The sequence below is a fragment of the Mobula birostris genome, chromosome 2 (assembly GCF_030028105.1).
Source record: "Mobula birostris isolate sMobBir1 chromosome 2, sMobBir1.hap1, whole genome shotgun sequence".
NCBI lineage: Eukaryota > Metazoa > Chordata > Chondrichthyes > Myliobatiformes > Myliobatidae > Mobula > Mobula birostris.
Genome location: NC_092371.1, coordinates 15510772 through 15654950, shown reverse-complemented (window position 1 = coordinate 15654950; position 144179 = coordinate 15510772). Strand labels below are relative to the sequence as shown.

At 46.9% G+C, this 144179-nt stretch overlaps 2 protein-coding genes across 7 annotated transcripts; both read left to right on the top strand.

Moving 5' to 3' along the window:
- Positions 1-11050: 11050 nt before the first annotated feature.
- Positions 11051-23363, top strand: rhbg (Rh family B glycoprotein). Its single transcript, XM_072276451.1, has 10 exons — positions 11051-11296; positions 14818-15007; positions 16421-16571; positions 19017-19164; positions 19260-19426; positions 20102-20239; positions 21057-21190; positions 21791-21909; positions 22508-22581; positions 23122-23363. The coding sequence occupies exons 1-10, from the start codon at positions 11107-11109 to the stop codon at positions 23191-23193; spliced, it is 1383 nt and encodes a 460-aa protein (XP_072132552.1). The 5' UTR covers positions 11051-11106; the 3' UTR covers positions 23194-23363.
- Positions 23364-28764: 5401 nt separating this feature from the next.
- LOC140212750 (myocyte-specific enhancer factor 2D homolog) lies at positions 28765-140641 on the top strand. Of its 6 annotated transcripts, none has more exons than XM_072283934.1 (12): positions 28765-28813; positions 76613-76699; positions 78012-78186; positions 85548-85751; positions 101199-101336; positions 101977-102196; positions 102580-102636; positions 120264-120439; positions 121102-121122; positions 134580-134700; positions 136362-136482; positions 136808-140641. In XM_072283934.1, exons 3-12 carry the CDS (start codon positions 78133-78135, stop codon positions 137121-137123), a joined length of 1428 nt encoding a protein of 475 aa, XP_072140035.1. In that variant the 5' UTR covers positions 28765-28813; positions 76613-76699; positions 78012-78132; the 3' UTR covers positions 137124-140641. The 6 variants fall into 6 exon arrangements, with proteins under 6 accessions (XP_072140035.1, XP_072140015.1, XP_072140050.1 ...); XM_072283914.1 differs by lacking the exon at positions 28765-28813 and adding an exon at positions 29105-29224; XM_072283924.1 differs by lacking the exon at positions 28765-28813 and adding an exon at positions 56770-56879.
- The last annotated feature ends 3538 nt before the right edge of the window (positions 140642-144179 follow it).

Below are 144179 nucleotides of genomic sequence, written 5' to 3'. Positions count from 1 at the left end.
AAGAGCCTGTTCCTTTGCTATGCTCTATATAAATGAAACATGACGTCCCTACTTTTGTATTCACTTTTACCTTGCAATAAACAATAACACAGTGTGAGTTATCCTAATGGCTTGCTGTACCTGTATAGATGAGTCTTTTGGTAATCCTCCACTGGGACCCATAAAGACTTCGACGCCTCGTAAGTCTGCAATCTCTCACTGCTTAGGCCATCTACTGTTCTAATTTCTCATGCCAAAATGGACCAAGTTCTTTTTTCCCCTCTCGTGCTCCATATGCCAAAACTTTGCCAGCGCAGGTGATCGATGACAATGCAATACAGAAGCAAACTGGTGTAGGAATTCAACTGGTCAAAGTTGAAAGTACATTTGTTATCTATGTACGGATATGTCATCATATACTGCATTAAGATTCATTTTAGACCGTAAGACACAGGAGCAAAATTAGGCCACTCGGCCCATCGGGTCTACTCTACCATTCAATCATAGCTAATTTATTGTCCCTCTCAACCTTATTCTCCTGCCTTCTCTCCGTAACATTTCATGCCCTTACTAATCAATAACTTATCAACATCAGCTTTAAATACACCCAATGACTTGACCTCCATAGGCGTCTGTGGCAATGAATTCCATCGAAATCCCTCCCCATTTCTGTTCTAAAGGGTCGTCTGGTCCTAGACTCCTCCACTACAGGAAACATCTCTCCACATCCACGTTATCTAGGCCTTACAGCATTTCATATGTTTGAACGAGATCCCATTCATTCTTCTGAACTCCAGCGAGTGCAGGCCTAGAACCATCAAACGTTCCTTAAGTTCCTTAAATTTCTTAAGTTCCTTAACGTTCCTTAAGTTTCGGCCAAAATGTCGACTGTGCTCTTTTCCTAGATGCCTCCTGGCCTGCTGAGTTATTTTATGCATGTTGCTGGGATTTCCAGCATCTGCAGATTTTCTCTTGTTTATCTTTTAACCCTTTCATTCTCGGGATCATTTTCGTGAACCTCCCCGGGACCCTCTCCAATGTTAGCACATTTTTCCTTAGATAAGGGGCCCAAAACTGCTCACAATACTCCAAGTGCAGTCTGACTAATGCCTTATAAAGCCTCAGGATTACTTCCTTGCAGCCATTCAAATTAGAAAATAAAGAAATACATTAGATTTTATGAAAAACTATACTCGAAGACAATGTAAAAATAAGAAGACAATTAAAATAAATAAGTAAACAATAAATAAATAAAGAGGCAAGTACATAGATAAATTTTATAGACCACCCAATAGTAACAGGGACATCAAGGAGCAGATAGGGGTTCAGATTCTGGAAAGGTGTAATAATAACAGGGTTGTTGTGGTGGGTGATTATAATTTCCCAAATATTGATTAGCATCTTACTAGAGCAAGGGGTTTAGATGGGGAGGAGTTTGCTAGGTGTATTAGGAAGGTTTCTTGACACAATATGTAGATAAGCCTACAAGAGGAGAGGCTGTACTTGATCTGGTATTGGGAAATGAACCTGGTCAGGTGTCAGGTCTCCCAGTGGGAGAGCATTTTGGAGATAGTGATCACAATTCTATCTGCTTTACCACAGCATTGGAGAGGGATAGGAATAGACAAGTTAGGAAAGTGTTTAATTGGAGTAAGGGGAAATATGAGGCTATCAGGCAGGAACTTGGAAGCATAAATTGGAAACAGATGTTCTCAGGGAATTGTACGGAAGAAATGTGGCAAATGTTCAGGGGATATTTGCGTAGGGTTCTGCATAGGTATGTTCCAATGAGACAGGGAAAGGATGATAGAATACAGGAACCTTGGTGTACAAAGGTTGTTGTAAATCTAGTCAAGAAGAAAAGAAGATCTTACGAAAGGTTCAAAAAACTAGGTAATGATAGAGAGCTAGAAGATTATAAGGCTAGCAGGAAGGAGCTCAAGAAAGAAATCATGAGAGCCAGAAGGGGCCATGAGAAGGCCATGGCGAACAGGATTAAGGAAAACCCCAAGGCATTCCACAAGTATGTTAAGAGCAAGACGATAAGACGTGAGAGAATAGGACCAATCAGTTGTGACAGTGGAAAAGTGTGTATGGAACCGGAGGAGATAGTAGAGGTACTTAATGAGGACTTAGCCTCAGTATTCACTACGGAAAGGGATCTTTGCGATTGTAGGGATGACTTACAGTGGACTGAAAAGCTTCAGCACGTAGATATTAAGAAAGAAGATGTGCAGGAGCCTTTGGAAAGCATCAAGTTGGATAAGTCGCCGGGACCGGACGAGTTGTACCCCAGGCTACTGTGGGAGGCGAGGGAGGAGATTGCTGACCCTCGGGCGATGACTTTTGCATCACCAGTGGGGACGGGAGAGGTTCTGGAGGTTTGGAGAGTTGCGGATGTTGTTCCATTATTCAAGAAAGGGAGTAAAGAAATTATAGACCAGTGAGTCTTACTTCAGCAGTTGGTAAGTTGATGGAGAAGATCCTGAGAGGCAAGATTTATGAACATTTGGAGAGGTATAATATGATTAGGAATAGTCAGCATGGTTTTGTGAAAGGCAGGTCGTGCCTTACGAGCCTGATTAAATTTTTTGGCGATGTGACTAAACACATTGATGAAGGTAGTGTAATAGATGTAGTGTATATGGATTTCAGCAAGGCATTTGCAAGGTTTATTGGGAAAGTAATGACAGATGGGATCCAAGGGGAAATTGCTTTGTGGATCCAGAACTGGCTTGCCCACAGAAGGCAAAGAGTGGTTGTAGACGGGTCATATTCTGCATGGAGGTCGGTCCCCAGTGGTGTGCCTCAGGGACCTGTTCTGGGACCCCTACTCTTCGTAATTTTTATAAATGACCTGGATGAAGAAGTGGAGGGATGGGTTAGTAAGTTTGCTGATTGCATAAAGTTGGAGGTGTTGTGGATAGTGTGGAAGGCTGTCAGAGGTTACAGCAGGATATTGGTAGGATGCAAAAATGGGCTGAGAAGTGGCAGATGGAGTTCAACCCAGAGAAGTGTGAGGTTGTTCATTTTGGTAGGTCAAATATGGTGACAAAATATAGTATTAATTGTAAGTCTCTTGTCAGTGTGGAGGATCAGAGGGAACTTGGAGTCCGAGTCCAAGGCTGCTGCGCAGATTGACTCTGTGGTTAAGAAAGCATGCGGTGCATTGGCCTTCATCAATCGTGGGATTGAGTTTAGCAGCCGAGAGGTAATGTTGCAGCTATATAGGACCCTGGTCAGACCTCACTTGGAGTACTTTGCTCATTTCTGGTCGCCTCACTATAGGAAGGATGTGGAAATCATAGAAAGAGTGCAGAAGAGATTTACAAGGATGTCGCCTGGATTGGGGAGCATGCCTTATGAGAATAGATTGAGTGAACTCGGCCTTTTTTCCTTGGAGCGACGGAGGATGAGAGGTGACCTGATAGAGGTGTATAAGATGATGAGAGGCATTGATCATGTGAATAGTCAGAGGCTTTTTCCCAGGGTGGAAATGGCTAGCACGAGAGGGCACAGTTTTAACGTGCTTGTAAGTAGGTACAGAGGAGATATCAGGGGTAAGTTTTTTTTACGCAGAGTGGTGAGTGTGTGGAATGGGCTGCCAGCTGCGGTGGTGGAGGCGGATACGGTAGGATCTTTTAAGAGACTCCTGGACAGGTATATGGAGCTCAGAAAAATAGAGGGCTATGGGTAACCATGGGTAATTTCTCAGGTAAGGATATATTTGGCACAGCTTTGTGGGCCGAAGGGCCTGTATTGTGCTGTAGGGTTTCTATGTTTCTAATAAATAAATAAATGGTACTGAAAGCATGAGTTGTAGAGTCCTTGAAAGTAAGTCTGTAGGACTTGGAATCAGTTCAGAGTCGTGGTGAGTGAAGTCATCTCCACTGGTTCAAGAACCTAATGTTTGAAGGGTAATAACTGTTCCTGAACCTAGTAGCGTGGGAGCCAAGGCTGTTCGTTCAGCGTCTGTGGGGGAAATGGTCTGCACGGGTCCAGATAATGTCGGCTTTCCCACGCTCCCCCCGCCCCCGCCAAAGACCTGCCTGACTGGCTGAGTTGCTCCAGTTTTTTATCCCTTCAGAATCTAGCTCTTCAGTGTCTTGTGTCCCTGTAACCTATGAATCTCCATGTGTATCCGCTTCTGCCTTCTTCACTATTTACCTTCCTCGCTTTCTCTGTCGCATCAGAAAATTTAGCACTTAAGCTTTCTGAACTTACACCCAAGTAACTTGTATGTAAAATATGAGCAACGATCCTTAAAGCCACACGACCATCAGACATAGGAGCTAAATTAGAGCTTTCGTTCCATCGAGTCTTCTCCAGAATTCCTTCATGGCTGATTTATTATCCATCTGAACCTCATTCTCCTGCCCTGTCTTCGTTACCTTTGACGCTCTTACTTATCAAGAAACTATTAACAACCGTATTAAATATATCCAATGACTTGCCCTGCACAGATATACTATCTTCTGGCTAAAGAATTTCCTCCTGATTTTGTTCGAATGGGACCCCCATCTGTTCAGAGGCCGTGCCCTCTGGTCGTAGACTCACCTTCTATAGAAAACAACCTCTCCACATTCACTCTACCTAGGACTTTCAACATTCATTAGATTTCAATGAGACCCCTCATTATTCTCTAAATTCCTGCGAGTACAGGCCCAGAGCCGTCAAACTGTGATACATGTGACCCATGTTTCATGATACATGTTTCAGTAAACTACAAAAGACCGGTCTTTGTCATTTCTCCTGTCAACTAACTGACAATTACCTCCTGATTTTTCGTGTTCAGCAAAACTTTTAATAGGACTCTTGCCGAATATCATCTAGAGATCTAAGTATTACACATGAACCCTCTTAAGAATTTCTCTAAGCAAGTCAAAACATAATCTTCCAAAACCAATCTGACCTCGCCTTAAATTATTCAAAGCATCCTGTTACAACACGTTTAACGCCAGAACCCAGCATTTTCCCAGTGTCAGACACTGTCTGTGGTTCCCCTGTTCTCCCCTTCCCTCTTTGTACAATGGGTTACACTTGCTGATATCTAGTCTGGTGGAACTACCCTCGAAACTGAGGATTTTGGAAAACCACTTTCATTGCATCGGCTATCTCAGCAACACTAGCGCCTGAGAAGTGGAAAATCTGGACCGGGATATCCAGACAGATGGTGTTTAATCCGGACAAGTGTGAAGTGATGCACTTTGGAAATGTACAATAAATGGTAGAATCCTTTGAGTACTGATGCACAGAGGGATCTTGGGGTGCAAGTCGTTAACTCCTTGAAAGTGGTAACGTACCGAAAGGGTGTGTGGTAGCAAAAGGCGTACAGCATGCTTGCCTTTCTGCAGAATCTGCAGGCGCTGACAACCTAGAGTGACACATACAAAATGCTGGAGGAACTGAACAGGTCAGACAGCTTCTATGCGGGGAATAAACAATGAACGTTTGGGGCCTCCAGAATGTTGTGTGTATTATCCTCAACTCCCATACTCCGAAGTAAACAGATCTTATTTGTCTAGGCTCTCCTTACAACGAATACCTCAATGCCAACAACCTGGTCAACCTCTTCTGCATCTTCCCCAAAGCCTTCACGTCTGCCCTGTAGTGTGGTGATCTGAGCAGTACACAATGCTCCCTGTCAGGCCCAATTAAAATTCCATATGGTTACAACAAGACTTTCCTGCTTTTATAATGGCCCAACCGATGAGGGCGAGACACAGAAAATGCTGGAGGAACTCAGCAGATCAGGCAGTATTTGTGGAATGCGATGAAAGATCTCGCCCCAAAACGTCGAATCTTTATTTCTCGGCATAGATGCTGCTTGACCGGCTCAGTTCCTCCATCATTTTGTGTATGTTATTTCGGATTGCCAGCATTTGTGGTGTTCAGGTGGTTGAAGATAGATTTGATAGAAGTTTATAAAATTATGAGAGGCAAGACTACATAGAGCCACTTTCACAGAGTGGAAATGTTAAACACGAGTGAGCACAGCGTTAAAATGTGGGGTGAATGTTTAAAGGAGATTTATTTTTTAACACAGAGAGTGTTAGATGTCTGGAACATTTTGCCAGGGGAGGCGGTGGGAGTGCACAGTTGCAACGTTTCAGAGGCATTTACACTCACACGAATACAGACAGGGAATGGATGGATTCGGACAATGAGTAGCAAATGGAATCAGTTAGATTGGGGATATGATTAGTGCAAACATTCCAGAAGGGTCTGTCTCTGTGCGGTACTATTCTGTGTTCTAAGTTGCCGGGACGAGCTCTGTCAGGGACCCGAGACTGGTCAGTCCGCAGTTTCGAGAACTGGCGCAGCACCCTGACTGGACGTCTCCCGAGCAACACACACAAAATGCTGGAGAAAAATAGGAGGTCAGGCAACATCTACGGAAATTAATGAACAGTCAAAGTTTCGGGCCGAGACCCTTCATCAGGACTAGAAGGGAAAGGGGCAGATGGGGCTGGCGAGTGGAAGGAGAATAAGCTAGGTGATAGGTGAAGTCAGGTGGGTGGGGGAGGGGAGATCACGTAAGAAGCTGTGAGGTGATAATTGAAAAAGGTAAAGGGCTGGAGAAAAGGGAATCTGATAGGAGAGATGAGTTGATCCTGGGAGAAAGGGGTACCGAGGGAGGAGATAGGCGAGAGAACGTAAGAGGCCAGGGTGAGGAAATGAAGAAGAAAGCAGGAGGAGGAGAAACAAATTACTGGAAGTTGGAGAAATCGAGGTTCATGCCTTCAAGTTGGAGGCTGTCTAAAGGGAATATGAGGTGTTGCTCCTTCAACTCGAGAGTGCACACTTTCTTCCAACTCATGATTGACAGCTCTTGCTGGGATGTTACTTCCCACCTCTACACTGAAGACTGGGACATAATTCTGTTGTAATTCAGCTGTCACCTTCTCGTTCTCCCATTATTAATCACCCAGCCCAATGCTGTTAACTTGTTCTTCTATTTATGCTTTTTTAAAGGTAATTATCACCTTTATTAGTCGATCGCTCTTATGATAGTTCTCTCATTAGAATGTATGTAATCGGAGAGAAACAAACACACACACCTGCTTCACCTCGATTGGTTGATCCTCATTTTATTTGCCACTTCACTGTAGCTCACTCTACGTACAGTTTCCATTAGAGCCGTTTCAGACCCATTAGCCCAGGTCTTCTGCCTAGTCCCATCTCTGCGGGGATAGCCAGCCAGTACGCCTGCTCCGGCGTCGAAATGTCCAATACTAGACAACAGGAATTTAAGGTGACGGGGGTGGGGGGGGGGTGTGCGGGGGTACCTTCAAATGAAATGCGTGCCACAAGTTTTTTTTTACAGAGAGAGAGAGAGAGAGAGAGAGAGAGAGAGAGAGATGTGGATGCCTGGAATGAGCTGGCTGGGCGGTGGCGGATCCAAATACGATGGAGGCGTTTACGAGGATTCCTAGGTAGGCGCATAGATGTACTGAGAATGGAGACTGAATAGGTAGAAGCGACTCCTGCAGTTGGTTTTTAATGACTAGCTTAATTGGCTCAACATCGTGCGCCGAAAGGCCTGTTTCTCTGCCGTACGGGTCCCTCCAATGTCCTCTGCTATCTTAACCCCCATCCACTGCAGAAAGCCTCCCACCACTCTTGCTTTTTACCTCCTCTATCCTCTTTGACAGCACCAGCCTCCACAACCCGTTACCTCAATTATATTAGATAAGCAAGATGGCAGTCGGCACAGAATATATTCACTGATGATTTTTTGGTCCGTCGATGTTGTAATCCGGGATCACAGCTAAGATCAATTCCTCAGGGAGGTGGTTAGCTACACCATTGCTATTTGTGAGATCCCACTGTGCACAAATGAGCCCTTCTGACCATTACAATAGAGAGCGCCGCTGATTGGCCAATCAGCCTCCTTCCTCTTCCAGTGGAAATTCGTTGCTGTTCGCAAGGCTCTGTGCTATTGTGTACTGGGACAGTGCATGGGCAAGGGGATGCAGGAGCAACCGTGCGAGGGCGAGGCCAGGTACAGACACCGCGAGCAGCGTGGCAGGGCCACCCCCTTCTCCCCCCCCCCACCCCCGCACAAAGCAAGGTGGTATCTCATTTCAGGATTAAATTCCAGCTTTTGTCCACGACGGTACCACTTTCTTGAAACGCCGTTAGGGAGGTACATCCGATATCAACCTTTCCCACACCCGCCTCAGAGTACTGAAATGTTACGTTTATCCAGTTCTGTTATATGGCTCAGAATGTTGGACAAAATCTAGTAACATGAGGAAACGAATTGAAGCAGCAGCGATGTGATTTTTGAGGAGGGTGCAAAGAATATCATGGACCAAACGAATATCTAACGAGGATGTCATGAACAGAGCAAGCACAAAAAGAGAAATAATTTATGAGATCATGAAAAGGCAACGTGACTTCATAGGACATGTGATTAGGAAGGAAAGAGGAGTTAGAATGCACGGTAATTATGCGAAAGATTGAAGGGAAGAAAGCAAGAGGAAGACAAAGACAAATGATGATGGAGACGGCAGCCAGAGAACTGGAAATGATATCAATGAATTGATCCACTTGACCCGAAACAGGAGTGTGTGGACCATGGCAGTCAAAGCTTAAACTGGGCATAGCATCTGATGGTGATGATGATGATACCGACCGACAGTTACTGACGCACTCGCATCCCTCACTCCTCATCCTTAATTCATCACACCCACTCCACTGCCTTCCCACCCGTCTCTCGATTACTCTCCTCCCTTACCCCTCTCTCTTGCACCAGTCCCTCACTCCGCACCCTCCCTTACTTCCCTCATTCTCTTCCCTCACTCCGCTCCTACACCCCTTCCCTCATTTCCCTCCACCTCCACCGTAGATTCCCTTCTTTTCCCATGCTGACCACTCCCCACAGGCACCAGTTGCCTAAACTTTAGCTATTGACCCCCCTGCCTTTGTGACACTCTTTCAGCTCCGCCTCCGCAGTGTGACCCTCTCTTAGTACTGCCCCTTCCACACCATGACCCTCCGTCAGTACTGCCCCTCTCGCACTGTAGCACTCCTTCAGTGCAGGAGAAGGACGAGATGGACTCAGTGGTTTGATTCCCTCAGCAGACCGTCAAGTTCATCTGGCAAAATGCCTCATCGCCAGACCTCACCAACAGGCACAAAGATCTCGCCTGGCTGGCGGTGAGAGGGGCCCTCCCAGTCAAATCCCTCCTGTACGCCCGGAATGTCGTCTCCGCACCCCACTGCCTACGGGAGGACTGTAATGGGGTGGAGTTGGTGGCTCACCTCTTTGCACACTGTGGGTTCGCAAAGAAGGTGTGGAGGAGAATAGAAGGGACAGTACTAAGATTCATGTCCAGCAGCTGCGTTATCGAGGACTCCGTGATCTACGGGCTGTTCCCGGGGACGCACATGGAGACAAACATCCGGTGCTGCTGGCAGATCATCAATTCGGTGAAAGACGCGCTTTGGTCTGCCCGAAACTTGGTGGTCTGCCAGCACATGGAGATGTCCGTGACTGAATGCTGCCGACTGGCTCACTCTCGCCTGCAGGAGTACGTGCTGAGGGATGAACTCAAGCTTGGTGCGGCCACCGCGAAGGCCCGGTGGGGAAGGACCACAGTTTAAGGTTCATCATCCGTGGGAGTGTGAGAGATTGGGTGGGGAGGAGACCTACCCTCATCAGCGGTGTGGACAGATGAATCAACATGGTGCCCCAGGAGTGGGTGAAATTGCTAACTTGGAAAAGGAATTAGAGCCAACGCCTGCCTTTATTGTTGATAATTTTATTGTTAATAGGTCTTAACTCTTGACCAAGGGTTGAGAGTAAATGAACGATTAATTGTAAACATCTTTCATTTGTATATGAACAGAGAATCAACGCATAATTTTATTGTAAATAACTTTATTTATTGAATAAGGACTCAGAGTCAAGGAATGTTTTTTTCGTATATGTATATAACTTTATTTTGTAGTAATTCTGAATAAGGTATTTTTGGAGAAAAAAAAACACTTTGAGTCCCACGTTGTGACTCTCCCTGAGCACCGCCTCCACAGTGTCACAATCCGTCAGGTTCCCTTTCCCCAGAAACACCCTAGAAACCTCGGAAACAGGGTTTTCCGCCCATCAATCCATGCTTGTCATTTTCACGATTCCAGTGCTCACCCAGATGTCGTGGATTTCTGTGTCCCGCACCCGCTCAGGCTCTGGGCTCGGCTCCCCTCACTAGCCGGTTCCACGGAGCTTGTTACTGGCCTTAGATACCGCCGGCCGCGGTTGAAGTTTCCCACTCTGTATCCTCAGCAATTTCTACGCATGCGCTACCAAAAGCACCCCATCGCAATCCATAGCGGCTTGGTATGGCAGCTATTCTGCGTGTGACCGCCGTGGACGCAGCTCAGCACATCACGGAAGCCAACCTCTCCTCTCTGGACTTTGTCTGTACTTCTCGCTGTCTCAGTAAAGTAGCGAACATATTCAAAATGCCGAGCCACCCCGAACATTCTTCCATCTCCTATCGGGCAGAAAATACAAGGATCTACCACGTTCTACCAGGATCAAGGACAGTTTCTACCCGACTCTTGAACAGACCTTTTATACAGCAAGATGGACTCTTGGCCTCACAATCCACCTCATTATGATCTTGCACTTTATCGTTTGCCTGTTACAGTTTACATTGTTATTGTACTACCCTTGATTTGTGTAGACAGCATGCAAGACAAGCTTGTCTCTATATCTTGGTACATATAACATTGACAATAAATCAACCGCTGCTCCGCAAATCTTCGCAGTTCTGTGGAATATTCCTAGCAGTTTGTGGAGTCTTGCTGTCAGCCTAACCGCGGGGTGGGAGAGGGTTGAGGCTGGGGGGAGGGGTGTCGGAGAAAAGAGGGTGAGATAACTAAAGTAAAGCCTCAGACCTATGAATGACCCCACCCCCTCCTCCGCGGCCCAGAGGACCAGCTCCCTCTGCGGACCGCGGGGGGAAGGGCGGCGCGTCGTCCGCGCGGCCCTATCTCGAAAGGGGGCGTGGACTGCGGAGCAGCGCCAGCTGCCTAGTGTTATATAAGTGGTGTGGAGTGGGAAGTGCGGGCTCCGAACTTCAGCGCAGTTACCTCTCCGTCGATCCCCAGTTCGTCACCATGAGTAACGCGGCCCCGAACATGCGGCTCCGGCTGCCGCTGCTTTGCATCTCGCTCCAGGTCCTGCTCGTGATCCTCTTCGCTCTGTTCGTCCGCTACGACGAGCACACTGACGCCATGAAGTGGTTCGAACTGAGGTCGCGAAATCACACGCCCAATTCGGAGAACGAGTTTTACTTCAGGTACCCCAGTGAGTGGCTCCTACAGGACACCCCCACCACCGCGTCCGACCGGAACTCGACCCGCGGGAAGATCTTTCATTCCCACCCAGGACACCCCTAACACCACGTCCAGTCGACACTCGACTCGCGGGGTTCCACTCATTCTTACTCGGGGTGCTCCCAGCTCTGCGTCCGACCGTCACTCGACCCTCAGGTTTCCCTCATTCCTACAAGAGACACTCCTAACACCACGTCCGACTGACACACGCCCCGCAGGGAGACCCCTGCCCCCGCCGCCATTCCCACGCCAGACACCCCTTGCCCTGCGCCCGAGTGGACACTAGATCTCTGGGGGAACCCCACTCAGTCCTAAACCCAACACTCATTACACGGTGTTCGACCATCATTTGACCTCCTCCCTCATTCCTACACGGGACACCCTTAGCGCTGCGCCCCAAGTGGGCACGGTGAGGGAGACTGAGGGGTGGAAATTCCTTCTGTAGTTCCCGGCTGCTGGTTCGGGTCTAGCAGTTTTTGCTTGACCCGGCGCGGCGCTTTCTCAGCCTTGCGTTACCCTGGACCGGACTCCGGAATGTAGTTGTTGCTGGGGTCAGAGAGGCAACTTTTTGTTAGCTTGTTTGACGCGCATAGGCTCTGCGCCAACTACACGGCACCTGTTTCCAATAATTCTATGCGAACGTTTTATTACGCTAGCACATTTAATTTTACAAAGACATTTAATTCAAAAGTTAACTTTATTATCAAAGTATACAGCTCTGAAAATACCCCAGATTCCATTGTTTACCCCCAAGCGGCCAATTAACTGACCACACCTGCGACGGACGGCGTTGAGCGAGCACAGTACTGTAAGGGTGGCGCTGAGGGAGCGCGCATCATAGGTGCGTCCGTAATGAGAGAGTCCGTTGTCCGAGGGCTCGCTCTGAGGGAGAGCTGCGCTGCGAGAGAGACGGTGATGCGTGAGAGCTGCAATTTCAGAAGGGTTACGCGGTGGAACGCACACTGAATGGAGCGGTGTTGAGGGAGCGCGCTGTGAGAGGGGCGGTGGTGAGGAAGCATCTCACTGTGAGGGGCGATGACGACGCAGGAGGGACAGAGACAAGGGAGCGCCGCACCACGGCGATCAATCTAGGATAAAGGACTTTCAGCGTGACGGTTTTAATGTTCCAATCTTCTTTGGATTCGGGGAACGGGCCATGAGTTTAGAATATGAATGCGCTGGGCGAAGTCTCCGAAGATTATGGTAGTGCTGCGTTTTATTGCCGATAACATAAAAGTAGGGACGTTATATTGCCTTCAGTAAGAACAAGTCTGGTTAACTGTTTAAAAAGCCTGGTCTCGCTATTTAAGTAATGCAGTGGGAGAACTGAGAGATTTCGCTGGAACAGCCAGGTTGTCTCATAGGGAAAAGTTTGGTCACGCGGTGCTCGTATCTGCAGGAGTTTTGAGGAAAATTTTCAGGCCGAGACCCTTAAAGTCGACTGTTATTTCCTTCCATAGATGCTGCCTGACCTGCTGCACATTGTGTGTGTGTGTGTGTGTGTGTGTGTGTGTGTGTGTGCGCGCGCGCGGACGCCCGCTTTGCTCCTGATTTCCAGCATTTGGCAGGTTCTGTAGGCAATGGATCATCAGTATGCTGAGAGGTTTTAACAGTTTGGATACCGAGTAAGTTTAGTATTAGGGTGTCTTTTACATATTCACTAGTAAAGAGTCAACATCTGAAGACAAAGGTGAAACATTTTTTTCTCTGTCTCTTATTGTGCGGTGTTCTTCAAACTTTTCTCTTCAACGTGCGGTGCAACAGATTTTAAGAGAGTGGCAGACCGATTCGTGATAAATGAAGGAGTCAATTGTTGTTATGGTTTGGAGGGGATGTAGAGTTCAGATTACAGTGAGATTAGTCAGGCACTTACTAAATAAAGAACAGGTTTGACGAGTCGCGGCTTACTCCTTCTTCAAAAATAACACGGGACCATGATATTATCCAGCACATATACACGCCCTTCGGCCCAATTCATCCGTGCTAGTTCAATTTCTTTAATCAGCTTCGTGTCCTTCTGAACCTTTCCTATCCAATTACCTGCCAAAATGACTTCTAACTGTTGTAACTATACCTGCAGTTTTACTGAACACTGGTTAGGCCACGCGTAACGTTATCCTACAGTTGTGCTCGACACACTATACTGCATAGGAAGGACATGATCTACTGGAGATGGTGCTGAGGAGATTCAAAGGGATGTTGACTGGATTGGAGGACTTTAATTACGGAAAGAGATTGAACAGGCTGAGCTTATTTCCTCTGGAGCGAAGGAAGCTGAGGGGCGGTGGTGGTTGATCTGATAGCAAGTAAACAAAATAATGGGAGGAGGCATATATTGGATGGACAATTAGAATTTGTTTTTACCCAGGGTAACAGAAACAAGGGAGAACAGGAGAAGGGAAGGGGAGAACAGGACGTGGGGAAAACGAGGGAGGAGCAAGTTTGAAGGGGGGAAGTAGGTGAGTCTGGAATTTGCTTCCCGAGGAGGTCGTGGATTCAGATGCAATTACATTTAAGGGACATTAACACAGTCACTTAAATAGGCAAGGCACAGAAGGATGTGAGTAAATTCTAACCCTAATCTTAATGTATGGGAAAACAATTAGAAAGGACGTGATGGGCCGAAGGGTCTGCTTCTATGCTGTGTGACTCTGAAACATACCTGTATACGTTTAGATAAAAATCACAGGTGAAGTGTGGGAAGAAACCCTGCTGCCTCACTGGGGTGGCTGGGGAGTTAATCAGTATCAGTGCTCTCCCTAGGGTGGGGTGGGCTCGGCACCGCCTGTGGGGTGTTGTTATACCAAAACTGGGAGCTGCAATTCCTGTGGGTGGCCCCGCTCACCACCCTCCCCATTAGGGTTGGGATGAGGCTGGAGACCGTCAGAGACTAGAAAATATAACATAGAACACAATAGCAGGTCCTTCGGCCCACAATGTTGTACCAACCTTTTGACTCTCTCCAAGATCAATCGACCCTCCCCTCCGTTTTTCTATCCTTTCCCTCTTGCTTCTCTCTGGACACAGTCCTGGATGTAGGAGTTGGTCTGTGGTGCAGCGTTTTTGCTGGACAGAACTGCCCCAGATCCCATCCTGTCTCCTCAGTAAACTTTAACATCTTCTTGTTTGTCTGTCTTCTACCCCACCCCCTCTCACTCCATTCCCACTACCCTCTCTTACAATTCTCACTGCTCTCCGTCCATTCCCCTTTCTGTAATTTTCCCTCCCCCATTCATTCCCTCCTCCATTGCCTCTCTTCTCCATTTCCTTCTGACCTTCCCCGTCCTTTCCCCTCTCCTTATTCCCTCCATCCCGTCCACCCCTCCTTCTTTCTTTGCTTGCCCCTCTCTCTCTCCAACCCCCACCCCACTTTTCCAATTCCCCATTCTCTCTCTTACTCCCCACTTCCTTCTGTCATCCCGCATCTCCTTGTTGCCCCACTCCACGTCCCTGCCCTCATTCCAAACCCATCCCGCCGCCCCTCTGTGCCAGGTTTCCAGGATGTGCACGTTATGATCTTCGTGGGCTTTGGATTCCTCATGACCTTCTTGAGGAAGTACGGATACAGCAGTGTGGGCTTCAACTTCCTGCTGGCCGCCTTCTCGCTGCAGTGGGCCACGCTGGTGCAGGGCTGGCTACATGGCCTTGGGGAAGACGGAAAGATCCACATCGGCATAGAGAGGTGAGGCCGATGGGGGGGGGCGGCGACAGGGAGATGAAAGGGAGAGGAGAAGGGAACGGGAGAGCAGGACGTGGCGAAAACGAGGGAGAGGATGGAAAAGGAAATAGGAGAGGGAGGGAAGAAAGGAGGGGAGTGGAGGTCGATGACCAGCGGGAGAAGAGGGGAGGGGAGAACCAGGGAGACCAAGGACTGGGGAAAAAAGGAAGGGGGATAATGCAAGAGGGGAACAGGAGGTGAAAGGGTGGCGAGAACGAGGGGGAAGAGGGGAAGGAGAGAGGAGAGAATGAGGAGACAGAGGTGAATAGAGAGGGGAAATGAGGGAACAGGAGTACAGGAGGTGAGAGGGGAGAGGTGAACGAGGGGCAGAAGGAGAAAGAGGCAAAAGTGGGGGACCAGAGGGAAGGATGTGAAAGGTGAAGGGAGAACGAGGGAAGGAGATGAGAAAAGGAGGAGAGGAAAAAGGGAGACGAGGGAGGGGAGAATGGGAGAGGAGGGGAGTCAGGAAGGCAGTGGGAATAGAACAGGTCAAAGGAAAGAAGACAGTGAGAGGGGAGGAAAAGGAGAGGCAGGGAATGCCGGATTGGGGTGAGGTGGATAGTTGGAGGAAAGGAGGGGGTACAATGGGGCAGAGCATGGGTGGAGTAAGAGAGTGACCTTGTGTAATATTTGCTGGAGGCGTGGCAGTGGATGGGGTTATAGGGTGGGGTGGGGCTCTGGGGTAGGTCATCCCGATGCGAGGGCCATTGTTGTTGATGGAAGTGGGAAGACTGTGCAGATGGGATGGGCCATTGATGGGCAAGAAGGGAGAAGGTGTGGAAGTGGGGGGAGGGGGAGCAGAAGGATGGAGAAGCCTTGGGGTGGTATGTTGAAGAAGACTGATGACGAAAGGGGAGGGGTGTTTGGTGAGGGGGGAGAGAGCTGTGGGAAGAGAGTCGAAGAGAGGTGGAGAACGGGTGAAGGGGAGAGAGGGATGGAAGAGGAGAGGCAGGGGAGGGGAGGGAGAAGTGTGGGAAAGGAAGGGGAGAGATGGGAGGAGGAGGTGGAGGGAGATGTAAAAGGGGAAGGGGAGAGACGCGGGGGTGAGAGGGGGAGTGAGATGTTGAGAGGTGGGAGAGAGAGGTGTGGAAGGGGAAGGGGAGAGGTCGGAGTAAGGTCGGAAGGTGGGAAGGGAAATTGGCGGAAGAGAGAGGAGAGGGAGGGAAGAGAGGGTGCAGGAAGAGAGGTGTGGGAGGGGAAAGGGAAAGGTGTGAGAGGGGGAGAGGGGTATTCGGGCTCGCGGGGGTAAGAACTCTCTCTGTGCACAACACAATGTACCAGTTCTTTTCTTGGGCAGATTATTTCACCCCACGACCTCTAATACCACTAACCTCGTCTCTTCCCCCCCCCTCCCCCCGCAAATCACGCCCGCGCCAGTATGATTAACGCGGACTTCTGCACCGGATCCGTCCTCATCTCGTTCGGAGCGCTGCTGGGCAAGTGCAGCCCCGGGCAGCTCCTGGTGATGACAGTCTTCGAGGCGGCCTTCTTTCCTATCAATGAGTTTATCTTGCTCTCCCTGCTGCAGGTGAGTGGCAGAACCCTTTAAATCATGGCACAGCGGTGGGGGCAGGGGCACATGCTTTAAAAAAGAGGGCGACAACCCACTTGGTCAGAGAGCAAGACCACGCCACCAGTGCCCTTCCTTCCGGTGTAGCTCACCCACCTTTGGTCAGACTATGTTACTCCTGACCCCATCGGACCGTTCAGTTTGTGGGGGCGGGGGGGGGGGGCAGAGACCAGTCCCCGTCCTGGACAGAGGGAGAGACCAAGAGGTTAGCTATTCGACTGCTTGGACATCAGGTGGAGGTCAATTGTGTGGGTAGATCATTGTTAAATTAGGCAGGTAATTCCTCTCACAATTATCCCCCTGCCACACCCATTCCCCCTCCCACCTGACTCCCCCCACAGCACTTCCCCTCCCACAGCCTTCCCCCTTCCCACCCTCCTTTCTACCTTCCCACACTATCTCTCCCTCCCACATCCCTCTCTTCCCCACACACCTGCTCCCCCTCTCCTATCCTCCCCTTCCCCCTACCATTTCCTCCTAAACTTCTTCCTTCCCTCCCACACCTTTCTCGGGGGGTGTGGGGGGAACACGCGGGGTGGAGTGCATGGGAAGAAGAGGTGGAGTAAACGGGGGAAAGGGATGGGAGACGCCAAGACAACTAGAAGGGGAGGGCTTTGGCGAAGCTGAGAATAGAGGAGGAGTGGTGGGTTGGGTGCACAGATGCCGCGGGAGTGGAGACGGGAAGGTGCAGAGAGACGGAGGGTCTCCGTGGGATACGCGTTGCTGCTCACGGCAGACCTTTGTTCGGGTCGCAGGCGCACATTTCGCAAAAATAAACAGTGCGTCGGCCAAAGCAAACGACTTCCTGCCTGACTCCCGGCTCAAAAGGGTGTCGGGCCGCCAAAGGTCGGGTGGAAAATCACCCGGAGACCAGGCACCCTGGGGCGGGGATCTCGGGTTGGGTCATTCATGGCTGCTGTCCATCATTCCGTCCCTACCTCACTCGCTCCCTTATTCTATTCTTTACACACCCAACTCCCTCTGAGTCGCATATTTCCTCCTCTCCCTACCCCACTCACTCCTTCTCTTACACACTTCCCCACTCGCTCACTGTATCCCTCACTCCCACGCCGTCCCTTACACATTCCCTGTTCCCTCACTCCCTCCCTCCATCCCACTCCTTCCTCCGCCCTCCCACACTCTCCCTCTCATTCCTTCCCTTACACATTCCCTGTTCCCTCACTCCCTCTCTCCATCCCTCCCCTTTCTCCGCCCTCCCACACTCTCCCTCGCATTCCCTCCCTTCCACATTCCCCGTTCCCTCACTGTATCCCTCTCCCTACTTACCCTAATCCTTCCGTCCATTACTCCCTCCCACATTTCTCTTTCACTTCCTCACACAGTCCTTCCTGCTTCCTACCACTAATACCCTGCTTATTCCACACCCTTCCTGCTCCCTACCATAGCCTTCACTACACACTGCCCACTCCCTAATGTGGCCTACTCTCCTTTCCTACCCTCTCTCTCCCTCGCTCCCTACCTCCACTCTCTACCTTATTCCATCCCTTTCTCCCACTCACTCACCGTATCCCACATTCCTTTCCCATCCCACTCCCTCCCGTAAACACTCGCTCTCTACTTCCCTCCTCGTCTCCTTTACTCATTCTCTCGCACTCCCTCCCAAAATTCCACAAGACCGAAAGAGATGCGAGCAGAAACCGGCCCAAGTCTGCTCCGCCATTTCATCATGACTGATCCATTTTCCTCTCAATCCCATCCTCCTGCCTCCTCCCTGTAACCTTTGACGCCTTTTGTAATCAAGAATCTATTAATCTCCACTTTAAATATACCCAATCACTTGGCTTTCACAGCCGTCTGTGGCAGTGAATTCCACAGTCACCATTCACTGGCTAAAGAAATTCCACCTCCTCTCCGTTCTAAATGGACGTCCAGATACTCTGAGGCTGTGCCCTCTGGTCCTAGACTCCCCCACTATAGGAAACATACACTCCATCTGGGTCTTTCAACGTTATAGATCTCAAAGAGACCCCCTTCTCCTTTAAAAAAAATCCATCCATCTCCTTCACTCCCATATTTTTTCTTCCTGCTCTGGCTCTCTCACTCCGTCTCACCCTACCTCATTTCCCCCCTCCCTTATCCTTATCAGCCTCCCTCCCTACCTCCTCCATTTATCTCACTCTCTCCTTCTCTGCTCTTTCCCTTATCTCCCCCTCCCTCTTTTCCTCATCCGGCCCTCGACTGCAGCGGTAACCCAGCTCCTCCTCCACCCCTCTGCCGGTCCCTGCCCCGCCCCGGATTGCCGAGATTTGATAGCAGGAGAAGAGCAACGCACCCAAGGTCGGAGTCATTAGCTGGTGAGGGACAGGGTCGAGGGAACGCCGCAGTTAAAGGCAGTGTCGAGGGAGCGCCACACCTTCTGACTGTCCTTCCCCACTGGTGCAGATTAAGGACGCGGGCGGCTCTATGACAATCCACACCTTCGGCGCTTACTTCGGGCTGACCATCACCCGAGTTCTATACCGGCCTCAGCTGGAGAAGAGCCGTCACCGGGAGAATCCCGTCTACCACTCCAACCTCTTCGCCATGATCGGTGAGTCGAGCGCCCGGCGGCCCCGCGGGTGCCTGATGGGTTCTTCTCTGCGCGGTCTCCCTTGCCGCTGACCCCGCTCTCTCTGTCGCCCGCAGGTGCCATCTACCTCTGGATGTTCTGGCCCAGCTTTAACTCCGCCGTCACCAGTCTGGGCAGCGCTCAGCACCGCACGGCCCTCAACACTTACTACTCGCTAGCCGCCTGCACTCTCTCCACCTTCGCCGTTTCCAGCATCGTGCACGGCGAGGGAAAACTGGACATGGTAGGGAATCAAGGCTGCGGTCTCGCCCACTTCCTCCCCCCAGCCAACCGCCCTTCCCGAGGGTCCGAACTGTTTCTCTTTCCGTGTGTGTGTGTGTGTGTGTGTGTGTGTGTGTGTGTGTGTGTGTGATTGTGAGTGTGTGCGTGTGTGTGTGTGTGTGTGTGTGGTGTGCGTGTGTGTGTGTGCGTATGTGTGTGTGATTGTGTGTGTGTGTGTGTGTGGTGTGTGTGATTGTGTGTGTGTGCGTGTGTGATTGTGTGTGTGTGTGTGTGCGTGTGTGCGTGTGTGCGTGTGTGTGATTGTGTGTGTGTGCGTGTGTGCGTGTGTGCGTGTGTGCGTGTGTGTGTGTGTGTGTGGTGTGTGTGGTGTGTGTGTGTGTGGTGGAGGAGAGGGATTGGGGTCGGACATCAAGAGCAGCGTGAACCAGGGACGAGAGGTACGGGTCTAAACCTTTGCTGCAGTTTCAGTTAAGAACGCAATTCGTGTGCTGTCACGAACATGATACCATGTTTAGACCATAAAACCATAAAAGGTAGGTTAAGAATCGGGCTGTTCGGCCCATCTCTCATTTTCGCGGTGGGAAAGTGAGAGACGGACGACCAGCCAGAGGTGGGAGTTGTGGAGTTGGTGGAGAGGAAGTGAGCAGTTACCGGAGTTTAACCATTCTCTCGGCAGGTGCACATTCAGAACGCGGCCCTGGCGGGGGGTGTGGCCGTCGGCACGGCCGGAGAGATGATGATCTCCCCTTACGGCTCCATGATCGTTGGATTTCTTTCGGGCGTCATCTCCACTTTGGGCTTCCACTACTTGACGGTAAATTGGGGTCCCTTGTGTCCTATACAGAGCTGTAACGCGCATCGTTCTCGTTCTCACTTCTCACCCCACCCATCCTGACAGTTGGTCATGGTGTCACATGTACCGAGCTACCAGGACAGACAGACCATCCAAACTGATCACCCCATGGTGATCAATGGATCGGGGTAGCACGAAAGGAAAGAGCAGTCAAGGTAGGTAAGACCCGTGATGAGGTAGACTGATAGATCACGAGTTCATCTTTGAACGGAGGACAGGTCTGGTAGCAGTGGGGGAGCAGGTGCCCTTGAGCCTGGTGGTACAGGGTTCTAGGCATTGTACCTCCAGCCGGGTGGGAGAGGGGAGAAAGAATACCCGGGGTGCAAGGTCTCGTTGATTATCCAGGTTGCTTTCCCGAGGCAGCGAGAAGAATAGACAGAGTCCATAGAGGCGAGGCTGGTTTCCATGATGCCCTGAGCTGTACCCGCAGCTCTCTGCAGATTCTCGTCGTCACAGGCAGAGCAGTCGTCATGCCGAGCCATAGTACACCCCATAGTTTCAATGTTAAGTCTGTAAAGTCGTCAGGGACTTGACGAATTTCCGTTCAGCTCGATAGGTTGGTCCCACTCGCCTACAATGGTATCGGGAGTGATGGGTGCTTGGAAAAGACACCCATGGTTTGTGGTGGAGTAAACCTGGACTGGAGCAAGAGGCTGTTGGATAGTCACATTTTATTACCTTATAGATAGCAAACAGGGATATGGGTCATGTTTTACTCAACGCTCCACCTTCTATGTTCCATGGTTCATGTTCCATTTTCTACGTCTTGTCTCCCAAGCCCATCCTGGACTCCAAGTTGAAAATCCAGGACACGTGCGGCGTGCATAATCTCCATGGGATGCCCGGGATCCTAGGAGGAACGGTGGGAGCCATCGCCGCCTCTCTGGCCAGCAAAGAGATTTATGGGGATGGGTGAGTCTACGGAGAGGGAGTCGGGGTGTGTAAAAGGGTCCGGGAAATTGCGCAATTGCGAGGCCATGGGGGCGGCGGCGGGGTGGGTGGGTGTCAAAGAGCCGGAGAAGTGGGCTGTGTGCGAGATGTGGGACTGGGAAAAGAGAGGGGTTCCATTGAAGGGGAGCGGCGAGGGTTTACTGGATGTCGGTGAGTGTGGTCAGCGTTTAGAGGGACGGGGCCGAGCTCAGACCGGATGGGAGGGACCGGGGTTCCGCGTTGATCAGAAGCAGGGTGGTAGAAAGCATCAGAGATCTGACGGGCGTAGCGAGCGATGGGTGAGAGGAGCTGAGAATTACCGGGAGTTAGGACATGGAGGGTGTGGGGAAGAGGGAAGAGGTTACGAAGGTTCCATGAAATGGAGGGAGGAGCCCATCAGAAAGAGCAGGGTCAGTTAGGGACGGTTGGCGGACGGGGCCAAACTTGCATGTGCTGAGGTGGGGGGGGGGCGGGAGGTTGATAGGAAGGGCCTGAATGAGTTTCTCATCCCGCGATCCCGGTCGCGCGTGGTTCTCCTCCCCGCCCAACACCCCCCACGTCTAACTCGGTCTCTCCGCTCAGGCTGCAGGATGTCTTCCCTCTACTGGACAAGGAGCGGTCAGCGAAGGAGCAGGGACTTTTCCAGGCGCTGGGTCTCGTCGTAACCCTGGCGTTCGCCTTGATCGGAGGGGTTATAGTGGGTAGGCTCCTCCCTCCCCCAGCGTTCCGTGTATCCCGGGACATTATCTTTGTTTTGCCCGGGGTCCGCCTCCACCTCGTTCTCAGAAGCCAAGCAGACCTGCCTAATCACCGCCCCCCGACCTCTCCAAAACACTCTCTTACAATCGAATATTCAGGAAGAACCCTCTCACCTTCTCTGGGGCGACCACCACACCGCCAACACCTTCTCCCAACCCCCGTCCCGTTAACTTTCCTTCCCAACCCCGGCAGCCCGTTCTCCCCTCCCAGTTTCCTAATTTAACGGTCTCTCCACCCTCATCCGCCAGACACTTGCTCCCCCCTTCATTAGGAATATCCCTCCCCACTTCCTCCGCCAATACCTGCCTCTTGCTAATCCGTCACATTCCGTCCGTCCCCTGTTTCTACCTCTCCCTCCCTCACCTGACTACCATCCGACCTGAACAGATCTCTCGCACCTCGTACTCTCATACTCCTGTGTCCGGGAGGCCACTCCTCGTGTCTCTAGGCAGATTCTCCCGCCGACAGCCCCTCCCCACCGCCCTCCTACCCCATCGCCCACTCGGTGCGGCGGCTGGATTGACTTTCCTATCCCTGCAGGATTTGTGATGAAACTGCCGATCTGGGGAGCCCCGCCGGACACACAGTGTTTTACCGACCAGCCGTACTGGGAGGTGAGTGATTCTGGGGCCAGGGTGAGGGTCGCCGGTGGGATCCGATGATCCCCTGAACGTGGGTGGGGGAGCTGGAGGGTTCAGATTCCCTCTTTGTGAGGTCCTAACATCCCTCCCAGATAGGACGGATGCTGGGATCTTTGTCCATTCCCCTTATAACAGGGACAGCAAGTTTACACACAGGACGATCCCACGGAAAACGTCGGTGGGGCGGGGGTGCGGCGGTAAATATCGGGGCAGGACATCCGCCCTTCTTCCCGTTGTCTCGTGAACTTTTACACCCACCCACTGCACTTGGGTTAAATATATCATCCGGAACGCTACTCTTCTTCCAGTGCGGCGCTCCCTCGGCTCTGCACTTGGAGAGGGGATGATCCGAGGTGTTCGAATCCCAATACCACCCCACATCTCCCTTCCCGAATCCCCTGACCCGCAGCCAGCCCGGTGGCCCTTGGAACAGCGGGAACTCGAAGCTGGGTCCGCAGTGGCGTGACTTTCCAGCGGCACGGCACTAACCTCGGCATTGTCACTTCCCCTCAGCTTCCCGAGGACGACAGCAACCACAGCGAGATGGTGCCGATGAAGCCGGAGGAAGCCGAGAAAATCGCCTAACCATCCCAACTGATGTTCGCCGACGCCGATTAAAACAGCCGGATAATCGCCGGGCAATATAATACTTTGTTTATTCCAAATTATCTAACGGTCTTTTTATATGTATATACAAAACATAAACCAACACATACTGCCTTTTATTGTACATGCCACCCGATCTTCAATAAATTTCGTTCGTTTTCATTCTGATTTACCTTTATTTGACATTTAAGTCATAATAACGCGCAGAAAACAGTTATAAAATTGATAAAAGACTCACACTCGGTGGTCACTTTATTAGCTACACCTGTACACCTGCTCGTTTATGCAAATATCTAATCAGCCAATCATGTGGCAGCAACTCAATGCATAAAAGCATGCCGACGTGGCCAAGAGGTTCAGTTGTTGTTCAGGCCAAATATCAGAATGGTGAAGAAATGTGATCGAAGTGACTTTGACTGTGGATTGTTGGTGCCAGACGGGGTGGTTTGAGTACCTCAGAGACTGATGATCTCCTGGGATTTTCACTCTGGAGTTTGCAGACAATTATGCAAAAAAAACCCAACAAAAAATACAGTGAGCCGCATTCCAGTGAGAGGTCAGAGGAAAATGGCCAGACTGTTTCAAATCGACAGAAAGGCGGCAGTAACTCAAATAACCACGCGTTACAACAGTGGTCTGCAGAAGAACGTGTCTGAACGCACAACCCGTCGAACCTGGATGTAGATGGGCTACATAGCAGCAGAAGACCACGAGCATACACATGAGTGGCCACTTTATTAGGGAGAGGAGATACTGAATAAAGTGGCTACTAAGCGTATATGGGTAGACAGTCTTTTTCTCAGGGTGGAAATGTCAAATACTAGAGGGCAAAGGTCAGAGTGGAAAGTTTAAAAAAGGTTGTAAGGGACAAATGTAATTACACAGGGAGTGATGGGTGCCTGGAATCGCATGGCCGGGGTGATGGAAGAGGTGAGTATTTAAGAGGCATTTAGACAGAGACATGAACGGGCCAGGAATGGAGGAACACGGACCGGGTACAGGAAGATAGGTTTGGTACCATGTTCAACAGGAAGGTGGTGGGATCTCCAGGAATAATCCCCAAGACACTACCCTAGATACCAGGCAGAGACTTGTGGGTCAGAGACGGGAAGGGAAAGCGGAGCCGAAGGGGGCTACAGAGATGGCGAGGAGTGTGGACGACGGTGTACCCCTGGCAGGAATGGAAACTAGTCTCCACTGGCCCTTGAGTTCTTCGATCCCCCCCGTCCCCGTCTCCCCGTCTCTCTCTCTCTCTCTCTCTCTCGCAGACCTACAGACAGAAAGGCAGAGACATACACAGACAAACGTATACGTACACACACACACACCATTTCTATCGTCCGTGGAGGGAATTCACATTCGTTGACCCTCGCCCCTGACGAAAGGTGAACGAAGGCATCGTTCCGTGATTTGTCAGTTTGCTGGTGTCTTCTGCCACCTGCTGGGCATTTCGTCACCCTGCAGGCTGGCCTGACAGGAGGCGGAGGAGATCCTGGGGAGCTTTGGTTTCATTCTCCACAGCCGCTGCCTGACACGGTGAAAGTAACAGTCTTTTCCCCCGGGGTTTGGGAGTCCAAAACTAGGTTTAGGGTGAGGAGGGAAAGATTTAAAAGGGAACGTTTGCACGCATCAGACTCCACCGCTCCAGAGAGAAAAACCGCAAGTTTTTCCAACCTTAACAACCCGGATACGGCCCAGTCCATCACGGGTCAAGTCCTTTCCACCAGACTCTGATAATAAATTTACTTTGAACTTTGAATCCCTCCTTGTAGCTCATGCACACCCACCCCTCAACCCAAGCAGCATCTCCAAAGCCTCCACAGCCTTTCTCAAATGGAGCCGGAACCGCTCACAATACTTGGACCAGAAATATGATCCGACCAGAATTTTACACAACTACAACGTGACTTTCTTGTTAGGGAAACTGCACCGCGGTGGACAGGCTGGTCCTTCAACGGGTAGCCGAAACTGCCCAACCCATCACCGACACAAAGCCTGCCCGCCATCAAGGACGTACACAGAAAGGTGCCAGAAGAGGGCCAGTAGCATCTTAAAGGAACCCACTCACACTTATCATCGACTGTTTGTTCCACTCCTATCGCGATGGGGCAGCATCCCATCCACGCCGGGACCACCAGACTCCAAAACAGCTTCTTTCCCCATGGAGGCAGACCCACCCCCTAACCCACCCCTCCCCCTCCACACCCCCGCCACAACTTCTTTATCATTTCCTGTCAGTCGCCTCATGTACAGACACTCCTGTGCCTAGTCATTATGGACATACAATCAACCTATGTATATAACTGTCTTATGTATTTATATCATTGTATTATTGTGTTCTTTATCGTATTGTGTTTTGTTTTGAGTAACAAATATTTTGCTCTCTTTTACACTTTTGTCTTGAATCGTGAATTTTGAATCTTTCAGGGTGCCACGTACTTTCATCCCAAGTTCCCTCTCTGCATCTGTCACCCTGAGGGCCCAGCCCTTCACAGTAAACTGTGTACCAGCGCCCGAAGTTCGTCTTCAAGCTGCACACCACCCTGACTGCGAAGCATGTCGCTGCTCATTATCACTGGAGTCACGCCCCAAGAGCAAAGTGGAAATCCCCTTCCCCACGGCGTCTATGAATTCAACCACCCCTCCTTCTTTCAGGGCAGCTAGAGATGAGGGATAAATGCTCGTGATACCCTGCTCCAATGTTCCGCTCTGTGTGGAGAATCACATTTTTAATTCTGTTTCTAGACTTCAGCGACTCTTGGCTGCTTTGGGATGTCCTGAACTTTAGTATGTTGGTAGGGAATTGTAAGCGCCCATGTTTTTAATGAATCAACCACTCCTCCTATCCTTGTGTTACCAAATTGATGGTCTGAATCAAATTCAAGTTCAGTTTATTGTTCTTCAACCATACACATGTATACCGCTAAACGAAACAACATCCCTTCCGATCAAAGTGCACGACGCTGTACGTATAACTCACACACGTGAAATAATGTTACCACAAATAAATTAACAAATAATAAGTGCATTTAGGACACAAGCTAAAAGGTAAACAGTAAACACTACCGCGATGAGACCTGGGTGGTGACAGGGAGTTCTGTAGTCTCACAGCCTGGGGGAAGAAGCTGTTTCCCATCCGAACAGTTCTTGTCCTATTGCCACGGTCTGAGGGTAGGAGGTCAAAGAGATTGCTGGATGGATGGGAGAGATCATTGACAATGCCAAGGGCCCTGCGCACGCCCCGCTCCTGATAAGTATCTCGCATGGGTGGAAGAGAGACTCGCAGCAGCCCTCACAATCCTTTGTAGGGACTTGCCATTTCCGTACCAGACGGTGATGCAGTTGGTCAGGAAACTCTCGATGGAGGGGGCAGCGATGTTGCTCTGAAAATACAAGTTATTGCGGGGTGCAATTACTACTGAGAAAAGCAGGAGTTAAAGCTTTCTGCAAGCAACTCCTATTACTACAGTCGCGAAGCAACGGGGCTTTGGCAACGTGACGCTCCACAGATCCTAGTGAAATCTCGAGCAAGGAGTCTCGGGGGAGGGGAGAAGTGGCGGGGAGGAGCAAGGCGAGGACCAGCAAGACACACACACACACACACACATTCTCAGCAGTGCTTCTGTAAAAAAAATGGTTAATTTGCCGGTGGGGGGGGCGCTGGGCTCGCTCCCTCAATCTCCTCTGGAAGCGGAGGAATATCCTCCTCCTGTCCTTGTCCAGTCTGCCGGTCACCCAGTCACATTAATCATTAACCCTCATCCCGCCAGGGGATCAGGCAGCCCTGCTGTTACCATCGCTTTGAACGAGTGTGTCCCGGGATTAATCAGCCGAGAATCCTTCACACTAAAGCTGATTATTGCTGTCGATGGGGGAGGGGAGCTGGGGGTGAGACAGAGTTCAGCGCGGGGCGCATGTTAGTGGGTGCTGCTCTGTAGGGGAAGGAGGGGTGAGGCAGTGATTAGCAGAGGGGTTGGGTTCAGTTTAGCCGGGGTTGATCTGCATGGGAAGGGGGAGCGAGACAGGGTTTAGCGGGGGTTGGTTGTGGGGGTGGGGGTGAGTCAGGGTTTAGCGGGGGCGGGTCGGGTTAGTGGTGGATGATCTCTGTGAGAGGGAGGGGTAAAATAGTGTTTAGCGGGTGGTGGGTGGGTTCGGGTTAGCCGGGGTTGATCTGCTTGGGAAAGAGGAGTGAGACTGAGATTAGCGGGAGGGGGCAGGTTGGTCGGGGTTGTTCTGCAGGGGAGGGGTTAACACAGTCCATTACAGGCAGCTTCAGATACACAAGACCGGCTTCCACAGTCTTGGACGCAGGAGACGTATGTGTCTGAACACCCTCCCGGGACTGTGCGCAAACATAAATACGCACACACGTAGCCATACACACGGCACATCGCACCCACACACATGGGACTGCACACACGTAGCCCCACACAGTGGATATGGACACTCGTAACCACACACACACCGGACCATGCACACGTCTAATTAACCAGTGATGCCCTTGTGCATACAGGGCCCTCTCTACCAATTAACTGTTCCCAATAGCGTGCGGGCGTCTGACAACCAAGTCCAGCTTCTGGCCCTTATGTGTGCCTTAGCTGAGTCCGGCGGAACCATTTCTATTGACAGGAGAAGGGGGAAAGACGCCTTGAACCAGTCGCTTCGGGCAGCTGCCGTGATTGGCAGCTTATCTGAGAGAAGGAAAACTCTGATCTCCAACCTCCACTGGCTTGGGCCTACACCCACTCATGGGGAAGGCTTCGGGAGTAAACCCCGAGGAAAAATCTGAAGCTGGAATCCCTTACACTGAGTTAAACGCTGAATGTTCCTGTGACGCATCTGGTGCCAAACTATATCCGTCTCTGCCGTTCCTTTGGATTCACCTGCATGGAGAGGGGAACCTGCTTACGGGCACATCTTGTTGTCCATATCCTACTGCCCTGGCTTGCGCATCACGTAGGCAGCTGGGTCACAACATCCTCTCGAAATGAATGCCAACCCTGCGTTTGCCTCAGGTCCTTGTTGAACGCCAAGTTGGCATGGTCCTTCATTGATTCTATTTTACTCGATTTCATTTTATTTTATGGATTAATTGAGTATGCCCGCAACAAAAAGAACCTCAGGGTTGTACATGGTGACACAAATGTACTTTGATAATACAGTTACTTTGAACTTCGAAATTGCGACTTTTAATTTAAAGTGAAGGGTGGACATACCCTTTAAAGATCCGCACTGCCCCTTTATATTTGCCTTTCTCTTGGCCGCGTACACGGTTCAAGTTCGTCCACGTGGAAACTCAGAAGGGAACGATTGAAAATCTGCCCAGCACCCTTAAGATCAGCCTTGCCCATTGAAAATGTGCCCTGAACTTTGAATGAAATACACATCTGCATAACTAGAACCATCTTATCTGCAGCTTTAAAACTCCGCCTGTCCCACAAAGTCTCTTCATTGACCATCACCCCGATCCGCCCCGGCTCCGATCTGTCAATCATTCTCTCTCATCCACCCCAACCCCACTATTGACGTCACTTCCGGCGCAGCTCCATTCTCCTCCGCGCCGACAAAGAGTTTGCATTTACGGCCGCCTTACGCTGAGGTGAGAAGTAGTCCCTGCATGGCCTGTGCCGCCGCGTCCAGGTCAGTGACCGACGCCGTGCTTTCAGCCGCCGATCCGGTGACATCGGCGGCTGTGGCTTGACCGTCACATCGTCTGCTCCCCCGGGAAAGGGATGCGGAGTAATACGTCACGGCGAGACCTAACTTGACAGTTCCAGGACCCGCCCCCTCCGCCTCCCGGTCGCCAGCCCATTGGCTGAATGGCCGTCACTCGGCAGGGACGCGACGGCGATTGGATGGAGGTTTGCCGTCAACAGGGCCGGGGGTGGGAACAAGGGGATGTAGCAGGTTTGGGTGCGCCGGCGGGGTTTCTCCTTGTTTTCTGTCCGAGGCCGCGGGAGAGAAGCGGCGGCGGCCGAATCGGAGAGCGGGGACCCGGGGTTCGGAGCAGGTCAGTGCCGCGGAACTGTGCCTCTTGTGGCCGGCGCCCGTCCCGCGTTCTGTCTCCAACGTCTCTCGTCCTGGTTCCTGTCCCCTCCCTGCCGCCCCCCCCCCCCGTCCTCGGGCTCCTGCTCCATCCCACCCTCTGTCGCCTCTCCACCCACCCCCCGTCTCCGCGTTATTACCCCTTCGCTCGGCTACTGCCTCCTGCTCCTTCCTTGTACCCGGGCTCCTGTCCCCACCGCCCGTCCCCGGGTACTTGCTCCCTTCTAACCTGCTTGGTCCCCGGCTCCTCCCCCCTTGTCGCCGGGCCCCTGGTCACCCCCTCCCCTGGATCATCCCCCCTACCCCTCCGATCACCCCTTCCCACCCCCGATCACCCCCTCCCCACCCCTGTCAGCACCGATCAGTCCCTCCCCACCGCCCGTCCCCGGGTGCTTGCTCCCTTCTAACCTGCTTGGTCCCCGACTCCTCCCCCCTTGTCGCCGGGCCCCCGATCATCCCCTTCATCCCCTCCCTGCTCCATTCATCCCCTCCCCTGGATCACCCCCTCCACTCTCGATCACACCCTCCCCGCTCCATTCATCCCCTCCCCTGGATCAACCCCTCCACTCCCCCCTCCGACCACCTCCTCCCCACCCCCATCACACCCTAACCCCCCCCAGATAACCCATTCCCACCCCATCATCCCTTACTTCCCCCTGATCACCCCCTTCCCATCCTATTCATCCCCTCCCCTGGATTATCCCACTCCACCTCCCAATCACCTCCTCCTCACCCCCATCATCACCGTTCAGTCCCTCCTCACCCCCATCACCCCTACCCCACCCCGATCATCCCTTCCCCCTCACCACCTCCCGCCGCCCGATCAACCCTTCCTCCCCATACATCCCCTCCCCACCTGCTCCTCCCCCCTTTTATTCCTCCCCTGGATCATCCCCTCCCCTCTGTCAGCTCCTCTCCCCGCTGACCATCTCCCTCGTCCTCTTTGTCTCCAGGCTCTTCCCCCTTCCTTACCCCTGGCCTTCTGCCTTCCGGCTCCCTCCCCTGTGTTCTTCGATTTCTTGCCCCTTGCCTGGCCTCTGCTCTCCTCACTCACTCTCGTCTCAGGCTCCTGCTCCCACCTCTCCCATCACAGGCTCTTGTCTTTTTCCATTCCCCCCCCCCCACCATCCACCCACACCTTTCTGTCTCTCGTTGTCTCTGCCCTTCCCTCCTACTCGTACTGGCTCTTGCCACGTCCCTCCCTCTCACTGCCCTCACACTCACCTTTATCATATCCCATTCCTTTGTCCACTCCCAGGACTTTACCCCCTACCCCCACCCCTGGGCCCTTGCTCTTCCCAAGCACCCCACCCCAACAGTATGCCCCCATCCTGTTCTCTGCCCCCTCCCTGTCCAGTGTCACCAGCCACCCCAGCATACCTTGTTCTGCCATCACCAGGTGACCAATCCTTTTAGGAGCACCATTGACTCTTTCCCTGGTGCCTGGTGAACCCTCCAGGAGGGGTTGTCCATGCCCCCTCACCTTTCTTCCCTCTCAATGCCATCTGCTACGTTCGCCCACACTGTGCCCTTCTCCCTGCTGCTACACCTTGTTCCATGGCCTTGTGCCCACACTGCAGCTCCCCTCTCAGTGTGGCTTCCCCCTCTTATACCGATGAACTTGCCGTGCCCTCTTCCGGATCTTCCTGCTTTAACTGGGGTTGCCGCCTTCCTTTGTGGTCAGGGGATCTAATGCAGCCCACCATTTGCCAGCGTGCCCATGGCGTTTGAAATGTTCCTGGCATCCTGTGTAGAAATCTGCCTCTGAATTGGAGCGATTCATTCAGTCTAACTCCTTGCCTGCGTCACGTGTGTTTTTGATGCAATCGTGTAACAATAGTGCACAAAGGAGGTCATTCAGCCCATCGTGTTGTTTATGGTGCCCTGTCAGTCTCTCTTACCCATGGCCCTGCTATTTTCCTTTTCTCTTTCCTTTCAGTTCCCTTGTGATGTCACCACATCACAATACCTGGATATACTCTTCAGTCTTCATTTGTTTTATTTTTAATTTATTTAGAGATACAGTGTGAAATAGGCCCTTTGGCCCTCATGAGCCGTGCCACCTGGCACTCCCCAATTTAACCCTAGCCTACCCACAAGACAACTTTCAATGACGAATTGACCTATTAACCGGTGGGTCTTTGGACTGGGAGGAAACCCATGCGGTTCACAGAAGAACGTACAAACTCCCTACAGAGGATGCCGGCGTTGCACTTTGTGCTCCAACGCCCCAAGCTGTAATAGCTTCGCACTAACTGTTCTGCACTGTTTTTTACCCCTCCGCCCCGACAGTTATATTAAACGTTTGCGTGCTGCCTCTCCTGCCTTTGTCAGCGAGACCTTGATGAATTTTGTGCATCATTCGTTGTGGTAATAATTGAAGCTGATCAGGAACGCGATGAGAGGTTTTATATCTCGCTGTTTCTGTACATGCTCAGAGTAGCGTGGTGTGCCTGCAGATAGATCTTATTCTGTGGCTTTTAATCTCAGAGCCGGGCTGGAGTCGTGATATTTGTTGTGTTTGGGAGTGCTGTGTGCTACATTGGTGAAGGGACAGTGTTGGCTTCTCTAAGCCTTTGGCCACTGCTCTAAAAAGTCTGATTCGTCCACTGCCTGACCCTCATTGGGAATCGATGTGTGTCCTGTTGCTGCCGTCTGTACAATTGCCATCATCTTATTTACAGGAGGCTGATGGAGGTTTAACTCGAGGATGTCGAGGCATAAGTTTCCGGTGTATGAATGGCTTCCAGTTTTCCACGGGATATAGATTCAAATGAATTTATTTATGAAGTGTACATCGAGGCATACGGTCGAAAGACCTACCAGTTAAGTAGGTTAATCGGTCATTGGAAATTGTCCTGCGATTAGGCTAGGGTTAAACAGCAGGTTCACAAACAAGAGAAGATCTGCAGATGCTGGAAATCAAAGTAACATGCCCAAAATGCTGGAGGAACTCAGCAGGCCAGGCAGCATCTATGGAAAAGAGTAAACAGTCGACATTTTGGGCCGAGACCTTTCATCAGGACTGGTTGTTAACGCAGACAACACAGTTCACTGTATGGTTTGATGTCCATGTGATAAATAAATCTGACTGTGAAGATCGATATTTATTCTCCTCCATAGATGCTGTTTGTTCCTCCAGCATTTAGTGTGTGTTAGTTAAATAGGAGTGACTGGGTGGCGTGTCTCAAAGGGCCTATTCCACACTTTATCTCAATCAAAGAAATTCTGGAGGAACTCAGCAGGTCAGGCAGTATCTATAGAGAGGAATAAACAGTTCCGGACCGAGACCCTTTATCAGTGCTGATTGCCACATCTACCTAGTCCTGGACCTAGCACCTCTCTCCACTGACCCAGAGTCACAGAAACAGTGATCATCTTTGTTTTGAATGGTATCTGGAGAGACACAAGCACATCAAGGTTGTACAAAGGGAAATAACAATGAGAATGCAGAACATGGCAACACACACAAAATGCTGGAGGAACTCAGCAGCATCTATAGAAGAGAATAAATATCAATTTTTCACGTTCAGATTTATTTATCACATGGACATCAAAATGTACAGTGAACTGTGTTGTTTGCGTTAACAACCAGTACGACCTAAGGATGCGCTGGGGGCAGCCCGCAAGTGTTGCCAGACACCCTGGCGCCAACATACCATGCCCACATCGTTCAGTAGAACAACAGCAGGTCTCCTGGCCTCCACAAAGGGTAGAGCATGCTTCCCATCCACAGCCAGGCTCTTCCATAAGTAGGAATGTTCCCCTCACTCTGCCTGTCTCACGACAATGTTGCTAATGATCTCTTCTGAGAGTTCAGTAACCCTTCTTTCTCAAAGTTCTGTGTTACTGAACTCCGCATCAGTAATCCACATCGCTTAATTATCAAAAAGGTACGGCATAGAATATTACATCACAGTACAGGCCCTTTGCCCTACCATGTTGTGCCGACCTCTAACCTCCTCAAAAATTAATCAGACCCTTCCCTCCCACATAGCCCTCCATTTTTCTATCAGCCACATGCCTGTCTAGGAGTCTCTTAAATGTCCCTAATGTATCTGCCTCTACCACCACCCTGGCAGTGTATTCCAAGTACCCACCACTTTCTGTTTTAAAAAATCCAGTTGTCCAGTGGATTCATCCCTTTTATCATCAAATGTATGTTGGAAATCCCGAAGTAACAACAGCAAATGGCAATAACACCCTACAGAAACTCTGCTTATCCTTCCAATGATGCTGCCTGAGGAGTTTTCAGTCTTCATTCCCTTGAACTGTCATTTGGTAAGTAAGCACCTTCTTCCAGCATGGCCCAGTCCGTCACGGGTAAGGCCCTCCCCAGCATTGAGCACATCTGCTCGGAGCGCTGTCCCAGGAAGGCAGCATCCCATCATCAAGGCCCACCCCCCACCAGCCAGGCCACGCTGTCTCCTCACTGCTGCCATCACGAAGAAGGTACAGCAGCCTCAGGACTCACCACCAGATTCAGGAAGTTATTACCCCCTCAACCATCGGGTTCTTGAACTGGTGGGGATGGCTTCACTTGGCCCATCTATGAACTGTTCCCACAAGCGATGGACTCACTTTCAAGGATGTTTTAGATATTTATTGCTTACTTACTATTATTATTTTTTTCTTTTGTATTTGCACAACTTGCCTTTTGTACATTGGTTGGTTGTCCGTCCTCTGGGGTGTGGTCTTTCACTGCTTCTATTATGGTTCTTGGATTTACTGAATGCCTGCAAGAAAATGAATCTCAGTGTTGTGTATGGTGATATACATGTACTTTGATAATAAATTTACCTTGAACTTTAAACTTTAGGCTGTACTGGTACAGTTAGTCGAGTTGCTGCCTCTGTACCAGAGACCTGGGTTCAAACCTGATTATGAGTGCTGTCTGTGTGGTGTTGGCATGTTCTCTCCGTGGCTCCATCTGCCTTTCTTATCACGTCCCAAAGTCTTGTGGTTGACAGATCAATGGGCCACTCTAAATTGCTCCTGGTCTGTAGAATTGAGGAGAGGCTGATGAGAATAAGACAAAACAAGATTCATGGGGCGCCACAGTAGCGGTGTGATTAGCATCATGCTATCAAGTGTCAGAGTTCAGAGTTCAATCTCAGCTGTAAGCGAGTTTGTACATTCCTTCCTGTGTGTATGTGGGTTTCCTCCGGGTACTCTGGTTTCCTCCCACAGTCCAAAGACAGGTTGTAGGTTAATTGGTCATTGTAAATTGTCCCGTGATTGGGACAATTGAATCAGTGGGTTGCTGGGTGGTGCAGCTTGAAGGGCCTGTTCTATGCTGTATTGCTAAAAAATAAATAAATATAAACATTGAATTAGTGTAATTGGTTGGCACAGGCTTGATGGGCCAAAGGGTTTCTTCCCACTGAGTGACTCCAGATCTCTTTAGCTCTCAGTAGTCTCTGGCTCCTAGCACCCTGTACTACCGTCTGTATTAATAATCTACCAGAGGTTGGAGCAACTCAGTGGATTAGCTGATCTCTGTTGTTTCAAATTTCAGCGTCTGCTATCTCCCGTGGTCTCTACAGAGAGTTATTTCACTCTGACCCTCATTAACCCTTCTTCCTCAGTACCTGGTGATTACTGATGTTAATCCAGCTTCCTCGTACTTCCATTCAGCAGTTCCTCCTCATAACTTGTGAAAATTGGTGATCCTTGCAATTGAGGGATGACTTTCTTATTAAAAATTGGCAGTCACCTTCCTTCATTGCTTCATTCCTCCTTGTAGCCTAAAACAGTTTTACTGATTTTGACTGGTGGAAGTAATGCTTATTCTGTGTAAAGATGATAGAGTTTCTGGCAAGAGTCTCCTTAATTTTGTTTTAGGAGAACAACTTCTAATTCTATTGTTTCTCTACATAACCACCCACCTTAAGCCTGATTATATCTGTGAGTCAACTCTGTGGCTTTCTCTCTGCAAAATTCCTGCTCAGCTGTAACCATGGTTTGATTAAAGAAATGGTGTAACATGTATTTGAGATTTCTATACATCTAAGAATCAAAAACATTTACTTGCATTGATATAGATCTGGCTGCCTGGGAGACCTTTGGGCAAGTGACTTGAAGCTTGGATAAAGAGAGATTTTGTGGAGCTTTTAAAAGGGCAGGTGGAGAGCATTGGGGAGGCTTGAACCCAGGCAGCTGTCAGTAGTGGCAAGGCCAGAACTTGAGATGTTACGGAGACGCCAGATAAAGAAGGGTTCTGAACATTTTGTTCCTAAGGCGCAGCTCATGTTTGGTACAGAGGAGAGATTAAGCAGCCTGGACTACAGTTTGAAAGCCATAACTATACTCTAATATCTCTACATTTGCCTAGGCTGCACTTGAAGGTTTGTGCCCAGTTCTGGTCACCTCACTGCAGGAGAGATGTAGGGGTTTTGGAAAAGGTGAAAAAGAGGTTCACCAACATGCTGCCTGGATTAAAGCACGCGAGCAATGAGGAGAGATCGGACAAGCTAGGGTTCCTTTCTCTGGCATGGTGGAGGCTGAAGGGAAAAAAATAGTTATAAGGCTCAGTGGGGTAGATAGTCAGAATCTTATCACTCAGCCTAGAAATGCCAAGTCCTGGATAACGGGAATCTAAGGCGAAACTGGGAAAGAGTGAAGGAGGTGTGCAGGGTAAGTGCTTTACACCAAGTGGTAGGTGCTGGAACGGGCTGCCAGGGAGACTGCTGGAAGCAGATAATGATAGTGACATTTTAAGAGGCTGCTGCATAGACATGAAAATGCAGGGAATGCATGGATATGGATCATGTCCGGTAGCTTAATTCTGCCTAGTGTTTGGCTTGGACATTGTGGGCCAAAGGGTCTGTTCCCATGCTGTTCGATGTTCATTCCAAACAACTTCTACAGTGAGATGCAGGGACTGTTTTTCCTGGTTTGGGGTAATCTTACAGGCACTGGGCAGACTCCAGGTATGAAGACAGCCTTTCAAGGCAATGATGACAAGAAATCGCTTTACTTGAGGTTTAGGTTAGATGTGGGTAAATTGGAGTGGAGAATGGAACTGTTGAATTCTGGTTTGCGTGTTTGATGCAAGTCGTTGCCGTAACCATTTACAGACCTGGTTCAGGTGGAAGGAAACTAGGTTCTTGAATCTTGGTGCAATGATGGCGACTCAGCTCCTGCCTGTTTCCTTATCTAAGGTGGTTTTCAATGCTCATAGGGGGGGGCGGGGGTGTTCTCTCATCTTCATCTGAGTCCAAGCTAGCAGATCACTGATGGGTCAGACTTAATCAAAACAAGCCAGCGCTGCCCCTTTAACTATCAGCACCTTCTCTATGAAACAGGAATGTTCAGAATCGGGTTTATTGTCGGTGACGTGTGTCGTGAAACTTGCTGTTTTGTTGGCAGCAGTACAGACAAAAGTTACAGTAAGTTACAAACAATAAATAGTGCAAAAGGGAGGCAGTGACTAGTGTTAAACACGAGATTCTGCAGATGCTGGAGATCCAGGAAATGCTGGAGGAACTTAGCAGCATCTATGGAAAGAAAGGGTCTCAGGGTCTCGGCCTGAAATGTCTAGCGTCTTGTGAGGTAGAGTTCATGGACCGTTCAGAAATTGAATAGCAGAGGGAAAGATGCTGTTCTTAAAATGTTGAGTGTGGGTCTTCAGGCTCCTGTATCTTCTCTCCGAGGGTAGTCATGGCAGAGCAGACTTGATGGGTCAAATGGCCTAATTCTACCCCCATGTCTTACGGTGTAATTATACGTTAGTAATAACAACCCTGATTCCGAACATTCCTGTTTCACCAACTCATACAAAAGGTGAGAGTCTTTAATGATGGATGCCATCTTCTTGAGGCATTGCCTTTTGAAGGTGTCCTCAATGGTGGGGAGGGTTGTACCTGTCATGGCTGAGTCTTTGACCCCCCCTTCAGTCTCTTGGGATCCTGTTCATTGGAGTCTCCATATCAGGCAGTGATGCAGCCATTTAGAATGCTCTTCACCACACATCTCTAGAGGTTTGCTGGAGTCTTTGGTGACATACCAAATTTTTACAAACTCCCAAAAAGTAGAACCATTGGTGTGCCTTCATCGTTATAGCATCAGTATGTTGTGCTCAGAATACAACCTCTGAGATGTTGAGCCCTCAATGATGACTGGTGTGTGTTCTCATAATTTCACCTTCCTGAAGTCCAAAATCAATTCCTTTGATCTTACTGACGTTGGATGCAAGGTTGTTGTTGTGACAGCATTCAATTGATCTATCTATTGTACACCTCCTTGTCACCATCTGAGATTCTGCTGACAACAGTGGTGTCTTTGACAAATTCATAGACTGCCTTTGAGCTGTGCCTAGTGTATATAGGGTAAAGCAGTGCATCCTTGAGCTGGCCCTGTGACGATCTCAAGGAGGAGATATTATTACCGATTTGTAAAACATAACCAAAACGTTGTACACCCGGCTATAGAATAGTTCCCTTCCTCTGACCTCAAGATGTAGAAGGTTGAAAGGATGATTTACAGTGGTGCTAGAAAGTTTGTGAACCCTGTAGAATTTTCTCTATTTCTGCAAAAATATGACCTAAAATGTGATCACATCTTCCAGCAAGTCCTAAAACTAGATAAAGAGAACCCAATTTAATAAATAACAGAAAAAACATTAAGCTTGTTTGTTTATTTATTGGGAAAAATGATCCAATATTGCATGTATTTGTTGGAAAAAGTATGTGAACCTTTGCTTTCAGTAACAGGTGTGACCCCTTGTACAGCAATAACTTCAATCAAATGTTTCTGTTAACTGTTGATCGGTCCTGCACGTCGTCTTGGAGGAATTTTAGGCCATTCCTCCTTACAAAACTGTTTGAATTCTGGGATGTTGGTGGGCTTCTTACATGAACCGCTTGCTTTAGATCTTTCCGCAACATTTCTATAGGATTAAGGTCAGGATTTTGACTCCGCCATTCCAAAATATGAATTTTCTTCTTTTTAAAACATCCTGTTATTGATGTACTCTTCTCTTTCGGATCATTGTCCTGTACTTTACAACCCTTATTAAGCTTCAGGTGACAGACTGCTACCCTGACATTCTCCTGTAAAATGTCTTGATACAATTTTGGATTCATTGTTCCCTCAATGATTGCAAGCTGTCCAGGCCCTGAGGCAGAAAAGCATCCCAAACCATGATGCTCCTTCCACCATGCTTCATAGTTGGGATGAGGTTTTGGTGTTCCTGTGCAGTGCCCGTTTTCCTCCAAACATAGCAATGAGCATTCCTGCCAAAAAAGTTCAACTTTGTGTAATCAGTCCACAGGACATTACAAGCATTGTAGAACACCCAGGTGATCATTTGCAAACTTGGGACATGCAGCAGTGTTTGTTTTTGAAGAACAGTGGTTTTCGCCGTGGTGTCCTTCCATGGACACCAGTCTTGTCGGATTTTTTTTAATCGTGGACACATGATCAGAGACTTTAGCAAGCTCTAGAGATTTCTGCAAGTCTTTTGCTGTTACCCTTGGGTTCTTTTTCACCTCCTTCAGCATTGCACGTCGTGCTGTTGGTGTGAGCTTTGCAGGAAGCTCACACCAAGGGAGAGTAGCAACAGTACTCAGCTTCCTCCATTTGTAGACAATTTCTCTTACTGTGGACTGGTGAACACTCAGGCCTTTAGAAATGCTTTTATAGCCTTTTCCAGCATAATGCATCTTTCCAATTCTTCTAAGGTCCTCTGAAAGTTGTTTTGATAGACGCATGGTGCACATAAACAGATCTTTCTCAAGAAAAGCTTGCTCTGTCAGACGACACCACGGTGGTTGGTCTGATCAGAGGGGATGACGAGATGGCCTACAGGGACGAGATCCAGCACCTGGCTGCGTGGTGTGCCGACAATAACCTGACCCTTAACACCCAGAAGACCAAGGAGATCATTCTGGACTTTAAGCATGCCAGGAGTCACACTCAAGTCCCCATCTACATCAACCGAACTGTAGTGGAGCGTGTATCAAGCTTCAAATTCCTTGGTGTCCACATTTCCGAGGGTCTCACCTGGTCCATGAACTCTTCCATCCTGATCAAAAAGGCACAGCAGCGCCTTTATTTCCTGCGGAGCATGAAGAAAGCTCACCTCTGTCCCAGGATACTGACAGACTTTTACTGCTGTCCCACTGAGAGCATACTCAGCAACTGCATCTCAGTGTGGTATGGCAATTGTCCCGTATCGGACCGCAAAGCACTCCAGCGTGTGGTGAAAACTGCCCAGCGGATTATCGGCACCCAATTGCCCACCATTGAGAACATCTACCATAAGCGCTGCCTGGGCAGGGCGAAAAGCATTATCAGGGATGCATCTCACCCTAACCATGGACTTTTTACTCTCCTCCCATCCGGTAGGCGCTACAGGAGCCTCCGCTCCTGCACCAGCAGGCACAGGATAAGCTTCTTCCCTGAGACTGTGACACTGCCGAACCTCTCATCACAGCGCTAAGCAGTATTACATCCGTATTGTACTGTCTCAGTACTTTTATATTTGTGTGCTGTAGCACTTTTTTTATTCGCAGTTATTTTGTAAATAACACTGTTCTTTGCATTTCTGGTCAGATGCTAAATGCATTTCATTGGCTTTGTATCTGTACTCAGCACAATGACAATAAAGTTGAATCTAATCTAATCTAAACCTGACTGTGTCTTTTTTGTAGGGCAGGGCCCCTCCGCAACCCATACCTCCAATTGATCGGAACACCTAGCTCCAAATAGCTTTTGTAGAAGGCTTTATCCCAGAGGTTCACATACTTTTTCCAACAAATCCATGTAATATTGGATCACTTTTCCAATTAATAAATGGAAAAAATATTATGTTTTTGTGTTATTTATTTAATTTGGTTCCGTTTATCTAAGATTTAGGACTTACGTGAAGATGTGATCACATTTTAGGCCATATTTATGCAGAAATAGAGAAAATTCTACAGGGTTCACAAACCTTCTAGCCCCACCGTAGTCCAGAGAAGCCATTTACCAACCAAGCCCATGTCATAAGTCACAGGAGCAGACTAAGGCCATTTGGCCCATTTAATGCTCCGCCATTCCGACATGAATGATTTATTATCAATCTCAACCCCATTCTCATGCTTTCTCCCTGTAATCTTTCACACTGTTGCTTATCAAGAACCTATCAACCTCTGCTTTAAACATACCTAATCACTTGGCCTCAACAGCCATCTGTGACAATGAACTTTGCAGATCTAACATCCTCTGGATAAAGAAATTCCTCCTCTTCTCCAGCTCTGATTATTCTGACAGTGAGGGATTTGAAACAGCCAGGGGTGCGATGGACTTCAGAAAATAATTTTTAAGTACAGTCGCTTCAGATTATTGCTTATGAAGTATTTATCCAATTTTCCCTGAAAGTTCCTCTTGCATTAATCTCCGTCATCTTTTCAGGCAATTCCAATGATGACATCTTTTTTTATTTTTATATAAAAACTTTTTCAGAGTTTTGTTCCTCTGGCTACCCATCAGCCTCCTGTCGCTGGGAAATGGACCCAAATATTCTCAGGAGCGGGAAGTATGGCTAGTTCTTATTTTTGTCTTATTTCTGTTCATAAATTAATCCTACAAAATGACTACAAAGCACTTTCTTTTTCTAAAAATAATTCCCCAAATATGATGATGTTTTAACTCTCTTACCCTGGTGAGAACTTCTCAGGGTTTGGCTTCCAGTACTGATGCATAGGGTTGGATTCTGTGTGTCCAGTGACTTGAGGAGTTGTTAATCTGTGACAAGGACAGAGCTGACTGCTCTGTTATAGTTGACTTTCAGATAAGATGTTAATTCAAAGCCAAGTTCCTCTGAATAAATGGCCCCACTTTGAAGAGTACCTCCATCAATAGTTAATGTCTCCCAGTGATATTAATAGTAGGGAGTCACTGGTAGGTAGTCACCAACATATTGATGCAATTACAAAGAAAGCACAGCAGCGGATATATTTCAATTGGAGTTTGTATGTCACCAAAGACTCGCAAGTTTTTACAGATATACCGTGGAGAACATTCTAACTGGTTGCATCATTGCCAGGTTTGGAATGACCACTGCACAGGTTAGGAAAACCTGCAGAAAGTTGTAAAGTCAGCCAGCTACATCAAGGGCACTCGCCTCCCCAGCATCGAGGACACCTTCAAAAGGCGAGGCCTCATGAAGGCAGCGTCCATCATTAAGGACCCCCATCACCCAGGATGTGCCCTCTTCTCATTGCTACCATCAAGGAGGAGGTCTTTAGGCTCCCAAATCACCTCCTTGATGGTAGCAATGTTTCAGGAACATGTCTTCCCTTCTACAATCAGATTTCTGAATGGACAATGAACTCATTAATACTACCTCACATTTTTTCTTTTATTTTTTGATCTGTTTAATGCACTACCTGTTTAATTTTTTATATGTATTTCTGACTATAATATATAATTTCTTATTTTTATGTTTTGAATTGTACTGCTGCCGCAAAGACAACAAAGTGCATGACATACACCAGTGATATTAAACCTGATTCTAATTCTGCTGTGAGATCTATACTCCTTGACTGTTGTCCTTCCTCCGTAACATCAGTGACGATACTTCAAATGCTACTACACTGAGAGGTGGGTTCTTAAAACCTGCCGTTCAAAAACAAGGGCCAGTACCTGGTAAGGGGAGATTAAAGCCAAAACCACCGGGTATCTTATAGCAACACACAAAATGCTGGAGGAACTCAGGTCAGGTAGCACCTATGGAGGGACTGGACAGTCGATGATTCAGGTCCAAGCCCTTCGTCAGTACTGGAAAGAAAGAGGGGAGATGGCCAGTATAGACAGGAGGGCGTCAGTGGTTGGAGCAACAGCTGACAGGCGACTGTTGGATCCAGGTAAGCAGAGTGATAGACATCTACTAGGCGCTGTCCAACAAGTACCCAGGTTGACACCTTCCAGTATTCCCCACAATACTCCTTTCCTTTTTAAATCTTTTTATTGAATAAGTATACAAAAAGGTAAGCCATAAAGGCACTAATACACTGTTAGAATAAAATAAAATTACAGGAGATATTAATACAAAAAAAGTGATACAAACAATGTAATTTAAACATAACATACTAAGGTAACATAATAGTACACTAATTTTTATATATATATATACCAATAGAGAAAAAGAAAAAAAAAACCCAAAAAAACCCACCGTGCAACTAACTAAAAGCAAAGCAAAGCAATGGGTTAACTTGGAACCAAGCAGAGTTAAAAAACTTAAAATCACGTCCTCAATCCCGACCTCCATTAAAAACAGTAAAAAAAACAAGAAGGGTATATAAATATGGAGCAAAAAAAGAGGAGAAAAAAAAATTACATTAAATGAAAATATTGAATAAAAGATCTCCAGGTCTGTTCAAATTTAAGTGAGGAATCATAAAGATTGCTTCTAATTTTCTCCAAATTCAAGCATAATATCGTCTGAGAAAACCAAAAAAAGGTAGTTGGAGCATTAAGCTCTTTCCAATGTTGTAAGATACATCTTTTCACCATTAAAGTAAGAAATGCAATCATTCTACGGGCTGAAGGAGAAAGATTACTGGAAATTTTAGGTAGTCCAAAGATAGCAATAATAGGGTGAGGAGAGATATCTATATTCAATACCTTGGAGATAATATTAAAAATGTCTCTCCAAAAAGTTTCCAGAGTAGGACAAGACCAAAACATATGAGTTAAAGAGGCTATCTGCCCCGGACATCTATCACAAAAAGGATTAATATGAGAATAAAAGCAAGCTAATTTATCTTTGGACATATGTGCTCTATGAACAACTTTAAATTGAATTAGGGAATGTTTAGCACAAGTAGAGGAAGTATTGACTAATTGTAAAATCTGCCCCCAGTCATCCACGGAAATGATAGACCCGAATTCCTGTTCCCAATCTACCCTAATCTTATCAAATGGAGCTTTCCTAAGTTTCATGATAATATTATAAATCATAGCCAATGCACCTTTCTGACATGGATTAAGGTTAATTATAGTATCTAAAATGTATGTAGGAGGAAGCATTGGAAAAGAAGAAAGTATAGTACTTAGGAAATTTCTAACTTGTAGATATCTAAAAAAATGTATTCTTGATAAATTATATTTATTAGATAATTGTTCAAAAGACATAAGGGAACCATCTAAAAATAAATCCAAAAACCGTGAAATACCCTTAATCTTCCAAATTTGAAAAGCACGATCCGTAAAAGAGGGAGGAAAAAATATGTTACCTAAAATAGGAATCGCTAGCCCAAATTGGTTAAGATTAAAAAATTTTCTGAATTGAAACCAAATACGTAAGGTATATTTAACTATCAGGTTAGATAAACAATACTCTAAAGCAGCGTTCGTCCCTTTTTTATTCCATAGACCCCTCCCATGAACCAAGGAGTCCATGGACCCCAGGTTGGGAACTCCTGCTCTAAAGAGAATTCCGGTGGTCTTTAGAACATTGGGGAAAATATTAGGAGCTCTTTAGGGCAGCACAGTTAGCATAACACTTCTGCACTGTCAACAATCTGTGTTCAAATCCACCTCCACAAGGAGTTTGTACTTTCTCCTCATGACCGCATGGGTTTCATTTGGGTGCTCCAGATGCAGGTTAACAGGTTAATTGGTCATATGGATGTAATGGAGCAGTGCGGACTTGTTGGGTCGGGAGGGCGTGGTTTCCTTAAGGGGAAATCTTGCTTGATAAATCTGTTGGAATTCTTTGAGGAAATAACAGGCTGGATAGACAAAGGAGAGTCAGTGAAAGTTGTTTTCTTGGATTTTCAGAGGGCCTTAGACAATGTGCCACACATGAGGATGCTAAATAAGAGCTTATGGTATTACTGGAAAGGTTATTAGCATGGATAGGAGATTAGCTGACTGGCAGAAGGCAAAATGTGTGAATAAGGGAGACCTTTTCTGTTTAGCTTGTGGTGGCTGCTCTGCAGGGGTTGATGTTGGGACTCCTGTCAATGTCAATGTCAATGTTTTGGATGACAGAATTGATGGCTTTTTGGCCAAGCTTGAAGATTACACAAAGATAGGTGGAGGGGCATGTAGTGTTGAAGAAACAGGGTGTCTGCAGAAGGAACTGGACAGATTGTGAGAATGGGCAAAGAAGTGGCTGATGGTATACGGTGTAGGGAAGTGTATAGTCATGCACTTTAGTAGAAGGAATAAGGGCGTAGTCTGTTTTCTAAATGGGGAGCAAATTAAGAAATTGGAAGTGCAAAGGGGCTTGAAGGTCCTTGTGCAGGATTCCCTTAAGGGTAACTTCAGCGTTCCTGCTAACATTTTTTACAACTGGGCGGACCGACCATTGCTCTGAGCAGGAAATTTTTACATGCCTGGAAACTGCATGGCATGTTAATAAAACGTATAAAAGAAAAATTCCAGCTACGTGGCAACAAAGGCTACGTGCATGGGAGCATTTCAGTTACTGCGCGGCCACGCACTCGTGCAGCTAGAGAGAGTAGAGGTTAATTGGCAGGTTGAGTCAGTAATAAAGAAGGGAAAGATGGTGTTAGCATTCATTTCAGGAGAACTAGAACGTAAAATCAGTGATATGTTGATGCTTTATAAGGCATTGATCAGACCACATTTGGAGTATTGTGAGCAGTTTTGATCCCCATATCTAAGAAAGGATGTGCTGGCATTAAAGAGGTTCCAGAGGATGTTTACGAGAATGATTCTGTGAATGGAAAGGTTAATTTGCAGGAGCATTTGATATCTTTGGGCCTCTACCTCCGGGAGTTTAGAAGAATAGACAATAGGTGCAGAAGCAGACCATTCAGCCCCTCGAGCAGAATGAAGGAGGATCTCATTGAAAACTATAACATGTTGAAAGGCCGGGATAAAGTGGATGTGCAGAGGATGATCCCAATAGTGGGAGTGTTTAGGACAAGAAGGCACAGCCTCAGAAGGATGTCCATTTGAGAGATGAGGAGAAATTTCTTTGGCCAGAGAGTGGTGAATCTGTGGAATTCATTGCCACAGATGACTGTGAAGGCCAAGTCATTGGGTATACGTAAAGCAGGAGGTTGGTAGGTTCTTGATTAGTAAGGGCATCAAAGGACATGGAGAAAAGTCAGGAGAATGGTGTTGAGAGGAAAATATATCAGTGATGATCGAATGGTGGAACTGACTCAATGGGCCAATTGGTCTCATTCTGCTCCTCTGTCTTATGGAATTTTGTTCTCCCAGGATCCGGTGAATGGTTCAAATTCTGTAACCAAGGAGACCGTGGAGGCCCAGTCACTCCGTATATTCAAGGCAGAGTTAGTTAGGTTTTTAAGCATGAGGCATTTGAGGTTGGCGCAGGGACACGGGGTTGGTGCAGGGATGTGATACTGACTTGAAACCTTAGCTGTGATGTTACTGAGTGCCAGAGCCATTCCAAGGACAGAATGACCTGCTGCTCCTCATGCATGACTGCTTCGGGAAGATTTGAGAGGTTACCCAATGTTGTCCTCAGAGATAATACACAAAATGTACAGGAACCCGAAGACACACACCACCTTTCAAGAGCAGTTTCTTCCCCTCCGCCATCAGAATGGGCAATGAAACCATGAATACTACCTTACTATTTTGTTCATTTTTGCTCTATTTATTTAATTTTATATATTTCTTATTGTAATTTGTAGATTATTTTGTGTATTGCACTTTACCGTTGTCACAAAATCACATATTTCACAGCATGTCCATGATAATAAACCTGATTCTTTGTGACTGGTGTCTCACCTTCCCACCTGCTGTAGCTGCTGCCTGTCTAACCACTGATTGCTGTCTTTCTCTTGTTGTTGAAAAACTTCCTTGCAATGTCCTGAGATAGTGAGAGACACCGAGGTGCACGTTTACTGTACTGGTGAAATTGCAGAATTGTGAAAGAGTGCCATGAATCCTAGAGAGATTTACAAGGGGTGAGATGCCGAGTTCATAGGTGGTAGGGAAGTGGAATGTAGTCTGGTAGGTAACACTCTTGGGAGTGTGCTGTGTTATGTGTTATGTGCCTTCAGGCAGCATATTTATTGTATGCACTAACCGAGATAGTCACCAGAGCACAGAGACAGACACGTTATACCTATGTCAACCCAGCCTACAATGTGCCTAGTTGAGGGTTTGTCCTGATTGCAATGGGTGTGTACCAAGTCCCTCGCTGGCGTGAGGAATGTGGTGAGGCAAGAACTCGTAACTATATCATCTCCCTGCTCCTCCATCAAACCCTGTTTCCTGCACCTCCTGAGCCTGGAGGCCAGGAGGTACGGCACAAAGATCGGCAGGGCAGCCCTGTCCAGGCCCGTGTACCTTGTACTGCAGTCCCAGTTCCAGGGCAAAACAACTACTCCATCATCCAGGCCATGCTCTCTTCTCGCTGCTGCCATTGGGAAGGAGGTACAGGAGCCTTGGGTCCCACACCACCAGGCTCAAGGACAGTTATTACCCTACAACCATCGGGCTCCTGACTAAGTGTGATATCTTCACTCACCTCAACTCTGAACTGATTCCACAATCTGTGGAATCACTTTCAAGGACTATACAACTCATCTTTTCAGTATTATGCATTTATTTGCACAGTGGTTGTTTGTCAGTTTTTGTGTGTAGCTCTTCATTGAGTCTATTGTATTGCTCCATTCTATTGTGAATGCCTGCAAGAATACGAATCTCAAGGTACCTGATCTAACTGATTGCATCACTTCCTGGTATGGTGGGGCCATTGCACAGAATCAGAAAAAGCTGTAGAAAGTTCAGCCAGCACCTTCATGGGCAACTTGCCTCCCCAGCATCCAGGACATCTTCAAAAGATGATGCCTCGAAAAGGTGGCATCCATCATTAAGCACCACCATCACTCAGGACATGCCCTCTTCTCATTGCTACCATCAAAGTGGTGGTCCAGGAGCCTGAAGACATACTCAATGTTTTAAGAACAATCAGATTTCTGAATGGACAATGAACCCATGAACCTCCGTATTTCTTTCCTGATATAATAAGTAATATAAAAATATTACTTATTGTAATTTCTAGTTTTTATTATTATGTATTGCAATGTACTGCTGCCACAAAACAAAAAAAAATTCACCGACATAGGCCGTGATAATAAACCTGATTTTGATTCTGACTTTCTTAATTTTTTTAGTCTCCTGTGGAAGTGAAGGTGCTGTTGTACTTTCTTCAAAGTAAATTTATTAATCAAGTACATACTGTATAGAGTGGCATGCAAAAGTTTGGGTACCCCTGGTCAAAATTTCTGTTACTGTGAATAGCTAAGTAAGGAAAAGATGACCTGATTTCCAAAAGGCATGAAGTTAAAGGTGACACATTTCTTCAATATTTTGAGCAAGGTTACTTGTTTATTTCCATCTTTTACAGTTTCAAAATAACAAAAAATGAAGAGGGCCTGAAGCAAAAGTTTGGGCACCCTACATGGTCAGCACTTAGTAACACCCCCTTTGGCAAGTATCACAGCTTGTATACGCTTTCTATAGCCAGCTCAGAGTCTTTCAATTCTTGTTTGGGGGATTTTCGCCCATTCTTCCTTGCAAAGGGCTTCTAGTTCTGTGAGATTCTTGGGCCGTTTCGCATGCACTGCTCTTTTGAGGTCTACCACAGATTTTTGATGATGTTTAGGTCAGGGGACTGTGAGGGCCAGGGGAAAACCTTCAGCCTGTGTCTCTTGAGGTAGTCCATTGTGGATTTTGAGGTGTGTTTAGGATCATTATCCTGTTGTAGAAGCCATCCTCTTTTCATCTTCAGTTTTTTTACAGATGGCGTGATGTTTGCTTCCAGAATTTGCTGGTATTTAATTGAATTCATTCTTCTCTCTACCAGTGAAATTTTCCCCGTGCCACTGGCTGCAACACAAGCCCAAAGCATGATCGATCCACCCCCATGCTTAACAGTTGGAGAGATGTTCTTTTCATGAAATTCTGCACCCTTTTTTCTCCAAATATACCTTTGCTGATTGCGGCCAAAAAGCTCTATTTTAACATCATCAGTCCTTGTTTAGATATTCCTTCGCAAACTTCTGATGCTGAATTTTGTGGTGAGGATGCAGGAAAGGTTTTCTTCTGATGACTCTTCCATGAAGGTCATATTTGTGCCGGTGTCGCTGCACAGTAGGACAGTACACCACCACTTCAGAGTCTGCTAAATCTTCCTGATGGTCTTTTGCAGTCAAACGGGGGTTTTGATTTGCCTTTCTAGCAATTCTACAAGTAGTTCTCTTGGAGAGTTTTCTTGGTCTTCCAGGCTTCAACTTGACCTCCACCGTTCCTGTTAACTGCCATTTCTTAATTACATTACGAACTAAGGAAACAGCTACCTGAGAAGGCTATCTTCTTATAGCCTTCTGCTTTGTGGGCATCATTATTTTCATTTTCAGAATGCTGGGCAGCTGCTTAGAGGAGTCCATGGCTGCTGATTGTTGGGACAAGGTTTGAGGAGTCAGGGTATTTATAAAGCTTTGAAATTTGCCTCACCTGGTCTTTCCTAACAATGACTGTGAACAAGCCACAGCCTTAACAAGCTATTTAAGGTTTGAGACCTTGGTAAAAGTTATCTGAGAGCTCAAATCTCTTGGGGTGCACAAACTTTTACATGGTGCTCCTTTCCTTTTTTTCACTCTAAAATTGTACAAAACAAAAATAATACACTAACCTTGCTTAAAATGTTGAAAAGAATGTTTCATCTTTAACTTTATGATTTTCGGAGATCAGTTCATCTTCTACTCACTTATCTATTCACAGTAACAGAAATTTTGACCAGGGGTGCCCAAATTTTTGCATGCCACTGTATATGACCATATACTGTACAATCCTGTGATTTATTTTCTTGTGGGCATTTACAGTAAATACAAAGAAACGCCATAGAATCAATGAAAAAGTGCACAAAGTATGGACAAACAACCAATGCGTAAAAGGCAATAAACTGCAAATATAAAAAAAGATAAATAAGCAATAAATATCAAGAACATGAGACCAGTCCTTGAAAGTGAGACCATATGTTGTGGGAACAGTTCTGTGTTGGGGTGAATGATGTTGAGTGTCTGGTTCACGAGCCTCATGGTTGAAGTGTTCATGAATCTGGTGGTGTGGGTCCTGAGGCTGCCGTACCTCCTTCCTGATAGCAGCAGCGAGAAGAGAGCATGGCCTAGCTGGTGCTTTCCTGTGTCACCAGTCCTTGTAGGTTTGTTCAATGGTGGGGAGGGCTTTACCCATGATGAACTGGGCCGTATCCATACTTTTTCGAGGCTCTTCTGTTCAAGGGCATTGGTGTTTCTCTACCAGGTGGTGATGCAACCAGTCATTATACTCTTCACCGCATTTCTTTAGAAGTTCATCAAAGTTTTGGGTGACATGCCTAATTTTTACAAACTTCTGAGAAAGTAGGAGTGGTGCTGTGCTTTCTTTGCAATGGCTGAACCCAGTGCAGATCATCTGAAGTAACAATATTGAGGAATTTAAAGTTGCTGATCCTCTCCACGTCTGCTCCTCCAATGAGGACTGTCTCATGGACTGCTGGTTTTCTCCTCCTGTAGTCAATAATCAGCTACTTGGTCTTGCTGACATAGAGTGAGAGCGTGTTGTTGTGACACCATTCTGCCACTGTCTCCCTCAGATGCTGATTCATCATCACCTTTGATTCAGCCAATGACAGTGGCAAATTTAAGTATGGCAGTGAAGCTGTGTTTAGCCTTGCAGTCAGAAGTATAAAGTGAGTAGAGCAGGGGCTAAGCACACAGCCTTGTGGTGATTGTGATTGTGGAGGAGATTTAGTTGCCAGTCTGAACTGACTGGGGTCTGTCTGCAAGTGAGGAAATCAAAGATCCATTTGCACAAGAAGGTATTGAGGCCTGAGTGATTAATTCTGAGGCTGTAGTGTCTAAAGAAGAGGGTTGGCCGTTCAGGATAGACAGGAAACCTTTTCGGAGGGTGAGTCTGGGCAACCTGCTGCCTGAAAGCGCTGTCGAGGCACGGTGGCTGAGTGTATTCAGGACAGAGATCTGTACATTTTTTGGTATTAAGAGATTAGGGAAGTGCCACTGAGGTGAAAAGTTACAGTAGTTGTGATCTTACTGAGTTGCAGAATGAGCCCAAGGGACAGAATGGCTTACTTTGCCACCTGTAGCTGCTGTTGTACAGAAAGACACAGGACACTTTTCTCTTTGCCTTCCCAAGTTCTGCCATCTTTGGTTGCCATTTATCCCTTATTCCAAGCAAGTGAACTGTTATTTCCTGCTGGGCTGCTGTATGCAGCAGCAGGCTGTGTACATTGGATGCTATGTGGCCTGTGATTGGATGCTATGTGGCCTGTGATTGTAATGGCAATCCCCCCACCCCCAGCCCCCATCTACCGGTCTGATGAAGGGACTCGGCCCGAAATATCGACTGTTTATTCATCTCCATAGTTGCTGCCTGACCACCTGGGTTCCTCCAGCAGATTCTGTCTGTTGCTCCACATATGAGACCATAAGACAGAAGCAGAATTAGGCAATTCAGTCTGTTGAGTGCTACTCTGATATTCCTTTGTGGCTGATCTATTATGCCCTCTATCCTGATTTCTGCCTGCAACTTTGATGCCCATACTAATCAAGAATCTATCAACCTCTGCTTTAAATATAACCAATGACTTGGCCTTAACAACAGCCATCTGCAGCAATGGTTTACCACCCTGTGGCTGAAGAAATTCCTCCTCGGGAATCTGCTTCTGGTTGATGGGTGGGGTGGGTGGGTGGCGCGGAGGATCCCTGCGTTCGATGGTTGGTGTGGTCGCTTAGGAACCACTATCTGGCCCCCCGATCGGCGATTCGCTGTAAGTTGCTCCCTTCTCGCTTCTGTGTGCACTGGAGGCTGAGGAAGGAAGTTGGGCTGAATCAGATCGAAACCCCCTCTGTGGTTAAACCCGGCGGAGCTCAGGGCTGCAGCAGAGTGGAGATGCAGCCCTCGCATTGAGTCAGCACCAAGCACTCCATTGAGTCATGCGCTTTCCCTGACCGACCCACCCCAAGTCATGTCAGTTCCACTCGCAGATGGCAGCTCACACCAAACATCACCTGGTAGAACATGACATGAACTCTAGACAGAATGCAGCAGAAAGAGAATGGGTGTGTCTGGAAATCAGAGGCCTGATGTACACTTACTGGTATAAGATGTTGGTGAATAATCTTGCCACTGTAGTCCAGGGGGGCTGAAAGGCACCTGGATGGAGAGGAAACTGGAGGGGAGAGAAACAAAGCAGGCTGCGGGTGCTGTGCTGTGTGTAACACTCTGTACCTTGTGGCTCTGTTGACTACTATCTCGGTCTAGCTTGTAACAGCTATTAATTCACTGCTGTGACCTCGTACCAGAGGGCCATCTTGCCTCACTGCCCACCCTACAGCTGAGCAATTAGACTAGCAACAGAGGACAGTCAGCCCATCTGCCTCAGCCTGTCCTTTGAAAATCCGATTGCTTCCACGTTCCTCCTTGCATCCCAAAACCTGGCAGTTGATATCGTCAATGCTTACGACATGCTGAACAGTTAAGAGTTATGGAATAGTACGGAATGGATTCAGGCCCCATTGGCCAACCAGGGTGCCTGCCTAGTTTGTCCCAACTTCTTGCATTTGGCCCATATCCCCCTAAGCCCCACCCTTCCATATGCCTCTTCTTAAATTAAACTTTTGTACCTCCCTCAACCACTTTGTTTGACAGCTGACTGCTCATCACTTGAAAAAGGGACCCTCTGGTCCCTTTTAAATCTTTCCCCTCTCACCTTAAGTCTTTACTCCCTGGTTTTGGAGTCCCCTACCCTGGAGGAAATGACTGTTACCACCCACGCTATCTATGTCTCTTATAATTTTAAGCTTTTCTATAAAGTTGCCCCTCATTCTCCTATGCTCTAAGGAATAAAGACATAGCCTGGCCAACCTGAGGCCCTGGCAACATCGTCCTAAATCTTTCCTACACTCGTTTCAGGTTAACCACATCTTTCCTGTAACAGGATGACCAAAAACTGTACACAGTACTCTCAGTGTGGCCTCATCAACAACTTGTACTTCTGCAATGTAGTGTCCCAACTCCTATACCCAAAGTTCAAGTTTATTGTCATTCAACCTTATGTATACTGCCAAATGAAACAGGGCTCTCTGGAATGGGACCAAGGTGCACATACAGTACATATAACTTACACTTAACATAAAGGTAATAATGTGCATTTACAACACAAGTCAAAAAGTAAAAAGTAAACACTACTAGCACCTCATATGTGACTGCCTTCACTGATGAGTATCAGTATGTTAAGTGCCTTTTTCACCACCTGTCCACCTGAGGTGCTGCTTTCAACAAATTATGCCCTTGCATCCTTTAGTCCCTCTGTTCCATTACGCTCCCTAGTACGCTGCTGTTCATAATTTGTCCTACACAGGTTTGACTTTCCAAAGTGCATCACCTTCTGCCTATCTGTACTGAAATCAATTTGCCACTTCCTTCCCTGATCAACATCCTCCTGTAATCAACAATAACCTTCTTCACTATCAACAACACCTCCTGATCTTTTGAGTTTGAGTTCACCTCGGGACCAGTGCAACTCTCGGCTGCTAATTTTTGTGGGCCACGGATTTGTTGCTTGTAGAATGGCAGTGGTAGCAATACTGTCCAGGTTTGGGGGCCTGGTGTGGCTGTGTTCATGTTGGAAAGGCGCAGCGCAAGACCTTGGTCTGTTTCCCATTGGTGGAGATGACATCTCCTGGTGTGGTTTACGTCAAGTGCTTCTGTATCTTGTGTGGAAAGCCCAGAGTGTGTGGCTCTGTGGCCTTGGTGATAACTGAGCACTTGTTGTTGTTTCATCGAGGCCTCTGCTGTCACTTGTATGTTGTTGGAGTCTCTGCTAGGGTGGCTGCCTTGTTTGGATTTGAGAGCACCTCTCGGTGGGGAAGACCTGAGGTGGAACCTCAGCAGAACTGAGGTGTTGGATGGGTTGCGGTGTAATTTGCCACAGCTGGAAGTGGTTGACAGTCTTTGATCAATCCTCTGTTTTTGTGGACATGTTTAGCAGGACATACAGCACGTGGTGCATGAATGTTTTATCCACATAGGAATATGGTTCCCCATGGATAAAGTGGCTGCTCAGGAGATTTCTGCCAGCAACGTGTTTGCAATTTCAATTTTCCCCTGGTCCTGGAGGATTAAGGTATAGTCTAAATGCACTCCAAAGTACCAGCAAGTATGTGCTCCAGGCTCATCCCACAGAAACAGTTGCTTTATGGTACAAGAGACTCAGGTCCCACACCACCAGGTTCAGGAACAGTTATTACCCCTGAACCAGCATGGATAACTTCACTCACCTCGACATTGAACTGATTCCACAACCTATGGACTCGCTTTTACAGGTTTGACAGCTGGTGTTCTTGATAGTTATTGTTTATTTATTTACTTATTTTTGTTGTCATTTGCACTTTGGTTGTTCACTGATTCTGTTGTGTTTCTTTGTATTTACTGTGAATGCCAACAAGCAAATGAATCTCGGGGTAGTATGTGGTGACGTATACGATAAGCAATCCCCTTTGAACGTTGAGGCGGAACTGAGCTGTCGGGGTGTAATCTCTTGACGGCGGAAGTATTGGTTTGTGCCTCAGGTCTGGGACCAGAGGACGAGGACTTGGGGGCAGGATAGGTGAATTTGGCTGACCAATCCCACAGACCAGGTGTGTGGACTTCCTGCCAGGGTGAGGGGTGGTTCTTTGGCACTAGAGAGCCCTGAAACATTAAAGGTTAGCTTCATTGCAATGGAAGGTCCTGAAGGAGTACCTGGTAAGGCTCTGAAAACCTGTACCAACCAAATAACGGGAGAATTCAAGGACATTTTCAACCTCTCATTGCTACGGGCGGAAGTTCCCACTTGCTTCAAAAGGGCAACAATTATACCAGTGCATCAGAAGAATAATGTGGGCTGCCTTAATGACTATCGCCCGGTAGCACTCATATCTACAGTGATGAAATGCTTTGAGAGGTTGGTCATGACTGGACTGAACTCCTGCTACTGCAAGGACCTGGATCCATTGCAATTTGCCTATCGCTACGATAGGTCAGTGGCAGATGCAGTCTCAGTGGCTCTCCACACAGTTTTAGACCACCTAGACAACACAAACACCTACATCAGGATGCTGGTCATCAACTATAGCTCAGCATTTTATACCATCATTCCCACAATCCTGATTGAGAAGTTGAAACCTGGGCCTCTTTACCTCCTTCTGCAACTGGATCCTCAACTTCCTAACTGGAAGACCACAATCTGTGTGGACTGGTGGTAACATATCCTCCTTGCTAAGGATCTACACTGGCACACCTGAGGGGTGTGTGCTTAGCCCACTGCTCTACTTTCTGTATACACATGACTGTGTGGCTAGGCATAGTTCAAATACCATCTATAAATTTGCTGACGATACAACCATTGTTGGTAGAATCTCAGGTGGTGACAAGAGGGTGTACAGGAGTGAGATATGCCAACTAGTGGAGTGGTGCCGCAGCAACAACCTGGCACTCAACGTCAGTAAGACGAAAGAGCTGATTGTGGACTTCAGGAAGGGTAAGATGAAAGAACACATACCAATCCTCATAGAGGGATCAGAAGTTGAGAGAGTGAGCAGCTGGGTGTCAAGATCTCTGAGGATCTAACCTGGTCCCAAACATATCGATGTAGTTATAAAGAAGGCAAGACAGCAACTATATTAGCAGTTTGAAGAGATTTGACATGTCAACAAATACACTCAAAAACTTCTACAGTTGTACCATGGAGAGCATTCTGACTGGCTGCACCACTGTCTGGTATGGAGGGGCTACTGCACAGGACCGAAAGAAGCAGCAGAAGGTTGTAAATCTAGTCAGCTCCATCTTGGGTACTAGCCTACAAAGTACCCAAGATATCTTTATGGAGCAGTGTCTCAGAAAGGCAGCGTCCATTATTAAGGACCACCAGCACACAGGGCATGCGGCCTCCTCACTGTTACCATCAGGTAGGACGTACAGAAGCCTGAAGGCACACACTCAGCGATTCAGGAACAGCTTCTTCCCCTCTGCCATCCGCTTCCAAAATGGACACTGAATCTTTGGACACTACCTCACTTTTCTTTTTTGAATATACAGTATTTTTATTGCACGTTTTTTAATCTATTGAATATACCTAATTGATTTACTTGTTTATTTATTATTATTTCTAAGTTTTATTATTGTAATTTCTTTGCTAGATTACGTATTGCATTGAATTGCTGTTGCTAAGATAACAAAATTCACATCAGACACCGGTGATAATAAACCTGATTCTGATTCTATTGGTCGCATGTAACATATAATGAAAAGCATCGTTTGCCTCACAGTCTGAGGATATGCTGGGGACAGCCTGCAAGTGTGACTGCACTTCCGGCGCCAACATGGCACGTCCACAATGACTACTCATATGTCTTTGGAATGTTTGTGGGAGGAAACCCATGGTCATGGGGAGAGCGTATAAACTCCTTACAGACAGCAGTGGAAATTGAGCCCAATCGATCATCCTGGAAAGCTTTACCCTAACTGCTATGTTACTGTGGCACCCTTTAAACCCTTGCAGCCGTACCAGTGAGGAGATTGGGGCCAACCTTACATTAAGTCAGCACTTTTGACTGTGCAAAGTCACAGGCCAAAAGGATTCTAGATGGGATGGTCTTGGGGATCGGGGAGCTGTTCAGGCATTGTGCTAGATTGAAGGGCAGGGAGCATGTGACTTGTTAGGTTTGAAATTGGATTAGAGATGAACTGGTCATGATTAGTAAAGCTGTCAAAGATTACGGTACGGGGAAAAGGTGGGAGAATAGGGATATTAAGAGGGGTAACAAATGAGCCATGATGGAATGGCGGAGCAGACTCTGGGCCTCATTTTGCATCTGTGTCTTATGGTCTTATGTACATTTAAAAATACAGTGAAATTCATTATTTTGCATCAACAGCCAAAACGGTCCGAAGGTGTGCTTGCTGGGAGGTGCAGCCTGCTAGTGTCACTACACTTCTGGTGCTAACAGAGCATGCCCGATATTTACTAACCCTAATCCATACGGCTTTGGAATGTGGGATGAAACTGGAGGAAACCCACACAGTCATGTACATTTTGCCGACAGCTGTGGGATTTGAACCCAGGTTGTTGGCGCTGTAATAAGTTATACTGACCGCTACATTACCGTGACCCGTCAACTTTGCTGGAGAGAGCTTCTTGGTCCATGGTCTGGGAAGAGGTGGATGTTTCCTGGTCATTGCTGTCTCTGGGAATATCAGCTGAGCTGGAATCTTGAGTTTTGAAGGAGCCCTCTGGCCCCCTCCCTGGCTGACAAAATGACCGGCCAGGGCCGATGAGCGTGAGGTTGGCGGAACAGCTGCCTCACTGGCTGGGGACCACCTACTTCCTGTTCTCACAGCTGTGGTTGCCGTGGGTGGAGTGAGATAGGGCGAGTGGGGGTGGAGGATTTGGCTGCCTGGCGTTGAGCTGGTCAGAGAGGCGCTTGTCAGTGCTGGTCATATGTTTTGACAGATTCCAAACAGTTGTTAGAAGCTGTGAGGCCTGTGTGCCGGCCCTGTCTTTGTCCTTCACATGGGCATGTCTGCTGCTTCAGGCACTCGCCTGCACTGCCGTACTGGTGAGTACACTAGGGGCTTGTCAAAATGTACTCCATTTGTCAGCACAGGGAGCTATGGGTCTTTGGGGGTGACCCACTGTTAGAAAAATATCAGTAATGTCATCAAAAGAGGGAGCCAGTTTATCCCTCTTTCTCAGTGTGTCTGTCTCCATGTGAGTCTCTCCCTCCCTCTCTCTCTCTCTCTCTGTCTTTCTCTCTTTCTCTCTGTCCCTTATCTCTCTCTCTCTCTCTCTCTCTCTCCCTCTGTGTGTGTGTGTGTGTGTGTGTGTGTGTGTGTGTGTGTGTGTTTGTCTGACTGACTCTTATCTCTCTTTCTTTCTGTCCCTGAATCTGTCTGTTCGTCTGTCTGACTGTTATCTGTCTGTGCACCTCTGTGTGTGTGTCTCTCTCTCTCTCTCTATTTTCTCTGTATATGTGTGTCTCTCTTATCTCTATACTTTTTGTATGTGTACGTGTGTCTTTTTCTTTCTTAATCTCTCTCTGCGTCCCTCTCTGTGTCTCCCTTATCTCACTCTGCCTCCCTCTATCTCCCTCTATCTCCCTCTCTCTCTCTCTCTCTGTCTCTCTCTGTTATCTCTCTGTGACTGACTCGTACTCCCCCCACCCCCAAGCTGTGCGCAGCATGACCCGTGTGCCAGTGATGTACAGCTGAAGGAATTGAGGCGTTGCTAATGGTGTTGTTGCCTCCTCTGAGTGTTGACGTATAGTGAATATTTTGCAGGGTGAAGGCTGTGCTTGCTGTCCTGAACTGCTGCCCTGTTAGGTAGGTTGTGCGGTGAAATTTCGGTTCGATGAACATTTAATCCTGAAGAAAGGATCAGGCGTGGCCAGTACTGCAACTTCTGTAACCACTGTGAATGTCACCGAGCATTTGCTTGCAGCTAACCACCACCCTGATTAGGGGTTGCTCGTCCTCTTGGGGTTGAAGGTTAACTTCTTCCATGATCTCGATTTTCCCAGCACCGCAGAACTTGGAGATCTCCAGGCTTCTCCAATTTTGTCCTCTTAATCATCCGTTTCTTTTTGTCCTCCACGGTGACTCTCGATTGTGTACAATAACCTCACCCAACTACTCTGCCCTGCTGTTGCTTGTTCTTCTGAAGTGTTCCTTAAAACCTTCTTGGTTAAAGATAAAAGGATTAGCTTATAAACGGTATTTGTCACATGGACATCGCAACACAGTGACATTTGTGTCAACAACCAAGTCCGAGGATTGTGCTGGGGGCAGGCCGTAGGTGTCGCCATGCTTCCGGTACCAACATAAGGTGCCCACACCTACAAGCCCTAATCCTATGTATGTCTTTGGAACATGGAGGACACACTAGAGTCCAGGGTGACAGGGGGAACAGACAAACTCCTTTGTTTGGCATTACCTCCCTCAGCTACTTTTAGCTGTTTCTGATAAATGAAAATTATTCTTTTCTTTTATAATAAACAAATCAGAAAAGGGTCAGATAAGCAGTTGAGAGGTATGTCTATTTTCTATCAGAATGTCCCTTTGTTTGATTAAACATGCAGTTGGTGTGGTGAAAGGTTGATTGACCAGAGGTAGTCAGATAATCTACCTCAGAGTTTATTCTCACAGCCTTCCCCATGAGTGGGTACAGCTGCAAGGCAGTGGAGGTGTGAGATCAGTTTTCCTTCTCCTAGATGAGCTGCCAACCACGGCTGATGAGCCCCATCTGCCCGAAGCAACTGGTTTTAAGGCGCCATGAACCTGCCTTTTGTACTGTACTCCACTGTACGATTGTTGGAAACCCCTATGGTTTAGTATCTGGCTCACGATACAATATATCCAAGCTCCCTTCTCACTCACCTTTGTTTTCCCTCTTCCTTTAAACTTGCCTGTTTCGCTGAAAAAAAAATTAGTGTAAATTGGTAACTTGTTGTATTATTGCCACATGTTTTGGGGCACAGTGGAAAAACTGTTTTGTATGCCATCCATAAACCATTGAGATAGTACAACGGAAAACACTAACAGAATGCAGAATAAAGAGTTACAGTTAGAGATAATGCAGTGCAGGGAAACTCTCTTAAGGTGCAAGGCCATAATGAGATAGATTGGGGTCATTGGTCCACTTTAGCATGGCAGGGACAGTTCAGTAGTCAAGATCATGTCGTTGAACTTGGTAGTGAAATTGGTGGGACAAAATTGCAGTCAGTGGAATGAGCTGAAGTGTAACATGGCACAGCATCGAAAAGGGTGATGAATACAGGACTGAAGGTGTTATTTGAATGCACGCAGTATATAGACTATGGTAGATGATCTTGTAGCTCAGTTAGATTTGGCACGTATGACATTTTAGGCATCACTGAGTCATGCTGAAAGAAGGGAACTTAACAACCAAGGATACACATTATATTGAAAAGACAGGCAGGTAGACAGAGGGGTTTGGTGTGGCTATTTTGGTAAAAAAATAAATGAAATTCTTGGAAAGGGATAGGATAAGATTGGAAGTTGTAGAATTCTTGTGGGTAGAGTTAAGAAAATGCAAGGGCAAAAAGACCCTGATGGGAGTTACATGCAGGCCTTCAAACAGTTACCAGGATGTGGGCTACAAACTACAATGAGAAAAGACATGACAAAAAAGTAATGTTACAATAGGCATGGGGGATTTCAGTATGCAGCTAGATGGGAAATTCAGATTGGTGTTGGATCCCAAGAGAGAGAATTTGTAGAATGCCTACAAGATGGCTTTTTAGAGCATCTTATGGTTGAGCCCACTAGGGGATCAGCTATTCTGGATTGGGTGTTGTGTAATGAACCACAATTGTTAGGGAGCTTAAAGTAAAGGTACCCTGAGGAGGCAGTGATCATAATATGATAGAATTCATTTTGCATTTTGAGGGGGGAGAAGCTAAAGTCAGTTGGATCAGTGTTATAGTGGAGTAAAGGGAATTGCAGAGGCATGAGAGAGGAGCTGGCCAAAGTTAATTGGAAGGGGACACTAGCAGGGATGATGGCAGAACAACAATGGCTGGAGTTTTGGGAGCAATTCGGAAAGTGAAGGATAGATACATCCCAAAGAAGTAGTAGTATTCTAAAGGCAGGATGACGCAATCGTGGCTGACAAGGGAAGTCGAGGCCAACATAAAAGCAAAAGGGATGGCATATAATAGAGTAAAAATTAGTGGGAAGTTAGAGGATTGGAAAACTTCTAAAAACCAACAGAAGACAACTAAAATGCCATAAGGAGGGAAAAGATAAAATATGAAAGTAAGCTAGCCAATAATATCAAACACCTTTTTAGATATATAAAGAGTAAAAGAGAGGCTAGAGTAGATATGGACCACTGGAAAATTATGCTGGATAGTAATGAGGGACAAGGAAAAGGCAAACAAAGTATTTTGCGTTAATCTTCACTTGGAAGACACTAGCAGTATGCCATAAGTTTAAGAGTGTTGGGGGGCAGAAGTGAGTGCAATTGCTATTACTAGGGAGAAGGTGCTTGGGAAACTGAAGGGTCTGAAGGTAGATAAAGGTCTGAAGGTGGACCAGATGGACTACACCCCAGGGTTCTGAATGAGGTGGCTGAAAAGGTTGTGGGGGCACTAGTAATGATCTTTCAAGAAGCTCTAGATTCTGGAATGGTTCCAGAGGACTGGAAAATTGCAAATGTCACTCAACTTTTCAAGGAGGGAGGGAGGCAGAAGAAAAGAAATTATAGTCCACTTAGCCCAACCTCAGTGGTTGGGAAAATGATGGAGTCGATTGTTAAGGATGTAGTTTTGGGGTACTTGGAGGCACATGATAAAATAGGCCAGAGACAGCATGGTGTGGACTTAGTGGGCCGGGAGGGGATACTAATCTTGAGGGAAAATCTTGCCTGACAAAGCTGTTGGAATTCTTTGACGAAATAGCAGGCAGGAAGACAAGAAGAATTGTGGATGTTGTGTACTTGGATTTTAAGAAGGCCTTTGACAAGATGCCACATGAGGCTGTTTAACAAGAGCCCATGGCATTACAGGAAAGATCCTAGCATGGATAGAGTATTGGCTGTTTAGCAGGAAGGAAGACTTGGAATAAAGTGAGCCTTCTTTGATTGGCTGCCAGGGACTAGTGGTGTTCCATAGAGGATGGTGTTGGGGATCACTTCTTTTTACATTGTTTGTCAATGATTTGGATGACGAATTGATGGCTTTGTTACCAAGTTTGCGAATAATACAAATATAATGCAAGGGCAGGTAGTTTTGAGGAAGCAGGGAGGCTGCAGATAGGCTTAAACAGATTAAGAGAATGGACAAAAAAGTGGCAAATGGAATGCAGTGTCGGATGTGTATGGCCATGTACTTTGGTAGAAAGAATAAAAGCATAGATTATTTTCTAAACAGGGAGAATATTCAAAAATCGAGGTGCAAAGGGACTTGGGAGTCCTTGTGCAGGATTCCCTAAAGGATAATTTGCAGGTTGAGCTGGTGGTGAGGAAGGTGAATGCAGTGTTGGCATTCGTTTCAAGAGGACTAGCATATAAAAGTAAGGATGTAATGCTGAGGCTTTATAAGGCACTGGTGAGGCCTCCCTCGAAGTATTGTGAGCTGTTTCGGGCCTCTTATTTAAGAAAGGATGTGCTGACATTGGTGAGGGTTCCGAGGAGTTTCACTAGAATTATTCCTGGAAAGAAAGGCATAATTGTATGAAGTACAATTGATGTCTCTGGGCCTTTACTCACTGGAAGTTAGAAGAATAAGGAAACTCATTGAAACCTATCAAATGTTGAAAGGCAGAATTAGAGTTGAAGCAGGGAGAATGTTTCCTGTGGCGGGGGAGTCTAGGATCAGAGGGCACAGCTTGAGAATATAGGAACATGCATTTAGAATTGAGATGAGGAGGAATTTCTTCAGCCAGAAGGTAGCGAATCTGTGGGATTTGTTGCCACAGGTGGCTGTGGAGGGCAAGTCATTGGGTGTATTTAAGGTGGAGGATGATAGTTTCTTGATTAGTTGGGGTGTGAAAGGTTATGCAAATAAGGCAGGAAAATGGCGTTGAGAAGGAAATGAATCAGCCATAATGAACTAGAAGAGGAGATTTGATGGGCCAAATGGCCTAATGCTACTCCTATGTCTTATACTATGTGCTTTCAGGTTTTTATATCTTCTGCCCAATTGGGGGGGGAGGAGAAAAAGAGAAAATAGCTGGGGTGGGAGCGATCTTTCATTACACGGGTTGCTTTATCAAGGCAGCGGGAATTATGAACAGAGTCCACAGAAAGGCAGCTGTGTCTACCACTCTTTGCAGTACCTTGTAGCCACAGGCAGACCAGTTTCCATACCAAACCATGATTACTTAGAAAATACAGCAAGGTGGAGTATTTTTAAATTGTGCGAGGTGATAGTGTTCAGAGGGAATCGAGTGTACTTATTTTACATGCCATCTACACATGTCATGTCATCACATCAGTGCATTGAAAGAGTGCAAGAGATAACACTAACAGAACGCAGAATTAAGTGTTACAGTTAGAGAAAGTGCCGTGCAGGCAGACAACAAGGTGCAAGGCCATAACAAGGTAGACTGAAGTCAAGAATCTGTCCTTATGTAGCCTCTCCATCAGCGCTGATGGGTGGTCAAGAAAGGATGTTGCATTATGCCTTTAGTCAATGAGATGAATTCAAGAGTTGGGGAGTTATGTGGCAGCTTTATAAAACTCTAGTTAGGCCAAATCTCATGTAATGCATACAGTTCAGGTCACCTCATTATAGAAGGGATTGGAACCATTGGGGAGGGTACAGAAGAGGTATACCAGGATGTTGCCTGATTTGAGGTCACATGCTTTAGGGAAAGGTTGGACAAACTTGGGTTGTTTTCTCTGGAGTAGTGAAAGCTGAGGAGAGAACTGATGGAAGTTAATAAATTTGAGAGTCATAGATGGAGTAGACGGCCAGATTCTTTCTCCCAGGCTTAAAATGTCTAATACTAGAGGGTTTGTTTTTAAGGTTAGAGAGGCTAAGTTCAAAGGAGATGTGTGAAGCAAAATTTTCTTACAGAGAGTGGTGGGTGCCTGAGATGTGCTGCCTGGGGTGGAGCTGGAGGTGGAGGTAGATACAATATAAGTGTTCAGGAGGCTCTTAAGCACAGGAATGTGCAGGATATGCAAAGACATGAACACTAGGAAGAAGAGATTAGTTTAGTTGGGTATTTAATTCCACTTTTAATTAGTTCAGCACCCACGTTGTGGGCTGAAAGATGTCTTCCTAAGCTGCACTGTCCTTTTCATACTAGGAAATGTTATAGTCTTATAATAGTGTGATAGAAGCTGCTCTTGAGCTGCTGGTCCATGCTTTCAAGCTTTTGTATCTTCTGCCTGATGGGAGGGTGGAGAAGAGGGAATGTCCTGCTAGTAGGGCTTCTTGGACTATATTGGCAGCTTTCCCGAGGCAGCGGGAACTGAAGTTAGTTCATGGAGAAGAGGCCGGTTTCCGTGATGTGTTGAGCTGAGTCCACATCTCTCTGCAGTTCCTTGCTGTCTTGGGCAGAGCAGTTGCCGTTCCAAGCCGTGATGTATCTGGATAGAATATTTTCTGTGGTGGATCTGTAAAAAATCTTGGTGGGGTTGAAGAGTACATGCTGAATTTCTTTAGTGTGCTGAGTTTTAGTAGAGGTGCTGATGCACTTTCCTGGCCATGGTGTCTGTGTGGCTGGATCAGAACAGACTATTGGTGATCTCCACTCCTTGGAACGGAAGCTCTCAGACCTCTCAACCTCAGCATCTTTGATGTCAACTGCTCGTCTTCATGTTGACAATAACCAGCTCATAGTTATTTGTGAGTTTGTCCCCTACTGTGGTGTCATCTACAAATGTGGAGCAGACCTGGGCCGTGCATTCATGAGTGTACAGAAGGTAGAGTAGGGGGTTGAGGATGCAGCCTTATGGGGAATCTGTGTTTAGAATAATTGTGGTGGAGCTGTCACTGCCTATCCTTACTGATTTTGGTCTGTTGGTTGGGAAGTCAAGGATCCAGTTGCAAAGGGAGGTGTTATGTTCCAGGTCTAGGAGATTGGAAGAGAGTTTGCTTGACATGTTAATATTATAGTACTATGTACCAGCAGAAAGTCGGTGAGAAGTCTGTTGGGGTGTTAGAACATGTGATAGTCCAGAAAACCAGTGCAGCACTACCAGTCCCAGACGTGGCCAATTATCAGAGTTTCACTGTGTGACGTCCAATACCGAGTATCGCACTTGGATAGGATGCAAGACTTTGGAACAGGTGCTGGGATTCTGTGTAATTTGTTGCCAGGAGCGGCTGTGGAGGACAAATCATTGGGTGCATTTAAGGTAGAGATTGGTATCCTGAAGTCGTGCCCTCTTGTCAGACTCCCCCACAATGATCCACAGGGGTCAGAGTTGAGACTGCTTTTTTATGTTATATGTCAATGATTTGGATGATGGAACTGATGACTTTGTTGCAAAGTTTGCAGACTATACAAAGATACGTGGAGGGGCAGGTAGTTTGAGGAAGTAGAGAGGCTATAGAAGGACTTAGGCAGATTAGGAGAGTGGGCAAAGAAATGGCAGATGGAATATAATGTTGGGAAGTGTATGGTCATGCACTTTAGTAGAAGAAATGAAAGGGTTAACTACTTTCTAAATGGAGAGAAAATACAAAATAAACTGAGGCGCAAAGGGAGATGTGAGTCCTTGTGCAAGACTCCCTAACGGTTAACTTGCAGGTTGAGTCTGTGGTGAGGAAGGCAAATACAATGTTAGCACTCATTTCAAGAGGACTAGAATATAAAAGCAAGGGTGTAATGTTGAAACTTTATAAAGCACTGATGAGGCCTCACTTGGAGTATTGACCAATTTTGGGCCCTTTATCTTAGAAAGGATGTACTAAAACTGGAGAGGGTTCAAAAGAGCTTGACCAAAATGATTCCAGGTTGAATGGCTTGTCATGTGAAGAGTGGTTGATGGCTCTGGGCCTGTACTCACTAGAATTCAGAAGAATGAGGGATGACCTCATTGAAACCTATCGAATAGCCTTGATAGAGTGGATGTGGAGAAGATGTTTCCTATGATGGGAGAGTTTAAGACCAGAGGACTCAGCCTCAGAATGGAGGGACGTCCTTGTAGAACAGATATGAGGAGGAATTTCTCTAGCCAGCAGGTAGTGAATCTGTGGAATTCTTTGCCACAGGCAGCTGTGCATGTCAAGTCTTTATGTATCTTTAAGGCAGAGGTTGATAGATTCTTGATAGGTCAGGGTGTGAAGGGATATGGGGAGAAGGCAGGAGAGTTTGAAGCTGAGAGTAAAATTGTATCAGCCATGATGAAGTGGCAGAGCAGACTCAATGGGCCAAATGGCCAAATACTTCTCCTATACCTTATGGCCTTGTGGTTCCAAAACCTGATGGTAAGATATTTTTAGAGCTGTAGGTAAAGAGCCAGAGCAAGGTGTGCTGAGCATCTGGTACTCAATCTGTTCCCACACTCAACAGTGTTGAGGTTGAGAGCTTCAAGTTCCTATGTGTGAACATCACCAGTGGCTTGTTCTGGTCCAACCACACTGATGTCACCGAGGAAGCTTATCAACGCCTCTTCAGGAGACTGAAGAAATTTGGCATGTCCCCGTTGACTCGGCAATTTTTATCGATGCACCATAGAAAGCTGTGGAGATAGCTTAACACATCATGGGAGCTAGCCTCCCCTTCATGGACTCTGTAAAGCAAACAGCATAATCAAAGACCCCACCCAACCAATACATTCTCTCTTCATTCCTCTCCCATCAGGCAGAAGACACAAAAGCCTGAAAGCATCAGGCTCAAGGACAGCTTCTACCCCACTGTTATCAGACTATTGAATGGACTCCTTGTACAATAAGAGGGACTCTTGGCCTCACCATTTACCAAGGTTATTGCTTGACCTTGTTCTATCTCAATGCACTGTGTAATGATTTGATCAGTATGAACAGTATGCAAGACAAGCTTTTCACTGTATCTTAGTGCATGTGAGAATATTTAACCAAGGATCATTGACCCTCATTTTCACCCAAGGTTTCTAGTCACCTGCCTTGCTATCTGCTTAGATGCTTTCCCGTCAAATCTGTTTGCCCCCCACTCGCCAAAGATCCTTGGGATCCTTGTTGGATGAGTGAGGCTACATAAATGCAGTCTGCTGCTGAATGCACCCAAATGTAATTTGAAATATTCTGCACACCTGTAGGCAGTGCACTAAGATGGCCTTGAGAAATTCTGGTGTTTGGGCATGAGCCCTGTGGGAGACCATTCATCCCCTCAAGTTTGTTCTTTCATGCAGACAGATAATGTGCTTTAAATCTTAACCCATCTTTCCCCACCCGGTTCCATCTCCCCTGATCCCTCTGCACAAATTACACTACTGTCACAGTACTGTACTTTGATGCATGGCCTTAAAGTTCTCAATACCACTCCAAACGTGCCTGGCCACCTTGAGAGGTCATAGGCCTGAATTCCCAGGACACATGGGGATGCTGCAGATTTTCATAAAGGCTTTGCAAAATTTTTTGGATCCAGCCAGGATGCTCCTTGGATTAGAGAGCATGATGTATGAGGATAGGTTGAGAGACCAAGGGGTTTTTTCTTTGGAGTGAAGGTGGATGACAGGTGACTTGATAGAGCAGTACAGTATAAGATGGGAGGCATAGATTGCCCCTATTTGGGACATTTACCAAGAGGGTTGTAGACAAAGGGCCTGAAGCATTGTTGAGGATCACTATCACTCATTCCACAATCTCTTTCACCATCAGAAAGGAAGTACAGGAGCATCAGGACAAGGACTGGCGGACTGGGTAACAGCTTCTTCCCTCAGGCTGTGAGACTAATGAATACCCTGCCACCACCAAGGTCTCATACTAGGACAAGGAGCTGATTGCTGTTTACCTGTGCTGCACAGTGCATGCACTTTGAATTATATTTTATTAACTTATTTGTGGTAATATTTTGTTTTCTGTGTTGTGTGTGATGTATGTTTTGTAGGTGCACTGTGGGGTGGAGGAACATTGTTTTGTTTGGTTCCATGTATGTGCAGTCAGATGACTTTAAAGTTGAACTTGAAATTGAGTAGACAAGCATGGTGGTTCAAAGCCATTCCAGGGACTAAGTGGTCCTCCCCAAGGTGTTACCTGCTGTTGCCATATTCTGTATTTGCTTCTCATTGTAATGACCTGGCTCCTCTTCTCATGGTCACACCAGACAGAAGCAGGCACTGGTTCAACAGGTCCAGGATCACAGTCCAGTTCATTATAAGACTTAGGATCAGAATCAAGCTATTCAGTCCATCAAGTCTGCTCTGCCTTTCCATCATAGCTGATTTATTTTCCTTCTCCTTCCTTCTCCCTGTAACTCTTGTCATCCTTACTAATCAAGAATCTATAAATCTCCGCTTTAAATATGTCCAATGACTTGGCCTCCACAGCTGTCTGTGGCAATGAATTCCACAGATCCATCACCCTCTGGTGAAAAATCGACAGCAGAAGACTTTTTCCCAGGGCAGAAATGGCTAATACAAGGGGACGTAATTGTAAGGTGGTGGTAGGGAAGTATGTCAGAGATTGATGGATGTGTGGAGCACCTGCCAGAGGTGGTGGTAGAGGCAGGTACATTAGGGGCATTTAAGAAACTCTTGAATGATAGAAAAATGGAGGGGCTATATGGGAGGGAAGGATTAGATTGATCTTGGACTAGATTCAAAGGTTGGCACAACGTTGTTGTCCAAAGGGCCTGTATTACACTGCAGTGTTCTGTGTTGTTTCTTCTACTTGGTTAGCCTCTCGGAGCTTGGACCAGTGTGTCTGCTCAGGAATTGGAGATATGAACAAATTGGAATGCCTGCACTGAGTGTGGTACTCTAAATGGGCTTTACACTAGTGAGATTTGGCAAATTCCAAAGGAGGTGGGGTGGAAAACCAAGGGATGAGTTCAACATGTTATCAGTGAACATGTGTAAAGCAGGCAACAAATTCCTTTTTGCTGTTAACCTGCCGGACAGAAATGCCTGGAGGGTGCTGAGCGTGTTTTCTTGGATCACTGTTGGTTTGGGTTGAAGGTGTTATGGCCGCTGTTTCATTGGCATGTGGGAGGCTCTTTGCATTGTGTGCTGATTCATCAACACACTCTCTCCCATTGATGTGTGATATCATTCACAACCATTCATCTCCTCTCCTGACACTGAGAGTTCATCTGCTCTTCAAAGTAGTGACAAGGGTTCAGACAGGTGATTCGAAGGTATTAACAGTTGGTTGCCCAAATTCTGTCTTTGCTTGTCTTGAACTAACCCATTTGTTCCCAGATAGAAGCAGGCCCTTCAGCCCAGCAAGTCCAGTATCAGAATCGGGTTTATTATTGCTAACATAAGTCATGAAATTTGTTGTTTTGTGGCAGCAGTACAGTTCAATACATAAAAAAACACTACAAGCTACCAAGCTACAATAAGAAATATAATAAATAGTCCAAAAAGAGAGTAAAAGAGTGATGTAGTGTTCATGGGTTCATTGACCGCTTGGAAATCTGATGGCAGATGGGAAGAAGCTGTTCCTATTTATTGATTGTGGGTCTGTAGGGTCCTGTAACTTTCTCCCTGTTGTTAATACTGAGGAGAGGCCATGTCTTGGGTGGTGAGGGCCCTTCATGATGGATGCTGCCTTCTTGGGGTATCGCTTTTTAAAGATGTTCTTGATGGTGGGGAGGTGTGTGCCCATGATGGAGGTGGCTGAGTTTAGAACTCTCTGTGGCTTTTTCCAGATGCTGATGCAACCAATCAGATTGCTCACCACAGTAGACCTGTAGAAATTTGCTAGCTTTTGGTGACATACTAAATCTCCTCAAACTCCTAATGAAATATTAGGTGTGCCTTTTGAAATTGCATCAATATGTTGGGCCCAAGTTAGATCCTCCGAGCTGCGTACCCTTTCCATTGCTGACCCTTCGATGACTGGTGTATATTCTCCCAACTTGTGTGCCAGCCATTGTACCCTTTGTATTAATCCTAATCTGATTATACCCCCTCTCATCATTTCAAACAACTCTCCTCACATTCTGGAGGGCCAGTTAATCCACCAGAGCAAACATCTTTAGACTATGGGAAAGAACCTAGAACCATGGAGGAACCCACAATGTTGTATTGAGCTAATGACATCGTATCCCTTCTGCCTGCACGTGGCTCGTATCCTGCCACTCTGTGCACATTCTTAAGCGTCTCTTGTATCTGCAGAATTCCCGGAGGAGACGCATGTGGAGACGTGTAAAAGCTCAGGTGGCACAGGAACGTCACGGGCGGTGTGAGGCAGCGCCTTCACCCGCTGTCCCACCTTTTCTATCACCCTTTCTCGGCCCACTTACTGCTTTCACTCCTGTTGCCCGATCCTCACCCTTAGGGGGTGGCTAAGGGAAGTATCGCTTGAACAGCACAGTGGCCTGAGCACACTCCCCTGCCCCCCCACGAGAAGTATCTCAACAGCTTTTTCCCCTCCCCGTCACTACACGCTAGCTGAGTTATGAACGGCCGGTAACATGAAGGATCCCACCTCATGGATTGCTTGCTCTACCCCCATTAGGGAAGAGACTACATAGCATTCAGACCGGGAGCACCAGACCCAACCTGTAAGGTTAATCAACACCTCCACCCACTCTCATACCCCTCGACAACCACTAACCACCACTACTTTATCCACCTTGTGTACCTACCATCAACTTTATGGGCGTGCAGTCAATGTATATAATAAGGCATTTTATGTATTTATATTTGTTGTGTTTCTTTCTTATTATTATTGTGTACTTTATCTTATTTTTTTTTGTGCTGCATTGGATCTGGAGGAACAATCAATTTGTTCTCTTTTACACTTGTGTGCTGGAAATGACTTTAAACAATCTTGAATCTTGAATCGTGGACTGTGGGTCTGGTTGGACTCGACAGGGATGGAAATGAATCCTCAACAGTGGGAGGATTGTGATTCTACGCTGTATGCTGCTTTAATGAGCGTAATTAGATCCTTGAGTCGCAACTGCCCTTACAGAGGAAGGGTGGACTCGGTTCCCGTCACCAGCTGTCTCTGCCTGTCCACCAGTGAGCCCTTGGAGAAAAGCTGATGCAGATTGTTGATGTAGCAGCACTGGTAGTGAGGATCGGGTCTTGTAGCATCCACTCTGAAATATCTATCAGCTTTCTGACTCCCAGTGCTTTCTGGAGGGCCGCCCATCTTCCTGAGACACCAGCAACCCCAAGGTAGGTAAAATATGAATTAAGTTGTAGAAGGCGGCTCCCTCCACACAGCCCCAGGGCAAGAGGAGTGCAGCTCAGAAATGGGGGTCTGAAACAGAACACCTGGAACAAAAGTGATGGAGGAAGTCAGTGGGTCAGGCAGCATCTGTGATGAGAAATACAGTCAACTTTTCAAGCCAAGACCCTTCATCAGGATTGGAAAGGAAAGGGGCAGAAGTCAAAATAAGATGATGGGCAGAGAGGAAGGAATACAAAATGATGCTCACCTGCGTGTCACCTTGCTTTGCTTTTCCTCTTTCCCTTTCTCCCATGGTCCTCTGTCCTCTCCTATCAGATTCCTCTGCCTTCAGCCTCTTCAGCCTCCACCTATCACTTCTTATCTTCTTATTTCATTCCCCCTCCTCCAACTACCCACTTTCCCCCTCACCTGGTCTCTCCCGTCACCTGCTTTCTTGTACTCCTCCACATCCCCCGCCACCTTAGGGTCTCGGCCCAAAACATCAACTGATTACTCCCCTCCATAGGTGCTACTTGACCTGCTGAGTTCCACCAGTAGTTTGTGCATTGCTCAAAATTTCCAGCATCTGCAGAATCTCTTGTGTCTCAAGGAAAGGGTATGCAGTTTACAATGTCGCCTCAGTTGAGCCACAAGGTTATGACCCTGTGGTAGATGTATAGCGAGTGGGAGGTCACACCAGGTGCTGAGGTGCGTAAGTGAGTTTGTGGATCCAGACCTCGGGGTCACACCTCGCCTTCTTCCCCTGGGGAGCTGTCAACAGCTCAAGGAGCTGTATGATTTCGAACCACACATCATGGATCCAGAGGGTTTTCAGGGATGTCCTGGGGTTTGAGAGGATCTGTCAGTTATGGGGAGAGGTCCAGTGAACTGTCCAGTGAACTGAATGATGCCTCTCTTGTGAAGCAGAGCAGTCATCATCTGTTACTTGGACTCCCAACAAAAGCAGAATGGCGTTGAGAGGGATAATAAATCAGACATGATTTAAGTGGAGATAGGTTGAGCAAATTAGGGCATGTACTGTGCTGTAATGTTCTATGTTCTATGATTGAATGACGTAAAAGACTCGCTAGTCCAAAAGGCCCAATCCTGCTCCTATGTCAGAAAGCCATAAGACGATAAGATACAGGAACAGAATTAGGCCATTTGGCCCATCAAGTCTGCAATGCCATTTCATCATTGTTGATGTAGCAGCACTGGTAGTGAGGATCAGGGTCTTGCAGCATCCACACTGAAATATCTATCAGCTTTTCTTCTCAGCCCCAATTTCCTTCCTTCTTCCTGTATCCCTTCATGCCCGACCAATCAAGAACTTATCAACCTCTGCTTTAAATATACCCAATAACCTGGACTCCACAACCACCTGTGGCAATGAACACTCTGGCTAAAAAAATTCCTCCTCACCTCTGTTCTAAAAGGATATCCTTTTATTCTGAGGCTCTGTCTTCTGGTCTTAGACTTCCTCCACCATAGGAAGCATCCTTTCCACATCCACTCTATCGAGGCCTTTCACCATTCGGTAGGTTTCAGTAAGGTTACCCCTCATTCTTCTTAATTGAGTAGAGGCCCAGAGCTATCGAATGCTCCTCATGTGACAAGCCTTTTAATAGAAACATAGAAACATAGAAAATAGGTGCAGGAGTAGGCCATTCGGCCCTTCGAGCCTGCACCGCTATTCAGTATGATCATGGCTGATCATCCAACTCAGAACCCTGCACCAGCCTTCCCTCCATACCCCCTGATCCCTTTAGCCACAAGGGCCATATCTAACTCCCTCTTAAATATAGCCAATGAACTGGCCTCAACTGTTTCCTGTGGCAGAGAATTCCACAGATTCACTACCCTCTGTGTGAAGAAGTTTTTCCTAATCTCGGTCCTAAAAGGCTTCCCCTTTATCCTAGTATTATTTTCATGAGCCTCCTTTGAACCCTCTTAAATGAGAGCACATCCTTTCTTAGATAAGGGGCCCAAAACTGCTCGCAATACTCCAAGTGAGGCCTCACTAGTGCTTTTTAAATCCTCAGCTTTACATCTTTGTTTTTATATCCTAGTCCTCTCGAAATGAATGCTAATATCACATGTGCCTTCCTCACCACAGACTCAACCTACAAATTGACCATTTAGGAATCCTGCATGAGGTCCCTCTGTACCTCAGACTTTTGAATTTTTTTCTCCATTTAGAAAATAGACTAGTCCTTTATTTCTTCTACCAAAGTGCTTGACTGTACACTTCCCAATACTGTATTCCATCTACCACTTCATTGCCCATTCTCCTAATCTGTCTAAGTCCTTCTGTGGCCTCTCTCCTTCCTCAAAGCTACCTGCCCCTCCACTGTCTTCATATTATCTGCAAACTTGACTGCACAGCTGTCAATTCCAACATCCAAATCATTGACATAATGGGAAAAGAAAGGGTCCCAACACAGACTCCTGTGAAAGACTACTAGTCTTAGATACTGGAGTCACTGATCAAGTCAGGCAGTGCCCACAAGGAGAAAAAGGCTATACAGTTTGGAGGGGGATCCCTCATCAGAACAGTGACCCTTTTCCGTATAGGTGTACAGGACCTCAACCTGGGCTCTGTACTGGCCCATGTGATCCATCTTGGCTGCTCCTACGCAGCCCTGGACTAGTCCATTTAGTATAACACCCATCTATTCTGGGACCTGACCCACCTTTTACATATAACTGATGTGTTGATTGCCTGTTGCTTCTCTGACCAACATCACAAATAATTTCTCATAGCTGCGAGGGGTGGTAGTGGCGATAAGCTTCCAGTACCTATTAAATGCTTTCACTGGTAGCAATCTCAAATAACCTCTGACAACCATGTCTGGCCTTGACATGTGGCTTAGTTACTAAGCCCAGTGGAACCATTTCTACTGACTGGAGAAGGGACAAAGGTGGGTTACTGAGGCCTTAAGACCAGTCGCTTTGAACAAATGAGGCTCATCAGCCATAGTTGGCAGATCACCTAGGAAAAAGAAAACTCTGATATCAAACCTCCGCTGCCTTGCAGCTATACACACTCATGGGGAAGGCTTTGGGAGTAAACGAAGAGGAAAAGTCCAGAGCTGGATTCCCTAAAGTAGACCTACATTGAGTTCAACGCTTACTTGACAGCTCCTGCAATGTCGCTGGTAGCAAACTTTGGATTCATCAGCTGCATGGTGAAGAGCAGTCTACTGCATAGGCAACATCTTCCCCTGCATATCTTACTGGCCTGGCAAACATGGTTGATCCCAACAACGGAGAGCTTCCTCTGTACACTGTTTGACTTGGTCCTTGTTTCTTTTCCTGTGTCCAATGTACATCACCTCAGAGTGGTTAAAGCCCTTGACAATATCTGTTTGCTGTGGTGGAAGTGGTTCAGGCTTGCCCTGTTCCTGAGTCAGTGGTGTCCATTTGTATGGAGCCATTTCCATTGTCTCCTCTGATGCATGTGGGTGAGTTTGCCTCTCTGCAGATGTGCTCCTTGCAGTTACACATCCCACCAATCCACGGAGGATGTGTGAGTGAGTTCTTAGTAGTGGTGTAGTAGTGCGATTATTTGAGTCGAGCATGATGTTCTCCTAAGGGGTTGTCTGTTGGTGGATTCTCAGGTGGCTGTAGAGGCCGATCTGGGATCCACATATTCTGGTGCAGTGTGGGCTGTGGTTAGTCGTTGGATCCTTTGGTTGTTCATTCTCTCCTTTTGCGGCTGCCAACTTGTTCTCTGCGACACAGCGGAGGTCGCTGTTAGGTAGCGCAGATCCCTTTTGAAAAGATTTCCTCTAGGTGCATCTATTGAGTAGAATGCCTTCCCAGATTTTAGATGTACTGTTGAATTTCTCCAGGCTGATTGTGATGTTTAACTTTGAAGTGTTTCCTTTGCCCACAAGGGGCTCACTGACCTTCCTTCAACTGGGAGTAATAGATCTGTTTGGGGAGACATGAGTTAGGCATCCAGGTGACATGACCTTTCCATTGGAGTTGCCTGTAGGCCTTTGTCACTGCACGGTTCAACTGATCCAGACACCAGGAAGGCCAGTCACAGGTGGGCTTATTGCCAGAGATAAGCACACACCTGAGTCTTCACCGGGAAGCCTGGTTGGCAAGCTGACAGGAGCTGGAGGCAAAGGTTACACTTGCCTAGGGAGGGGGCTAATCTGTTCCAAATCCTAAACTGGGTGGTGACTGCCATACTAAAAAAGCAGCTCTCTTTGATCTTGCCAATATCCAGAAGAAGCTGGTGGGTATCTTCTGGGCAGAAGGCAGCACTGGGTCTCAAATTTCAAAGTCCAGCTAAACTTATTATCAAAGTATGTATATGTCACCATATAGTACCCTGGGATTCAGTTCCTTGCAGGCATTCACTGTGGAACAAAGAAATACAATAAAATCAATGAAAAACTACCCACAACCAATGTGCAAGAGACAAAAAAAAGATAAATAAGTAAATAAATAATACTGATAACATGAGTGGTAGAGTCCTTGAAAGTGAATCCATACAGTACTGGGCAAAAGTCTTAAGCACATATATGTAGCTAGGGTTCCTAAGACTCTAGTGTATTTGTCAACGTGGAGTGGAGAGCAAGTTTATAAATCTGGCGGAAGCAAAGGATGTTGGCAATGTCAAGGGTGGAATACCGTGGAGGGGGGTGGGGCCCGTGGTGTGGGACAGGCGGCAATGAAGGAGTGACGGGTGGGGGGGGGGTTGCACTGGTGCAGACACACCCAGCCCTGAGACACCAGATAAGGTCATTTGATTCCAAGCAATTGGTTTATTGATCATTACAAAATGTCTCTCTGATTCTTCCTGTTCCTTCTCCTCTCTCTTCCCCTTTTTCCAACGATGATTCCCCTCTCTCCGCTGCCTTCCCACTCTCAGTCCACAGTAGGGACCCATATCAGAATCAGGTTTATCAGCACTCTCATATTTCATGAAATTTGTTTTTTTTTGCGGCAGCAGTACAGTGCAATGCATAAAATTACTACAGCAGTGTGCAAAAGTCTTAGCCACTCTAGCTATTGTACGTCCATTTGCCTAAGATTTTTGCATAGTACTGAATGTTGTGAATCAGTCCATTGTTGAGGTGAGTGAAGTTATCCACACTGGTCTCTGCTCCTGATGCAGTCTTTTTGTTGGTCAGTTATTTCTGTGTATTTGTCCCTGAGTGATGACTCAGACTGTGGACACTGCAGAGATATCTGTAAAGCATTCCTACAGTAACAATACATTCTTCCACCGGTGCACAGCCTTTAGTATGTTTCTGGTGGCAGGCGTCGACTATGATGATCTGAGGGAGCTGCCAGCCTTTTTATCGAGACCTCTCGGGGTTACCCCCAGTCAGTGACCCACCCAACTGGTGGAAGGGAGGTGCTGTCACGGTGGATGGACCTTGGGATGTCTTGGGTGCTGGAGAGAGAACCACATCACTGGGTATTGAGGGGATATGCGTATGAGGTGCTCCTGACTTTCTCGGGTTGGAATTGTTTACCCAAAACCTTCCTCAAGAGCCAGTGTGTAGTTTGGAATGCCCTCTCAGCCGTTCCACACGGCACAGAAGTGCAACCTCCTTTCTGCACACCTTTCACTTCCTTGCCCACAGTTACCGTCCCGATACACTGCGGCTGGTCTGCCTTTGATCTGGGGAAGCCTGACCTCTTTTAGTGGGACCTTGGGCCTGCAGAGTTCTGTACGGAGCACTCCCAAGCAACAGGTTCAGAGTGCCAAGCTTCCTACCATTTCTAGAGCCTGCTGAGGTCCGTGTCCCAAAATTGGGATGTGTGAGACTGTGACTCGTTCTTGTGTGTGAAAGATACTGAGATTAGCTTTATTTGTCACATGTACATTGGAACATTCAGCAAGATGTGTTGTTTGCATCAGATCAAATCAGGGAACATTGTGCTGGGGCACCTCGCAAGTGTCGCGATGCTTCCGGCACCAACGTAGCAAGTCCACAACTCACAAACCCTAAATTGGAATGTGGGAGGAAACTGGAGCACTCGAAGGAAACCCACATGGTCCTGGGGAGAACATGCCAACACTTTACAGACAGTGGTGGGGGTCGGGGGCGGGAGGTGGAATCCAATCTTATAGCTGGCACTGTAATTGTGTTGAAAGGTCTACTTGTCAACTGGTCACACTTCAGTCCCACGCTGCAGCTCTTTGGGCACCTGGTGGAGAGGGAATGTCGCTGTCTGGTGAGATGAGGACACTCCTCCTCAGCCTGTCCAGTGTGTGTGTGTTCAGAGGCTTAGAGGGCACACAGTATGGGCACCAGCTCCATGCCATTGAGCTCTGAGTGCTTTGGTGTCCTCTGGCTGTCTGTGGATCTACGGGGCACCATAGGGTCTTAGTATATCCCTCCACACCATTCCACCACACACTCCCAGAGTCAGGCACAAAGTGGAGCTCCCTCCACACCATCCCATCACACACTCCAGGGCAGGGATAGTACAGGTTAGACACAGTGGAAATCCCGACACAGTCCTAGTCTGTTTCAATCTGGAGCTCTCCAGTGAAGGTGCATCTCTTTGTGTTACAGGTTGTCTGTGATTTTCAACGAGCTGAACATTGTTTCCATTCCCATGGTCCTGGACTTCATCGCTTTGACTTTCTGGAAACGTGAATGGTTCGTAATGTCTTTGTCTACATGTGCGGTGCTGCGATGGGCATTTGCCTGATTCTCTGGTGCCTGTGGAGAAGCCTCCCAGTCTTTAACATGGCACTCTGTGGCTCTCCTGAGTTGTTGATCAGTTCTAACTCTTAACCCTTACCTGGGGTTGGCTAGTTGTGTATTTGGGATAAGGAGAGAGTGAGGTGCTGGTTATCTGCTGAAGGCTCTGTTGTTAGAGCTGGCTGTGTCAGTGGCCGTGCTGTCCCTTCAGTCCTGCAGCTGATGGAGTGAGTAAGTATTTGGATGGGGATTGAGCTGCCCATCAAAGAGCAGCACAAAAACTCCTTAATTGAAAGGCCGAGATAGAGTGGATGGAGAGGTTGTTTCCTACATTGGGGGAGTCTAGGGCCAGACAACACAGCCTCAGAATAGAAGGACATCCGTTCAGAACAGAGATGAGAGGAATTCACTATCCAGAGGATAGTTAATCTGTGGAATTCATTGTCACAGATGGCTATGGAGGCTAAGTCGTTGGGTATATTTGGTCAGGGTTTCAAATGCTACGGGGCGAAGACAGCAGAATGGGGTTGAGAGTGACAATAAATCAACCATGATCGAATGGTGGAAACAGGCTCGATGGGCTAAATGGCCTAATTCTGCTCCCATGTCTTATGGTCTTATAATGTGCATACAGGACTTTGGGGTAGGGCTTCATCAAAGTGAGATAATACTGTGAGAATTGAGGGTTATGTTACCGCACACACGGGATATACCAGTGCAGACACGGGTGATTAGCCAACTGGGCTTGATCAGAGAATGTATGTCGAAATTGCTCGCAGAACATAAGCACCATGGACTGTTGGGAACTCTGACCAAGTCCTGTTCAGTGTCGCTGAGTAGTTCTCGGCCAAGTTATTTGGGAAGTTGAAGGTGTGTAAAATCATGGGGCGGGGGGGGGTAGGATGCATAGATAGGGTCAATGTACTCAGTCTTTTTCCTCAGGGGTGGGGAATTAATAGCTAGAGGGCACAGGTTTAAGATGAGAGGGGAGAGATTTAATAGGGACCCAAGGGTAACTACCACACAGAGGATGGTATGTTCCAGAGGAAGTGGTTGAGGTAGGTGCAGTAACAACAGTTAAAATAGATTTGGATAGGAAAATATTAAAGGGATATGGATTAGCTTGGATGGGTATCTTGGTCAGTATTTACGAGTCGAGTCCAGGAGCTGGGTTCCATGCTGTATGGCTGCAAGTGTGGTTGTAATTATGGGATCCAAATCACTTGTGAGGTTCTGAAATTTCACACTGAATGGCTTTGCCTTGCAGGTTTATGCATCAGACTGCCCCCGGGAGAGCAGAGAGCCGGCAATGATCTAAGGGGTTTGGCGGCAGACTTGAACAAGAACAGTATTCAGACCACCATTCCCCAGGGGCCCCAGCAGAAAGCATGGGGCGCAAAAAGATTCAGATCACACGCATCGTGGATGAGCGCAACCGGCAGGTAACTCAGCGGATCAGCCTTTACCCCAGTGTGTCTGCTCACCATCATTTGCCTTGGTCTCCGAGCAGCTCACCTAGGGGTGCCATCGCAGCAGTCTGCACACAGATACACTCTCACACACAGACGGTTCTCTGAATTGACCCTCCAGAGCGGCAGGGATTCAAGTTTATTTATTGTGTTTACATTGAAACATACAGTAAGATGCCTCGTTTGCGTTAACAACCAACACAACCTAAAGGTGTGCCGGGGGCAGCCTGCAAGTGTCGCCAGACATCCCAGCACCAACATCGCATGCTCACACTGCTTGGCAGAACAACAGAACACAACAAGCAACAAAACAACAGCACAACAAGCCCTGTTCCTCTCTGTCACCCATGCACATACAGTGTCCTCTAACCCCCAAGTCAGGTTATCTTCAGCCCATTCCTGCCCTTACAGTTCCCTGCAGAACAGGAAGTGTGCCCTACAGCAGCACTTGTTGTTTATGTGCTTGTGAATAGCTGCAGAATCCATTGAGGAGTGAAAAAATTTGCATAGTCAGGCAAGACTGTGTGTGTGTGTGTATATATATATAGCAGCAGTGTGATGCACAGTGCCTTTATAATGCTAAATATAGAATCTTAATTAGGGACACAGCAATCACTGTTTAATTAATGAGATATTTCAAACCGGAAAACGTCAGGGCAGCGGTTCAAATCTACTAAGCTGGAGATCAGAACACAACTGGAGGAGAGAAACTTGCCCTCTCTGCACCCCCTTTCCTGTCACAGCAGGCAGTGTTGGGATCCTTCTGTGTATAGATCGACACCAAAGTTGAATCACCAAGAGGAGAGTAGAGAGGCACAGGCTGAATGGCCTGGCTAAATGAGAAGAGCATGGGCTTTACTCTGTATCTTACCCCCTCTGTTACGCATGCAAGGAGCATGAACAGCGACTGATCAGTAGTCATACTCATAGTCATACTTTATTGATCCCGGGGGAAATTGGTTTTCGTTACAGTTGCACTATAAATAATAAATAGTAATAAAACCATAAATAGTTAAATAGTAATATGTAAGTTATGCCAGTAAATTATGAAGTAAGTCCAGGACCAGCCTATTGGCTCAGGGTGTCTGACCCTCCAGGGGAGGAGTTGTAAAATTTGATGGCCACAGGCAGGAATGACTTCCTATGATGCTCTGTGTTGCATCTCAGTGGAATGAGTCTCCGGCTGACTGTACTCCTGTGCCCACCCAGTACATTATGTAGTGGATGGGAGACATTGTCCAAGATGGCATGCAACTTGGACAGCATCCTCTTTTCAAACACCACCGTGAGAGAGTCCATTTCCATCCCCACAACATCACTGGCCTTACGAATGAGTTTGTTGATTCTGTTGGTGTCTGCTACCAGGATTAAATGTTTGCACGGAATCGCATTAGCCGCAGTACACGCTGTGCAACGTTCAGTGCAGGGGCGATGAAACCGTGCGCTTGAAAGCCCTGCGCAAAAAGAGAGGGCCTCCCACATGGAGGAGGCCCATTGGATTTGCCACGTAATCAGTGGGCCACAGCGCACTTGCTGTGTTCTTGCAAATATTTTGTCACTTTTCACCCTCTAGACAGTTCTATAACACAATCGAAGGTAAGCAAGGTGTGGGTCAGTTGCAGAATAATGTTTTGACTATATTCCAATACCTATAGCACAGGTTAGAAGCAGATCTCCCTCTGCCTGGTCCCATTACACAGCCCTGGGGCAGACACAGTATGGATAGGAATACAGTAACCCGCACCCCACCCCACTATCCTGTCATGTCACAGTGCAGCACATCTCTCCTTTCTCCCCCCACCCACAACTCTCAGCTTTCCACAGCACACGCTGTCTTCATGACTCTCCTGCCCACTGATCTCCCTCCAAGTGTTACACCTGCCCCTTCATCTCCTCCCTCACCACCATTCAGGGCCCCAAACAGTCCTTCCAGGTGAGGCAATGCTTCCCCTGCGAGTTTGTCGGGGTCGTCTACTGTATCCGGTGCTCCTGCTGAGACTCGATTTAGATTAAGGGGCCACTTCATTGAGCGCTTATGCTCCATCTACTGCAAAAGGTGGAATTTCTCAATGGCCACCCATTTCAATTTGACTTCCCATTCCCACTCTGACATGTCAGTCCACGGCCATGGAGGAGAGATACCTCTCTGGGTAGCATCCAACCTGACCCCTCCCCTTTCTCCATTTTTCCATATGCCATTCTGACTCCCCCTTACCCATTCTCTTCTCACCTGCCCATCACCTCCCTCTGGTGACCTTCCTCCCCTTTCTTCCATGGTCCACTCGCCTATCAGATTCCTCCTTCTCCAACCCTTCACCTCTTCCACCTATCTTCTCCCAGCTTCGTACTTCATCCCCCTCACCTGGTCTCACCTGTTACCTGTCATCTTGTACTCCTCCCCCTCCCCCACCTCCTTTCCCTTTCCTTTCCAGACCTGATGAAGGGTCTCGGCCTGAAACGTTGACTGCTTATTCCCCTCCATAGATGCTGCCTGACCCACTAAGTTCCTGCGGTGTTTTGTGTGTGTTACAAGTAAAGCTTATCTATGCCGTACTCTCAGCCTCTCCCAGCACGGGGACGGGATTTGCCATGAATTCATCCATCACGCGTATCTGCTTGATGTTACATTCCCATGTACAGACTGACAGTAACCAGGGTACAGAGCCAACATTGCAACAGCTGCCTGCCCAGTAAATGATAGTTTGATGCTCTTGTTCCGGAGGCCTTTGTTGGGATTTGTTGGCTCCTTGCTTGTTCTGAACTTTATTAGAATCACATAGCAGTGAGGAGACCAAGCAACCCGCATGCCTGTGCCGTCTCCTGGTAACAGCTCTACAGTTATTCTCACTCCCCGCAAAGGCATTGAGCAGTTTGTCCCTTGTAGTACTAAATTCCCTTGGGAAGTGGCAACATTGACACAGGTGACATTCTGAGTAGAAGGTTGTGTGCACTCAGTACTTTCTCTGGGATAAAGGTCGAGTCCAATGCTTTAGGGGAGGACTGAACCATCAAAAGTGTTGTATCGGTCTCAGACCATAAGGAGCAGAATTAGGCCATTCAGTCCATCAAGGCTGCTCCACCATCCATTATGACTGATTTATTATCCCCCGCCTGCTCCCCAGAACCTTTGACAGCCTTACTAATCAGGAAGAGATCAACTCCTGCTTTAAATATACTCAGTAATTTGGCTTCCACAGAGGTATGACCTTCTATTCCGAGGCTGTGCTCTCTGATCCTAGATTCCCCACTGTAGGAAACTGCTTTCCCCATCCACTCTATCTAGGTCTTTCAGTATTTGATAGGTTTCAGTGAGATTCCTCTCATTCTGCTAAACTTCAGTGAGTACAGGCCCATAGCTATCAAATGCTCCTCATGCCTCTCACTTCTCTCAGGTCTCCCCTTCAGAGGAAGTAATCTGTGAGTCTAACCATTCCTTAAAGTCTCATACTCTCTAATCCAGGCAGCATCCTGGTGAACCTCTTCTGCACCCTCTTCAAAACCACCTCAGACTGAGTGTGTCTGCACCCCGCACCACCTCCCACCCCAGCACTCCTCCTCTGCCACCTGTCCCACACCCCTCTCGTGACACACCACCGTCACCGTTCCCAATATCCTTTGCTTTCATTAGATTTGCAAACTCGCTCTTTACTCCACTTTGACAAATACAGTACTGTGCAAAAGTCTTAGACAGCCTAGTTATATATAAATGCCCAAGATTTTTGCAAAGTACTGTAGATGTTTATGCTGACTGGTTGGAATCTATCCAGACAGAGTATGAGGTGTTGATCCTTCAGCCTGAGTTTGGCCTCATTGTGCCAATAGAGGAGGTCATGGACAGGCGTGTCAGAATGGGAAGTTGAATTGAAGTGGGTGGTCACAGGGCGATTCTGCCTTTTGTGATGGGCAGAGGGAAGGTGCTCAAGCACTTCCCTCCTCTTCTCTTCCTCCATTTCCCATTCTGGTTCCTTGCTCATCCCTTCTCTTCACATACCCTTCTCCACTCTCGAGTTCCCCTTCTCCTCCCTTTTCTTGCATGGTCCACTTGCCCTCTCTTATTAGATTTCTTCTTCAGCCCTTTCCCCTATCATCTCACAGCTTCTCACTTCATTCCCACTCACCTTCCAGTGTTGGGAACTGTGGGGTTATGCACTTTGGTAGAAAAAATAAAGGCATACACAATATTCTAAATGGGGAGAACATACAGAAATCCAGGCTACAAAGGGACTTGTGAATCCTAGTTCAAAGTAAAATTTATTATGAGAGGATATAAGTGTCACCACATGCAACCCTCAGATTCTTTTTCTGCGGGTATACTTAGCAAATCTGTAAAGAGGATGTGCTGAGAGCTTTTGGAAAGCATCAAGTTGGATAAGTCACTGGGACCAGACGGGATGTACCCCAGGCTACTGTGGGAGGCGAGGGAGGAGATTGCTGAGCCTCTGGCGATGATCTTTGCATCATCAATGAGGACGAGAGAGGTTCTGGAGGATTGGAGGGTTACAGATGTTGTTTCCTTATTCAAGAAAGGGAGTAGAGATATCCCAGGAAATTATAGGCCAGTGAGTCTTACTTCAGTGACTGGTAAATTGATGGAGACAATCCTGAGAGGCAGGATTTATGAATGTTTGGAGAGGCATAATATGATTAGGAATAGCTAGCATGTCTTTGTCAAAGGCAGGTCGTGCCTTAAAAGCCTGATTGAGTTTTTTGAGGATGTGACTAAGCACATTGATGAAGGTAGAGCCGTAGGTGTAGTGTATATGGATTTTAGCAAGGCAGTTGATAAGGTCCCCCATGCAAGGCTTTTTGAGAAAGTAAGGAGGCATGGGATCCAAGGGGACATTGCTTTGTGGATCCAGAAGTGGCTTGCCCACAGAAGGCAAAGAGTGGTTGTAGACAGTCATATTCTGCAAAAGAGGCTGGTGACCAGTGCTGTGCCTCAGGGATCTGTTCTGGGACCCCTACTCTTTGTGATTTTTATAAATGATCTGAATGAAGAAGTGGTGGGTTGGGTTAGTAAATTTGCTGATGACACAACGGTTGGGGGTGTTGTGGATAGTGTGGAGGGCTGAAGGAGGTTACAACGGGACATTGATAGGATGCAAAACTGGGCTGAGAAGTGGCAGATGGAGTTCAACTCAGATAAGTGTGAGGTGGTTCATTTTGGTAGGTCAAATATGATGGCAGAATATAGTATTAATGGTAAGACTCTTGACAGTGTGGAGGATCAGAGGGATCTTGGGTCCGAGTCCATAGGACACTCGAAGCTGCAGTGCAGGTTGACTCTGTGGTTAAGAAGGCATATGGTGCATGGGCCTTCATCAAGCATGGGATTGATTTTAAGAGATGAGAGGCTATGTTGTAGCTATATAGGACCCTGGCCAGACCCCACTTGGAGTACTGTGCTCAGTTCTGGTCGCCTCACTACAGGAAGAGTGTGGAAACCATAGAAAGGGTGCAGAGGAGATTATAAAGATGTTGCCAGGATTGGGGAGCATGCCTTATGAGAATAGGTTTTCTACAGAGCTGAACTGGCTAGCACGAGAGGGCATAGTTTTAAGGTGCTTGGAAGTAGGTACAGAGGAGATGTCAGGGGTAAGTTTTTTATGCAGAGAGTGGTAAATGTGTGGAATGGCGGTGGAGGCGGAAACGATAGGGTCTTTTAAGAGACTCCTGGATGGCTACATGGAGCTTAGAAAAATAGAGGGTTATGGGTAAAGCCTAGGGAGTTCTAACGTAGGGACATGTTTGCACAGCTTTGTGGGCCGAAGGGCCTGTATTGTGCTGTATGTTTTCTATGTTTCTGTTAAACAGGATCAATGGGACAACAAACTGTGTAAATGCAAATATAAATAAATAGTAATAAATAATGGCCATGAACTAACAAGATAAAGAGTCCTTAAAGAGACATCATCGGTTGTGGGAACACGAGAAGTAAAATGAGTATCCCCTTTTGTTCAAGAGCCTGATGGCTGAGGGGTGGTAAAATCCCCTTTTGTTCAAGAGCCTGATGGCTGAGGGGTGGTAACTGAGGATCTTTGATAACAGATGTTCTTTTCCTACAGCAATGTTTTATGTAGATGTGCTCAATAGTTGGGAGGGTTTTACCCGTGATGTAGTGGGCTGAGTCCAGTACCTTTTGTCGGACTTTCCACTCAAAGGCATTGGTGTTCCCATACCAGGCTGTAATGCAGCCAGTCAGCACAATTTATACCACACATCTATAGAAGTTTGCCAAGGTTTTTGATGACGTGCCGAATCTCCGCAGACTCCCGAGGAAGTAGAGGCATCGTCATGCTTTCTTTTCAATTCACTAAAGTTTAACTTGCAGGTTGAATTGATAGTAAAGAAAGCAGATGCAATTTTAGCATTCATTTCAAGAGGATTAGAATATGCAAACAAAGATGTAATGCCAAGGATTTATAATATGTGGTCAGACTGCATTTGGAATATTGAAAACAATTTTGTGCCCAGTATCTAAGGAAGTATGTGATGGCCCTGGATGCGGTTCGGAGGGGGTTCGTAAGGATGATCCCAGGTATGAAAGGCTTAACATATGAGGAGTTTGATGTCTCTGTAGGATGAGGAGGATCTCATTGAAGTCTATTGAATACAGATAGAGTGGACATGGAGAAGTTGTTTCCAACAGTAAGGAAGTCAAGGATCTGGGGTCTCAGCCTCAATTCGGGGATGAGATGAGAAGAAATTTCGTTAGCCAGAGGGTAGTGAATCTGTGCAATTTATTTCCACAGAGGGCAGTGGAGGCCAATTCATTGGATGTATTTAAGACAGAGGTTCTTGATTGGTAAGGGGATGAGAGTTATGGGGAGGAAGGCAAGAAAATAGGTTGGGGAAAACAAATCAGCCACAGCTAAATGATGGAGCAGACTAGATGGGCTGAATGGCCTAATTCTACTCTGTATCTTATGGACTTAAGGACTTAGTCACACCAATCACCTCATAAAATGCTGAAGGAGCTCAGTAGGCCAGGCAGCAAGGGTCTTGGCCTGAAACGTGAACTGTACTGTTTTCCATAGATGCTGCCTGGCCTGCTGAGGTTCTCCAGCATTTTGTGTGTTGTTTGGATTTCCAGCATCTGCAGAATCTCTCTTGTTTGTCACCAATCACCTGCCAGCTTGTTCTCCTTTCCTATCCCACCTTATTTTGGCTTCTGCCCCTTTCCTTTCCAGTCCAGATGAAGGGTCTTGGCCAGAAATCAATTATTTTGCAGAAAGCTTTATTTAGTTTTCATCAGGTGCCAAATTCAATATGCTTGTTCATCCTCCTCTCTCCTCTCCTCTTTGCTCTTGATCACCCCCTCCAATCAAACTCAGGTGACCTTCACCAAGCGGAAGTTCGGGCTGATGAAGAAGGCATACGAGCTGAGTGTGCTGTGTGACTGTGAGATCGCCCTCATCATCTTCAACCACTCCAACAAGCTCTTCCAGTATGCCAGCACGGACATGGACAAGGTGCTGCTCAAGTACACAGAGTACAACGAGCCCCACGAGAGCCGTACCAATGCCGACATCGTGGAGGTGAGTTGGCCGCCCGGGGTGGCTCTCTGTGGGACCCTCTGCTGTCCTTCCTGAGGTGCTTAGCTGTGCTTTCCGAGACCATGGCTCAGACTTTTAAGTTTGTAAGGATGGTTTTGGGGAGGGGAGTTAGGGGTCAGGTTAGGATTTAGGCACAGAGATGTGGAGGAGGTAGAGGTCAGGCCTCCGTTCTGCGTTTGAAGTCCAGTGACATGGACTGGTGATGAAGGGCGTTCACAGTCCAGACCTCCACTCTGCATTGAACGACTGTGTAAGCAGGAAGCATGAGGGCCCGTCAGCTGGTGAACCTGGAGTTCGTGTGGTGTTTGTGGTGCCATCATCAGCTAGTCTGGGGTTCAATACCAAAGAATGGCTCCTGAAGGCTGATTGGTAGTCCGGAAATCAAAACACAGTGGCCAAAGCCTGGAGACTGGAAGGTTGCCTGTATGTGTGTGGTTGGTGGGAGGGAAGGAGTGTGGTATGGAGTAAAGGGACTTGTTTTGCTGTTGTTGTTCTGTTGTTTATTGTGTTCTGTTCTGATCTGATGGGCATAGTGGGCATGCTGTGTTGGTTGTTAACACAAGCAAGGCATTTCACAGTATATTTCAATGTACATCTCATAAATACATGTCAATCTGGGGGAGTGGAATCTCCTCGGTTCTTCACCAGTAGTGGGCTAGACATTTTGTAGTGGAGGGAGGGTTTGTGGTCTGCCGGGGAGCAGGTACAGTCGTAACGTCAGACTTACACAGTATAGAAACAGGTTATTGTTCCCTATCCACACTAAACCCATAAACCCATCAGTTCCCCTCTACCACCACTCTGCTCCGTCTAGCAGAATTAGTCCTTACTCTTAATAATTTCTCCTGTGGCTCCTCCCACTTCCTCCAAACTAAAGTGTAGCTATGAGCATCCATATGGGTCCTAGCTATGCCTGCCTTTTTGTTGGCTTTGTGGAACAATCTATGTTCCAAACCTATTCTGGTATCTGTCCGCGACTTTTCTTTCACTACATCGATGACTGCATTGGCGCTGCTCCCTGCACGCGTGCAGAGCTCGTTGACTTCATTAACTTTGCCTCCAACTTTCACCCTGCCCTCAAGTTTACCTGGTCCATTTCTGACACCTCCCTCCCCTTTCTAGATCTTTTTGTCTCTATCTCTGGAGACAGCTTATCTACTGATGTCTACTATAAGCCTACTGACTCTCACAGCTATCTGGACTATTCCTCTTCTCACCCTGTCTCTTGCAAAAATGCCATCCCCTTCTCGCAATTCCTCCGTCTCCGCCGCATCTGCTCTCAGGATGAGGCTTTTCATTCCAAGACGAGGGAGATGTCCTCCTTTTTTAAAGAAAGGGGATTGCCTTCCTCCACCATCAACTCTGCTCTCAAACGCATCTCCCCCGTTTCACGCACATCTGCTCTCACTCCATCCTCCCGCCATCCTTCTAGGAATAGGGTTCCCCTGGTCCTCACCTACCACCCCACCAGCCTCCGGGTCCAACATACTATTCTCCGTAACTTCCGCCACCTCCAACAGGATCCCACCACTAAGCACATCTTTCCCTCCCCCCCCCCCCCGCTTTCCGCAGGGATTGCTCCCTGTGTGACTCCCTTGTCCATTCGTCCCCCCCATCCCTCCCCACTGATCTCCCTCCTGGCACTTATCCTTGTAAACGGAACAAGGGCTACACATGCCCTTGCATTTCCTCCCTTACCACCATTCAGGGCCCCAGACAGTCCTTCCAGGTGAGGCGACACTTCACCTGTGAGTTGGCTGGGGTGATATACTGCGTCCGGTGCTCCCGATGTGGCCTTTTATATATTGGCGAGACCCGACGCAGACTGGGAGACCGCTTTGCTGAACACCTACGCTCTGTCCGCCAGAGAAAGCAGGATCTCCCAGTGGCCACACATTTTAATTCCACATCCCATTCCCATTCTGATATGTCTATCCACAGCCTCCTCTACTGTAAAGATGAAGCCACACTCAGGTTGGAGGAACAACACCTTATATTCCGTCTGGGTAGCCTCCAACCTGATGGCATGAACATTGACTTCTCTAACTTCCACTAATGTCCCACTGCCCCCTCGTACCCCATCCGTTATTTATTTATATACACACATTCTTTCTCTCTCTCTCCTTTTTCTCCCTCTGTCCCTCTGACTATACCCCTTGCCCATCCTCTGGGTTCTCCTTCTCCCTTTTCCTTCTCCCTGGGCCTCCTGTCCCATGATCCTCTCATATCCCTTTTGCCAATCACCTGTCCAGCTCTTGGCTCCATCCCTCCCCCTCCTGTCTTCTTCTATCATTTTGGATCTCCCCCTCCCCATCCCACTTTCAAATCTCTTACTAACTCTTCCTTCAGTTAGTCCTGACGAAGGGTCTCGGCCCGAAACGTCGACTGTACCTCTTCCTAGAGATGCTGCCTGGCTTGCTGCATTCACCAGCAACGTTGATGTGTGTTACTGATATTAGGGCCCCAGCTTTCTAAGTCTTGGTGATTCAAGTGGTTATCTAGATACTTAAGAGGAATCTGAGGGGAATTTCTTCACTCAGAATGGTGCAAGCATGGAACAAGCTGACAACTGAAGTTGTAGAGGTGAGTTCACCTGTAACATTTAATAGAAGGTTGGATAGGTGCATAGTTGAGAAGTGTATAGAGGTGTATGATCCGGATGCAGATAGATGGGCCTAGGCTGAAGAGCAGGCCAACATGGACTAGATGGGCCAAAGGGCCTGTTTCATGCTGTGAGACTGTGTAACTCCAGGATGTGACAGTCTCTACATTCCAGATTCCAACCACCTTCAAGATTGAAAAATATTCCCCCTTAAATCCTGTATAAACCCATCACCTTAAACCTCTGCTGTTTGGTCTTGGGATGTAGACTTTGATTATCTATCTGTCGCCCTCATTATTTACTGTCAGCTCACCTCACCCTTTGGGTTTCTGGTGTTGGCCACTCCACCCCAGGTGAGAGTCTATCCACTGATCAACTTGCACCAAAGAAAGATAATTTTAAATAAGAGTATAAAACATAGAAGCAAAACTAAACCATTCAGCCCATAGAGTTTGCTCTGTCATTCAATCATGGCAGATTGTTTTTAAAACCTCATTCTCTTGCCTTTTCCCTGCAGCCCTTATCCCTTAACTCTTTAGCAGCCGAGAAGCAATCACCCTCTGATTTAAATCTAGCCAGTGACTTTGGTAATAAGTTCCACAGATGTGCTGCTCTCTGGTTGAAGAAATTCCTCCTTGTCTCTGTTCTAAAGGAACATCCGTCTATTCTGAGGCTGTGTCCTTGGATGCTAGATTCTCCCACTATTGGAAACATCCTCTCCACATCCATTCAATCCAGGTCCTCTGTATCTGGTAGGTTTAATCAGGTCTCCCCACCCCCCAACCTGCCACCACAATCATAAAACAGTACAGTATAGTACAATTCCTTTGGTCCATGATGTTGTGCCGACCTTTTAACCTACTGTAAGATCATCTAACCCCTTCTATCTACATAGCCCTCCATTTTTCTGTCATTTGCATGTCTATCTAAGAGTCTCTAATCCTTCTGAACTGATTGTATGTGCATTTCTGTGGGGAGAGTGGGGGGCCAGAATTACTTGTAAGGTCATGTCCCTGGTGATCCTTGTCCCTTCCACTAACTGTCTCTGAGTGGAGCACGAGTGACCATGTACATTTTATTGTGGGTTTCCATGCCAGAGCAAGCGCACTAGTTCCGGCTGACTTCAGCTGTGGCTTAGCTTAGGCTGGCTTGACACTGATTGGATCAGATTTAAGAACTGGAACTGTTCTTTGACCTTGCATCATGGTAATTCTCTCGGAGGTCAGTAATTAATCCTTTTCTATCCCGTCTTCATCTTGTGTAACTTTAAGCTCATTCAGAGCTCTGGCGCCTGCCTCCTCATTCAGCTTTGCACACGTCTGTTCTGACCCTGTCATGGGTTGTGGGCTCCCCTGGTGAGACCAAAATTAATTGCCCAGCTCCTAAACCCTGAATACTGACCAGGGCAGCTGAGGACTTTGGAGAGTCCTTCACATCACTGGGATCCGGAATCCCAGTCCCTACCGGGTAAAGGTGTCTATTATTCCCTCCTGAAGGACCTTAATGAAGCTCATAAGGTCACGTTAACAGCACTCTGGTAGTGTCACAGACATCATAAATAACTTTGTAAAAACTCAGGATGTATTCAGTTAACTCAATTAAAATTCTCCAGCTCCTGTGGGATTTGAACTTGTAATGCATTCACTATGCTTGCTTTCATCCTGTCTGGAGGCTCTGGCTTCAGTGGTCTTGGCTTTCTTTGGAAACCCGTCCCTCAATTTCCCCACTCAGTTATACTCTGCCTCCAAAATAGGTTTGGGACTGTTCAGAAATCTGAAGGCAGAGGGAAGAAGCTGTTCCTAAAATACTGAGTGTGGGTCTTCAGGCTCCTGCACCTCCTCCCTGATGGTAGTAATGAGAAGCATGTCCCAGGTGGTAAAGATCCTTATGATGGAACCTTATGGTGCCACCTTTCTGACCCAAGATCCATTGTGGTATATCTGTTCCAAACTTTGGTGTCCAGCACTGGGTGAGGCTCTCCATCTGGCCTGCCTTTTATACAAGTTGGTTATGCACTCTGGGCACACAAGAGTCTTTAGATGCTGGAATCTGGAGTAACACACAATCTGCTGGAGGAACTCAGTGGGCCGAGCAGCATCTGCGGGGAGGAAAAGGAACCGTCAATGCTTTGGGCCAAAACCATGCATCGGTCCTGTTCGACCCGCTGAGTTCCCCTGACCAGTTGTTCATTGCCTTGTATTTTGAGTTATCCATGTGGCCTGTGTTGTATAGAGGTTCGGTTTAACCACCTGGGTTTTATGTTTATGAAGCCCAGGATTCCATGTGCTTTCCAATGGCACTTCAAAAGGTTATACACATATGAATAGGCTCCTGCAAGGCTGTCTGCTGTCTGCTTCTGGGGAGGCTGTCCACTACTGGAGATTGTGCTGTTTAGGCCATTATGTCTGCTTGTCATCACATTCATGCAGTGGCTTCTGTGTCTTCCTACAATATAATGCTATACTGAAGGAGAAAGGGAAAGATTTAAAAAGGTCTGTTGGGTATTGGAGTAAACAGGTAAATTACAATGTTTAAAAGGCGTTTGGATGGGTACATTGACAGGAAAAGTTTTGAGGGGTACAGGCTAAATGTAGAGAGATGGGACAAGCTTAGGTTGGTATGGGTGAGGTGGCCCTGTTCCTGTGCTGTATAATTGACTCTGAACCAAAGATTCCTCTTATCTTTGTTGGATTTCTTCAAAGAGGCTTTGACCCACATCCTGTAGGTGAGTGTTTGATATTCGGTACAGTGTCCGTGGGCGAAAGGGACTGCTCTGTGTGTCGAACTCCATGCTAATCTCTTCTTGGAGCAGAATTCAGAGCAGCATCTCTCTTTTGGGAGCTTGTCAGGCAGTGAACAATGTGCCCGATGTAACTGAGTCAGTGTCCTGTTGTGTCACCTTGGGATGTGCTGACGTTGGAGAGGATGCAGAGAAGATTCACTAGAATGATTCTGGGAATGAGAGGGTTAACATATGAGGAACGTTTGTCCACTCTTGGACTGTATTCCTTGGAGTTTCGAAGAATGAGGGGAGACCTTATAGAAACATTTCAGATGTTGAAAGGCATGGACAGAGTGGATGTGGCAAAGTTGTTTCCCATGATGGGGGAGTCTAGTACAAGAGGGCATGACTTAAGGATTGAAAGGCGCCCATTCAGAACAGAAATGCGAAGAAATTTTTTTGCCAGAGGGTGGTGAATCTATGGAACTTGTTGCCACGGGCAGCAGTGGAGGCCAAGTCATTGGGTGTATTTAAGGCAGAGATTGATAGGTATCTGAGTAGCCAGGGCATCAAAGGTTATGGTGAGAAGGCGGGGGAGTGGGACTAAATGGGAGAATGGATCAGCGGAGCAGACTTGATGGGCCGAATGGCCGACTTCTGCTCCTTTGTCTATGGTCTTATGGTGTGTCTACTGATGAAGTTCTGAAACTTCTCTTTAAAATGTGATCCAGGTACTTCCTGGTGTGAGTCCATCCATGCTTCTTTGTACCTAGGTATTGGCTTTGGAATGGGTCTGGGGTACAGTTCTGCTCACCATTTTGTCATAGAGTAACACAGTGCGTAAACAGGCCCTTCGTCCATGCCGACCAAGCTGCCCAATAAGCCAATCTCGTTTTTCCACATTTGGTCCATTTCCCTCTAAACCCCTCCTATCCATGGACTGACCCAAATGTCTTTTGTATGTTGTTTATTTACCTGCCTCAATTACTTTCTCGGTTAGCTCATTCTGCATAACCACCACCCTCTTTGTGAAAAAGTTGCCCACAAGTCCATGAGGTATGGAAGCAGAACTAGGAGTGGTGTATTGCCTGCCCCTCTGCACCCCGCCACCCCCCAATCAGTCATGGCTGGTTCTTTACTAACCCTACTCTCCCAGCTTCTCCCCTTAATCCCCTTACCAATCAAGAATTTACCAACCTCTGCCTTAATACACTCAATGACTTGGGCTCCTCAGCCCTCTGTGACAATGAATTTCACAGATGCAGAGCCCTCTGGCTGAAGAAATTCTTCCTCATTTCCATGGATGTTCCCTCTATTCTGAGGCTGTGCTCGAGGATCCTCAACTCTCCTATAAATGGAAACTTAAGGTTACTTCAGGAAACTTAAGAAACTGGAGATCCCTTTCTTGGTGAGAGTGAGATGAAGACTGACGAATTATGTTTGTGCAGAGAGCGTTGATTGCAAATGAAGTGAGATTTGTGGCACTGATGGGCACTGCCAACTGTGTGGACCATTATGCCTGTAGTACACAGATAACACATGCTACTAATTAGCCTGTGGGAGGAGATGTGTCATTCCTGTAGGTTATTTCATGAAAGGTTTAGTTCCTGAATTTCTTAGGAAGTAACATTGGCCCGTAATGCAGACTTCTAATCAAGCATAAGGCCGAGCACCTTACAGTTCACTCCCTCTGGGCTATCCCCATTCCTTTTCATTCCTGCTGTACATAATCCCAATGGGAATAACACTTCCCACTGCTCCAACCACGTTGATGCCACAGATTAGAAAGCTCACCAATGGCTCTACTTCCTCATGAGGCTAAAAAAAATTCAGCATGTCCCTATCAGCCCTTTGCGGATTTTTATCAATGCACCAGAGAAAGCATTCTGTCCGGATGCATCACGGCTTAGTACGGCAACTGCTCTGCATGTGGCCGCAAGGAACTGTGGACACAGCTCAGGACATCACTGGAACCAGCCTCCCCTCCATGGACTCTGTTTACACTTCTCACTGCCTCAGTAAAGTAGCCAGCATAATCAAAGACCCCACCAACCCAGACATTCTCTCTTCTCCCCTCTCCCATCAGGCAGAGGATACGGAAGTCTGAAAGCACAGACCACCAGGCTCAAGAACAGATTCTATCCCATTATTATCAGACTCTTAAATGGACCTCATATATGAGAAGATGGACTCTTGGCCTCACAATCTACATCTTTATGATCTTGCACTTTATTATTGCCCTGTTCAGTAGCTTTTTCACTTTATTGGGCATTGTTATTCCTTTACCTTGTTCTGCCTCAATGCACTGTGTAATGATCTGATCTGTATGAACAATACGCAAGACAAGCTTTTCACTGTATCTTAGTACATGTGACAATAATAATCCAATACTAATACATTTTCACTGAAACCTGCTGCACTTTGAGATTTTTTGAACCTGAATATCTACAAACGTTTGTAGGTTGTTGACATAGCTAGCTGTGGAAGGAACATTGGCCAGGGTGCCTGTATCTTGATAACTACCTCTAAGAGGCAAGCAACGGTCTCTTTGGGCAATGACATTCTCAGAGGGGTTCATTGAAAAGAAGAGTGTGGAGGAGTCAGTGGTTGTGGTTCCTTCTCCAGTGTATGGGGTCCCAGGAGAGCTCCAAAGGTATACTACAGCATGCCTAGGTTTGAGGAGTGGGACTTGGTCGCAGCTACATACTGAAGTGTTGATCTGCTGTCCCCCCCCCCCGCCCCTCAACCATCCACTTCCTGTAGACTCCCCAAAACCAGGAGGCAGTGGGTTTTCTGGGGAAGTAGAGTATTTTCAGCCTTAGAGAGAGGTATTGGGGGTTGGTTGGCGTAGGGGAGGGCAGGGAAGTGGGAGAGGGGAGTGTTTGCTCTTCCCATCTCCCTTCCCTGCTCACTTGGCAAAAATCTCTCGCTAACACACCCATACCATTTCCCATCTAACCTCCCTCTGTATCCTTGCCCTCACTAACCATTCTCCTGCTTCACCTAACAACACACATCAAAGTTGCTGGTGAACGCAGCAGGCCAGGCAGCATCTCTAGGAAGAGGTGCAGTCGACGTTTCAGGCCGAGACCCTTTCAGCTAGCCTCTTTCCCCTCTCCCCAATTTTTTATTCTGGCATCTTCCCCCACCCTTCTCTGTCCTGAAGAAGGGTCTCAGCCTGAAATGTCAACAGTTTATTCTTTTCCATAGATGCTGTCTGACCTGCTGATTTCTTCCAGCATTTTGTGTGTATCCCTACATTTTCGTCTCCCCTCCTTCCACCCCTGTCCCTCCCTGCATCATTTTTTTCCCGCTCCGCCTCTCCCCTCCTCTTTTTCAGTTGGGCTCCTTTGCTGTCACTGACCTCAGTTTGTTCAGTGGCTGAACTGCTCCCCAGTGTAACCTGAACCGGTTCCTTGCTTATTTACCAGCCTGTGAATTAATTGGAATGAATGGTCACAATTAGGAACTGATGTTGGAGATATTTTCAGCTCCAAAATCTGTCAAAGTTTAAACATTGGGGAACATTTGTGGGCTTTGTATTTTAAGACTTATGGTAATTATTTTAGGCTTCAGAACAGTCACTTAACAGGATTTGAATCCATTGATGTTGAGTGTAACTTGTAAGTCGTGCATTTACAGCAAGTCCTACATACACTGTGCTCCCACGCACTAACCAAAATCTGCCTCAGCTGCAGGAAGACCTTTGCTTTCTCAACTTGTTTCACTGCGCACTCTTTTCCAATTTTTTTAACCCCCTCCCTCCTCGCCACCTTGCTGCCCCTTTTCCCTCACCCCAACTCCAGTCACAAGTCGATGCCTGATGTCTGAAAGAGGGGTATCCTAAAGGAGGGGATTCTAGAGTAAGGGATAAAATTTGAGCTGTGATTCCTGATTCACTCTGTGTTCAGGGTGCAATGCAGAGGATCTTTTCCAGAGAATCTTGCCCGGTCGGGTTCTGCACGTTCTCAAGCGGGACCCCAGGTCTCTGCGTCTGTGAACTAGAAATATCCAATGCATATTACTCGCCAAAGAAAATGGGGTGTGGTGGGAGGAGGAGCTTCCAGCCGCAATCCGCCCATTCGGACTTGAACAGAGAGACCTAGGATTACAATGAGGTACGGTAGTGTAGTGGTTAGCACGACGCTACTACAGCTCAGGGCGTTGGAGTTTGGAGTTTAATTCTGGCATGCCCTGTAAGAAAACGTATACGTTCTTCTTGTGTGCACGTATGTTACCTCTGGGTGCTCCCATTTCCTCCCACACTTCAGACCTACTGGTTAATAGGTTAATTGGTCATTGTAAATTGTCCCGTGATTACTTACTTACTACCCGTTATGCCACTCGTGTTTAGGGCAGCAGTGAAGGTCCTCCATCTCTGGCAGTGTTCAGGGCTTCCTTCATTGTATCAGTAGTTTCCTCAGTTTTCACTACTGTCAGTCATGCAAGTCCCAGATAGAGACTCAGGAATACCATCGCACTCAGATGTAGGAGGATTCTTCATAGCTGCTTCCGTAACCATCTTGTTTTACCAGTCAGGGTTGTTAGCCCTGAACCTGGAGGACTGATAGATCACTCTTAGACTGTCCTCTACTCTTTGATCTGTTTGGCATGGATGACCCAACGAAGAGCCAAAGCATAAAGCCCTGACTCCAGCCAACGAAGCTCTCCAGATCATTGAGGCCTGCAAGCCTCCAAACCACGACAAAGTTGTAGTCCCGTGATTAGGATAGGGTTACAATGGGGTTGCTAGGCGGCCTAGAAGGGCCTATTCCACACTGTATCTCCAGATAAAAATAAATAAAATCGCTGGGTTGCTGGGTAGCGCTGCACGGCTTGGTCGGCCGGAAGGACCTGTCCTGTACTCTATCTCCAAATGAAATAAAAGATGATTGGCAAAACTTGTCTTGCACACAGTTCATACAGTTCATCAATTTGTTACAATAGTGTAATGAGGTAGTACCAGGCAAAACAGTAACAATTACAGAGAAATTGCATGCAAGTAAATAGTAAAATGCAAAGCCATAACAAGGTAGATTGTGAAATCAAGTGTCAACCTTGTTGCGCAATAGATCCATTCAGGAGTCAGATAACAGAACATAACCTGCCCTTGAGCCTGGTGGTATGTTCTTTTATGCTTTTGTATCTTTTGTCCAATGGGAGAGGGAAGAAGAGAGAAGTTTGGGGTGGTTGGCTGCTTTACCAAGGCAACCAGATGTGTAGTCAGAGTCCACAGCAGGGAGGCTGGTTTCCACGATGAGCTGAGCTGTGTCCACAACTCCATGCTGTTTTTGCGGTCTTGGGCAGAATAGTTGCATTACCAAGCCGTGATGCATTCTAATAGGATGCTTTCTATGTACATTGATTGAAATTTGGAGAAGCTGAAAGGGGACTTTCTGTTGCCTCCTCAGGAAGTAGAGGCATGGTGTTTTTGTGGTTGAATCAGATCAGGCTATTGATGATGTTCACACCTAGGAAAACTCCTGTCCCTCTTAGCTTTGGCACTTTTGATATAAACAAGAGAATTTCCACCCCCACCCCCAACTCCTGAAGTGAATAACCAGTTCTCTTGTCTTGCTGACATTGAGGAAAAGCTTGTTGTCATGACACCATGTCAATAAGGCTCTCTATCTCCTTCCGGTACGCTGACTCATCGTTATTTGAGATACGTCTCACTATGGTGTCATCTGCAAACTTATAGATGGAGTTAGATCAGACTCTGGCCACACAGTCGTGTATGTGTGTGTGTGTGTGTGTGGGGTGGGGGGGGGTTGCTGAGGATAATACTGGCACATGGCTACCAAAAGGCCTTCAGCACCCTGTTGATGTGCGTCACCACTTTCAATACAGTGGGTGAAAATCAAAAACAACTGCAGGTGCTGTGAATGTGGAAAAAAAACTGGAAGGTGAATTGTAGAATTATACACCATGGAAATAGGCCATTTGGCTCACCACATCCACATTTATTGATATTTTCCCATCCACTTTCGTCCCACCTTTGTCTTCTATGCCTGGTTGAAACAGGAAGAACTACATGACTGAGAGCTTCTACAGGGGCAACATGTTCTGGTCACTGAGACTCTAAAAGAAGACAGGAAAATGTTACAAATCTCATGTGATCTCACAGCAACTGTACAGAGAGAAATAAAGTTTCAAGGCAATAAACTTTTCAATGTTAGAAAAGTAATTATCTGGCAGTTACACAATGAATGCTGTAAACAATGAGAGAGTAGGCACAAGAGACTTTAGAAATCTGGAGCAACCTACATAAAGTTGGAGGAACTCAGCAGACCAGGCAGCATCAATGCAGAGAAATTTTCAACTTGTACTTTATTTATTTAGATATAAAGTGTGGAACAGATCTTTCCAGCTCAAGTAGATGCACCACTCAGCAGCTCATCTTTTTAACTCTAGACTAATCACAGGACAATTTACAATGACCAATTAACCTACTAACAAGGTTTTTGGACTGTGGGAGGAACCCACATGCTCATGGGAAGGGCGTACAAACGCTTTGCAAACAGCATTGGAATTGAAGTGGAATAGCTGAAATAGCTACACTACTATGAATATCCCTACCTACAGAAGATTTTTGTATATATTAATATTATTTTGTTATTTTATGTATTATATGTGATAGGTATGAGGTGTCATGGTAGCGTAGTAGTTAGCGTGACACACAGCTCGTGACATCCCAGAGTGCGGAGTACAATTCCGGCACTGTTCTGTAAGGCATCTCTCTACTCCTCCCCCCTCGTGGAGTGCATGGGTTTTCCCTGGGTATTCCGGTTTTGTTCCACAGTCCAAATACATTCCGGGTAGGTCATGTAAATTGTCCCATGGTTAGGTTAGGGTTGTGGGGTTGCTGGGTGGAGTAGCTCAAAGGGCTGGAAGGGCATACTCCACGCTATACTTACTCACTGTCCACTAAGCCACTGGCGTTTAGGGCAACAATAAAGGTCCTCTATCTCTGGTGGTCTGGTCTGTCAGTAGATTTCCTCTCAATTTTCACTACTGTCAATCGTATAAGTCCCAACTGGAAACTCAAAAATTACAAGGCACTTAGTTTTAGAACGATTCTTCTTTGCTGTTTCTGTAACAGTTTTGTTTTACCAATCAGGGTTGTTAGCCCTGAGCCGAACCCCCGAATCTGGAGGATCTGTCCACCTTCTGTCATGTTTGGCATGCGTGGCCCTGACTCCAGCCAACGGTCATTGAGCTGCGCAAGCCTCCACACCCTACGACAAGGTTGTGATCCCTTGGAGGGCTCTACGCTGTATCACTGAATAAACAATAAATTACTGTGTTTTGCACTTTGGTCCCTGAGGATTTTTTTTTTCATTTAGCTGTATGCAAGTTTATGGTTGAATGACAATAAACTTCAACTTTAACTTGAAGTGGGCAGTCAGACTGAGATGGGCCGTTCAGCCAATTCATCATGATTGATTTACTTTCTCTCTCAACCCGATTCTCCCGCCTACTCCCTGTATCATCTGTTGTCCTGACTAATCAATATAGCTATAAAGAAGGCAAGATAGCAGCTGTATTTCATCAGGAGTTTGGTTTATCAACTAAAACACTCAAAGAGTTCTGACGAAGTACATGGAGAGCATTCTGACGGGCTGCATCACTGTCTAGCACTGGGGGTGGGGGGAGCTGCTGCACAGAGCTGAGAAAAGCTACAGAAAGTTGTAAAATGCGTCAGCTCCTCGGGTACTAGTCTCAGTAGTATCCAAGACATTTCCAAGGAGTGGTGCCTCAGAGAGGCGACGTCTGTTATTAAGGACCCACATTATCCAGGGATGGCCCTCTTCTCATTGTTATCATCCGGAAGGAGGTTCAGAAGTCTGAAGGCACTTCTTCCCCCCTGCCGTACGATTCCTAAATGGACATTGAACCCATGAACATTACCTCACTTTTTTTTTGTACATTATTTTTAATCTATCCAATATACTATATATATTTCCTGTAATTGATTTACTTTTTTATTTCTATATTATCATGTATTGCACTGAACTGCTGCTGCTAAGTTAAATTTCACAACACATAATAATAAATCTGATTCTGACGCAAGTACCTATCAAACTCTGCTTTAAATATACTTAATGACTTGGCCCCCAGAGCTTCCTATGGCAATGAATTCCACAGATTCACCACTTTATGGCTAAAGAAATTCCTCCTCATCTCTGGTCAGTAATCATCAGTCAGTACTGTAATATATTAAGACATAAGACATAAGACAAAGGAGCAGAAGTAGGCCATTCGGCCTATTGAGTCTGCTCCGCCATTTTATCATGAGCTGATCCATTCTCCCATTTAGTCCCACTCCCCCACCTTCTCACCATAACCTTTGATGCCCTGGCTACTCAGATATCTATCAATCTCTGCCTTAAATACACCCAATGACTTGGCTTCCACTGCTGCCCGTGGCAACAAATTCCATAGATTCACCACCCTGTGATGAAAAAAATTTCTTCGCGTTTCTGTTCTGAATGGGCACCCTTCAATCCTTAAGTCATGCCCTCTTGTACTAGACTCCCCCATCATGGGAAACAACTTTGCCACATCCACTCTGTCCATGCCTTTTAACAATCGAAATGTTTCTATGAGGTCTCCCCTCATTCTTCTAAACTCCAAGGAATACAGTCCAGGGTGGACAAACGTTCCTCATATGTTAACCCTCTCATTCCCAGAATCATTCTAGTGAATCTTCTCTGTACCCTCTCCAACGTCAGCACATCCTTTCTTAAATAAGGAGACCAAAACTGCCCACAGTACTCCAAGTGAGGTCTCACCAGCGCCTTATAGAGCCTCAACATCACATCCCTGCTCTATTCCTGTAGAAATGAATGCCAACATTGCATTCGCCTTCTACACTACCGACTCAACCCGGAGGTTAACCTTAAGGGTATCCTATACGAGGACTCCCAAGTCCCGTTGCATCTCAGAACTTTGAATTCTTTCCCCATTTAAATAATAGTCTGCCCGTTTATTTCTTCTGCCAAAGTGCATAAAGACCATACACAGGTCCTCACAAGCAGCAGTGTCATGAAGATCAAATAAATGTGTCTGGTTAAGATGCAGGCTGGATGACACCAGGGATGGTGCTGGGAGTGCTCAGCGTGTGAGGGAAGAGAAACAGTTGAGACCCTTTCCCCTATCCCCCCACCCCATGTGCTCTTGAGGGTGTCACTGCATTGTGGGTGACCCCCTCCCCCACATAATGTGAGCAGGGAGTTTGTCCAGCATTCTAGCGACTCCCACTGTAAGTTAACGCTGCATTTAGTTCATGTTCAAGTTTAATTGTCATTCAACCATACACAGAAATACAGCCAATGAAACATTGTTCCTCTGGGATCAAGGTACAAAACGCATTCCCAACAGACACACAGCATGCAGCACATGTAACTATGATGGCAGAAAAAATACAGTTACAAAAAATCTTTTCAAAATACAAGTATGGCCCAAGTCCCTAGGGCTTTTCTTTTTGGAGCGAAGGAGGATGAGAGGTGTGTTGTACAAGGTGATAAGAGGCATAGACTGAGTGGACAGACAGTGCCTTTATCCCAGGGCAGAAATGGCTAACATGAGGGAGCACAATTTTAAGGTGATTGGAGGAAAGTATAGGGGAGTGTCAGAGTTTTTACAGAGGGTTGTGGGTACGTGGAAAACACTACCAGGGGTGCTGATAGAGGCAGGTATGTTGGGGACATTTAAGAGGCTCAGATGAACACATGGATGAAAGAAAAATGGAGGCTATGTGTCAGGGAAGGATGAGATTGATCATAGAGTAGGTTAAAAGGTAGGCACAACATCATGGGCTGAAGGGCCTGTGCTGTATTGTTCTGTGTTCTACATTATCCCATTCATCCTTACTGGATTTTGGTGTGTATGGGATGTTCTCTGTTGGGACAAATGAACAAGCTACTCTGCCTTCCATATCTCTGCTGACCATGATCGCAGTTTAGATTAATCTCATCTGCCTGTCCCTAACCCTGCCTGATCCTTGCTGGGTGTGAAGGGCTGGGTTCGTCTGGTTCCCCGAAAGGCGTTAGGTGTTGGTGTTGGTGGCAGCGCCCAGCTCATTCCCTCCTTCCCACCACAGACCCTGAAGAAGAAGGGGTTTAACGGGTGCGACAGCCCCGAGCCTGACGTGGACGACGCCATCGAGCAGAGCCCTTTCATGGAGGACAAGTTTCGGAAGGTCACCGATGACATTGACGTCTTGTTCAAGAGATACGGGGTAAGTGTTGCGCACCACGCTTCACGACATGGGTCATAGTTGTGGCTCCCGGTGGGTGTCTGAGGGACAGGAACGAGATGGTGGGTACCTCCATCGGGTCCCTACAGAGGAAGGAGAGTCTGTTGACCCCTCCTGGACTGGACACAAGAGAGGGTAAGATTTCGATCCTACAGAGGAGGGAGTGTTGTTGACCCTTCCTGAAATCTACACAGGAGTGGGGCAGGTTGTTGACCCCTTTGACCCCTTCTGGAGCTGGCACAGGAGCCAGGGAGGCAGTTAACCCTTTGCGGATCCTATACGGAAGCAGTAATCCTGCATGTGCTTCCCTGGCTCAACACTTTTGGGGAAATGTTCAAGTCCTTTTCTGTCCCCTTGAGTGACATCTGTTTCTCTGTACGGGTCGGGCGGGGAATTATCAACAAGCCAAAGGGCCTGCAACCATTGATCTGTGTAGCCATTTGTTTCTTGTGGTGCCATGGTTTAATGACAGGTTGCATTGCCTTCTGCCTTTAATCCTGACTCTGGGAAGGTCGTCTCCTCACCACCCCAGACCACTGTGTGTGTTGCTTGAGGCCAGGGTGTGGCCCCTCTTGTTCATGCTGTGTGACCTCTCCTCCTTCACATTCCCTTTCCCCTCCAGTCAACCATGCAGCCCACGAACTTCAGTGTGCCAGTGACCATCTCCATCGGCAGTCAGAGCGTGTTGCCCTACAGCGACCCCGGCTCATCCCTGGTTAGCCCCTCGCTGGTGACCACCTCGCTCACCGATTCCAGCCTTCTGAGCCCGCAGCAGACTGTGATGAGGAGGAACACCGTGTCTCCTGGCATTCCCTCCAGGCCGCCGAGTTCCGGCAACCCAGGTAAAGGTTAAAGATCAGCTTTACTTGTCACACATATATCGAAATATGCCATGAAATGAGTCGGTCGTGTCAGAGCCCAACACAGTCTGTGGATTTGCTGGGGGCAGCCTGCAAGTGTCACCAGCAGCAACATAATACCCCCAACTTACTAACCCTCCCCTGAGCGTGTTTGGAATGTGGGAGGGAATCAGGACCCGAGCAAGCCCACACAGTCACAGTGAGGATGTACAAACTTCTTATGCTTCAGTGGCTGTGAGTGTTGTGACATCTCAACTGAGGTGGGGAGGTTTCAGAGGTAGGGGTGGTTGTGGGGAGGGCCCAGTGCTCATTCTCTCCCCCCCCCCCTTGTTCTAACACTACCTTCTGTCCGTCCGTATCTCCAGGTGCATTGGTGGGACCAGAGCTCTCTACGTCCAACGGAGGGTGCCCAAGCCCTGTAGGTGAGTGATGCCGCTGTGCGCAGTGAGCCATGGGTTCTCCTTGTAAGGGGCAGGGCTGCGGGTTGGTTCAGATCAAATGTTCTAGGAGCAGCATGGGTCAGCTGCCTCGGTGATTATTTATGTAGAGATACAGCACGGTAACAGGCCACTCCAACCCAAGTCCACAGCCATCTGTGGCAATTGCATGTGCCAACTGCAACGCCACTGTGCCACCCCTCACTGTGTGTTCCCAGTACATTGCGGCACAGCGGGTAAACTTACTACCTCTTAGCTCCAGAAACCTTGGGCTCAATCCCGACCTCTCTCCTCCCCTTCCTTAAAGAATCAGGTTTATTATCATGGTGAAATGTGTTGTTTTGCAGTGGCATTGTACAGCAAGGCATAAAATTACTATTAATCACAATAAGAAATATAAAAAATAAGTAATGCAAAATAGTGAGGTAATGTTCATGGACGGCACAGAAATCTGAAAGCGAAGTGTCGTCATCGTCGTCATTATGTGCCATGTCGTATGGTGTGGCCGATCATGATTGTTCTTGGCAAATTTTTCTACAGAAGTGGTTTGCCATTGCCTTCTTCTGGCAATGGCAGCCCTAGCCATTATCAATACTCGTCAGAGATTGTTTTGCCTGGCATCAGTGGTCACATAACCAGGACTTGTGGTATACACCAGGTGCTCATATGACCATCCACCACCTGCTCCCTTGGCCACATGTGACTCTGAGCAGGGGGCTAACCAGGTACCACACCTTGCCCAAGGTTGACCAGCAGACTAGTGGAGGGAAGGTGTGCCTTACACCTTCTTTGGTAGAGACTTATCTCTACCAGGGCAGGAAGAGGATGTTTCTAAAACATTCACTGCCCACATCCCACAAACCAGATGGAATATAATATAGGGAAGTTAAAAGTTCAAAATAAGAATATATAGTATATAAATTTACTTTGAACTTTGAATTTTGAAGTGTGTGGTCATGGAGTTATGTAGAAAGAATAAAGGTATAGGCAACTTTCTAAATGGGGAGAAAATTGAAAATTGGGGTGCAAAGGGACGTGGTGTCCTGATGCAGAATTCCCTAAGGGTTAGCTTGCAGGTTTAGTCATTGGTAAGGAAGGCAAATGCAATGTTGGCGTTCATTTCCAGAGCACCAGAATGTAAAAGCAAGGATGTAATGCTGAGGCATTGGTGAGACCACATTTGGAGTATTGTGAGCAGTTTTGTGTCCGGTATCTAAGAAACAAGATTCTGGCATTTGAGAGGGTCTAGCAGAGGTTCATGAGAATGATCTCAGGGTTAACGTATGAGGGGTGTCTGATGGCTCTGGGCCTGTACTCGCTGGGGGCGTGGTCTCCTAAAACTTATCAAATATTGAAAGTCCTGGATTATGTGGATGTGGAGAGGATGTTTCCTGTAGTGGGGAAGTTTAGGACCATTGGGCACAGTCTCAAAATGTCAGGACATCACTTAGAACAGAAATGGGAAGGAATTTCTTTAGCCAGAGGGTGGTGAATCTGTGGAATTTGTTGCCACAGATGGCTGTGGAGGCCTAGTCACTGAGTATATTTAAAATGGAGGTTGATGGGTAAGGGCACGCAGAAGGCAGGAGAATGGGGTTGAAAGGGAAAATAAATCATCCATGATGGAATGATGAAGCAGACTCAGTGGTCCAAATGGCCTATTTCTGCTGCATAATCTTTTATGGTCTGAACCCAAGGATGTGTGGGTTGGTTGTTGCCACTGTAAATTGATCCTCCCCCCACCCAGGTGAAGGGTAAAGTCTGAGGGCAAGGGGTTGCTGCTGTACTAAGCTTTTGTGTAGATGAATGGTAGGTGGAATGTATGGACTTATTGGGCTGAAGTTGTGACTGTACAATAGAGGTCCAAGTGTTGCTGGATGAGCTTTATATAGTTCGCCATCATAAATAGCATGCTCATTTCTAGTGCCTTCTATAGGAAGGCTGTAAAAGCTTTTGAGAGGTACAGAGATGATTAGGATGCTGAGGATTAGGCCTGGATTAGAGGACATGTTTTATGAGGAAAGGATGAGTGATCTAGGGTTTTTCTGTTTGGAGAGAAGGGTGAGAGGAGACTGGATAGAGGTGTACAAGATGATAAGAGGAGTAGATAAAGTCAGAGACTCTTGCCTTGGGTGGAAATGGCTAATATGAGAGGACATAATTTAAGGCGATTGGGGGAAAGTATCAGGGGGAATGTCAGAGGTAGAATTTTTACATAGAGTTGAGAAAATCTGCAGATGTTGGAAATTCAAGCAACACACAGAAAACACTGGAGGAACTCAGCAGGTCAGGCAGCATCTATGGAAAACAGTAAACAGTCAATGTTTCGGGCTGAGGCCCCTTATCAGGACTGGAAAAAATGATGAGAAGATAAAGCAAGAAAGGGAGGGGAGGAAGAAATGCAAGGTGGTAGTTGTAAAGTGAAACCGGGAAAGGGAGAGTGGTGAAGTGAAGAGCTGGGAAGCTGATAGTTGAAAGAGATAAAGGGCTGGAGAAGTGGGAATCTGATAGGAAAGGCTGGAAGACCATGGATGAAAAGGAAGGGGGAAGGAGTACCAGAGGAAGGTGCTAGGCAGGTAAGGAGATGAGAGGGGAATGGGAATGGTGAGGGGGGGGGCAATTGCCAGAAGTTTGAAAGATCGATGTTCATGCTTTCAAGTTGGAGGCTACCCAGATGTAATATAAGATGTTGCTCCTCCACCCTGAGAGTGGCCTCATCGTGCACTAGAGGAGGCCATGGATTGACATGTTTATGGGAATGGGAAGTAGAATTGAAATGGGTAGCTGCTGATGGACAGAGCGTAGGTGCTGGGCGAAGCGGTTTCCCAGTCTATATCGGGTCTCGCTGATATACTGGAGGCCACACCGGGAGCTTTGGATAAAGTAGATGACCCCAACAGACTCTCAGGTGTAGTGTTGCCTCACCTGGAAGGACTGTTTGAGGACCTGAATGGTAGTGAGGGAGGAGGTGTAGGGGCAGGTTTGGCACTTGTTTCACTTGTAAGGATAAGAACCAGGAGGGAGTTCAGTGGGAGGGATGAATGGACAAGGGAGTCACGTAGGGAACAGTCCCTGTGGAAAGCAGAAAGTGGGAAAGATGTGCTTGGTGGTGCATCCAGTTGAAGATGGTGGAAGTTACAGACAGACTTCATTTGTACAGAGTGGTGGGTGTGTGGAACACGCTGCCTGGGGTGGTAGAGGCCCATTAGGGACATTTAAGAAACTCTTAAGCACATGGATGATACAAAGCTCAAAGTCAATGTACATACCATATACTAATATACTAAGTCAATGTCACCATATACTACCCTGAGATTAATTTTCTTCTGGACTTTCACAGGAAAATAGCAAACTACGATAGTTATGAAAAATTATGCATAAATAAATACTGGAAAATAACTAATGTGCGAAAGAAGACACATGGTGCAAATAAAAAAATGAAAGGCTACTTGGGAGAGAAGGGTTAGACTGATAGAGTCAACACAACATCATAGGCCGAATGGCCTGTACTGTTCTGTGCTCTAAGTCGTTTCACAGTACGTTGTCAGGTTAAAAGAGACAAAGGGAAAGTCTTGGTCATTGCCATACAGCCCTTCAGCACATTATCTCTGCTACTCTCTTTGGTCATCTACAGTAATCCTTTTGCCTTGTCCTTCTCTGCCTTGCACGTTTGAGTCAGTCTCAGTGCCCTTAAGACAGAGTGGCTGTATCTGATTCCTCCACCTCTTCTGGCTGCGTGGGTATCAACCACTCTTTTTTTTAAAATTTATTTTATTTAGAGATATAGCAGGGAACAGGCTCTTCCAGCCCAACAAGCTGCACGGCCCAGTAACCCACCTATTTAACCCTAGTCTACTCACAGGACAATTTACAATGACCAATTAACCTACTAACTGGTCTTTGGACTGTGGGAGGAAACCAAAGCACCCAGTGGAAACCCACATTTCAAGGAGAGGATGTGCAAACTCCTTACAGATGGTGTCAGAGTTGAACTCCAAACTCCGATGCCTCAAGTTGTAACAGTGTCACGCTAACCACTACGCCAACGTGTATTAGTGGGGGTTATTAGTGTCACATGTGCCAAGGTCCAGTGAAAGCTTGTCTTGCAGTCTGTTCATGCCCATGAAATCATTACGCAATGCACTGAGCTCAAATAATGTAAAATAATAAATTGTAAAAGCTATTTAAAAAGTACAGTGCAGGTAAAAGATGAAAGTGCAAGGTCACAACGAGGTACATTATGAGGCCAAGAATCCATCTTAACATCTTCCCTTCTTTATATCTGCTCAGCTAGGACAGTAGAGCTGCCAGGTAAAATAGTTGAATGCTCCTCTTGCGGGATGTGGGAAGGCAGGGAGACCTCCAATGTCCTTGGCGACTACAACTGCGGCAAGTGCACCCAGCTGCAGCTTCTATTAATCTGCGTTAAGAAGTTGGAGCTGGAACTAGATGAACTCCAGATCATTCGGAAGGCTGAGGGGGACGATAGATGGGACATATAGAGAGGTAGTTACATCCAAGGTGCAAGATACTGGGTGACAGCCAGGAAGGAGAAAGGAGTTAAGGAGCTAGTGCAGAGTACCCCCGTGGCCATCCCCCTCAACAACAGGTAGATCACTTTGAATACTGTTGGGAGAGGTTGACCTAACAGAGGGAAGTCACAGTGGTTGGGTCTCTGGCACCGAGTCTGGCTCTGCAACTCAGAAAAGAAGGGGGGGAGAAGAGGCACACTGTGGTAATAGGGGATTTGCTAAGAGAACTAACAAGAGGTTCTGTAGGTGAGAATGAGATTCTTGGATGTTATGTTGCCTCCCCGGTGCCAGGGTCTGGGATATCTCAGATCGAGTCCTCAGCATACTTAAGTGGGAGCCAGAAGTTGTGGTCCATGTAGGTTCCAATGACGTGGGTAGGATGAGTAACAAAGTTTTGCATAGGGAGTTCAGGGAGTTAGGTGCTAAGTTAAAGGGCAGGACCTCCAGGTTTGTGATCTCAGGATTGCTACCCGTGCCGCATGCTAGTGAGGCCAGAACTAGGAAGATTGTACATGGCTAAGGAGTTGGTGTAGGAGGGAGAGCATAAGATTTTTGGATCATTGGACTCTCTTCCAGCAATGGTGGGAACTGTCCAGATTGGAGGGTTTGTTAATGCTGCATGGTGGTGTTTAAACTAGAGTTACAGGGGGATGGGAACCAGAGTGCTAAAACAGCAGATGTCATGGAGGCAGATGTTGGTAAGACTTTAGACAAAGTTAGGAATCAAAAAGTTGAGCATGGTGTCCTGAGCTGCGTATATTTCAATACAAGAAGTATCATAGGAAAGGTGGATGATAGTGCTAAAGATGAGGTAGCTGGTTTACAGAGATAATATGTAGTGAGGAGAGAATGTTGATAGGGCAAAATTACAGTCAACAGGATGGGTCGCAATGTAAAAGGCTGACAAAATCAAAAAAGGTGAATACAGGACTGAAGATGTTGCATTTGAATGTGTGCAGAATACAGAATAAGGTAGATGAGCTGTTGCAGATTGTCATGTGGATGCTGTAGGCGGCACTGAATCATGGCTGAAAGAAGATTATAGCTGGAAGCTTAATGTCCAAGGATACACATTGTATTGAAAGGACAGGCAGAAAGGCAGAGGGGGTGGCATTGCTTTGTTGGTAAAAAATGAAATCAAATCATTAGAAAGAAGTAATATAGTGCTGGAAGGTGTTGAATCATTGTAGATAGAGCTAAGGAATTGCAAGGGTAAAAAGACCCTGATGAAAGTTGTATACAGACCCCCAAACAGTAGTAAGGATGTGGTCTACTAATTACAATGGGAGATAGAAACTGCATGCCAAAAGGGCTACAATAGTTATGGGGGATTTCAATATGCAGGTAAATTGGGAAAATCAGGTCGGTGCTGGATTCCAGGAGGGGGAATTTATAGAGTGCTTATGAGATGGCTTTTTAGAGCAGCTCAGAGTTGAGCCCACTAAGGGATCAGCTATTCTGGATTGGGTGTTGTGTAATGAACCAGAATATATTAAGAGAGCTCAAGGTAAAATAACCCTAAGGGTAAAGTGATCATGATATGATCAAAATTACCCTGAAATTTGAGAAGGAGAGGCTGAAGCCAGTTTATCAGTATTACAGTGAAGTAAAGGGAATTACAGAGGCATGAGAGAGGAGATGGACAGATTGATTGGAAAAGGACACTGGCAGGGATGACGGTAGAGCAGCAATGGCTGGATTTTCTGGATGCAATTCAGAAGGCACAGGATGTATACATCCCAAAGAGGAAGAAATATTCTAAAGGCAAGATGACACAACTGTAGCTGACAAGAGAAGTCAAAGCAAACATGAAAGCCAAAGAGACTGCACATAATAGAGCCAAAGTTGGTGGGAAATTAGAGGATTGGGAAGCTTTTAAAAACCAACAGAAGGCAACTAAAAAAGTCAATAAGAAGGTAAAGATGGAATATGAGAGTAAGCTAGCCAGTAATATTAAAGAGGATACCAAAAGTTTCTTCAGATACACAATGTGTAAAAGAGAGGCAAGAATGGATATTGGACTGCTGGAAAACGATGCTGGAGAGGTATTAATGGGGTACAAGAAAATGTTAGAGGAACTGAATAAATATTTTGCATCAGTCTTCACCATGGAAGACACTAGTAGTATGGTGGAAGTTCCAGGTGTCAGGAGTCATGAAGTGTGTCGGTCATTACTGGAGAGAAGGCTCTTTGGAAACTGAAAGGTCTGACTGTAGTTAAGTGTAGGTAAGTCATCTGGACCAGATGGTGTACACCCCAGGGTTCTGAAAGAGGTGGCTGAAGAGATTTGGAGGCATTAGTAATGATCTTTCAACAATCGCAAGATTCTGGAATGGTTCCGGAAGACTGGAATATTGTAAATGTCACTCCACTATTCAAGAAGGGAGAGAGGCAGAAGAAAGGAAACTATATGCCTGTAAACCTGACCTCAGTGGCTGGAAAGATGTTGGAATTGTTTATTAAGGATGAGGTCTCAGAGTACTTGGAAGCACATGATAAAATAGGCCATAGTCAGTATGATTTCCTCAAGGGAAAATCTTGCCTGACAAATCCGTTGGAATATTTTGAAGAAATAGCAAATATAATTTTGCAGGATACCAAAGTTGATGTTGTGTACTTGGATTTTCAAAAGGCTTTTGACACAGTGCCACTCATGAGGCTGCTTAACGAACTATGCGCCCATGGTATAACAGAAAAGATTCCAGCATGGATAAAGTAGTGGCTGATTGGCAGGAGGCAAAAGAGTGGGAATAAAGGGAGCCTTTTCTGATTGGCTGCCAGTGACTAGTGGTGTTCCACAGGGGTCAGTGTTGGGACCGATTTTTTTCAATGTTATATGTCAATGATTTGGAGAATGGAATTGATGACTTTGTTGCAAAATTTGTAGATGATATGAAGATAGGTAGAGGGGCAGGTAGTTTTGAGGAAGTAGAGATGCTACAGAAGGACCTAGACAGATTGGAGGAATAGTAAAGAAATGGCAGATGGTATACAGTGTCGAAAAGTGTATTGTCATGCACTTTGGTAAAAGAAATGAAAGGGTTGACTCTTTACTAAATAGGGAGAAAATACACACAAAAAAAAATGAGGCACAAAGAGACTTGGGAGTCCTTGTGCAGGATTCCCTAAAGGTTAATTTGCAGGTTGAGTCTCTAGTGAATAAGGCAAGTGCAATGTCAGCATTACTTTCGAGAGGACTAGAATATAAAAGCAAGGATGTAACGTTGAGACTTCATAAAGCATTGGTGACACCTCACTCGGAGTATTGTGAGCAATTTTGGGCCCCTTATCTTTGAAAGGATGTGCTGACATTGGAGAGGGTTCAAAGGTGCTTCACAAAAATGACTCTGGCTTGTCATATGAAGCATGTTTGATGACTCTGGGCCTGTATTCACTAGAATTCAGAAGAATGAGAGATGACCTCTTTAAAACCTATCGAATGGTGAAAGGCCTTGATAGAGTGGATGTGGAGAGAGTGTTTCATATGATGAGGAAGCCTAATTTCAGAGGACACAGCTTCAGAATAGAGGGGGTGTCCTTTTAGAATGAAGATGAGGAATTTCTTTAGCCAGAGCGTGGTGAATCTGTGGAATTCTTTGCCACAAGCGGGAGCCAAGTCTTTATGTATATTTAAGGCAGAGGTTGATGACTTCTTGAGTGTGAAGGGATACGGGGAGATTGGAGCTGAGAGGAAAATTGGATCAGCCATGAAGAAATGGTGGAGCATCCCCGATGGGCCCAATGGCCTAATTCTGCTCCTATAGTTTATGGTCCTATGTTCTATGGGTAGGGTCGTTGAATTTGCTGGCTGCTTTACTGAGGCAGTGAGAAGTGTAGACAGAGCCAATAGAGGGCAGGCTGGCTTCTGTGATGTGCTGAGCTGTGCCTGCAAATCGGCAACTGCTCATGGAGGGAGCAGTTACCTTGCCAAGCCATGGTGCATCCAGACAGAATCTTTTTTTTATATGGTATATCGACAAAAGAGGGGCCAGACCAGGAGAGCAAGATTCAGTAGAATGCTAAGGTACCACTGGCAGTGCTGGATTACCTCACACTCCGGTTTCAAACATTCGAGGAATGCAGGGTGACGTCAATTCTGACATTCAACGCTCTCAGTAGCTGTCAGCCCTACAGGAGCGAGCAGCAGCTCAGCCAGTGCCAAGCTCTTCCCTATGGCTCTGATCTGGGCGATCCAGTAATGCAAGAACCTGCTGCCATCACTGAGTGACTCATCCAATCCACACCTGGTACAGGCAGCTCAGAGCAAATCTGCTGTTGCCTCATTACAGTAGCATTAGTGTTTAATGCAATGCTGTTACAGCTCGGGGCGTCAGAGTTTGGAGTTCGATCCCACCGTCCCTTAAAAGGAGTTTGTACGCCCTCCTCTTGGAATGTGTGCGCCTTCTCCGGCTGCTCCAGTTTCCTCCCACAGTCCTAGGCGTACTGATTAGGAAGTTAATTGGTCGTTGTAAACTGTCCTGTGATGGGGCTATGGTTAAGTCAGAGGGTTGCTGGCAGTGCGGCTCAAAGGGGCAGAAGAGGCTATTCCACGCTGTATCACTAAATAGATGGAGCCTCTGAACAGCAGCAGGGCAGGGAATAAAGGGGACAGAGAGTTGTGGACACAGCACATCATTGAAACCAGCCTCCCTGTTGTGGACTCTGATCATGCTTTACCGAAGCAGTGAGAAGTGCAGACAAAGTCCCCACCCACCACAGATTTCCTGGAGTGGGACCAACAGCTCTTACCCCATGTTAAAGATCATTTATAATCTTTCCGTAGTGCAGTAAGACAGACTCACAATCTACCTCATGCTGACCTTGCACCTTACTCTGTGCCTGAACTGCACTTTCTGTGTAGCTGTTACACTTTATTCTGCATTGTAATCTTTTTACTTTGTTCTACTTCAATGCACTGTGTATGAACAGTATGCAAGAAAAATTGTTTTGCAATAGTACTGTCCAGTACATAAATTATTACAGTATTGTGCTGAAGTCTTGGGCATATATAAAGACTTTTGCACAGGACTATAATTGTCAACATGGAGCAGAGAGTGAGTTTGTAAATCTGGAGGGAGCAAAGGACATTGGGGATGGCGAGGGTGGAGCACCATGAGGGGGATGTGGGGCAGGTGGCAGAGCAGTGCCAAGGATGCATGTGCAGACATACCCGGCCCTGAGACGCCAGGCAAGGTCATTTGATCCCAAGCATTTGGTTAATTGATCATTACAGAATGTCTCTCTGGTGCTTCTCGCTCGCTCCCTTCTGCCCTCTCACTTTCCCAAACATTTCCCCTCTCCCTGCACCCTTCCCCCTCTTAAGCAACAATAAAGGCCCATATCAGAATCCGGTTTATCCTCACTCACATATGTCATGATTTTTTTTTTTTGCAATAGCAAAATTAATACAGTACTGTGTAAAAGTGTTAGGTTCCCTAGCTGTATGTGTGTGTGTATATATATATATGCCTAAGACTTCTGTGCAGCACTGCATAAATTACAACGAGAAATAACAAAAGGGAGCAAAATAATGAGGTAGCATTTGTGAGTTCATGAACCATTCAGAAATCTGATGGCAAAGAGGAAGAAGCAGCTCCTAGAATGTTGAGTGTGTTTCATCAAGCTCCTGTACCTCCTCCCTGATGGTAGAAATAAGAAGAGGGTATATCCTGGTGAGCTTCCTTAAAGGTGGACTCTGGTTGGGTGATAGGTCACAGGTTTAAAGTGAAAGGTGAAATATTTAAGGGAAACCTGAGGGGGTACCTCTTCACTCAGAGGGTGGTGAGAGTGTGGAACGAGCTACCAGCGGAATTAGATGTGGGTTCAATTATAACATTTAATAGAAGTTTGGAGGAACTGGAAGACTGAAGAAGCGTCTTGGCCTGAAATGTCGAACTGTTTGCTCTTTTCCATTGATGTTGCTTGAGCTCCTGAGTTCCTCCAGCATTTTGTGTGAGGTGCTTTGGATTTCCAGCAACTGCAGACTTTCTTGAGTTTAGATAGATACACCAGGGAGAGGAGTTTGAAGGGGTATAGTCTGGGTGCAGTCAGATGGGACTTGGCAGAAAATTGGGTCAGCATAGATGGGATAGACTGAAAGGCCTATTTCTGTACTGTACTGCTCCATAACTTTGTGACAAACTTTCCACTGTTTCTTGGTACAAATGACAACAAACCACTTGGGGATGGGTCAGGTCTGTAAACAGACAAGAAGGGGTGACGGATGGGCAGGGGATGGGGTGTAGCGCCATGGTATTGGGATCGTGCCCTTCCAGTGGATGTGTGCCCAGTCTCCCTGCTTACATAGGGCCAGAATTTGTTCCCAACTAACAAACAATCCGGTCAGTGAGGCAAAACCTTCGGTGAAGCTGGCTCTACCAAACAGGCTGTCCTATCTTCGATATTCTGCCAGAGGTTCACAGTTGGCTGTGGAGCTCACTGAGAGATCTAAAACACTGGACGATGCCATGTGTGAGTGTGTGTGTGGGTCTGTGGTTCTTGGTGTGTGTGTGTGTGTATTTTGCTGGTCAGTGTGGAATCCTTGGCTTGCTCTCTCCGCCCCCTCCCGGAGACTCCCTGCCGGAGGTTTCACTGGAATCTGCTGAGCGTCACATTGCCAAAAGGTATTTGCATTGCGACAGTGGTAATGAGAGTGACTTGCAGAGAGGTTAAATTCCCTGGTTTTCTCAGTGGTCATTGCATCCTGCAATAATCTGAATCTTCAGAGCACCCCTCCCCACCTCCCATTTAACCAATTTTTATAGGAACACAATAGAGAGCGTCCTGACCAACTGCATCATCACCTAGCTCAGAAATTGCAAGACATCTGGCCTTAAGTCCCTACAAAGGATTGCGGGGACTGCTGAGAGGATGATCGGGGTCTCCTCCACTCATCTGAGACTTTTATCAGGAGCGCTGCATACTCAGGGCCCTTAGCATTGCCAATTATCTTTCCCAACCGTCCCACAATCTTTTTGACCCCCTACCATCAGGCAGGAGGCATCGTAGCATTAGGACAAGAACTGTTAGGATGGGAAACAGCTTCTTCTCCCAGGCTGTGATACTATTGACCAGCCAGGTCTCATCACATATGAAGCATCGATGGCATTCTACTGTTTACTGTTTAACTTCTGTCGTAAATGCACCTTATTATTTGTTAATGTATTTGTGGTAACACTGTGTGTGTGAATTATATGTACTGTGTTGTGAACCTTGGTCCAGAGGAACTTTGTCTTGTTTGGCGGTGTACATGAGTATGGTTACATGATAGTAAACTTGAACTTGAACCCTTTAGCCAAGGAAATTCTCTTTTGCCCTTTACTCTGGAGCATGGACAGATAAAGCCCAACTAGGTCATGGGTGATACAGGAATGCTGTTAGGTTCCCAGGAGATAGGGAGGCTTTGAGAAGAAGCTTCATTGTCCGGGACCCAGGCACAGCTGCTGGCAGAAACACAGTGGAAATGTGTGGTGATCAAGAGAGCAGTGCTGGAAGAACACAGAGAATCTGTGCGTGCGTCGGGGCTGGAGGAACTCAGAAGGTGAGACAGCATCTGTGGCGGGAAATGGACAGTTGATGCTCAGGGTCCAGACTTCCCATTCCTCAATTCCCATCTTTCCAATCCTCCCCACAACTTATGCAACCTCCTCCCCCACCAGTCCAGTCCCTTCACCTGCTCTCAAACGCTAACAACTTTCAGTTGTCATGGCATGGTAGTGTTGCAGTCAGAGTAACACTATTAAGCACCAGTGTTCAATTATGCCAGGAATTTGCAAATTCTCCCGGTGGCCACGTGATTTTCCTCTGGGTGCTCCAGTTTCCTCCCATATTCCAAGGACGTATGGGTTAGTAGATTTATTGGTCATATGAGTGTAATTTGGCAGTGTAGGCTCATTGGGCTGGAAGGGTCTGTTACTTTGCTGCATGTCTAAACTATATAGTTTGCTGGTACCTGCCTTCCTGCTCTAACACAGTCGAGATGAAGGGTCTTCCGTCATCTCACCAACTCTCCATGTCCCTCACAGATGCTGTCTAATTTCTTGAGTTCCTACAGCAGTTTGCTTGTTGCTCAAGATCCCAGTGTTTGCAGACTCCTTTGTTCACTGGAAGAAGTTGAAGAGATGGGGGAGGATGTGAGGACCTGGGATAGTTGCAGATACCAGAGAACGTGAGGAAGAGAAGCAATAGTGTGTCACTCCATCACTCAATATGGTTGTGACTGATTTTGTGCCACAATGTTGCTGCCTTTTCTGATTTTTTTTAATAATGACTTGGACGAGGAAGTAGAAGGGTAGGTAAGTAAATCTGTGGATGACACGAAGGTCGGTGATGATGTGGATGGCCAAGATGGTTGTCATAGGATACAACGGGACATTGACAGGATGCAGAGTTGGGTTGAGGAGTGGCAGATGGAATTCAAAACAGAACCGTGTGAAGTGTTTCACCTTGGAATGTTAGAACTTGAAGGTAGAGAACAGAGTCCATGGCAGGATTCTTAGCCGTGTGGAGGAACAGAAGAATCTTGGAGTCCATGTACGTAGATCCCTCAAAGTTGCCATGCAAATTGATAGGGTGGTTAAGAAAGCATATGGTGTATTGGCCCTCATTAGTCAGGTAAATAAGTTCAAGAGCAGTTTGGTAATGTTGCAGCTCTGTAAAACTCTGTTTAGACCACACTTGGAGTATTGTGTTCAGTTTTGGTCACCTCATATAGGAAGGGTGTGGAAGCTTTAGAGAGGATGCAGAAGAGATTTACCAGGATACTTCCTGGATTAGGGAGCTTGTCTTGTAGGAAAGGTTGAGCAAGAAGGAGTATGAGAGGTGACTTGATAGAGGTGTATAAAATGGTAAGAGGCATTGATAGTGTGGACAGCTAGAGACCATTGAAGGTTTATTGCATGGCAACATCTCTATTTCCTTGGAAGTTGGCAAAGCTCTGGCATGACATCTAAAACTCTTCTTTGATGGAGAGTGTATTGAATGGTTGCATTACAGTCTAGTATGCAAACACCAGTGCCCTGGAACAGAAAATCCTACATTAAATAGTGGATATGGGCTAGTCTATCATGGCTAAAGCCTTCCACACCACTGAGCACATCTATAAGGAGCGCTGTTGCAGAAAAATAGCATCCATCAGTAAAGACCTCCACCACTCAGGCAATGCTCTCTTCTTGCCTCTCCCATCAGGAAGAAGGTACAGGAGCCTCGGGGCCCACACCACCAGGTTCAAGAACAACTATTACCTCTCCACCATCAGGCTCGAACCAGTGGGAATAACTTCACTCAACCTCACTCGCTCCATCTCTAAACTGTTCCCACAACCTATGGCAACCTTTCTCACCTTTTTGCCCTGGAAGAACCCTTGAAATAATTTTCAGGCCTCTGGGAACCCCTATGTAAAAATATTTATATCTACAGCTCACGGTGTGTTAGTGTGATAAGTAAGTTATAAATATAATAATCCAAAAATAATTGTCAATGTTCTTTTGAGTAGGGAATGATTTTTAGCCAAATTTTCTTGAAAAAACAGGTAAAGCTCAGTTTACCTTTCTTGAAATTAATCTCTTTCTTTCCCTTCCATAAATTTTGAAAACTTGTAAGGCAAATAATAAATTTCTGTTAAATAACAGGCTTAAGCTAAAATGGGATTTTAATTTTTCTAAAGGTAGGCTTGGTGTATTTAATTTAAATAAAGGTTGTAAATTGATTTTAATTAATGCTATATATAGAATGAATATTTATTGACAATGTTGAATGGTAAAGTTACTAAAAACCATAAGTCAAAGTAATATAAATAAAAATATAGCCTAAGACACAATTTTATGCAAGATTTTGGAAAAAACGTTTTCTTACTAAGTGATGTGATCAGGCTCAAATATCAGCCTAGCATGTGAAACCTGTACTTGTTTTTTGCTGCAAAAATACTCCATTCTGGGCTGAACTTGAGTTAAGCACACACGAATTTCACCTTCAACTCAAATGAGACGATTTCTATCCTTTCTCTTGATGCTTATTAAACAAGAGAAAGCTTGCTCACACATCTAAAAAGTTGAAAACTGGAGCAATATATTCATTGCTTTCTGATGAATGGCAGGATACTCTTCTTTCACAGAAATCCAGAACTTGTCTAGCGACAGCTCAGTAAATCTTATCTTGAGTGCATGATCAGTTTGCAGCTCGCAATGTTCTTCTTCTTCTCTCAAAGTCAAATTCTCAGGCTGAGCAGAAGATTCAGAGAAAGGGTCCTTCACCCATTGTTGAAAGGGAGGAAAAATACTGTTCAATTTTGTTTTGCAGTTCTTCCAGGTGGTTTACAATAAGACTTGAGACTTTCTGATCCTTCCTAACTCTGAAGCCTAAGCAGCAGTGAAAACGTTTCGAGATTTCTTTTTTCAACATGATTTTTCCAAAGATCCAGCTTCCTTTTAAATCTAGGGATCTTGTCACTTGAAGTCAAAACATTTTCTCCAGGGCCTTGTTGAGACTTGTTCAACTGGTTCATAATGATGAAAAATGTCTGCTAAGTCGGCTAGTTTCTGCAGCCATTCTTCATCTTCAAAGCATTCAGCAAAATCTGGCCTACAATTTTCTTGAAAGTGCTCCTGCAATTCACCTTTTAGCTCAAACACCCTGTTGGGAACTCTTTCCCTGCTAAGCTACCAGATTTCTGTATGTAGCAGGAGATTGGTGTGCTGTTTGTCCAGGTTCACACAGTTTTTTAAACATTCTCGAGTGAACTAGTTGTTCAATAAAGTTAATAATTTTTGTAGCGTCATCCTGAATTTTTTTCATTTCATCTCAGAGTTTTTGACATCATTACCTCTCTATGAAGAAAGCAGTGTGTTGTGACAATGTCACGATTCTCTTTTTTTTTTACAAGAGAAACAAGACCTCTCATGAAGCTAACCATTGATGGGCACCATCAGTACAGATGCCAACACAGTTCCTCCAAGACAGACTTTGTTTCCAGAACAAAACTTTAAATATGTCTTGGCCTCTGCTTGTTTCAGGCAGCTCTTTGCACTAAAAAAAGTTTCCTTGAATTTCACCATCATTTACAAATCTTACAAATACTACAACATGACATTTATTGGTGAAGTCTGTTGACTCATCAACTTCAATGGAAAAGCTGGTGATTTTTAGTTTATCACACAAAACCTCTACAGCATCAAGTGACATATCGTCAATACATCGACTTATCGTACTGTTTGAGAGTGAAACCTTGTCAATTTCTCGTACTGTATCTTGTCTAAGCATTTTTCCCACTATAATTTTACATGCTGTCATTATTAGGTTTTCACCAACTGTGTCACTTCACCTTTTCTGGGTTATAAGTTCTGCTACCGAATAACTTGCTTCCTGGGCCATTTTACTGATGATGACCTCCAATATTCTACTACGCCAGTAGAGATAGTTTGCTTCCATAAGTTAGTCGGCAGCACATAAGGGGAAGTTGAGGCAGATAATTTAGGAGGAAGAGGCTGACATGTTGGGCGAGTCCATTCAATGCTCAGGAAAAGGAACTTCACGCTCTTCATCAGCCTACCGTCCTCCCCTTCGTGCAATACAGCACTCACCAATTATCAACGGCCTTCCCTATCTTGCCTCAAAAGTGGAGAATGGACTCAACCAAATAAACACCATCCTACTGTGCACTGCCATACTGGGCTAAGAGTCCTCTAACGAGATTGCTAACGGGGCTGCTCAGTCACTGCCCACCCGTGCAAGTGCTGGTATTACGCATTGTGCGAAGTTCAAAAAACTATGTTTATTAAATCACAATCTCTCGCGGAACCCTAGCAACCTAGTGTTATGCAGAACTCCATTTGAGAAACCCTGACCTATAGACTCACTTTCACGGACTCTTCACGTCATATTCTCTATATTTATTGCTTATTTATTATTTATTATTATTATTATTTTCTTTTGTATTTGCACGGTTTATGTCTTTTGCACATTGTCCATCGTATTGGCTGTGGTCTTTCATTGATTCTATTGTGTTTCTTGGATTTACTGAGTATGCTTGCAAGGAAACAAATCTCAAGGTTGAATATGGTGACATGTAAGTACGAGGGGTGATTGATAAGTTCGTGGCCTAAGGTAGAAGGAGTCAATTTTAGAAAACCTCGCACTTTTATTTTTCAACGTAGTCCCCTCTTACATTTACACACTTAGTCCAGCGGTCGTGGAGCATACAGATCCCCTCTTTTTAGAAGTCGGCATCTTGGACCTCCAGTAAGTGGTCCACGGCAGGGGTGATTGATAAGTTCGTGGCCTAAGGTAGAAGGGAGATGAGATATACAGCTCTTGTTACATGCACGTGCAGTTCAACTCTTTGAGTGATTATGCAAAAAGTTTGAAGTTAATAATTCATCAATCACCCCTCGTACTTTGATACTGAACTTATTTTTGAACTTTTACCCAGCCAATATGAGAGGGTATAATTGTAAGGCGGTTGGAGGAAAGTATGGGGTGATGTCAGAGATAGGTTGTTTAACAGAGTTGTGGGTGCATTGAACACACTGCCGGGGTGATGCTAACAGCAATCCAAGCACATGGATGATAGTAAAATGGAGGGCTTTGTGGGAGGGAAAGGTTAGATTGATCTTGGAGTAGGTTACACCGTGGGCTAAATGGCCTGTACTGTGCTGTACTCTGCTGTGTTTATCTATCGGTCTTCAACACACTAAGCGACGAGGTTTTCTTGACCCCTGTTGGAAGAGCGTTTGAAGAATTATGGGTGGAGATATTTCTCTCCTGTGTCACACCTGCCATTCCCCTCTTTACACTGTGGTCATCTCTTTATACTCCCCACTCTGTCCTGGTGCAAGGTCATGGCCTTTATACTCCTTGCTCTGTCCGAGTGCAGGGTCATGACCTTTAGACTTCCCACTCTGTCTTGGTGCAGGGTCATGACCTTCATACTCCCCACTCTGTCCTAGCGCAGGGTCATGATCTGTAGTCTTCATACTTCATCAGACGCTGCTCAGCCCCTGAGCTCCTCCAGTATCTGCATTCTCCTCTGTCCTGGGGTAGTTGACTACTTGTGACTTCTTGTTCCCCCGCCCTGTTTTGTTGCAGGGAACGGTTACGTGAACCAGAGGTCCTCGCCTGGACTGCTCACCACCACGAGTCTGGGCAAGGTGATGCCGTCGAAGTCGCCGCCTCCCCCTGTCGCACAGCTGCCACTCGTTAACAGCCGAAAGCCCGACCTTCGGGTCATCACCTCGCAGAGCAAGGGACTGATGGGCTCCCTGGTAAGTCCCAGCGAACAGGTGGGCAGCTGCTCACTGACCTTCCTTGGCTGTTGGCGTGGGAGTGGGGGTTAGTGTGCTTGTTATTTAAAATGGGATGGGTGGAAAAGGAGGAAAGCATAATTCTGGGAATTGCGGAGTATCCTGATGGTAGCACCAAGATGGTGTAAAGGGAACTTCACTCTGTGTTTGACTCAGGAATGTGTGATGGGACAGTGTAGAGGGAACATCACCCTGTGTTTGACCCCGGGAGTTTGTGATGGGATGATGTAGAGGGAACTTCACTCTGTGTCTGACTCCGGGAGTGTGTGATGGGATGGTGTAGAGGGAACTTCACCCTGTGTTTGACCCTGGGAGTGTATGATGGGATGGTGTAGAGGGAACTTCACTCTGTGTTTGACCCAGGAATGTGTGATGGGACAGTGTAGAGGGAACTTCAATCTGTGTCTGATCCTGGGAGTATGTGTAGAGGGAGTTTCACTTTGTGTCTGACCGCAGGAGTGTATGATGGGACAGTGTGGAGGGGGCTTTATTCTATACCCTTAATGACGTTGACAGAGCATGCTCAGGGCATGGTGGGCTGGAGGGATGTGGGTGTTGTCAAGGTGTGTATTTCCTGTGCTGTTTGGTGACTGTGTGTCTCTCCTGCTCTTCCATGCTGTCAGACAGAGGAGGAGCTGCAACTGGTGAGTGCTGAGTGAGATGGTATTGCCTGAACCTTGTTTGAATCCCTGCCTTTTCTCCCTGCTTTACCTGTTTGGACACCTGTCTGTGGGTGTGAATCCCGCTCTGGACTGTTGAAGCCTTGAAGATCATAAGACAATAGAAGCAGAACTCAGCCATTTGCTCATCGCGCTTTCTTGGCCATTCCATCATTGCCAATCTATTATCCCTCTCAACTCCATTCTCCTGTCTTCTCCCTGTAACCTTTGACACCCTGACTAATCAAGAACCTGTCAACCTCCACTTTAAATATACTCAATGTCCTGGCCTCCACAGCCATCCATGGCAATGAATTCCATCCTCTGGTTAAAGAAATTCCTCCTCATCACTATTCTAAAGGGACATCCTTGTATAGTGAGGCTGTCCTTAAAGCATGAACAGCAATTTTGGCACATTCTGCAGAGCCACACTCAGTGAAGCTGCACTTTTGTGTATGTGGGTGTGTGTGTGTGTGTGTTTACTGCAGATCCCAGGTGTTCTGACTGATCTGACATTCCCTATCCTCTACAGTGACCATGTGTAGAGGTGACCATCTCCCTCGTGTCCTGGAGTTGGGGTTTAGTTGGTGTCTGACATTGAAGAGCGAGTTCTGTTTGTCCAGACTCGTCTGGCTTGATCCCACCATGACCACATCTCCCTTCTGCCCTGGGATTGGTGTTTTAACTGGTCATTGAAGAGTGAGCTCAGGCTAGTTCTGACGGTCGAGGCCCGTTCCCATCTTACTGTGTGGAAGTGCCAGCTGCTTTTCCTGCAACCGTGCGGTGACTACGTACAGAACAACTCCGTGCATGCTCTGCTATTGCTGTCTGCTTCGTGTTGCTAAGCATCCTCTTGGAATGTTGTGTTTTTGCAATAAGCACCAATAGAGCAGCTGGTTGGCACACAGTAAGCATGGGGCGGTAGACTTGTTCAACTAGTGTTGGCCAAGGGAATTGATAATTGATTTATTATTTCCACCCGCTCCGAGATGCAATGGAAGGCGTTGTGTGCCCTCCTGACAGAATATTCCCACATAAGTACATGAGCTGATACAGAAGAATGCAGAATATAGTAAACAGGGAGCCACAGCATTGTAGCAGGTAGGGCGACATTGCGCCTCGGGGTGCTGGGGTTCAGAGTTCAGTTCTGATGTCATCTGTAAGTTTACACGTTCCTCCCCATGAAATGTGTGGGTTTTCTCTGCATGCTCCAGTTTCCTCCCTCAGTTCAAAGACTTACTGGTTAGTAGGTTAATTGGTCATTGAAATTGTCCTGTGATTAGGTGAGGGTTAAATTGGGTTTTGCTGGAACACCGTTGAAACAATGGAAGGGTTTATTCTGTGCTGTATTTCAATAAATAAAGATTGAGATTCTGTTGAAAATCCGGAACAACGTACAGGAAATGTTGGAGGAACTCAGAAAGTCAGGGAAGGAATGAAGAGTTGACTTTTCGGGCTGTCTCAAGCACTTCTTTTCTTTTCCTTCTTCCTGCTTCCTTTCCAGTCCCAATGAAGTGTCTGGACCCAAAACGTTGACCGTTTATTCTCTCCGTAGGTGCTGCCTGACCTGCTGAGTTGTTTTAAACGTGTTGCAGAATATACCGGAGTGTTACAGAGGAAGTGCAGTGTGGGTAAACAATAAGGTGCAAGGGCCAGAATGGGGTGTAGATTGAGAGATCAAGAGTTCAACTTATTGTGCAATCTGTTCTTTCAATAGTCTGATAATCGTGGAGTAGCAGACGTCCTTGAGCCTGGTGACACACGCTTTCAGGCCTTTTTATTTACTGTCCGATGGGAAAGGGGAGAAGAGAGAATGTCTAAGGTGGAAGAGGTCTTTGATTATGTTGGCTGCTTTATCGAGGCAGTAAGAAGTACAGTGGGAGGCTGGTTTCCATGATGTGCTGAGCTGTGTCCACAACTCTCTGCAGTTTCTGGTGGGCACAGGCGGAGCAGTTGCCACACCAATGTGATGCATCCAGATAAGGTGCTTTCTGGGGTGCATTTTTTCCAATGGGAATGTGTATCACGTGAAGAGGCGTCATCCCTGTGTGAAGGTCTGCGAGAGCACATATTTAAAGGCCCAGGAGATTCCCTGCATTGGTTTATTATTGTCACCTGTTGTGAAAAGCTTGTCTTGCACCGTTCATGTAATGAGCAATATGTAAGATGTGTAATGAGCAGATCATTACACAGTGCACTGAGCTGGAACAAGATAAAACAATAACGTAATACAGAATGGAGTGTAACAATGACAGAAAGTGCAGACCAGGCTCATAACAAGGTAAATTGTGAGCTTAACAGTCCATCTTATGATACTGGGGGTTATTTAAATTATTACAGTGGGGCAGAGCCTGGTGGTATATACTTTCAAGGTTTTGTATTTTCTTTCCAATTGGGAGAGGAGACAAAAACCTAAAAGCACAAACCACCAGTTTCTCCCTCATCACTGGCCCTCCCTTTGTGCCTAGGCATTTAGCTGGTTTCACTGCACTTATCTTCAGAATGGGCCATTTGGAGCTTAAGGTACGAGGCACAGAGACACAACTGCTCCCCGAATCTGCAGGGGCATGTATAAGTTGTTCAGGTGGATCGTGACGGCTAAGAACAGGGATTTCTTGTCCTGCTCCCTCAGACCTCCACACTTCCCTCTGTGGTGAAGTGAGAATTCTGCAGTGCGGCCTTACACCAGCAGATGGCAGCTCATCCCCACAATCTAACCATATCCAGCCGACACACCACATCAGAATCAGGTTTCTTATCACTGACGAGTCATTTTGTGGCAGCCTTACAGAGCAATACATAAAATATTACTATAGTTTACATTAATAAATATCAATAAATAGTGCAAAAGTAAGTTAATAGTGCATTGTCCTTTTGCTGTTATAGTAACTGACATGGTTACTCAGTGGAATTCTCCGTTTTTGTTCAGTTCTGAAACGTTATTGGGGAATGAGGTTGTGGAAGCTTTGGAGTGGCTGCGGAAGGGTTTTACCAAGAAGCTCAAAATGCTGCAGGAACTCAGCAAGTCAGGCAGCATCTGCGGAGAGGAATAAACAGGACTCTTGGTGAAGGGCCTCGGCTGAGAATGTCAGCTGTTCATTACCCTCCATAGGTGCTGCCTGACCTGCTGAGTTGCTCCAGCATTTTGTGAGTGCTGCTGAAGATTTTCATCATCTACAGAATCCCTTGTGTTTGCCAGGATACTGCCTGGATTAGAGTGTGTGTACTCTAACGAGAGATCGGACAAAGATGGGTTGCTTACTGTCGAGCTGCAGAAGCTGAGAGAGGTGATCTGATAAAAGTTCCTAAAATGAAAAGGCTGTATCTTTCTCCCAGGGTAGAAATGTGTAAATAGTAGGGGGTATGCATTTCAGGTGAGAGGGAGAAGGTTTAAAGGAGATGTGTGGAGCAAGTTTTTTCTTTACACAGAGTGTGATGGGTGCCTGGGATGGTGTTGGAAAGTGATCCCATAGTGGTGTTTCAGAAGCCATTACATAGACACATGGCTATGCAAGGAATGGACAAAGATAGATCACGTGCAGGCAAATAGAATTAGTTTAGTTAGACCCCGTGTTCAACATAACCAAGGGGCCTGATCCTGTGATGTACTGAGCAATCATCCATAGTGAAAGACAGGGCGGGCATGAGTGATTATAAATAACACAGTGCATTCAAAGTCTCTCTGCCTGTACTCTCACTGTTGAACAGCTCTTCCCGACTCACCCAGTCACGTCGCGGTCTATTGTCCACCTGCAAACAATTGCAATTGGCAGTAACTGGTCATAGTATCTCTGCTTTCAACCTAAATCCATGGGGAGGAGGTGCATTATGAAACGTCTCCACACCAGGGATATTTATTTGATAAAAGAGCTGTGAGGCGAAAGTTATTTATATAAATAAGTGTGTTGGTAGTCCTTGGCAAGGGTTTTCCTTTCTGCCTTGGGGCTGGGGGAGGTTCAGGAGGCATTCAGAGTTGTACTGAAAGGTGGGGCAGGGGGGCCAGGAGCCTGGTAGTGACTGCAGCGGAAGTCAGACGGGCGCACTGACCGAGTGCTCCAGGGATGCCTGCACTTCCTGTGGATTAACCGGGGCACCACAGAAGATAGGGAGGCGGTTAGCGCAATGCTGTTGCCGTGTTAGGAGTTCAGAGTTCAGTTCCAGTGCTGTCAATAAAAAGCTTCTACATTCCCCCCGTGACTGTGTGGTGGCTCTGGGTGATCTGGTTTCTTCCCACGTTCCAAAGAGGTACCAGTTAGTAGGCTAAATGGTAAGTTATCCTGTGATTTGGCTAGGGTTAAATAAGTGGGTGGCTAGGCAGCGTAGCTCTCCGCGCCAGAAGGACCTGTTCCTCGCTGTATCTCCAGAAAGATAGTTAGGGAGATCAGCCGATGACAGAAGAAGTTAATTGTTCCCAGGGTATAATTGCAATGAAAATTAGTACATTTTAAATATTGTAAATTATAGTAATTTTAATGTATTACACTGTCATGATGCTGCGAAATAACAAATTTCATGTGACAAGTGGAACGGTACAACACAGTCAGACCCTTCGGCCCACAGTGTTGTGCCAACCTTTAAACTTACTCATACATCAATCTAACCCTTCCCTCCCTCACAGCCCTTCATTTTTCTTTAACTCATGTGCCTAGCTCAGAGTTTTTTTAAATGTAATTTATCTGCCTCTACCGGCACTCCTGGTAGGGCATTCCACACACCTACCACTCTGTGTAAAAAATTTACCTCTGACATCCCCCTATCACCTTAAAATTATGCCCCTTTGTATTAGCCATTTCTGCCCTGGGAGAATGTCTCTGGCTATCCACGTTATCCATGCCTCTGATCATCTTGTACACCTCTATCAGATCACCTTGCATCGTCCTGCGCTCGAGAGGGAAAAGCCCAGCACGCTCAACCTACCCTCATAAAACATGCTCTCATCCTGACAAATTTCCTCTGCACTCTCTCAGTGATACGTCAGTGATAGTAAACCTGATTCTGATTCCCCCAAACAGCTGCATGATGTGGACTCTAGTCTCCACCAGCTGTTCCTGCGGAAGCCTGCAGAGGCAAACTCTGACTGCCCACTGCAGATCTCCAACACAGAATGAGATGCACTATTGCATTGCCCCAGAAGAAGGGGCAGGGAGCTCACCATGCTGGGCTTGATGCAGTTCAACCTCTGAGATTCTTGGTTAATACAAGTTAACATTAGCTTATTACCTTATGTGTTTTGTGCATGAGTTATGTTTATGTACAGTGCCTGTAAAAAGTATTCACCTCCCCCCCCCCAGAAGTTTTCATGTTTTATTGTTTTACAACATTGAATCACAGTGAATTTAATTTGGCTTTTTTGACTCTGATCACAGAAAAAGACTCTTTCACGTCAAAGTGGAAACGGATCTCTACAAAATGATCTAAATAAATTACAAATATTAAATACAAAGTAATTGATTGTATAAGTATTCAGCCCCTTCAAGTCTGTATTTAGTAGTTGCACCTTTGGCAGCAATTACAACCTTGAGTTTGTGTGGATCAGTCTCTATTTGCTTTGCACAACTGGATACTGCAATTTTTCTCCATTCTTCTTTACCAAACTGCTCAAGTTCTGTCAGATTGTATGGGGATCATGAGTGAACAGCCCTTTTGAAGTCCAGCAACAAGTTCTCAGTTGGATTGAGGTCTCAATAGTGGCAGATTGAGAGTGGCACTTAGCCACTCCAATGCATTAACTTTGTTGTTTTTAACCCATTCCTCTATAGCTTTGGCTTTATGCTTGGGGCCATTGACTTGCTGGGAAACAAATCTCCCAAGTTGCAATTCTCTTGCAGACTGTATCAGGTTTTCCATCAGGAATTTCCTGTATTTTGCTGCATTCATTTTACCCTTTATCTTCGCAAACCTTCCAGGGCCTGCTGCAGTAAAGCATTCCCACAGCATGATGCAGCCACCACCATGCTTCACGATAGGGATGGTGTTTTTTTGATGATTTGCGGGGTTTGGCTTACGCCAAACACAGCATTTAGTCTGATGGCCAAAAATCTCAGTTTTGATTTCATCAGACCATAGAACTTTCAGACTTCAGAGTCTCCTACATGCTTCATGAGAGTTTTTTTCAACAGTGGCTTTCTCTTTGCCACTCCCTCCATAAAGCTGCAACTGCTGTTGTTTGCGCAGTCACTCCCATTGCAGCCGCTAAGCCCGTAACTCCTCCAGAGTTGTCATAGCTCTCTTGGTCCTTTTTACACGGTCACTCAGTTTTTGAGGACTGCCTGCTCTAGGCAGATTTACAGCTGGTCCAAGGCCAAGGGATATTTAGTGACTGGGAAATTCTTGTGTATCCATCTCCTCACTTGTGCTTTTCAATATTCTTTTCACCAAGTTGTTTGGAGTGTTCTTTTGTCTTCATGGTGAGGTTTTGCCAGGACACTGACTCACCAGCAGTTGAACCTTTCAGATACAGGTGTATTTTGACTACAGTCAATAGAAACACCTTGACTGCACACAGGTCTTCAAAAACAGATTCCATTTAACTAATCATGTGACTTCCAAAACCAATGCCTACACCAGTGATGATTTGGTGTGTCATATTCAGCAGGGGGTGAATACTTGTGCAGTCAATTACTTTGTGTTTTATATTTGTAATTAATTTAGATCACTTTGTAGAGATCTGTTGTCATTTTGATATGAAGGTCTTTCTTGTTGATCAGTATCAAAAAAGCAAAATTAATTCCACTGTCATTCAATGTTGTAAAACAATAAAACATGAGAACATCTGGGGAGGGGGGAGTTCTTTATTATTATCATCATCATCATCATCATCAGGTGCCATGCCCAGTTTGAGCTTTGACTGCCATTGCCCACACACTTCTGTTTCGGATCAAGTGGGATCAATTCATTGGTATTCATTTCCAGTTCTCTGGCTGCTGTCTCCATCATCATTTGTCTTTGTCTTCCTCTTCCCTTCAATCGTTCCATAATTACTGTGCATTCTAACACCTCTTTCCTAATCACATGTCCAATGAAGTTACATTATCTTTTCATGATCTCATACATTATTTCTCTTTTTGTGTTTGCTGTGTTCATGACATCCTCGTTAGATATTCGTTTTGTCCATGATATTCTTTGCATCCTCCTCAAAAACCACATCTCTGCTGCTACAATTTGTTTCCTCATGTTACTAGATATCGTCCAACATTCTGAGCCATATAATATAACTGGATAAATGTAACATTTCAGTACTTTGAGGCGGGTTGTCATGCCTAGTTTTGTATTGGTCAGTATACTCTTCATTCTCGTAAAAGTGTCTTTTGCCATCCCTATTCTTCTTTTGATGTCCATGTCGCACCTGCCATCTGATGTCACCCAGCTTCCTAAGTAACAAAAGTTCTGTACTTGTGTTATGTCTTCCCTGTTTGTTCTCAACCTGCAGATAGGACAGGGGTCCCCAACATTTTTTGCACCACGGGCCGGTTTATTATTGACAATATTCTTGCAGACCGGCCAACCGGGTGGGGAAGAGGGTGGGTAGGGTTGCCAACGGACAAGAGTAGCAGTCAAATACGTTGTGTTTACCCCAAGAAAGACTACCATGACCATGAAGCCTTGCGCGGGCACCTGTGTGCGCATGCGTGTACGTGCTGATTTTTTTTCTACAAATCGTTTTTGACGATTCTGTTCGGATGGGGGGAGTTGTTAACCACGACCGGAATATAGGTGATAAGTCAACTATGTCGCTTATAAGTGGCTAATACACTCAATTTTGTTTCTAAAAGGGTTTATCTAACGAATTTAATATTAAACACACAGCGCATCTTTTCCTCGCATGAATATAGTGATAAGTCAATTATAAGTCAATAGCATCATAATACTTCGAGTAACATTTGGATATTAAACACACAGCATGTATTTTCCCTGTATGAACATATAAAATCATTGCAACACACCAATATCGCTGAATCAGTGGGAGCCCTGGGCTTATTTCCCTGCAACAAGACGGTGCCATCGAGGGGTGACAGGAGATAGCGATACTCGAAGGGGGTTCCTTGTGTCCAGTCTATTCTGCAACTTAGCTTTCGTTGCATTCATTGCAGAGATATGTTGGAAATGGAAGCAACGTTTTCAGTGCTTTTGTGGCTACCTCAGAATATTTAGCCTTGACTTTGATCCAGAATGCCGGCAGAGATGTTATGTCAAACATACCTTTCAGCCCGCCGTCATTTGCAAGCTCAAGGAGTTGATCTTCTTCCTGCGCTGACATGGATGACGCGTGGGTAATGAACTCGCATGCGTTCAAGTTCCAACAGTGGGCGTGACAGGGAATGAGGAAAGGTGCAGCTGACTCATATCGCCAAATCAAATCATTTCCTTGCGGCCCGGTAGCACTTGCTTTGCGGCCCGGTACCGGTCCGTGGCCCAGTGGTTGGGGACCGCTGAGATAGGATTCTCCTTCTTTTTGGATATCACCATACATTCTGTCTTTTTGCAATTGATAGATAGACCCATTTTTGCACTTTCAATTATATCAATTAAGTTTTGTAGTTCTTCCTCCTTACTTGTAATTAACACAGTGTCATTTGCATATCTGAAATTATTGATGTTTTCACCGCCAACTTTGACTCCCAAGATGTCTCTTATTTTTTTTTAGTATTGTTTCACCGTACACATTAAATAAATCCGGGAGAAAACACACTCTTGTCTAACGCCTCTCTTGATCTTTGTAAACTGACTCACTTATCCATCTATTCTTACAGCGGCAGTTTGTTCCCAGTACAGATTTCTGATTAGGCAGAGGTCTTTCAAATCTAGATCTAGAGTTTTCTGTAATATTTTAAATAACTTATTGTGCTTCACTTTATCAAATGCTTTTGTGTAGTTGATAAAACAAACAAACAAATCTCTTTGCACTTGAATAGCTCGTTCTGATAGTATCCTTAACATCAATATTGCGTTTCTTGTACCTTTGTCTTTCACAAAACCACATTGTTCTTTACCTATTTCAGCTTGTATCTTTAGCTCTTGTCATCAAAATTCTTAGGAGTATCTTGGTGATGTGACTCATTAAACTTATGATCCTATGTAATTCACATTCTATTGCTCCAGGTTTCTTAGGAAGAGTGATAAATACTGATTTTTTAAAACCTCTTCTGGTATTATTCCAGTCTCATAAATGTCATTGATTAAATCAGTAAGTTTTTCAATTCCATAATCTTCAAGGGCGATAACTTGTTCTATTACTAATTCGTCAGGACCTGCTGCCTTTCCTTTCTTCATCTTATTTATTGCATTACAAACTTCAGATTTTAAAATACTTGGACCTTTAATGTCTTTCTTAATTTCTGGTTTTTCGCCTCAATCGTCTTCAAACAAATCCTGAATATACTCTGTCCTCTGTTCATAATCTTAATCTCATATTTTTCCATGATAATGGTACCATCCTTTGCTTTCAAACATCCAGCTGAAGAACAGAGGAGCTTTTTACCGGTGATATTCTTGATTTGTTGATGTAACCTTTTTGGATCAGTAATAGGGACTCTTTCTATTTGCTCACATTCCTGGTTTAACCATTCTTCTTTGGCTTTTTGACATAAGCTTTTAACTTTTTTATCTAAGGACTTATATTCTATAGGATTTGCTTTCTTCTGTCTCCCTTCTTCCTTTAGAATTTTGATTTCATCTGTCATCCGTTTATTCTTTGTGCTTTTTTCTTTTTTAGGAATCACTGACTTTGTTGATTCTATTAAGGCATCCTTCAGAGAGTTAAATTTCATTTCTACATGATTGCTATTATCTTCAACAGATTCTATTTCTAGACTTTGAAATTTATTCCTTACTTCAATTGTAAATTTTTGTCTTAAGTTTTCTTCTTTAATTAATTGCAAGTAGTCAAGGGATTGTTCAAGTTTTTGCTTCTTTAGTTTTCTAAGTTTTACTTTTACATGACATACTATTGGGTTATGGTCACTATTACAGTCTGCACCTGGATATGTTTTGCATTGAGTCACTGAGTTTCTAAATCTTTGGTTTATAGTAATAAAGTCAGTTTGATTTCTAGTGTTATCACCTGGACTTTTCCAGGTCCTCAAGCGTCTTGGATGGTTTTTAAAGTAGGTCTTCATAATGACCTGATTATTCATCTTGCACCATTCTACCCATTTCTCACCTCTTTCATTTCTTTCCCCTAGTCCAAATTTTCCTATGGTATTTCCATCAGCACCTTGTCCTACTTTAGCATTTCAATCTCCCATGACAATAACAATATCTTGAGATTTGCATCCATTCTTTGCTTGTTCAAGCTCTTCATAGAATTTATCCATATCCTTATTTGTTCCATCTGTTGTTGGTGCATATACCTGTATAATTGCAAAATCAAATGGTTGTCCTCTGAATCTAACAAGGAGCACTCTTTCTGATATTGCCCAATGTCCTAAAACACTCTTTGCCATGTTTTCATTCATAAGAATTCCTACTCTATTAGTATGGGATGTTCCACAAGAATAAATCAGTGTTTTATTTCTATTCTGACATGTTCCAGCACCTATCCAACAAACTTCGCTAATTCCCATGATGTTAACCTTTAGTCTTTCCATTTCATTTGTCACATTGTCCAATCTTCCTGCTTGATATAGGGTTCTTACATTCCAAGTGGCAATAACTTTCTTTTGTGTTACTTGAATTTTATGAGCGGTAGCTTGATGACGGTTGGGGATCCCCTGCTGCCCAGAATCAACCCTACCGAGCAAAGCATCTTCAGAATTGCCTTGAAGATCCTCTTGACGTTGTTGTTGTGTGATACATTTTGTGAGTTTGGCCATGGTTTTGTTAGCAAATAGATTCTAGGAAACCTAGTATCTAGCAACGGTGGTTTGCTATTGCCTACCGTTGGGCGAACTGAAGAAATCACCATTTCTCTTCCCAAATGTTCATTCGCCTGTACTATACCCGTTGACATTTGAGGTCCTAGCTCATCCGCCTTCTCCGTCGTAAGTTCAGTTACTGAACCTGCCGGATCTGCCATTGGCCTTCGCTCATATCCTGAGCAGCAACCTTTGCAGGTGCTACCGTTCCGGGTCACAGCGGTCCTGGGAGCAATGAATGACTGAGAGGTAACTCCACTTTCTCCAAAGCTCTGAAAGTCCCCAGTCAGAGCCTCATCACCAGTTGCAGTTTAGGGTCATACCCAGGAGCTGAACTTTTTGTAAGCATTGTATTAATTTATTTATTGAGAATCAGCACAGAACTGGCTCTTCTGGCCCAAAACCACCCGATTAACCCAAGCCTTAAGACAGGACAATTTACAATGACCAATTCATCTGCTAACCTGTACGTCTTCGAGCTGTGGGAGATATCTGCAGCACCCAGAGGAAATGCACACGCATACAGGAAGGGCATACAGATGACGTTAGAGTTGAATGTCAAACTCCAATGCCTTAAGCTGTAATTGCATCGTGCTAACTGCTACATTACCGTAGCACCCATATGTACAGTATTGTGCACCTAGTCCAGAGGAACGTCGTTTCATTTGGTGATATACATGTGTACAGTTGAATGACAATAAGCTGAACTTGACTATGTTCAATAACTTGAACTATACACGCTGCACGTTATGACATCAATCATAAACGAGAAAATCGGCAGATGCTGGAAATCCAAGCAACACACACAAAATAATGAAGGAACTCAGCAGGACAGACAGTATCTATGGAAAAGTGTAAACAGTCAACACTTCGGGCTGAGATCCTTCAGCAGTCCTGATGAAGGGTCTCGACCTGACATGTCGACTGTTCACTCTTTTCCATAGATGCCTGGCCTGCTGAGTTCCTTCAGCATTTTGATTATGACATCAATGCAAGTTTTGTGGGGGGAAAAGGTAATTGATTCCAAGATCGTGTCATGGTGTTCCAGGTGGGTTTAAGAACCTGATAGCAGTGGGAAAGGAGCTGTGGGTCAGTCTGTGAATGTCTTCAGGCGCCTGTCCCTCCTACCTGCTGGTAGCATTGAGAAGAGGGCATGATCTGGATGGTGGGGGTCTTTGATGATGGGTGTCACCTTCCTGAGACACTATCTCTTGTAGATGTTCCTCTAGGGTGAGGAGAGCTGTACCTGTGGTGGAACTGCTTCCGTCCCACTGCTCTGTGTAGGTCCTTGTGTTCTTGTGAGTTGGAGTTTCCATACCAGGCTGCGATGCAGCTGGTCAGAATGCTCCCCACCGTACATTTGCAGAGGATTGTTAGATTCTTTGATGAACCTTGGGACATCCCGAGGCAGTGACGCAGTGTGCCATCCCTCACACGGCACTGTGATACTGACCCCAGTGACTGAGTGTGGCCCTCTGCCTGAAACTAGAGTTGGTTTGTTATTGTCGCATGCACTGGGATACAGTGCGAAGCTTGTTGGCACAGATCATACCGCAGATTTCTGTACGTGTACCATGGAGAGCACTCTGAATGGTTGCGTCATCGTCTGGTATGGAGGGGAGCCACTGCACAGCTTCAGAAAAAAGATGCAGAGGGTTGTAAACTCAGCCAGTATCATCATGGCACTGGTCGCTCCCTCACTGAGGGCATCTTCAAAAGGCAGATATTCTCAAGAAGGCAGCATCCATCATTAAGAACCCTCGCCATCCAGGACATACCCTCTTCTCATTCCTACCATTCGTGGATGCCTGAAGACCCACACTCAACATCTCAGGAACAGCTTCTTCCCCTTCACCATCGGATTTCTGAATGGTCTATGAACCATCCACCTCGGTATTTCACTCTCCTTTTGCACTGCTGGGTATTTCTTCCGTATTTTTTATTGTAACTTGTAGTGAGTTTTCATGCGCCGCACTGCTGCCACATATATCAGTGAAAATAAACCCTATTCTGATGCTGAGTTATTGTGCACGGTGCATTGAGACAGTACGAGGTAAAGCAGAATAATAAGGTGTAACAGTTACAGAGGAAGTACAGTGCACGTGAGCAGTAAGGTGCAGGATTATAACAAGGTAGATTGTGAGGTCAAGAATCCATCTTACTGTATAAGGAACCTTTGAACAGTCTTGTAACAGCAGGATAGAAGCTGTCCCTGAGCCTGGCGGTACGTGTCACTGACCCGACCTGTTATTATCAGTTTGTACAGGTTACCATATTCTACTTGATACTCATTTTCTTGTAGGCATTTACAGAGGGGAAACAGGAAATACAAGAGGATTTATGAAAAAAAATGCATAAACACACGAAGACTGACAGTCTGTAAATGGTTTGTGTGGGCATGTCCGACCCTGAGCACAGCATTACTGCCACAGTAGCAGGAGCTAGTGCACCTCGGAATGTGCTGTCACACTTGGAGTGTTGCGATGTGTGGCAGGGTGGGGCGGGGTGCCTCTGTGGTGTGACGGCAGTGGGCTACTGGGTGGGGTGTCCCCTGGTGCCTTCCACTGACTGGTTTTATCCCCCTTACAGAGCACACAGCAGCTGACTGCAGGCACACAGTCGCTCAGCACTCCGGTGGTGTCAGTGGCCACACCTAGCCTCCTCCCCCAGGGGCTGCACTACTCGGCAATGCACAGCACTTACAACACAGGTGAGCACGAGGCCACGGTACCCACCCTGTACCATTTCCCTCCCCCCACCATTCCCAACCCCTGTACCATCCCACACCCCGAGTCGACTGAAGGGCAACGTCCTGGTGTGGAGGTGGGTACTTTACATTCACTCCGCCCCGCAGACACGAGGGGTGAGGAGGACCGAGCGTGGGGAGTAATCTGCTACGGTGTTTTTTTTTGAACAAAGGTTTATTCAATGACTTTAAGAACACAGTGAAACACTTTACAATGTGAGGGCAGCACAGTAGTGTAGCAGTGAGTGAAATTCCATTTCAGGCGCCATTGACCCAGGTTCAAATCCACCGCCATCTGTAAGCAGTTTGTACGTCCTCCCTGTGGAATACCTAGATTTCTTCCAGGCGCTCCGGTTTCCAAAGACGTCCCGGTTGGTAGGTTAATTGGTCGTTGTAAGTTATCCTGTGATTAGGCTGGGGTTAAGTTGGGGGTTGCTGGGAAGTGCGGCTTGTTGGGCCAGAAGGGCCTGGTCCGCGGTGTGTCTGTAAACAAATAAATAAATGAAGCACCAGCAACCCAAGTTTATTCCCACCGCGGTCTGTTTGAGTCCACGCTTTCCCCGTAACCGGGTGCTGCAGGTTCCTCCCACATTACAAATTAAAATTTAAAATACTGTTTCAAATTAAAATACGATTATTACTACCTACAGCACCCCATGAGCCCCTGAGGGGCCCCCTGTGCCCACAGAGACCCCCTGCTCCTTCCCCAAGGACACCCGGGCACAAGCATAAGCACAGAAGAGGGGCTCAAGTAGAGCCCTCGTCTGTTCACCATCCGGATCTAGGAGTGGCTGTCTTGGCCTGGCCCAGGCGCAAGCCCAAGCCCACCAGTAGGTCTCCCAGGCAATCCACTCCTTTCCCTGCTAACTAATTATACAGTACATCAGGAGCGTGGGGCTGAAGTACAGCCACAGCATGAGCGGCCCTTTCAGATACTCAGGCAGGGGCTGCAACCTCTCACACTCCATATAAACGTGACACTGACTCATTTCCTAAGCAGCCATAGGACCCCCCCCCCCATTGTGTTCACCTCAGCCTCATCGTTCAGTGACTCTGCTCTGTCATCCTCTGAAGAGGAATTCCAAAGTGCGAAACCCTGCCCCCCACTTCTCTGACACAGAGTGGAGCTCCCTCCATACCGTCCCATCATACACTCTCAGGATCAGGCACTTACGGAACCTGACACAAAGTGAAGCTGCCTCCACACAGTCCCATCGCACACTCCCGGGCTCAGGCACAGAGTGAAGCTCCCTCTGTACCGTCCCATCACATACTCCAATGATCAGACATGGAATGAAGTTCCCTCCACGCCATCCCATCACACATAACTAGGGTCGGACACAAAGTGAAGCTCCCCGCACATGCTCCCTGGACCTCTGCCAACCTGACTCCTGCCATTATACTCTCCATCCCCTCCCTTTGTCTCTCTCTTCTTTACCCAGGGTGTCCCTGAGAGCCGCAGTCACTATAGTCCCACCCCTGACCCCTGCCCTGCTCCCCACTCTTAAGTCCAGCCGTTGGGACATAGTCAGAGGTGAGTGTGGTGTTGCAAGGGCAGTGGGTGGACGTGCAAACTGCTGCTGGATTTTCATCTCCTGCCCCCCCCCACCCCCTTTGTCTTCCAGACTATCAGTTGACCAGCGCTGATTTATCAGCCTTGCAGTCATTCAACTCTCCGGGTGCCGTATCTCTTGGCAATATGACGACGTGGCAACAGTTGACACCGGCGACGATTGGCAACATGCTGTGAGTGCTGGGTCTGTCCCCCTGGGCAGAGGGTGGTGGGCAGGGGTGGCCTGATGTCAGCAGGTGCTCACAATGGGCAGAAAGCAGGTCAGTGATCCCAGGTCGGTGGGGCAGTGAAGAAGGTGTGTTCCTTGTCTATCCCTGCCCCATCTATGAAGGGACAGTGCAGTGGGAGCTTCACCAGTGTCCGACCTCAGGAGTGCGTGAGGGGATGGTGTGGAGGGAGCTTCGCTCTGTGTCTGACCCAGGGCGTACGTGACGGGACGGTGGAGTGGTAGTTCTTCAATGCCTGACTTGCAGAATGACGCTGCCTTTCCTCTGCCAGGGTCGGGCCCAGCAACCAGCTCCCTCAGGTCTCCACGCTGACAACAGGCAGCACCCAGGACGTGCGGGTGAAGTCGGAGCCGGTGTCCCCCACCCGTGAGCGCACCACCCCCTCTGGCTTCCTGCCGCAGGGTCCGCAGGACGGGGGCCGCTCCCCGGTACACAGCCTCAGCAGCAACGGTAGCCCACTGGAAGGGAGCGAGCGGGACGAGGCCCGGGCGGGCTACATCTCCCCTGTCGGACACATGCGGGTGGGCGGGAAGGAGGACGAGGACCCGTCCGCAAAACGCCTGCGGATGGATGCCTGGGTCACCTAACACCCTCCACAATCCCCTCAACCCTCCCCCACACCGCCCTAGAGAAGGAAGGTTCGAGGGAGGCAGTGTCCGTGTTATAGCCCAGTTTTACACAACGCAATGTCCAACCGCACCCACCCTCCTCCGCTATGCCCCGCATCCACGCTCTTTGGCACCCCTTGTCAGTAACCAAAGACTCCTGGTGAAAACTGGCACTGACTACGCACTCCCCCTTCGATATCAGCCGCAGATCCCTCCTTGTCATTTTCCCTTCACCCCTCTGTCACCAGAGGGGAGCAATATCCCAGTGTGAATGCCATCCCAGTGGGCTAGGATTTAGTCAGCAAGTGTCCACCTGGTTATGGTGTGCGAAGGTCCGCTGGACTGGTGGTGGTAGCGGGTAAAATGGGAGCAGGGTGGGGCCTCTCTCCCCTACGCTCCCCCCTCTCTCCCTCCCCCCCTCTCTCCCTCCCCCCTCTCTCCCCCTCCCCCTCTCTCCCCCTCCCCCCTCTCTCTCCCTCCCCCCTCTCTCTCCCTCCCCCCACTCTCTCCTTCCCCTCTCTCTCTCCCTCCCCCTCTCTCTCTCCCTCCCCCTCTCTCTCTCCCTCCCCCTCTCTCTCTCCATTCCCCCCTCTCTCCATCCCCCCTGTCTCCATCCCTCCTCTCTCTCTATCCCTCCCGCTTCTGTGTTCTCCCTCATTCTCGTCCTCCCGTTCTCTACACCCCATCTCCACGCTCCCTGTGGTAGCTGGACGTTTCTCTGTATTGAACAAATATCGCTGTTTTCCACACCCAGGGTTGTTACTTGGTGTCTGAGCTCCTCCACCCCCCACCCCAGATTCTTGCCCATGACACTGGGCTGGGCAGATTGTCCCCACCCCTGGGTGCTGCTGAGGGTGGTTTAGTGATCCTGGGGTGAATTCTGGGGTAAGGGTTTAGCGGAGATCACCATCCCCACCCAGACCTCTCTGGGCACATACTCATGCAATTCCCAGTGGGGTGTCAGTCCTGGAATGTGACCACCTCTTTCACCTCTGTCCCCTTCTCCATCCTGGAATACTGGTCTCTGATAGCTGGAAAACAGAGCCCTCCACCATCACTCTTTCCACCCATCGTCCCACACCCTTTCCTCGACCCACCAGTTCCTTCTCTCTCCCCGCCTAACCCTCCCTTTACCCTTTCTTCCCGCCTTCCCTCCACACTCCTGCCCATCTGTCCTCCGTTTCCTCCGTCACCCCTTTGTATGCCTCCTTCCCCCAATTCCGTCCACCCACCTGCCCATCCACACCCACTCCCTCCTGTCTCCCCCACCTATCCGTTCTTTTATCCCGTTTCTCCCTCCTTCCTTCCCCTTAGCTCTGTATCTTCCACCTCTCCTCATCTCACACCCTGTCTCCTTCCTGCCCTCTCCCCCAGATCCACCTCTCTCTCCTCTTTCCACCCCTTAACCCATCTCTTTCCCCACTGGCCAACAACTGCCCTTCAGGGTTGATCAAATAAACACCTCCCAAATCCCCTCCCAACCTCAGGTGCCCCCGTCCCCACCCTTTTCCAGCCCCTCGGTGTTCTCAGCTGGTGATCAGCTGATTCACAGCCCTGCTCCCCCCACCCCCCCGACAGTGATTTAAGTTATTGGTTGGTAGGTTTATCATGTGAGTGTGTGTATGTGTGTGTGTCTGCGCGCGTGCTTGGCCGCGCCCCTGAGTTTTTTAAAATGTGCTGCCACTTGTATAGATAATTTTTTAAAGAAATACAATAGACCCACAATATTTAGGCCTCATTCAGGAGACGTACCTGCTGCAGTTCTGTGTGTGGCTCACAGGGTTTTCGAGGAAAACCGTTCACAGGACTGACACCCTTGGTTGGGAGGGGACGCAGCAGTACAGTGCTAATTTATTGTCAGAATGTTTATGTTCTTTTTTTAAAAAAAAATGCATGTCGACATATTTAAATGAAAATACGAAAAAAAAATACTTTGAGCCTCTCGATGCACAATAGAGAGAAGAGTTATAGCTAATATATTGTGTCCAGATTGTGTCTCAGGCTCGAAGCTTATCGCTGTTATATTTGGTTTTCCAGGTGGAATTACAAATTGTGTATATTTTTCATAAGCGCGAGAATGCACTGATCTTCCGCGGTTGTTGGGATGGGGAGGGGTGCGGAGGCTCTGGCGGCCCTGGTGGTGGGGTGACCACGGCTGGGGAGCCGGCTGTTCGTGGCTGACCTGCCTTGGCGGACATCTCCCCGGCAGCAGCCGGTCAGGGTGGGAAAGCAAGTGTTGAGGAGTTCCCCTATGTAAACCCCTCCCTGCGTCTGAGCCGCAGCGGTGGAGAGTGGGTGTGGGAGTGTGAGGGTTTTATTTCAGGCCAGGGATGAGAGTGGGCCTCGAGGCCAGGAACGCTTCCTCCTGCCTACCTCTGGTGGACGAGGCAGGGGAATGGAGGGTGCGGTGGGCAGGGGCTTCCTCTGCATGCCAGTATCCGCTTGCGAAGCCCATTTTCCTCCCTACGCGAGCCTCCTCTCAAAGGAGGGCCGGTGGGGGGTGGTTCTCGCCAGATTACCAGATGAAGTGAGGGGTCCTTGTCCCCTGCAGGTCGAGCACACAGGGAGGGGAGAGGTGGAAACCCTGCCCCTCCCAGTCGGTGCACAATTCAATCTCAGCTGCCTCTACCTCAGAACTGAAGATCACCCTTCCCGAGTTTATCTCAGTTGGGGGGATTGAGGACTCTGTCTCCACCCCCTCCAACTCATCCACCCCACAGGACGACCTGGCAGGGAGCTTGCCAGCTCCACTCTCCCTCCTCCTCATCCCCACACACAGCCTGGGGGGGGGGGGTGGGGGGGGGGTGCCTGCGGTTGAGTGTAGCATAGTTTGGCAGCTGCCCAGGGCTCCCACCTCCTTCGTGTCCTTTGGGATAGTCAGCTAGGTGGTTTTGCTTCTGGTACCCTGTTTTGGAGTGGGTACGGCTGAATTTGTTTCTGAGAAGGGCTCTCTCCCCCCCCCCACACCCTCTAACAGGATATGTGAAGATAAGAGGGTTGTGGGAGAGTGTAGGTGTAGGGAGGGGCAGGGGGCATAAACTCTGCACAGACTACGCCAAGCGAGCACCCGTTGGGGCAGGCGCCAGTCCACGACGCCCCCACTTCCCCGCCTGTCCTCTCTCCCGCCCTGTGCTGGTGTTCCCGTGTGTAGACAGGCGGACGGCTCGCTGGGTTTTAACGGCGGGGCTCGCCTTTTTATCTCTGTAACGACAATCACTAATATAACGTCGCCGAGTGTTTTACTCTCAAAAGGCAGCGTGCGAGTGTGAGCGAGTGTGTGCGCACGTGTGCGTGCGCATGTGTGTATATGCGAGTGTGTGCGTGTGTGTGTGCGCGCGCGTGTGTGTGTCCCTTGTCCCCCCCCGTGCCGTATGGTGATGCTTGTATATTACACACACAAAGAATATTAAATTGGACGTTCATCTCTGAACTCCTGCACTATATTTGTTGTAAAGAGGTTTACTATCATTATTTTAAATACACATTTCTGATCAGATTGTCTTTTCCGTGTTTAATTTATTGTGTTCCTTCGCCGAACTGCCGCCACCCCCCACATCCATTGGGTAGTGCAGAGAGTGTGGGAGTTTCAGGAAGAGAGAGTGCTGCCGCGGGAGAGTGTGACATTGGGGAGGGATGCAGGGGTGGGGAGGTTTATTTATTTAGAGATACAGCGTGCAATAGGCCCTTCTGGCCAGCAACCGATTTAACTCTAACCCTAATTATGGCTTAATTAATAATGACCAATTAAGTTACTAAGCTGTCCATCTTTGGATGGTGTGGGCGGAAACTGTGTATTCCAGTGGGCGGACATGCAGACTCCTTGAAGAGGAAGCTGAGATTGAACTCCAAAGCTCTGATGCCCCGAGACGTGATAGGGTTGTGCTAACCGCTGGCTACCGTGGATGATGGGGACAAGAGGAGAGACGCTGGGGGAGGGGAGGGATGGAGCAAGGGGAGAGGTCACAGGAGACTATGGCGGTGGGGGTTGGCACTGACCTTGGGCGGTCCTGCTGGATCGGGGTCATTCCGGTCCTGAGCTGGGTGTTGAGCACAGACCCTCCCCCCCCCCCGCCCGCCCACACCCACGAAGAGAATGCAGGAGGTCAAGATGGGGGCAGCTCGTGAGCGAGGGACGGGGGTGGATTGTGCTCCATGCCTGGGCCCTGTTCTGTACATGACCCACCCTCCGGTCTGTGGGACCCTGGGGTAGGTGGGTGGCGGGTGGTCTCGAGAGCTTTGATGCCAACATTTGCCTGAACTCAGGGGCATGAGTTAGTATGAGAGCTTGAGCAGGCTGGGACTACATTTCTGGGAGCGTAGGGGTCACTGTACAGAGGTTTACAAATTCATCCTGCAACATGGATAAGCTGGAGGGGAGAAGGCCCGGATGCAGCGAAAAGCTTGTCTTGCATACTGTTCATACAGATTAAATCATTGCTCAGTGCATTGAGGTAAAACAAGATCACTGCACATCATAAACACAAGGGATTCTGCAGACGCTGGAAATCAAGAACACACAGAAGATGCCGGAGAAACTCAGCAGGTCAGGCAGCATCCATGGACAGGAATGAACAGTCGATGCCCTCGATCAAGACCCTTCATTAGGACTGGAAAGGAAGGGGGCAGAAGCAGAATGCAGAATAAACTGTACTGGATAAAGAAAAAAAGGTAAATGATAAAGTGCAAGATAACAGCATTGTGACCACTTTGCTCTACAATAGAGGTTCATTTTGTTCAATAGACAATAGGTGCAGGAGTAGGCGATTCGGCCCTTCGAGCCAGCACTGCCATTCACTGTGATCATGGCTGATCATCCACAATCAGTATCCAGTTCCTACCTTATCCCCATAACCTTTGATTCCGCTATCTTTAAGAGCTCTGTCCATCTCTTTCTTGAAAGCATCCAGAGACTTGGCCTCCACACTGGGGCTGTGCATTCCATATATCCACCACTCTCTGGGTGAAAAAGTTTTTCCTCAACTCGGTTCTAAACGGCCTACCCCTAATTCTTAAACTATGGCCTCTGGTTCTGGACTCACCCATCAGCGGGAACATGCATTCTGCCTCCAGGGTGTCCAATTCCTTAATAACCTTATATGTTTCAATAAGATCCCCCTCAGCCTTCTAAATTCCAGAGTATACAAGCCCAGTCGCTCCAATCTTTCGACATATGACAGTCCCGCCATCCTGGGAATTAACCTTGTGAACCTACGAGGCACTCTCTCGATAGCAAGAATGTCCTTCCTCAAATTTGGAGACCAAAACCGCACACAGTACTCCAGGTGTAGTCTCACCAGGGCCCTGTACAGCTGCAGAAGGATTCTTTGCTCTTATACTCAATTCCCCTTGTTACGAAGGCCAGCATGCCATTAGCTTTCTTCACTGCCTGCTGTACTTGCATGCTTGCTTTCAGTGACTGATGTACAAGAACACCTAGATCTCTCTGTGCTTCCCCTTTTCCTAACTTGACTCCATTTAGATAATAATCTGCCTTCCTGTTCTTACCACCAAAGTGGATAACCTCACATTTATCCACATTAAACTGCATCTGCCCACTCACCCAGCCTGTCCAAGTCACCCTGCATTCTCATAACATCCTCCTCACATTTCACACTGCCACCCAGCTTTGTGTCATCGGCAAATTTGCTAATGTCACTTTTAATTCCCTCATCTAATTCATTAATATATATTGTAAACAGCTGCGGTCCCAGCACTGAACCCTGCGGTACCCCACTGGTCACCGCCTGCCATTCCGAAAGGGACCCGTTAATCGCTACTCTTTGTTTTCTGTCAGCCAGCCAGTTTTCAATCCATGTCAGTACTCTGCCCCCAATACCATGTGCCCTAATTTTGCCCACTAATCTCCTATGTGGGACTTTATCAAAGGCTTTCTGAAAGTCCAGGTACACTACATCCACTGGCTCTGCCTTGTCCATTTTCATAGTTACATCCTCAAAAAATTCCAGAAGATTAGTCAAGCACGATTTCCCCTTCGTAAATCCATGCTGACTCGGACCAATCCTGTTACTACTATCCAGATGTGTCGTAATTTCATCTTTTATAATTGACTCCAGCATCTTTCCCACCACCGACGTCAGGCGTCGACGTCGGTCTAATTGTACTCTTGAATAATTCGTTTAATTTATGTTTTTCTTCTCGATGTCTCTGATGCTCTGCGCCTGTGACGCTGCTGCAAGTAAGCTTTTCATTAAATCTGTGCACACACATACTTGTGCAGATGATAATAAACGACTTTGACTTCAGATGGAGGTGAGGAGGGCTTTGCTGCCCTTAGAGGGGTGGGGGGGGAATATTTGGGACTTCGGGAGTCACTGGGCTTATTTACACATACAGAATGCTGGAGGAACTCAGCAGGTCAGGCAGCAACTATGGAGTGTCGTTACGGGCTGAGCCCCTTCATCAGGGCTGAGAGGGATTGGGGGATGGGAACAGCAGCCACCTCAGCAACGTGTGGGAGTGCTGCCCCTCCCCCACCCTGCCCCGGATGACGCATTAGTGCCACATGCTGAAAGCCTATGGATGAAATGCAAATCAACACTTTCTACCACGAGAAGCCAGACGTTAACAATACCCTTTGTGGCTTCCAAAGTATTTTTTTCAAAGGCCCCCTGTTCTCCCCGGCTGCTGCACAAAGGCCTGAGGCACCAGGACACGTGCACTTCACGCCAGGGGCTGACTCAGTAAGGGATCTGGGCTGACTCAGGATGTGCCCAGACTCACATCGTCCCACAGGGTGCCTGCAGAGGTGATCAAATGTGCATCACCAGAGCGCCGGATCGGGGAAACCCCGATCTTTGTGGGGTGGGGGTGGGGGAAGCAGGCCGCTGAACTGTATCTCCTGCACTTGATGGGACAAAAACCTGTAAAAACTGTCATTCATTCTCTGGGGGCACTCCTCTGTTTTCCTGGATGGTTGAGAAGAAGAAAAAAAAACATTTTATTGGCATTAAATGTACCTTTGAAAAACAGGCAGCCCAGACCATCACGAGTAAAGCCCTCCCCACCATACAAGGA

Excerpts from the sequence above, each read along its gene's own strand:
- LOC140212750 (XM_072283934.1), top strand. The coding sequence starts at position 78,133 with ATGGGGCGCAAAAAGATTCAGATCACACGCATCGTGGATGAGCGCAAC. Across the intron at positions 102,637-120,263 it reads AGGGTGCCCAAGCCCTGTAG|GGAACGGTTACGTGAACCAG; the intron begins GTGAGTGATGCC and ends GTTTTGTTGCAG. Across the intron at positions 136,483-136,807 it reads GCGACGATTGGCAACATGCT|GGTCGGGCCCAGCAACCAGC; the intron begins GTGAGTGCTGGG and ends TTCCTCTGCCAG.
- rhbg (XM_072276451.1), top strand. The coding sequence starts at position 11,107 with ATGAGTAACGCGGCCCCGAACATGCGGCTCCGGCTGCCGCTGCTTTGC. Across the intron at positions 20,240-21,056 it reads TGGGCTTCCACTACTTGACG|CCCATCCTGGACTCCAAGTT; the intron begins GTAAATTGGGGT and ends TTGTCTCCCAAG. Across the intron at positions 21,191-21,790 it reads AAAGAGATTTATGGGGATGG|GCTGCAGGATGTCTTCCCTC; the intron begins GTGAGTCTACGG and ends CTCTCCGCTCAG.